The sequence below is a fragment of the Poromitra crassiceps genome (genome assembly GCF_964638095.1).
Source record: "Poromitra crassiceps genome assembly, chromosome: 28".
In the NCBI taxonomy this organism is placed as follows: Eukaryota; Metazoa; Chordata; class Actinopteri; order Beryciformes; family Melamphaidae; genus Poromitra; species Poromitra crassiceps.
Window position 1 is genome coordinate 19,839,995 of NC_139651.1, and position 144,179 is coordinate 19,984,173.

At 42.8% G+C, this 144,179-nt stretch overlaps 2 protein-coding genes across 2 annotated transcripts; one reads left to right on the forward strand and one right to left on the reverse strand.

The window, feature by feature from the left end:
- Positions 1-25,360: 25,360 nt before the first annotated feature.
- On the reverse strand, positions 25,361-83,277 carry mettl15 (methyltransferase 15, mitochondrial 12S rRNA N4-cytidine). Its single transcript, XM_083662324.1, has 6 exons — positions 83,215-83,277; positions 80,022-80,282; positions 43,752-43,888; positions 31,633-31,824; positions 29,771-29,949; positions 25,361-26,061 (listed from the first exon to the last, which is right to left on the reverse strand). Exons 2-6 carry the CDS (start codon positions 80,265-80,267, stop codon positions 25,631-25,633), a joined length of 1,185 nt encoding a protein of 394 aa, XP_083518450.1. The 5' UTR covers positions 80,268-80,282; positions 83,215-83,277; the 3' UTR covers positions 25,361-25,630.
- A 62-nt stretch (positions 83,278-83,339) lies between these two features.
- kif18a (kinesin family member 18A) lies at positions 83,340-118,389 on the forward strand (the record flags this gene model as incomplete). Its single annotated transcript, XM_083662322.1, has 18 exons — positions 83,340-83,458; positions 84,334-84,695; positions 85,314-85,471; positions 87,009-87,113; positions 88,660-88,770; positions 88,962-89,159; positions 91,787-91,963; positions 92,122-92,196; positions 92,302-92,411; positions 98,631-98,793; positions 100,992-101,156; positions 102,386-102,525; positions 102,654-102,913; positions 104,602-104,658; positions 111,353-111,740; positions 115,865-115,957; positions 116,193-116,278; positions 118,232-118,389. Exons 2-18 carry the CDS (start codon positions 84,386-84,388, stop codon positions 118,387-118,389), a joined length of 2,754 nt encoding a protein of 917 aa, XP_083518448.1. The 5' UTR covers positions 83,340-83,458; positions 84,334-84,385.
- Between the last annotated feature and the right edge of the window lie 25,790 nt (positions 118,390-144,179).

Consider the following 144,179-nt stretch of genomic DNA (forward strand, 5'->3'; position numbering starts at 1 on the left):
GGCACTGCCAAGGTGACCTTAGGGCACTGCCAAGGTGGCCTTAGGGCACTGCCAAGGTGGCCTTAGGGCACTGCCAAGGTGGCCTTAGGGCACTGCCAAGGTGACCTTAGGGCACTGCCAAGGTGGCCTTAGGGCACTGCCAAGGTGGCCTTAGGGCACTGCCAAGGTGACCTTAGGGATCTCAGGGCATCACAGCCAGACGGAGGGGTAACGTGTAGTTCCCACCCTGGTGGGCACTGAAGTCCGTGGTCTCCTCCAAACTGACTTTGGAAACAGCACTCACCACTCATCTTTCAAACATTTAACATACTTATTACAATATCGGATGGACAAAGCCCGTCTTTATTAGTCACAGACACACATGGGCGCCCGGGTAGTGTAGCGGTAGATTCCCTGCCTACCAACACGAGGTGTCGCAGGTTCGCACGCACGTGTTACCTCCGGTTTGGTCGCACGTCCGTACAGACATGATTGGCTGTGCCTGGGGGAGGGAAGCCAGATTGGAGGTATGTGCCCTGATCGCTGCACTAGCTGCACTATCCTCTGGTTGGTCTGGGTGGAAGGGAACTGGTGGGAATAGCACGATCCTCCCACTTGTGTGTGTATGCATGTGTGTGTGTATATATATATATATATATATATATATATATATATATATATATATATATATATATAATATCAATATTTCTACATATTTTACGACTGGTTCTTTATTATTCTTTGTCAGCTACCACTACACATCCATAAGTATAAGTATATTGTGTAAACAATTTTATTTTATTTGTATATATATTATTGGAACTTGTGAGTTTTCAATGATTTCATTGAGTGAAATCACAGTATTGCGAATGTAGGGATGTGAGTGTGTGTATGCATGTGCATCTGTGTGTAAATTCCACACTGCATTTCAGTCAGTAGGGGGAGAAAACACCTCATCCCACTCTCAGTCTCAGAGCCAGAACCTTCTCTTCTTTTCTCTTCCTCCTTGACTTCCTCTACCCCACTGTAGCAACACCATGAGTCACAGAACGGCCACGGCCGGCCTTACACAGTCAACCTGAAATGTATCTCACCATACGTTGTTCTTTAAGTGCTTAACTCATAGATGGAACCTGAGCAATCCTTAGCTTTGAGAACCCATCATGAACCCTAAAGCGAGTTTGCTTTACTCCAGTGTGTGTGTATATATAAGTGAAAAATATATAAAGTGTTTCAAAAATGCCATACTATCCATACTAAGGGACAGATTTGAAGGGACGGATTTGAAGAGACAGATTTGAAGAGACAGATTTGAAGGGACAGATTTGAAGAGACAGATTTGAAGAGACAGATTTGAAGGGACAGATTTGAAGGGACAGATTTGAAGAGACAGATTTGAAGGGACAGATTTGAAGGGACAGATTTGAAGGGACAGTCAGCTGAGTGATGTTTCAATTCAGTCTCTGTGATGATTCCTCCAGACAGTCTTTGGGAACCAAAGCACAAACCTACCAGCCAAGCTTACAGACACCTCATCCAGCCCTCTCTGTCTGTCTGCCTGTCTCCTCTCTCTCTCTCTCTCTCTCTCTCTCTCTCGTGTGTGTGTGTGTGTGTGTGTGTGTGTGTGTGTGTGTGTGTGTGTGTGTGTGTGTGTGTGTGTGTGTGTGTGTGTGTGTGTGTGTGTGTGTGTGCGTGCGTGCGTGCGTGCGTGTGTGTGTGTTAGTCATAAAACTGATGAATTAGGGAGCTGTCACTTTACATAGACAACTGATCAACATTTTCTGAAGGCTGAAGACATTTAGGACAGTTTTCATATTACTGCTGTTAGAAAGAGCAAGCAACAGTCTGGGGATGGACAGAGGTCAAAGGGCAGGAAGCAGGACAGAGCGTATGACAGTTAGATCAGGGATGCAGGCTGAAGACAGACGAAGTATGACAGTTAGATCAGGCATGCAGGCTGAAGACAGACGAAGTATGACAGTTAGATCAGGCATGCAGGCTGAAGACAGACAGGAAGTATGAACAGAGGACTCACATGGCATTAGGACAAGCACATGAGGTCAACATTCATGATGAATTATTGGTTTGATAGCACAACAACCTTTCACTGTCGGTGTCATGAAACATCACTGAAATCTGATCGTTTGTGTCCACTAAATCTGGTGTAGCTCGCAATGCTCAGCAGATGCTTTGGAGTCAGCTGTGTTCCTGTTGTTTCTGTGGGACAGCTGTGAGGCTATGCTAATTTGATCTCAATGGGAAAGCTACAGCGTTATCACATCTTCAGTATCTTCAGTGACAGGCCCACCACAGGAGGACTCTGAGGAAGGGTTCAGGATCCAAGTCGTGTAAAGTCACCTGCTTTATGTTGCAGTTCATGGTTCAGTTTGAGTGAACGTTAAGTTAGTAACCTGCTTTATGTTGCAGTTCATGGTTCAGTTTGAGTGAACGTTAAGTTAGTAACCTGCTTTATGTTGCAGTTCATGGTTCAGTTTGAGTGAAAGTTAAGTTTGTAACCTGCTTTATGTTACAGTTCATGGTTCGGTTTAAGTGAACGTTAAGTTTGTAACCTGCTTTATGTTGCAGTTCATGGTTCAGTTTGAGTGAACGTTAAGTTAGTAACCTGCTTTATGTTGCAGTTCATGGTTCAGTTTGAGTGAAAGTTAAGTTTGTAACCTGCTTTATGTTGCAGTTCATGGTTCAGTTTGAGTGAACGTTAAGTTAGTAACCTGCTTTATGTTGCAGTTCATGGTTCAGTTTGAGTGAACATTAAGTTAGGAACCTGCTTTATGTTGCAGGTCATGTTTCCGTCTTCAGTTTGAGTGAACGTTAAGTTACCAATATCTCTGAATAGTGTCGTTGCTGTAAGTGTAAAAGTCTTTTTGTCACGATTGTGACTTTGTCAGACTTTCCCTCCTATGTCTCTAGTCCCCTCAGGTTCCTCATGTTTCACTGTCTAGGTTCAGCAGATCTATGTTAGTCTCCAGTCTGTGTCTTGTTAGTAAATCACCCAGCTGTTTTCCATGTCTAATCACTTCCCTCTGTGTATTTATGTTCCTGTTCTCCTCTCAGTCTTTGTTTGGTCGTCAGCAAGTTCATGTGTGTTCTGTCCCTGTTACCTGTCTTTATGTTACCTGTTATTTCATTAAATATATGTTTTTGGTTTACTCATCATCCGCCTCCTGCTGTTGTCTGCACTTGGGTCCACTCATCACACCATCTACTCACTGTGACACTTTTTCCAATGCACTCCAGAAAAGTTGGTGGGGTTGCAATAAGCCATGGTTCATGGCAGTGGACCAACACAACATTGAAAACATAAATCTAACTCAAATGTGCATATGCCTATTTAAATAGTATGCATATGCCTATTTAAATAGTATGCATATGCCTATTTAAATAGTATGCATCGCAATAAAGGAAATAAAAAAAGTCTTTGCCATGATATATGGGATAAACACGATGGCTGGAATGCACCTTGTAACCAATCAGAAGCAGACTAGTAGAAAAAAAAGTGAGTCACGATTTTTATGTCTGTCATTGCCTTATATTGGGGAATGCATCCTAAATAGCATATCAATAGAAAATTGGTAAATCACATCATCACACACACACACACCCTTACATACAGTACATACACACACACACACACACACACACACACACACACAAGCAGACACAAACACACACACACACACACAGACACACACACACACACGCACACACACACACACACATGTTGTGCATTTTAATTGTCTCACTGTTTGAAGTAACTCAAAGTGAATATGTGATTTGTCAATTGATTCTTTTCCTCCCAGGCTATGAATAAAATGCTTTAATTATTGATGTGCTGACGTCAGACGTCCACTTGAATGTTGTATGTGGTGCAGACCTCTTTCTCCCTGCTCTCAACCCCGCCCCCACTGCCCAGACACACCCCCTACCCTGCTCTCAACCCCGCCCCCACTGCCCACCCTCCCCCCAGCAGACACGGCCCCTATCTGACGTACCTGGCATGAATGGAACTCTAAGCGCTTACGTTGCAGGCAGCTTGCAGAGAGGCGTCAACCAATTGGAAGGAGGACAATACAAAAATTAAGTCTATGTTTCTCTACCCCCCCCCTCCCCTCCCCTCCCAACATACACACACACACACACACACACACACACACACCTCCACTGCAATCCTTGCCACGAGAGGTTCGTCTGTGCCATGCTATCAGAAGGCTCCTATTCTTTTGAGCAACCGGTATCTCTTGTAAATTGCATCTCAAAAGAGCTGGGCAAGGGTCGATGTCTAATTTAGATTTTGTTGTAAATCCTTTAAAATTACACTCAGTGTGAAACAAACATTAATTTGTACATTTTACCACAGACATTCCTACAACTATTAAGTGTGGCAGTTGATGATTTAACCATTTTTTTTTTTATCTTTGACTATTTCAGAATGTGTAAAAAAAAAATACTTGAACTTGTGTCTAAATGTTTGTTTGTTTGTTATTTAATCCGTAGAAAAAACAGGGTTTTGGTAATGACATTGTAAAGACATGTTGGAGGTAAGAAGAAAAGGAATAACTTCAATGAATCAAACCATGCAATCTGTGAGGCGTACCGTATTGGTCTATGGAGTTTGATAGGTGATGAAGAAGTGGTACAAATCAACTGTTTAAATGTCTGATGTTGTCTCACAACAAGACCAACAGAACACAGAAGAACAGACTAGAGCGTTGTTCTGAAGGCTTGAACACACATGAACAAGTGTAAATGTCCCACAGACACATAATGTGACATGTTTCTTTGTATAGAGATTGGTTATTCTGGGAAGGTGATAAGTAACAGCAGTGACACCAAACTGAAATAATTATTTCAATTGATAAATAAATGTTGACAAATCATGTGTCCCAACATGCTTGGTTATGTATTGAAAAATAAAATTAAGCTAATACATGCATTGAATAGTTTACTTTTTTTTTAATCTATATTTCTACATGAAATGCTAATCTGTAAAATACCTGCTATTCCAGAGTTGTAGTTAAAAGACTGGTTTGTGTAAATCTACCAATACAAGAGATAAGCATTGTGATGATGATGATGATGATGATGAAGATGAATAATCGTTGTGTTGGGCATCTTTATTGTTGTTTATTCTTCACCTGAGAGAGACCCTGGTGTTGAGAGAGACCCTGGTGTTGAGAGAGACCCCGGTGTTGAGAGAGACCCCGGTGTTGAGAGAGACCCCGGTGTTGAGAGAGACCCTGGTGTTGAGAGAGACCCCGGTGTTGAGAGAGACCCCGGTGTTGAGAGAGACCCTGGTGTTGAGAGAGACCCTGGTGTTGAGAGAGACCCCGGTGTTGAGAGAGACCCTGGTGTTGAGAGAGACCCCGGTGTTGAGAGAGACCCCGGTGTTGAGAGAGACCCTGGTGTTGAGAGAGACCCTGGTGTTGAGAGAGACCCTGGTGTTGAGAGAGACCCTGGTGTTGAGAGAGACCCTGGTGTTGAGAGAGACCCCGGTGTTGAGAGAGACCCTGGTGTTGAGAGAGACCCTGGTGTGGAGAGAGACCCCGGTGTTGAGAGAGACCCCGGTGTTGAGAGAGACCCTGGTGTTGAGAGAGACCCTGGTGTTGAGAGAGACCCCGGTGTTGAGAGAGACCCTGGTGTTGAGAGAGACCCCGGTGTTGAGAGAGACCCTGGTGTTGAGAGAGACCCTGGTGTGGAGAGAGACCCTGGTGTTGAGAGAGACCCTGGTGTTGAGAGAGACCCTGGTGTTGAGAGACCCTGGTGTTGAGAGAGACCCTGGTGTTGAGAGAGACCCTGGTGTTGAGAGAGACCCCGGTGTGGGAAAGTGATGAAAGAGGGTGGGATAGTCTAGTGTAGTTAATGATGGTGAATCATCACAGCAGCGATCTGCCAGCCCTTAGCCACCACTAACAGTATGTCCTGCATTAATGAGCAGTGTTGGGCAAGTTACTTTCAAAATGTAATATACTACATATTACCCAGTTACTTTCATGTGAAAGTAATATGTTACTTTACAAAATTGCTGTCTGTGTAGAGTAACTCCTTTCTTATTATTACACTACTTTTGCATTACTTTCACCTAAACAACAGCAGTAGCAGAATGACATTGTCGCCCCGGAACCACCCCGAAAAATTATTTCAACCTTGAAGTCAGTGTAAACCATCCAAAATTCAAAATGTTATCCTTTTCCTTTGTTATTGTCATCTATAGTGGTTATTTGCATAAAAACATATGATTGTATCTTTATTTAAATATGTGCTTTGAAAAAAGAAAAAAAACTCAATTTGTAACCAAGTAACTGGTATAATATTACTGAAATCCTATTGGTAATCAATATTACTGAGTTACTGCTAAAGTAATATATTACTATTATGTAATATGTTACTTTTTTTTGTGATCAAATATTTTTTATTTTATTTGCTCTTGTCTTAGAACATGTAACAATATAATAAGTAAAAAAACAGTATTATCAGCATAAACTGACACTGCTGAGATATATATTTGAACCTGTATGTACATGGCAATGTCTGGAAGAGGTTGTTGCATTGTTGCTGTGCACGTCTTTGTCTCACCAGTGTCCAGCAGCAAAGCTGTTTGCTCGTCGCTCTGATGCCACTCACTTTGTTACTCTTATCGCCGTTACAAAACGACAATGTTGCAGAATCTCAGCATAATGTGCCAAACACATTTTTCTTTGCCTAATACTTATTGACAAACCTTGTAACATCGCTATTACCACTTTGCCCCGCCCTCCCCCTCCCCCCCAGCACCTCCTTTCTTTGAATACATATACAAAGACAGACATTCAGATTGTGGGTTTGATGAGTAGGCTACCCGAGACAAAGACAGACAGACAGGCACAGATACACAGGACTGCTGTATGCCTCCTGAGGAGGAGAGGAGGAGGCAGGGAGGATGGAGAGATGGAGGCAGGCACATTGAAGCAGATGCAGAGAAATGTGAGAGGGTGTGAGTGAGCCTGCTGATGACGCGCTCACTGGCCCTGCTCTGACTCACCTCATCCCCACGGGCCTCCTGCTTGACGTCACTCTGTGGCATTTTCTCTGCTTCAGCTTCTCTGTGAGCAGCAGCCACACTCGAGCCGGCGTCACATCTGAGACACTCTGAACATGTGCATTTGTGTGTACTGATGCGTGCATGTATAATGTCCACTCACATTCCCCTTTTCAAACAAAATGCTATCTATCTGTATCTGTCTGTCTGTCTGTCTGTCTGTATATATATATATATATATCTATCTATCTGTATCTGTCTGTCTGTCTGTCTATATATACGGTATATATATCTGTCTATATATATATCTCTATCTGTATCGGTCTGTATATATATATATATATATATACATATAATCTGTCTGTCTATCTATATATATATCTCTATCTATCTGTATCTGTCTGTCTGTCTGTCTATATATATATATATATATCTGTATCTGTCTGTCTGTCTATATATATATATATCTGTCTATATATATATCTCTATCTGTATCGGTCTGTATATATATATATATATATATATATATATATATATACACACATATAATCTGTCTGTCTATCTATATATATATCTCTATCTGTATCTGTCTGTCTATATATATATATATATATATATAAAGCTGGGAAGCTTCACTAGATCACGAGACAGACACCCCCCCAAAGACACACAAACACACAAATAATCAACTCCCCTTAGATGAGTTATGAATCTAACGCTCTAAAACAACCCCAAGTCAACAAAGTATACAAACGTATGCTATAATTATGCCATGAGTGGGCCACCTCAGGCGCAAACATTCTGTGTAATTATCTTGCTTAGACAAATGATACATCATTGTTAATTGCACTGCCATTTACAATTTATAGTAAGTAATAATTTCCACATAGAAACAAGTTAAAATACTCTTTGTTCCCCCCTATGTAACCATCCTTGCTTTCTCTTTGCCTCTTACAATTGTAAAATGTTGAGCATGAATGTTGAGCTGCTTGATTCAGTGGTAATTGTGTCCATTAATAATTAATGTAATATTAATTAATATCTTATTCATGCTGCTGAGCTTTGTGCTGGTATGTTATACAGACCTAGAATTGGCGATATCGGAATTTTCTTACTCCCTAATATCGCTATCGGCCTCAAAAATCCACTATGCGTCAGGCTCTACAAATCAACAGAGGGGTTTTACACTCTGTTGGCTATAAGGCACATGTCCATGTAGCCGTGATATCCTGGGTTCCAATTTGGCTTGGGAACTTTGTCACATGTCATCCAAGTCAAGTCAAGTCAAGTTTATTTGTATAGCCCTAATTCACAAGCATGTCCCAGAGGGCTTCACAGAAATCCCTCTCTCTCCCCAGTTTTTCCCCTCTTCACTAAAAGCTATCTGACAACGGCAAAAATGCAACAACAAAAAAGAATAAGCAAAAACTGCAAAAAAAACAAAACAAAAATATCTCACACTTATAAGATTATAAGAAGAGAGAAGAAGCACAAGACTGAGAAGGTAAGAAGGTGAAGCGCTGAAGGCTGGACTAAGTGTGTCCTGGGCAATAATACAGTCATTTACACTTGCACAAACACTATCATTTTAACCCCAGGGTGACTGTTTGCTTTGTGACCTTTTAGTTTCACCGTCGTTGTGGAGAATGGTGGTTCTGTAACAGCCAAATGGATGCCTGCTGCGAATATGACAGGCTTGTACCCAGAGAGATGGTGGGATAATAGCAGCAAAGTGGGGGGTGGTTCCATTGAGTCATACACACACCTGCATGGAAGGTGGTGATCTTATCTGCTTCGACCATCCAATACATCCAATACATGGCCTCATTGGTGTTGATTACAGATCGGCCCGAGCTCCTGGGCTCTGGCTTGTGTCCTCTCACCTCCTACATCTTCAGTAGTTTCTTCCTGCCAGTGTCATTTCCTCTCAAGCATTTATTTTGTTATTTTATCAGAATAAAAGAAAGATCAAATATGATGTAATACAGTGGTTCTCAAAGAGGGGTCTAGGGACCCACAGGGGTCCTTAAGGGGCTTCCAGGGGGTCCCCAGCAAAAAGGGGGATAGCCTAATTGATTTTCACTATAATTCCATCCATAAGTAAAGTAACACAATGACAATGACAATGACAATGACACAATCGCCTCGTGCCACAACCCTGTACCAGTGGTAAATGTGCCCACAACCCCCTTCCTCTCGTGTTAAATTTGTTAAATATACCAGTTCAGATTCACGTCTCCTTCAAGACAGCTGTTCATTTTTTCATAACAATTTCATGAACGGTAAATAAATTCAGAGGTTAATCTCAACTACGGAATAGTTCAACCTTTCAGATTAGCACATGGCAATCTATCAGATGTGTTCAAACCACAAAAAGGCTGCATGATAAAGGAACATGCAAGATTATTGGATAAGTGCAATTTTGGAGGATTATACCATTGTGTGAGAGATGTGTGGCTCTATTCTCCCACAGGCCATCGGCACTATTACGGGCCTTAACCGCAAAAAAACGTGCCTTGCGCCTGTTTCGGCAAGATAGCAATAGGCTTTAGGCTGCCAAATGCGCTTTAGGCCGAATGGGCGTGGCGCAGTCCCAAAGTGGGCGTGTCGGCGCTAAATACCAGCCTAGTCATATCTTGGGAGCTGGCCTACATTTAGCGCTTTGCGCTTTTGAAAAGCAGGCCTATTCTTTGCCTTCACTGCTTCTTCTCTGTCACCCTTCTCTCTCTCTCTCTCTGAGTTCCCAGCATGCATTGTGTTTCTTCATTTCGCTACTAAATAGCCACCAAATGAGCCAAAATAGATATAAAAGGTAGTTCTAAATTAATGTGTAATGGTAACACAGCCTGCCATTGTCAACATTTCAATATTGGACCAAATAAAACCTCGAAATGAAAACACCACCCTATGTGAAACATATATGTCCTCCTGGGCATATATATACCCCTTGTCGAGTTAACGTGATTTAGAGAAGTAACAGCGGAACGCGCTTCGGAACGCGCTTCTAATGGCATCTGCTATACTGTGATGTCCGTCCAATAACTTGGCCCTATTTCACATTTAGTTTTACAATAAAAACACATTTATGCAATGACTTGACATAATGTAGGGTATATTTATGTGCATCATCCTTCCTGCAGCAGGCGAGAGAAAATGATATCTTTCTGGACAAACTTTCACCAATCTAATAGGCTATATTTTTCTAGCTGATGCATAGAACATTATTTTCACTTTGATCTTGCTATAGTGTAGCGTATTTACATGCTTGCAGTATTGAAACTGCAGTTAGATTGGTTTGAGAAGCATAATAATATGGAATAATAGCCTATAATGCAGACAGACAGGCTGGATGAAGGGAGGGGGGGGGGGGGGGCAGAGCGTTTGGCTTTCGTCTGGTTTTGCGGGATCACTGGAATTGGAGCTAAAAAGGCAAGCGTGCGATTCGTTTATTGCACTTATCCAATGAGCATGACGGTGCATAATTTTACGCCTAAAAGGCGTGGTTGTAATGCTTTGGGCTGCATCTAGCGCCAGCACGACGATATCAAGTGCGCCTTTCCACGCCCACTGCTTTGATCTGCGCCTGCCGCTCGGCCTAGAAACTGCGCCGATGCAACGATAGGGGCCGTGATGTGTAATCCAAAAGTACACAAAGATTTCCAAATGTACAGATTTCTTTTGTTGCATCTATGGAGCTTCTTCTTGTTCTGGAAGCTCACTAAATCAGGCATTTAGCCATTTTAGATAGAGGGTAGACAGATAAATAATCAATCATTCATCTAGATTAACCCTTTATTACAGTTTAATTTACCCATATCTATTGTATGGAAATATCGTATGGGCAAGTACATAATATATCTCCAGTCTTCACAGAATTCACATCATATAATTTTTGGCCAACGCACGCGGGCCCTATATCTGGCTTTGTCCAGTCCAATTTGCGTGCCGATTTGAGTGCCGATGCTCGTGAACGCTTTATCGCGCTGGCCATACTAGGTTCTGACTTAGCCTTGTTTTTTAGGTTGGCTCTTCAAACACATTTGAACCATTAGCTGCTCTGTTTAAAAAAACTCAAAATATGGCCGCATACATGACATCAACCAGGTATGCACTTTTCCTTCTTGTTTCTGTTGTATTGTATGCTGTTTGCATTTTCATCTGTTTATGTTTTTATTGTGTGCAAATAAATAAACATAAACAAATAAGAAAGTAGCCTACTGAAATGCAGTGCTACAGATGGCCAGGGGGGAGCTAATGCTGTCTCCCTCCACTTCAGACTGTTGAGTAACTGAGCTTACAGTACATCAGGTCACTCTTTACACCAGCTGACAGTAACTGACAGTAACTGAGCTTACAGTACATCAGGTCACTCTTTACACCAGCTGACACTAACTGACAGTAACTGATCTTACAGTACATCAGGTCACTCTTTACACCAGCTGACAGTAACTGACAGTAACTGAGTTTACAGTACATCAGGTCACTCTTTACACCAGCTGACACTAACTGACAGTAACTGACAGTAACTGAGCTTACAGTACATCAGGTCACTCTTTACATCAGCTGACAGTAACTGACAGTAACTGAGCTTACAGTACATCAGGTCACTCTTTACACCAGCTGACACTAACTGACAGTAACTGAGCTTACAGTACATCAGGTCACTCTTTACACCAGCTGACACTAAATGACAGTAACTGACAGTAACTGAGCTTACAGTACATCAGGTCACTCTTTACACCAGCTGACAGTAACTGAGCTTACAGTACATCAGGTCACTCTTTACACCAGCTGACACTAACTGACAGTAACTGACAGTAACTGAGCTTACAGTACATCAGGTCACTCTTTACACCAGCTGACAGTAACTGAGCTTACAGTACATCAGGGCACTCTTTACACCAGCTGACAGTAACTGACACTAACTGACAGTAACTTAGCTTACAGTACATCAGGGCACTCTTTACACCAGCTGACAGTAACTGACACTAACTGAGCTTACAGTACATCAGGGCACTCTTTACACCAGCTGACAGTAACTGACACTAACTGAGCTTACAGTACATCAGGGCACTCTTTACACCAGCTGACAGTAACTGACACTAACTGAGCTTACAGTACATCAGGGCACTCTTTACACCAGCTGACAGTAACTGACAGTAACTGAGCTTACAGTACATCAGGTCACTCTTCACACCAGCTGACAGTAACTGACAGTAACTGAGCTTACAGTACATCAGGTCACTCTTTACACCAGCTGACAGTAACTGACAGTAACTGAGCTTACAGTACATCAGGTCACTCTTTACACCAGCTGACACAGCAAATGGTCCTCTCTCATAGGTGAGACATACAGTAGGCTACAAAGGAGAGTCTGTTATCAGCTTCAGCTGCAGGATGCTATATACTATACATATTTTTGGGGGCATATTTAGGAAAGTGGTCTATTTCAGTAAAACTCCAAGAGGGTAAAGACATTGGAATTCATGTTTTCAAATGTATATTGTATTGCCTTAATAAACTAAGTTTCAAATAGAAAGTCAGCAAAAGGCAGTAGCAGCTTGCTCTATTATCCAACATGGCTGTCTTCTTTCACAGTTGGCTCTGCCTCCCTCGAGACGTGCAGCCTCTGCGTCATTCACAAAAAATATTCAAATAGCTTTGACCTCGCTTTTTTTTATTTTTTTACGGATAATTCTTTTTATAGCAGGCAGAGATGGGCGGGGAGTGAGAGTAGGAGGAGTCAAGCAGAGATGGGCGGGGAGTGAGAGTAGGAGGAGTCAAGCAGAGGCAGGCAGAGATGGGCGGGGAGTGAGAGTAGGAGGAGTCAAGCAGAGGCAGGCAGAGATGGGCGGGGAGTGAGAGTAGGAGGAGTCAAGCAGAGATGGGCGGGGAGTGAGAGTAGGAGGAGTCAAGCAGAGGCAGGCAGAGATTGGCGGGGAGTGAGAGTAGGAGGAGTCAAGCAGAGATGGGCGGGGAGTGAGAGTAGGAGGAGTCAAGCAGAGGCAGGCAGAGATGGGCGGGGAGTGAGAGTAGGAGGAGTCAAGCAGAGGCAGGCAGAGATTGGCGGGGAGTGAGAGTAGGAGGAGTCAAGCAGAGGCAGGCAGAGATGGGCGGGGAGTGAGAGTAGGAGGAGTCAAGCAGAGGCAGGCAGAGATGGGCGGGGAGTGAGAGTAGGAGGAGTCAAGCAGAGGGAGAGAGAGATGTGCTTTCTGTTCTAACTGTAAAACGTGCTGCTTCCACATGACATCTTCAGTCTCTCAGAGGGGGCGGGGCTCTATCATCTTCAGTCTCTCAGAGGGGGGGGCTCTATCATAAAAGTAATGGATCACCATCTACTGTAGCCTGCAATACACCCTTTTGTGTGTTACTGACATAGTTCTAAAATGTTTATAGACATCAGACATTATTTCTCGTGCTGAATAATCTTTGCCTAATGCTATAAAAGTGGAGAGCGCTACATTCAATGCCAGGCTAACAAGTATCTCAGTAAGCTATTCATTTGCTAATACAGTAAATAGAACTGAAGAACATATGACTCTATATGCAGTAAGCATGGTATAATTTCCAACGCTCCCTCTCATCTTCATGCACTCTTAACCATGTACCGTCCAAATCCACCACTTAGTTTCACTTGGACACATCAGGTCCACTTAGATGTTCCACAGGAGCTCCTTTCAAATGTCAACACAAAAGGCATGAAAGCATATTGGGGGGACTTTTGAAGGCAGTTGTGCAAAAAAAGCTTGACAAACTAAAAGCAAACAGCTATTAATACCATATTTCAAGTGCTGTTCTCACGTCTTTCAAATTTTACATAGTATTCATTGTATCTACCATCAACTCTGTACTGTATGACCACCAATTCAAGCTTCTCATATGAAAACTCATCTTTATTTGAACCTGCAAGTCAAGACCTCACTTTATCTCATAAAGTCAAATTAGCTTAGAGTCATCAGCGTCTGGAATAAAACTTGAATAACATCAAAATATAGAAATAGTAAATAGAAATGATGGTATGATGATTTAACCCATGTAAGAGCCGCTAACATCAAAGCTCTCACCAAGAAGGCACAACAGAGGATGGAGGCTACTTTCTTTTGGCAGCTGAGGAAGTTCAAGGTGCCAAAGCCAGCATTGGCACTTTTCTCCACCTCCTCCACTGTCGAGTCCATCCTCATCTCCTCCATCATCGTCTGGTACATCTCCTCCATCATCATCTGGTACATCTCCTCCATCATCGTCTGGTACATCTCCTCCATCATCGTCTGGTACATCTCCAAACTGCAGCACAGGGTGAGAATCACACAGAGGACATGGCCTCCGTTGCCCCTCCCACTGGCCGTGATGCCCTGAGATCTCTGAGGCCACCTTGGCAGTGCCCTGCTAGCTGCCTGCTACTGTCAGCTGTTTTAAAAGCATCAGTGGTCTCAGTTTAATGTAGCTGCCCGATGCAAAGCATGTGTCATTGGCTCATTTTAACACACATTTCAGAAAAATCACTCTTCATGATGTCAATAGATCAATGGCCTTTATGCCCTGGCATGTGGCCTTGTGCCCTAAAAGAAGGCCAAATGACCTTTGCCCCTAAAATGACGAAATTCCCACCCTGCTGCAGCACATCATCCGCCGTGCTGAAAAGGTGGTTGGGTGCAGCCTGCCTGCCTCTCTGGACTGACACATTATTTTATTGTTCCTATTTCAACTTTGTTTTGAAAAGCGCTATACAAATAAAGATTACTTACTTACACACTGCCAGGATGCTAAAGCGGTCTCAGAGAATTATGGTTACAGATTTGTGTTTATGTATGTTATATAGTTAAGTCTAAGATTAGATTAGAGTAGGTTAGGATAGGGCAGGTTAAGCTGTAGATGAGCTATTCCTTGTTTGGGGCGGCTTTAGCTCAGGAGGTAGAGCGGGTCGGCCAATGACGCAAGGGTTGTAAAGCGCTATATAAATGCAGGCCATTTACCATTTACCATTTGTTTGCTAGTTAGTTCCGGTTAAGGTTAGAGTAGTCAGAATATCTGCAACTGTTGCTCATTTGGTTTGGCCATTCTGCTGCAGGTTCTAGGGTTCTGCTGCCGCCCTGGCTGTGGTGTAGTGGTGGTACTGCAGCAGAGTGGCCTCTACAAAAGGCTTGTTTGTACCCAGGGATGCAGAGACGGAGACAAGGAAACGTAGGCAGACGGAACAGGCAGAGCAAACAAACAGCGAAGTGAGGGTGGCATAAGTCTCTGCAAGGCAATCTGCAAAGAAAGTGCATTAAATAGGGCTACTGCATGTGGGTCACCTGCGTGTTGATAGGGCTACTGCAGGTGGGTCACCTGCGTGCTGATAGGGTTACTGCAGGTGGGTCACCTGCGTGCTGATAGGGCTACTGCAGGTGGGTCACCTGAGTGCTGATAGACCTACTGCAGGTGGGTCACCTGAGTGCTGATAGACCTACAGCAGGTGGGTCACCTGAGTGCTGATATACCTACTGCAGGTGGGTCACCTGAGTGCTGATATACCTACTGCAGGTGGGTCACCTGAGTGCTGATAGGGCTACTGCAGGTGGGTCACCTGCGTGCTGATAGGGCTACTGCAGGTGGGTCACCTGAGTGTTGATATGGCTACTGCAGGTGGGTCACCTGAGTGCTGATAGACCTACTGCAGGTGGGTCACCTGCGTGCTGATAGACCTACTGCAGGTGGGTCACCTGAGTGTTGATATGGCTACTGCAGGTGGGTCACCTGAGTGCTGATAGACCTACTGCAGGTGGGTCACCTGCGTGCTGATAGGGCTACTGCAGGTGGGTCACCTGAGTGCTAAGTGTTGTTAATAGACCTCAACAGTAATCGCCCACTTTTTCACTTGGTTCCAGGCTTACAATTTTAACTTTAACTTTAACTTCCATATTGTGATAGACATTGCTATCGAGAATGACCCCTGTGATTATCGTAATATTGATTTCAACCATATTGCCCAGCCCCAGTATTATATACCCTGTTTGTGCTGCTCCCTCTTCTCCTACTCCCTTCTCTCCCCCCCCCTCTCTCTTCTCCCCCCATTCTCTCCCCTTCTACCCACCCTTGCCCTCCCTATTCCCTCTCTTTTTTTTCTGGCAGTGTCCAATTACAACTGATGATCCCCCCCTCCCAATATTTTATTTTCAGTTTTCATAACATCAAAAACAAACAAACTCAGACACAGGGAAAGAGAGAGAAAAAACATACAAATATATCAACATTTCAATGTTCCAACATGGTGCTAGCAGCCGCAAGAGGTGTCTATATGCTTCCAAGAGATGTGCATGGGATCCCACACACACACACATGGGATCCCACACAAGAGGTTCATGAAAAGCTGGGTGAGTCTCAGCCGTCGCCCCTGACCTCGTCAAGGTACAGTAGGCCAAGAACGGGTCCCAGATAACTGAAAATCTTCTAAGTGAGTTGGTCCGCAGGAACCTGAGTCTCTCCATTCGTATAACGGAGATCATGTCCGCCAACCACGGTTGAAAAGAAGGTGGAGAGGGGGACTTCCATTCCTGCAGAATGAGTTTCTTGGCAACAATAGTCCCCTCTGTCAGAGACGGATGCACAGCTGTAGGAAAGTTCACCCCTCTCTTAATATAAGATTGTTATTGATAGTCCTTAGCTAGACTTAGCTAGACATTCTCTTTAAAGCCCTCTGAGACATGCTTGTGAATTAGGGCTATACAAATAAACTTGACTTGACATAAGCAAAAAGTGTAATTGTTTTCGATAATGAGAACACAGTATTATAGCCAAGAGCAATTGAATATGCATCAGGAAGACAACTTGTGCAGGTGTAATTGGTGGCGTTTACATACACAGAGCAATCCACAGCAGTGTTGGCCATACTCCAGTTAAGGTCTTATTGTGGTTAAGCCGCTTACATGCACCTTTGAGACCCTGCGATTAAGTATCTGATTAAGTTTCCATGAATAAACCAATCAACAGAACGTTCTCGTTTACCTGTGGCATCCTGCCCACAGATAGAACAGTCTGCCAGCAACTAAGTATTACAGGGTTCACCTGCCAGCTACCCCTCTGTCTTTGAGCAATAGCAGGATATTTCCAATACAAGAATGATGATCCCAGTAGTAAGCTAATAAGTTTGGCTACCCAACCAGTCACTCTGCCAGGTAACCAGCTATCGTTTGGCGGCTCTATTCTATTCTGAAAATCTGTTTGGCTGCATGGTGAATTAATGAAAGTGTGGAAAAAGATGTGAAACACAGAAGAGATGGTTTCTTGCCCTGATCTCACCTTGTCCTCTTATCATGTTATCTGCTCATTCTCACGCTTCATTTGAGCTTTGAATATAATTCCAACCTGAGGCAGCATTTTCCAACAAAAATAAAAATAATTAACTTATTATCCAGAAAATATTTATATTCATCTACAGATTTATTATTTATTATCAGCAGTTTAACTGATATCTGAAGCCTTGCGATCTTTGATTCGAACATTTAAATTGAGTCCTGTAGATGTGATCAATCAATATAGTCATATTACTTGCATTATAATCTCTGTACAGGTGTAGATGAAGTTTAATGAACCAACAAAATATGAATACTTAATGTTATTAAAGAAATGGACTTAAGCAGCATAATGTCCCACCATAATATTAAACAACCAGTTATGCTAATGAGGCCATTAATTCAGCTAATGAATATATATATTTTCAAACATTTATAGATTCACCTACTTGCCTTGGTGGTATTTATATGAACCCTTATATTTATGCAGCAAGGTGCTCCAAAATCTAACCAGGTCAACTGTGGTGTAATGTTTGAACTTCTATCATGTGTTTTTTGGTGAGTTGTGTTCACAAGAATGTGTCTACAGACAGACAGACAGACAGACAGGCAGACAGACAGACAGACAGACAGGCAGACAGACAGACAGACAGACAGACAGACAGGCAGACAGACAGGCAGACAGACAGACAGACAGGCAGGCAGGCAGACAGACAGACAGACAGACAGACAGGCAGACAGACAGACAGACAGACAGACAGGCAGGCAGACAGGCAGACAGACAGGCAGGCAGGCAGACAGACAGACAGACAGACAGACAGACAGGCAGGCAGACAGACAGACAGACAGGCAGACAGACATACAGACAGACAGGCAGGCAGACAGACAGACAGACAGACAGGCAGGCAGGCAGACAGACAGACAGACAGACAGACAGACAGACAGACAGGAAGACAGACAGACAGACAGACAGACAGACAGACAGGCAGACAGACAGGCAGACAGACAGACAGACAGGCAGGCAGACAGACAGACAGGCAGGCAGGCAGACAGGCAGGCAGACAGACAGACAGGCAGGCAGGCAGGCAGACAGACAGACAGGCAGGCAGGCAGGCAGACAGACAGACAGACAGGCAGGCAGGCAGGCAGACAGACAGGCAGACAGACAGACAGACAGACAGACAGACAGGCAGGCAGGCAGGCAGGCAGACAGACAGACAGACAGACAGGCAGACAGACAGACAGGCAGACAGACAGACAGACAGACAGACAGACAGACAGACAGACAGACGCTAACGTGATGACATCCTGTGTACCATGTACCATGGTGGTGGAACATAAAAAATAAAATAAAATCGTTATCAAGGATAGACAATGAAGATAAATACTATACATTACTGAATGTTCATCTTTCACATTTCATTATTTATTTATTTGCACATATTTAAAAAGACAGAAAAGAAGGGGAAGGAAAACAACAAAAAGCATGTGCCGGTGGAGACAGGAAACCGTACATGGGAACCAATATTCAAAAGAATCCTTACAAAGCATTATACCATATAAACAAAGACACGAGAAAAGAAACAAGCCAACAATAAATAAGAAAAGGAAAATCGACAGTAAGAAAAACAAACAGAAAAAGGAAAACAAAAAAGCAACCAAAATGAGTAAGTAGACGGTTAGACAGTAAACAGTTCAAAAGGCAGTGTGAGCTGTATGTGTGATGCGTGGGCTATGCAGCACCAACGCTAGGCACACGCGCTGTGCGTAGGGCATCAGGTGGCGAGGGGCATCATCCCAGGCAAGAATGATACCACGGTCAAACGGACAGTGCCGTGGATACCCTGCAGTTTGGCTGTAATGCCCCTAACTATCCACACGGCCCTTAAAATAAAGTTGTGGGTCTCCTCATTTAATGATAATGCAGCGAACAAACAAAATGGTTTGTATCTGTTACGGCCGGGACACACATCGTGCGTCTGCGTGGCGTTACCTGTTGATTTTAATTTCGGCGCCCATGTTAACAGGTTACAGCAGCCACACCACCGGCATCAGACGCGCGTCTCAGGCGCGTGTCTTGCGAGGCGTGAGACGCGCGTCATCTAGAGAATAGAAGCGACGGCTATTTTTTCCTTTTACCGCGCGCAGGGGCAGCCACAGCCAATCAAGGCTCGTTTTGCGTGAGACGGGACTCTTTTTTCTGCTGGGACCTTCTGCCCTCAGAGTACGGACAAGGGTTCTTATGGCGGCGCTAGCCGTGGAGCAAGGGAAGGCCAGCCAGTAATAGACTTTGTGTGTTGGAAGACACAGTCTAGTGTCAGTCCAGTTTTCACTGGGCGCTGTTGAACTGAGGAGGCCCGGCCCGGGGTCTCTTACATCTCCAAGACGACAGCGCTGTCCCAGCGCCGGGACGGACCGGCTGCTATTAGTGAGGAGTGCGGCCTACCTACACCGGGTGCTTAAGCAGCTATGTCAATGGTCAAAACAGCCTGCTCTTCCTGTAACCTGGTTCATTTCTTCATGTTACAGTTATTGGTGTAGTAGTAGAAACCCCTAGACAACCAACGATGCCAAGTTAAGTAATGAAATTAGATACATTCAAACCGAACTGTAACACCAAGCTAACATTTTTTTTGTATGATGTGAATTCTATCAAGATTGGCTATATATGTACTTGGGAGCCAGTGCTGCCATGATATAGTCACCTGTGTGATACCTGATTTGTTTGCTACTGCAATGATGAAGGGTTAACAGCCCGAAACGTTTGCAGGCAATAAAAGTTTAACTCGGAGTGCTATCCTCTTCTCTTTTATTCTCTATATATGTACGTGACCATACGATATTTCCATAAAAGAGATATGGGTAAATCAAACTGTAGTAAAGGGTTAAGAGACATGATTGATGAACCAACCTGGATATTTTTCTGATGATACCAATTGACTTCATTATTTTATTACAGACAAGATGAATGTGGTTTTTCCAATTCAAATTCTCATCAATCATAATTCAGAGGAATTTAGTAGATGAGACCTGAAGGAGTCGATTCCCATTACCTATGATTTTGGCGCTATTAATACAATATTTATTTCTAGTGAATATGATGAAGATAGATTTTTTTATATTTAAGGACAAGGTTTGTTAAGTTTAAACCATTTTGCAATTTTTTCCGCATGCCCTTGTTTGCTTCTGATATAAGAGAATCAAAGTTACTGTGCAATAGAATTAAATTGGTATCATCAGCCAAAAGTAAAGGCAGTACATTAGAAAATGCAGCAGCAAGGTAATTAATGTAGAAAACAACAACAACAACAAAGGTCCAAGTATTGATCCTTGGTGAACCCCACAAATGATTCTAGATCTTCCTGAAGACCAGCTATTGGCACAGACACACTGTTCTGTTTTGTATATAATTTTATAACCATATGCACATTCATGAAAACCATATTTGGATAATTTAGCAAGTAATATGTCATGGTTCACTTTATCAAACGCTTTGTATAAATCTTAGAAGATGCCCCTTAGAAGATGTTATTTAAGGCAGAATAGATTTTGTCTACAAGATTTAGTAATGTTGTATCTGTTGAGTGATTCTTGTGGAATACACATTGATGGGCATACAGAATATTATTGTTATTTAGATGATTCATAATTATTTATACAAATTTCTCCAATATTTTAGAAAAACATGGTAGAACAGATATTAGGCGATAATTTGTAAAACAACATGGGTCTCCAGATTTAAAGAGTGGAATAACTTTGGCAACTTTCAAGTCTTTTGGGATAACACCAGTTTCCAAAGATTTTGTGAAAATATGTTCGTGGCTCACAGGTTGATGAACATATACCAGTTCCACCAAGGATGTGCCAATTTCATCATGTCCTGCCGCTGATTTTTTGAGGTTACGGATTATATATATCATTAATTTGTGTAACATTTTGGAGGATCAAACTGAGTTAGAACAGGGTAGTGCTTATTCATACAGTAAACATTGCCACACACTATTGGGATGGAGAACGTCCTTTTCTTACCCATACTCAACTTCTAAGAAGTTTGGTGGTGTTGTGTAGCTTCTGTTGTTAGCCTCCTGGATAGCCAGGATTATTTATACCATTATTATGATTATTATAATGCCTGGTCTCTACGGTGCTATGTCTCTACACACATGTAGATGCTCGATATACAGTAGTTCACACACACCAAGTTGTTACGGTATAGAGAAGAGTCTGACTTGCGTCTTGCATGGAGGCAGACCATGAGACAGACTGAGAAGGAGAGTAACGTAAAATAACTTGTTGCCGTAAAGCCAATACAAAACAAGGAGCGCCACGCAGTGGACCAATATGTTATTGCAACCAAACAATGTTCCCAAAACAGAGGATATAGGCATTTGTGACTGTTACAAACTGCTCAATTGAATACAGTATGGTAAATGTGGTTCAATTCAGTAAAGTTCTTATGATGCTAGTTAAGGAGAAGAAATCTTGATATTCTCCATATGGACATAAGCACAACCTTTTGACATGTACATGTCCAAGAGAGGGATATTCAAAAGCAAGATATGGCATAATTTCATATCAGATTAAAACAGCATACCGTTTTAGACAGTTAAATGTTTCTTGCGCCATTTAGTTTCCAAGGTAACAAGAATGGTATATTTAGTTGAGTGAATGAGGCAGCGGAAGAGAAAAAAGTGTTGATCCCTTGATGCAGCAATTACAATTAGTCAAAGTCAAATAGTAAAGATCAAAACAGCTCGAGATCTTCTTTGAGTTGAAGGTGAGAGAATAATCAGCTCTCATTCACCACCACTTCTGACACTTGTGTCATTTGGTATTTAGTGCCATGACTGATGCATGTGCTACAGCGCCTTGAGATCACTTTTGTTGTGATTTGGCACTACAGTATATAAATGTAAAATTGATTAATTGATTGATTGGACGGTAGAAGTTACACGGGGTGTACTCATCAAGGCAGATTTATTCTGTCTCATGGGCTATTTACCAGCAATAACCATTCAGTTTCAATTCTTCTTATTTATGTATTCAGTAACAATTCACTTCTTAGTGAAAATACTAAAACCTTTAAGGATAATATAAGTGCTTACTGTGCATAATATTGGTTGGATACAAATATTTTTCATCACACTCTTCCACAATGCCATCTTCTTCAAAAGGCCTTGAGTTTGGGGACGGAGAGAGAGTTCACACTTGTGAATATGAAATTCCCATTCTGGGTACTATTAACTATTAAAACCTATATAGCAGGCATGTGCAAAGTCCGGCCCGGAGGCCAGATGCGGCCCTTTCACTGATCTTAAGTGGCCCTGGCCAAATATACTGTATGTGGTGTAATGTAACTAAGTATAAATACTTATGTACTGTACTTAAGTATTTTTTCTGAGTATCTGTACTTTATGCCTGGTTCAGACTACACGAATTCAGCCCGATATTAGACCGATTTGGTCGTGCGCGACAGATTTTCAGCGTCGGGCCCGAATATGACCGTCGGGGACGACGATCGGCCGTCTTCACCTCTTGTAGTGTGACATAATCAAAGACCAGCGTCGGGACCAGTCGGGACGTCTAGGACGCCTCACGACGCCCTGACGAAAAGACTGGCATGTCAGTCTTTTGGACATGGTTTCGCCTAGTGTGACACCCCGGAAGACAGGTATCAGGTCCTGGGGAGACCGCTCCCCGCTCGATACAGATTTCACCCGCTCGCACTCACCGCTCCGCTCCGCTCAAAAGAATAAAAGAGATAAAAAGGCCAGGGTGTTTTAATTTGCGTTTAAACGCCTGGGCAATGGGCATTGCTCACTACAAATAACATGAGCTCAGCAGAGTCGGCTGCATGTTCGTTTCTCTTCCTTCTCGTCTCGCAGCAGCTGGCAAGAAAATAGTGGGCATGCACATGAAGTAAGTTGGAGGCTGGAGCGGACATCACAGTGCATCACAGTAGAGCCTGTCACTCATCCAAATAACGTTAATTCTGCAAGGGATATATATAGCACCTGGATTACATACATGTTTCACATAGGGTTGTGTTTGGATTTCAATGTTTTATTTTGCCCAATATTGAAATGTTCCACAATTGCATGTTGTGCTAACATAAACGTTATTTCTATCTACCACTTTAGCCTATTTAGACTGATTTGGTTGCTATTTCTTGTCAATGTAGTGGCCTCAATGAATGCTGGGAGATTTCGTTCACAGGTCCGCCTCCCCGACGACCTGTGAACTCGCTGACGACCGCAGGCGACGTGATGACGGTGGCATACGATGCTCTGTCGGTGTTAAGCGAGAATACACTTGTAGTGTGGCCAGTCTCCCGACCAAGACATGTCACGAATTGATGGCAGTATGATGGCCTCGTCTGACATGGTGACATCGTGAACGACAAAAAATATCGTGTAGTCTGATCCTGGCATTACTTGAGTATTTATATTTCTGTCAACTTTCACTTTTACTCCACTACATTTCCCAAATAAAATGGATACTTTTACTCATTTTTTTTTACTACATTTCCCGCAAGCATCTTAGTTACAAAGTAAAATCAGAAGAAATTGCGTAGCCTGCAAGCAATCAGGATTGGCAAATCAGTGCTCCTAGTTTGCAAGTTACGTTAATCACGATCCACACACCATTCCATTTGGTGGCTGTAATGCAACATAACGTTGTTTGCCAGCGGCTATAAAAGTCAAGAAGAAGAAATAGACTTCCACTCAAGCCCAGGCATGTCTTTTGCTTGATTTTTTTTGCAGCATTTACTTGTACTTTTTACTTTCAATACTTAAGTACATTTAATATCAGAAAATTACTTTTGATACTTAAGTACAGAAAATATCAAGTACTTTAAGACTTTTACTCAAGTAATATTCTAATGAGTGACTTTGACTTTTACCAAAGTCTTTTTCTGGGAAGATATCTTTACTTTTACTTAAGTATAGTTTTCGAGTACTTTATAGACCACTGTATGTGGCCCTCCACATAGTATTGGTTAATCAAGCAAGTTCAATTAGCATTTTTCCCGTTCACCTAATGATGACACACGATCATACATTTTGTAGACAAGCACCAGGTAGGAACAACACAGGCAGAACTAGTGTTTTCAGATGGTAAACAAAATCTTTAGAGTACAATTATACTGTATGTGATTTTGATTTTTATAACTCATATGATGCGAGAGAAGCAGCTGGCCCCCCGGTAATTTCACATGATCTATTCTGGCCCCCATTCAAAAAAGTTTGGACACCCCTGATATATAGCATTACATAATCACTGTCTCTTATCATTAGTGTGGTGGCATCAATTTAATAATAATTAGGTAAATTGAAGCTCTCATTCTAACCAACATTGGCCATAAATTAGAAGAGAACAAATTTGAATTTATTTCCAGAAACATCCAAATTAAACATCATTCTAGTTACAGCTATAAGCAGTATATTCCAAAGCACTTTATTACTTTAAAGTTAAAGACGATGAGTATACTGTACCCAAGTAACAGAACAAAATAACAATAGACACTAGCACTGCAAGCATACTGAAGGCTACTTTTTCCTTAATTTACATTTTATATTCAGCATAAAAAGTGACTACTGCCACAGACTAGCTCAAACTGTATTTCACGGTTCCCACAGCTAAGCCGATGCTGCCAGCTGGTTTGTTGTGATCTTACGCCAATCCAGCTGCCTCACAAGGTTCTCCCACACCTTCAACATCCAACTCAAGGACTTTCCAGGCCCAATTCCCTCAAATTCAAGGAGCCAACACAGCACAGTTTGAGACACGGACCAACATTCATTACTGTTAAAACACTGAGATTTCTTTTATAATGATGAACTAGCTGCTTTACAGAAACTCACAGACAACAATTAAAAAGAGAGAGGCTTGAATGTGTGAACACTTCTCAACTGTGCTGTGTTAAACCTTACCAATGTTAAGTACAAAAAAATATATATATATATTCTTGTACAAAATGCATGTATATAAATTCAAGCACTTTTAATGACCCATGTCTGTTTATGCCTATTTTCAAAAACTCAACTCGGACCGCTGGAAGTTTCAACTCGGGAACCTCCGCCCCAGGTATATTTGCGTTCACGCTGCACTTCCTGGTCGGAGGGAAAACACTGGGAAAAACCAAGGAGGGTTCTGGGAAGTGGAGGCGGTAATGCAACATTTTGGATGAGATGTGTGGATATGACGTCAACTCGGACAAAGCGGAGCTCTGAATGATACCCGAATTTCCGAGCAGTAATTCCGGCCTGGGCGACCGTTCAATTCACTTTTTACAGGTCGGAACCCATTTTTTTCCCGGTGGTCCGAGTTGTCTTGAACGGGGGTATTAGCGCCTGACTGCTGCTCTGAGTTTTGCGGAGCGTCCTCGAGGGTTCTCTTTGACATCTTCCACTTGTGGCGTGAGCACTTTTCTTCGCAGAGGAAACCAGTGACCACTCCCTCCGTCTGTTTGCCCCTCCTCCCCCTCGTCCTTCCCGTCTCCTCGCTTCCTCCGGTGGAAGCGCCGCTGAGTCAGAGTGGACAAGTCGTCTCCCTGGAGGAAGCGTTTGACCAGTCTGTCTTCTAGTGAATGGAAGGTGAGCACGCAGAGACGTCCTCCTGGTCTCAGGACCGCCTGGGCAGCAGACAGGCCTGCGTACAGCTCGTTCAGCTCGTTGTTCACAAAGATACGCAGTGCCTGGAAGGTTTTAGTGGCCACATGAGAGGGGCGCTGCAGTTGGTCTTTGCGTGCAAAGATGGCAGCAGCAGGAAAAGATCCTAGAGACAAAGAAAGGCTCAAGGTCAGTGGTCAGATCACTCATAACAAATCCTCTCTGTGTCGTCAATATCCTTTTCCTTTCTTTTTTAGAAAGGCCACGCAACGCTCAGTTGTCTGCTGTTTTAAATTTTAAAAGTAAATTATCCAAGGTTTCAAAACATCCCTCTATGACTTCCTAGACCTTCTTCCTGTACAATCCGGTGTTCGTAGATTTTCTAAATCAGACAGGGAAATAGTGGTTATCCCCTTCAATTTCAATAGTTTTTTGTGTAATTCAATTAAAATTAAATTATCTGTTTTGTTTTTGTTTTTTTAATAATTAGTTGGAAATCCTTTGGTGTCCACCATAACTAGCACCACACGGCCATGCCTAGCTGCTTCATATCATCAGGGGACGTCTGCATGGAATGGCCAAGTCGTACCGTGAGGGCCGCCAACAAAGACAATAACGACACAGGGAAGAAAAAAATGACAGAAACAAACAAGTAGACATGGACAGAAAGAGAAATGTAGATGGAGAGAAGTGAGCGGTGTGGCATGGTGTGGCATTTCTCTTCTTCGCCTGCACTCAACAGCCTTTAGGTGTGACTCACCCTGCAATCAATACAAAGCCTGCACAGCGAGGAGCAGCCCTGCTCTGCCCTTGCCAAGTTCTATGGTTTCTTTCTAATTTCTCTTTCAAAGGTCCCACAGACAGAAGCCAGGGAGAAGAGAGGAAATTAAGAGGTGCACAGAGAAGGAAAAATAGCTTGTTAAGAAGGAGCCATAACATTGTGAATGTGTTACACAGGATAAACTAACAACACGACCATCTTGCTGCTATATCTCCAGTTTCACTGAAGGTGAAAGCAGGCGGAATGAACAGCACAAAGAAATATGAAGTGATCATCTCTTACTCAAATGGCTCACAAATTAACCTCTGCTAATTTTTGCAAAGACATAAACTCTCCTGTTTCTTTACAGCTCTGTGGAATTCATGTCCAGGAAGAGTTATTATGCCTTTTATGCTCGACAATAATGCAATGGCTCTTTCTTGACTAACAATTTCCCACATTGTGGAGAAAGAGCACCTTTGACAAGTGAAGGCATCACCACACTGTGAAGGCATCACCACACTGTGTGGATCTCAACTTGACCATTTTAAAGTTCCAAAATACCATTTAGAGGCAGCCACATAATGCAACACTCAAGACGTATTACGTCATGAATACTGTGAATGCTGAAAACACGTGTCTGGAGTGACTGCATGTGACCTGCATGAAATTGAGCTTCTCTTGCTTTGGATATAAATTTCCTTGGGGACAAACAATTATCTCCAATGATTATTTAATCACTAATCCAATTCAATCACTATGGGCTCTATCGTGGCAAAAACGGCAATTAAGCGCTTGCGCCGGGCGCAGCGCAAATTAATGGGCGTTCCCAAGTCATCTGCTATTAAACATTTCACCTGCACGCGGCGCAAACGGGATTTGGGCGGTTTTAACCACCTGAATTATTCACAGGTGTGGTGGCCTGGCAGAATTTGATGTCCTGGCGTTTGTATTTTAATGGGACATCGTGCGTAATGACGTATCCAAAAGGAATTCCCCTGCACTGTGCTGCTAATGGTGCGCTCAAGCGCAGCGGGGTATTTTTGCTCTAAGAGCTGTTTAAGAGCTGCTTTTAGGTGCTCTTAAAATTATGTGCAAACAAAGAATTTGCGGCATGCTGGCGATAGCAGAAGGCAAGCATTTTGCGGGGGCACACCTGGTTTGGCATGGGGCACGCCCACACCTGTGTCTGCGCTCAGATCCAGGCACAAAACTGGATGGTATTGTGGCCAAAGTGCTAAATAACCTTAAAATAACAAGGTTAACTTCAATAGTTTGGGGGAAGGCTGAGAAGCCGAAGGAGCTATGTGGGCTACCTCCATGTGTGGTGGTGGTCGTACAAACCTCAATACAATTTTGACGAACATGGGGCTAATCACTTAATTTAAGGTGAGCTGTTCCTTTAATAGCTGATATAGCTTGATTGAAACATATGTCAAAACATTTGAGATAACTGAATGAAAAAGAAGAAGCATCAGTCAGTTTTAAAAGCAAGTGGTGTAAGGCAAACAAATTCTGGACGCACACTCCTACTACAATACAGGTTTAATTTGTTCCCGTACATTGTCATTACAAAATATCATATATATTTTTTCTTTTCAAATAAATCTACTTGCCTTCATTAATAAACTGCTAGCATCATTTGCAACTGTTTCTCTCCCTTGACATCCAATAAGAGTTTGTCTACATTCCATGTTCCAGCTATATAGTCATGCTGCTTAATTCTTCTCTCTCCTGATAGCCAGAATCCCAAATATCATTTTCTGTCATATTTGTTCACATTTATACAGATTTCTACTACTACTACTAATACTACTACTACTACTACTAATACTATTTGATTAAGCAGGAAATACAATGTAATTTACTTCAAATCAGACCCAAGTGGTCACCTAGAGGGAGCTGTTAGCAGCAAAGACAAGCTGAGCCAGTGTCCGGCCACCGACTAAACATACAGTCCAAGAGAGCAAAAGTGTGGAGTGCTCAGCCTCAACGGCACTTCAGGGATCTACAACCTCAATGAGAAGCACCTGCAGTAAGCATGTGAGAGAGGAGATGATGATATGGAGAGAAAGAGAAAAAGAATATGTGTCAGTAGTCCCACACCTCAGACCCCAAAGTGATTCCGCCACACAAAACCTTGTCATTCCTCCTCGATCTGTAGCACAACAGGGTCACAAGTGGCCAAGCATACTGTAGACCCCCTGGAACTTACACAAGTCAAGACCTCTTGGATTGATTGGAATAAACATTGGTGGTGACTCGCTCTGCTCCTCAGAAGAGATCAAGGCAACTGCTGCACTCACCTCACTCACTAGCACCTGTTCTCCCTGTGTGACGCACATGCTGCTATGCGCAATAACTATTCAAATCATCTTGCTCACTCAACAGCTCAAATCTGAGGACATACGTCTAGAAGATAATCGATGGAGACAGAGTAATCCCGGCCTTATGCATGAGTGAATATGTGTGTGTGTGCATATATGAGTGTTTATGAGTGAATATGTGTGTGTGTGCATATATGAGTGTTTATGAGTGAATATGTGTGTGTGTGTGTGTGTGTGTGTGTGCATATATGAGTGTTTGTACTTGCGTTCACATGTGCATGTCAGTGGCACAGAGCGAGGGAGGTGCAGAGAGGGGCATGGAACGATGTAGGGTGGGGAAAAAGAGGAAGAGGAATATGATGGAGGGAACAGGGGCTAATGTGTGTGCTACTCAGTTTGTTGTGGAACCATGAGCCAAGCCCTATTCCAGCCAAGCCCTATTCCAGTCACCTCCAGCTCTGTCTTCACCTCATCCTCTTCATTGTTATTTGATAGAAAGGTGTGGCAGAGACGCACCCAAAACAGAGACAGGAGAGACAGGAGAGAGGATGATGGCTGAGATCAGAGTCCATCGTCATTTTCAGAGACAAATGGGTCCCACCGGGAGGCAGCCTTAATAACTCCACTCCTGTGTTCCCCCCAGCACTCCCTGTGCCCCCCCCCCCCCAGCCTTAATAACTCCACTCCTGTGTTCCCCCCCCAGCACCCCCTGTGTCCCCCCCCCCCGCACCACCTCTACAGCCTCTAGAATGCTGCAGGGAATTAATGAGGATTGTGTAGCTAGTTACCTGCCACCACGCTGGCCAGCTGCTGTGTGCGGGTGATGGGGTAGACACCGCGTGCCTCCACAATGGCTGAAGCTATTTTCCTGGCGTGTCTTTCCTCCCCATATGCAGTGAGGATGGATGCGAGAGCCTGTTGATCTAAGGCATTCACCACGTCAGCAGCACAGGGCATGTTGGGGTACCTACGCACAAACAACAGCCCAATTAAGCAGCTTGACGTCACGTCCTTGCTGACAGTGGCGAATCCTGACAACTCTGAGATACAGCTGGGAAGCTGTATGGCTGACACTTGTGAGTGGAATGATGGGGGGGGGGGGAGGGGAGGAGGGGAATGATGGGGGGAGGGGAGGAGGGAAAAATACAGCTTGTGCAAAGCTCATAACACTGTTATTGCCTTCACTGGAGGGTTGCTGCATTATGCTGACACTGTAAATTAATATGATGAATTCTCTCTTTATTACAAAACATTGAAGAATATGTAAAGTGCAATACATACTGTTGTATACCTGCACGTCGATTTAAGCTTGTTAAATATTACAACTTTTACAAGTACATAATGTCACCTTTTGTAATATAGTTTCACATTCGAAGTGCCATTAGTTTCTAGGGTCTATAATATCATGTAGCAAACACAAGCTATTAGTAAGAGTTCAGTGAACACTGGTTAATATTGCCTCAACAAAAGCCTCATATCAGTCACTACCTGGCACAGTCATGATAACAGATTCAATTCTCATGTCAGCTTTTGTTAGGTGTTAATTTAAATATTTATGTAATATATGTTATAAATATTTATGGTCAGAGGTGCCTACACACCAAAACATAATTACAAAAATGTTCATAAAGTTGTATTCCATACTTCAGTGCGGGTTGACATGACATGATAAATGAAATGCTGTTTATAATTTCCATGATAAGCAATAATCAATGAGCAATAAACAGTATTTGTTCATGTAAATTGTCCGTTTGCAATAAACATGCACAGACTGAGCGAATGCAAGACACTGACACTACAAAGTTACACTCTTCCAAAAAATATTTTGGGATCTACCGGTAAGCACCCTGAGATCTACCAGATCCCAATCTACTAGTTGGTGAACACTGATGTAATTTATGTCAGAGCAGTTTAACAGTGTGTCTACTGTCCAAATAATAATAAAAAGTCTTCCAGTGATTATCATTTTATCTGAAAAACATGCTTTGGGAATAGCCATGAACATTTGTTTTGGGCAGCTGTTTTACAGACACTGAAGATCATTATATACACTACTCTTGTTTTCCCAACTTTTCAATGTGCTTCTCCAAATTCAACCTATTAGTTACCATTAACCCATTAACACAATAATATAACTGTGTTGCCAACACCTTACTTACATGGCAAGTAAATAATAAAAATAAAATAAAGAAATCAATCAATCAATCTTTAATTTTGTGTCAAGTTTGTATTGATTTCAATTTTCTCACTTTATATGAGAGCAAATCACCCAGCATCCATAATCTAGTACAATTTAACAAGGCAATCAGTCTACACAGTGATTTTCAAACAATGGTGTATGGAGAAGCTTTGATGTTATGTTGTTACTCTAATGAGTAAACCTTCAAGTGGAAGGTAAAGATCTCTCTAACAAACTGAGCCTGTCTGTTGCAAAAAGCGTTGTCTTTAGTGGACATACAGTACATGCACGGGCCAGAGCCCAGGCAGGACGTACATGCATGGGCTGCTTTAGTGGACGTACAGTACATGCATGGGCTGCTTTAGTGGACGTACAGTACATGCATGGGCTGCTTTAGTGGACGTACAGTACATGCATGGGCTGCTTTAGTGGACGTACAGTACATGCATGCATATGTTGCAGAGCTCTTACCTGGCTCCGTCCATCCTCATATCCAAAGGTCCATCCTTGCTGAGGGAGAAGCCTCTCTCTGGCTGATCCATCTGCATGGAGGAGCAGCCTGCGTCCAAGAGGATAGCATCAATAGTACCTGGCTTCATCTTCATTTCAGGCAGCATGGCTTCAAGCTCACTGAATCTGCCAAGCAATGGTTGCACCTGACCACTGGAGAAAGGATGAGGGGGAGAAATAAGGTGTGAATTAAACAATTTTTTTTCATTTGTTATAGTTATAAATAAATAATGTTCCATTCAAAACGGGTTTAATTCTGTCTTGTTTACCATAACGAATAGACTCAATGAGATGGGTAACATGTAACAACATGTCACCAGCTCAGTGGCCTTGTGGTTTGAGTGTGCGCCCTGAGACTGGGAGGTTGTGAGTTCGATCCCCGGCCGAGTCATACCAAAGACTATAAAAATGGGACCCATTGCCTCCCTGCTTGGCACTCAACATCAAAGGGTTGGAATTGGGGGGTTAGATCACCAAATGATTCAGCTGCTGCTGCTCACCGCTCCTCCAGGGGATGGGTCAAATGCGGAGAACAAATTTCGCACACTCAGGTGTGTGACAATCGTTGGGACTTTACCTTTAAATAACCACAGTGTTAAAAAAACATATTACCTCGCCCTGGAGTTCAAATTCATGTAACTAGGGAAATGGAACTGTAATAAATGATATCTCTTGACATTTGACCAAATGTTTTCACTTTTCACTTTTACACTTCAATTGCATTGACAAAGGCCAACATTCCATCCAGTGACATGGATAAGGGACAGCACCAGTGGCTCCTGCATTACATTCCTGTGGATGTGGTGTTGGAGGACCAGTAGGAGGTGCTCTTCCCTCTGGTCTCATGAATAATCTCCCCAATACCGCAGGACAGAGACAGGGACTCTGTCCTGTGAGTGAGCGTCATCATAATAATCGCCACTGCGCCAAAATTAGCAAAATATGGGCCTGTTTGTTTCGTCACTTTCTCATGCATGAGAAAGGTGCTGAGATCCTCCAGCCACATTCATGCATTTTTCATGTGACCTTTGAAGACGGTGTGAACAAAGATGATGGCAGAAGAGCGCAACACGATTCAGCATCTATAACTATTGCAGGTTCCCAATGATAATGTTCAGAGCCTGTTTGTGGCACCCAAATACTCAAATGGGTCGCTAGAAAGATTATTATTTATTTAAACAGAAATGACTAACAAAATCTGATTGTCATTTCTAAATGTAAAACAACATCCCAAAGTATTTCATACTTCATCGAAGCCACTGCAAAAGCTCTCCCCAACAAGTGTGAAGTGTTTTTGCACTCGGTACAATGTGTATAATAAGTATAATGTGTCATTGGTAATAATGTGTCATTATTATGACATGAACAAGTATTTTCTGAGCTCAATATGGGCTCATTTACCAACTAGAAGTTGGAAGTGCACAACTAGAGAGTGCAGACCTCCACCAAAGCAATAGAGACAGTCGGCATGTGTGGGAACTGGGAACGCCCACCAAATGTTAAACGGCTGGTAAAACCCCCCATATATCTCAATGGGCTGACTCACCAAAGGACGGTGCTGCGGCTCTAAACTACAGGTTTGGGGATTCTAGAGCAGAACACAAGACGTCTATTCAGATGTGTGTTTACTTCTGTGGTTAAATCCCCGATCGTGTCTGCCTGGGCTGGGCTAGCAGCTAAATTGTAACTTTGCTGAATGGATAGAACGGGGCATTTACCACACCCTGACCACGCCCCCAACCAGGCTGAGCCAGCTAACCCAGCTTCTATGACGAGACATCACCTCAACCTATGCTCCAGTCTGCTATGACATGCAAATTTTGTGAGTCGGATCAGAACCCTAGCCCGTGGCCGCGGTAACGTTATCCACGTTGGCTGTCACATCATCATCATCATCATCATCATCAGACCTGGCAGCAGAGCTAGTACTAGCAACTTCAGTAGCACTCAGTGGTGCTAGCTGCCGCGCTAACAACAGGTTGTTGTCCGTTAGCAGTTTTTTGTCTCTTTACAAAACCGAAGTTATCAAGACTAGTAAACCCCGTTGGCGGCTTCAGCCTTTTTTCGGCGGCATGGTAACGCTGCTAGCTAAAGATGAATTGTTAGCTCAGCCAGGGCAGGGCAGGCTGTTGACATCATGTGATGTTGCACACACTTTGGCTTCTTCTCCGCCAGCTGGGTTGTAGTAGTAGAACACGCGCTCATGGGCGACGCATGGTGGCTTGGAGGTGAAATGCAGCCTATTTCACACAAACAACAATTCACACGGTAGTTTTGGAAAACTGAAAACATGTTTCTTATGTAGCCTATTTATCTAGTTAACATAAATAATTTAATTCTTACATTGAAAAATAAATTATTTGAGAGGAGGGAAAAAAAAAAGGCTATATTGTGGGGGTCCCACAGGTGTTATTGACTATGGGGTCCCAGACTCTAGCTATGGGGTCCAAGACCCCATACTGTAGGTCCCCCCATAACTCGAACCCTGCCCCAGCCGCTCCCCCTACCCACCCCTTGAACCCTGACTCTCTCTACGACCTTCCCAGAGTAATCTAGCAAGAGAGTGGCACCAGCGGAGGTCCAAAATGCATGCCAGGAAGGGGTCTTGCGCTACGTTTGAATGCTACAAAAATAAAGCTGATAATATATATTTGATTCTTTAAACGTCTGACCCTTTCAAAGTACATCACAAACGGTCCATTTTGCTGCAACTCGACAGCGCTGCTTAATCCAGAACCTTACTTATCAGAATCAGAATCAGAATCAGAAAGACTTTAATGATCCCCGGGGGGAAATTGGGACAAGTTACAGTTGCTCGTTCACATAACACACATAGCATAAAATAACATACAGTAATGCGATAGTAAAATAAGCAGAATAAGAAGAAAGAACACAACATAGCATGGAATAAACAGTATAAACAGTATAAATAGTAAACAGTATTAAATGCGGTAGGAGCAAAATAGTGGAGTACGTCAAAGCAAGTAAGCAAATCCGTAGAGTAAGTATACCTTACGTGCCAATTGTCTTTATTGCACACTGAACTTATATTATTATTCGGCTTGCCCCCTACGTTAAACGTGGCCCGATTATATTACGGGAATTTTTGTGAGGTGAAAAAACTGGTCCATTGGAGTGAATGGAGATGTCACAACTCTTCTATTATAAGGCTGTGGACCTTCCTATCTCTAGCTACAGCCCCTTTTCCCTAGCCCCGCCCCCTCCCTTGACCCGATCCAGATCGGATCCGCTCCAAAATTGAATGTGTTCTTTGTTGGCCCATGCTACATCCTCCCAGCAAGCTGAATAAGAATCGGACCAATAGTTTTTCCATAATCCTGCTAACAAACAAACAGACAAACAAACGGACAAACAGCACCAAAAACATAACCTCCTCCTTGGCGGAGGTAAAAAGGCCTAATGGTCATGACCTCTGGTGGAGCACTGGCAAATCTGAGTTAGGGATGCACCGATCCACATTTTTTCACTTCTGATCCGATTCCGATACCTGAATTTGGATATCTGCCGATACCGATATTATGCCGATACCAATATTTTTCTTGAATATACAGTATAGGCAAAGATTTGGCGAATTAAAGTTATTTTTTTAAATATACCTTGCAAAAAGCAGACAAAATTAAGAAAATATACAAGGCAAAGAAGGATACTATTATACATGGGCAAATTATGGCCAGCGCCCCCTGTGCGGCCCGCGCTGGAATTGCCAAAAAATAATAATAATAATAAATAAAATAATAATAATATCCCGATTCCGATCCGTGAATTAGTGCCAATATCGGCACCCGATACCGATATTGGATCGGATCGGCCCCATCCCTAATCTGAGTACCAACATGACTAAGTTTCATAGTTTATCCTCTCCTACATTCAATTATTTTACAAAATTCTAAAATTGTCTCTTGAATGTACATCACTTTGGCGAGTCTCTATCAACTAGAAGATTAACTAGGGGCATTCCAGAGAAGAACACACTGTGGCAGGTCCTCTATTCGTACACCCACTGACGATCGAGAGAGGGGCAAGGGAGCATCCCACCCACACTGCCAGGGCTTTCCTGTTGCTGCGCTGCTGTTATTCACCATCTTGCACAGTCGTTAATTTGTTGAAAAATCTATAGTTGAGGCTTTCTTGTACTCCCCCATCAGACGCACAATCCCTTTGTTACTTCTTCCCTACCAGCCCTGCATCAGTAGTACACAGCATCTCCAGCCTGGACCACTTTACAACCATAGCTCTCAGTTGCTTTAGAATATATTTTTTGCCATTCAAAATTCTGATTAAATCTCATTTACCCGATTATTAATGTTGTGTAATGTAATTAAAGTGTTCTGTATGCCATGCCACAATGTATTTTGTTGATTTGTTTGTTGCCACATGACATTTTAGTTTGTATTGATGAACATTAATTGATTCCTATATGAATCTGATTTTGATTTGACACATTTAATTGTGTTGCTACTGTATATGCCATAATCTCAAAGTTGATTGGTTCTTTGTACATTTCCTGTACAAACTATGGCAAGTAAATACAGACTGTGTGCATGTATTGTATTGGTATTGTATTGGTATTGTACTGTGTATTGTATTGTGGCATGGATGGTTGATTAATGGTGTTCTGTGGACCTGATCATGTTGCAATGCAATCTGCAATTTAAGACCTTTCAAAGTCTTTTTGATGCTACCTGGCATTGAGTATAAGACACATTTAAAAAGCAAAACAAAGACACAAAGTTTGCAAGACTACTATTTTTTGTCGTTTATTTGTTTAAAAAAATCTAGTCTTAGTCCTGTGTCAAATGTCCTTGTTAGTTTTCATCATATTTAGCCAACCTCATCCTGTTTATTTAGTCAAGTTTTAGTCGACTAAAATTCGGAGTATTTTAGTCTCATCTTAGTCAAGGGTCGGTTTTTTGCCGCAGAAACTACTGCTGCCATGGACTCTTTCAGCACCTTGGACAGCTCACAGTCCCGGAGCCCCGCCCCCATTACCTCAAATGTATTTGTTTATTTGGACGGGACAGTGCAAAATCAATGAACACAAAAGCCATGAAGCAGATACAATCACCTGGAACATAATATGAGTGTAAAAATTGCCGGATTTAGCACGAGGCTAATTTCCATCCGTTGTCCCCGAAAGACATAAAACACAGAATACATAAAACGTAAAACATAAGTAGCAGCAATACACTCAAAAATACGTAAAACATAAGTAGCAGCAATACACTCTAAAATACATAGCAGCAATTACACTTAAAAATACATAGTAGCAATACACAAAAAAAAAAGAAAAGAAAACATATTACCTGTGGTCACATGACTGGTTGGACTTCAGCCATTGTTTAAGTTGACCTCTAAAAGTAGCACGGGTGGGGCTTTCCCTTATGGAGACGGGGAGGGTGGGGCTGTCCCTTATGGAGACGGGGAGGGTGGGGCTGTCCCTTATGGAGACGGGGAGGGTGGGGCTGTCCCTTATGGAGACGGGGAGGGTGGGGCTGTCCCTTATGGAGACGGGGAGACTATTCTATAAAGAGGGTGCCATTGCAGTGCAGCTTTTGTTACCTGCTTTTACTCTGCTCGTCAGCTTTTAAGGACAGTGATCATATTTTGTACTTCTAGTGTTTTGTACCACAGGGATGACATGTTTTTGTAGGCTTCCCCAGCTGGGGAATAGAACCCAGTACCTTCGTGCTGTGAGGCAACAGCACTACCACAGCTGAAACAGTCATATGACATTTACTTTTTAGATTTTCATGTTGTCGCCACCAAATTTGGTCTAGGCGCCGTAGGCCCGTGCATGATCTGTACTTGTTTTAATCCAGGAATTGGAATCAAATGCCATCCCTAGAAAACTACCTCTACTACTACGATCCCTAGAAAGCTACGATAGTGACGTGGTGAGTCCCTAGAAAGCTACGATAGTGACGTGGTGAGTCCCTAGATAAATTATGATAGTGACGTGGTGAGTCCACCATACATCAACATTTACAACAAGATATTAGATGGGATCAGAAAATGTATTTGATAGAAAGGCAGAATTGGAACACTTTCCAAAATATAAATACTCAAAACCCTCGAGACTGAGTACAATGAAAACATGAAGTCGTGTGAAATATTTAAGACTCTGAATTAAAAGAAGCCTTATTTAAGCAATATTCATAACCATAGGGGGCTTATTTGTTTAGCATCACCAATGGCCATCTTTTCTTTTCTTTTTGGATCAGAGCCACAGGACATGAACTGACCTTTAGCTTGAGTCTTAAAACAAATGTCTGCCACTGTGCAATTGAGCTCCGCTCCAAAAGACAAAGGAACTGAATACTTTTACAAACTCGATTTCTTTGACATTTGAATGTTATACGTGAATGCATACATTTATACAATATACGTTTCATATTTGTACGATAGTATACTGAACAGAATGCAGAATAATTCCAAATAAAAGCTTTTTGTAATAACTGTTGCACAATACATTGTAGGGTTTTGAGTGACTAAACACTCACCACACGGTGGTGGGTTAGATTTGAAGGGGGGTGGGGGGGGTGGATGTGTGCTCGGATCACACCCATTTTTCGAACTCGGCCTTCATTTTGGTGTCAACTACACACCTGTAAAATTTCATGACTGCATCTTGCACGGTTTTGACGCTGTTGCGTTCACAAAGTCTGTCCACAGACAGACAGACAGACAGACAGACAGACAGAGAGAGAGACAGACAGACAGAGAGAGAGACAGACAGACAGACAGACAGAGAGAGAGACAGACAGACAGAGAGAGAGAGAGACAGACAGAGAGAGAGAGAGAGACAGACAGAGAGAGAGACAGACAGACAGACAGACAGAGAGAGACAGACAGACAGACAGAGAGAGAGACAGACAGACAGAGAGAGAGAGAGAGAGACAGACAGACATAAACACCTGGCAAAGTACAGCTGCACCTGCCGCGACAGTAGGGCTGTGTTGTAGAATGGAATTTCACCATCCCTCATCTGCTATATAATATATATAACAGCTAATATAAACCAAATTGAATGAAGCCAAGAGCCAGAAAGAGAGTTTGTATGGCTTTAAATATACTTTCACAAGACATCTTTCTGGCTCTTGGCTTCATTCAATTTGGTTTATATTAGCTGTTATATATATTTATAGCGGATGAGTAGTGGTAAATTCTATTCTATAACAGGCTGTTATTGTTTTCACCTTGTGAGTCTGTGTGTCATGATGAGATGTGTGTCATCGTGGTAAATGTGCTCATGGAGACATCTATTTGTAGCAGGAACTACCACAGAAGTGCTATTGAGTACTTTGCCCGTTTGTCTGTCGTCAGATTTTGCGAACCGGATAGCGTCACAACTGTTCAAGATGCAGTTACAAAACTGTACAGGTGTGTAGTTGAGATCAGTTACAAAACTGTACAGGTGTGTAGTTGAGATCAGTTACAAAACTGTACAGGTGTGTAGTTGAGATCAGTTACAAAACTGTACAGGTGTGTAGTTGAGATCAGTTACAAAACTGTACAGGTGTGTAGTTGAGATCAGTTACAAAACTGTACAGGTGTGTAGTTGAGATCACAATGAAGGCCGGGTTCGAGGATGGGTGTGGCCCGAGCGAAGTAGCGCCCCACCCCCATTGCCCCCCCCCCCCCCCCCCCCCCCCCACGTTACGCGTATGGCTTGGCCTGCATTCGTTTGATGTCCCGTGGCTGGAGTGATCCCATTGCAAGATGGTCTCTAGTTACCTATATTAGAAATGACAACTCAAGTTGCTAATTGAAATAAAAACGATTTGAGCTCATGTCTGCACACCTATCACAAAGAACCTAGAGGATGAACAAACATGTTTTTAAAGCCACTGAAGGATTTAAAAATATGCAAAACAGTTACATAACATTTCTAAATTATTAACTTCTTTATGTGGCTTAGACACAGGGTTGGAGATATAAATGCCTTATGTAAGGTCGTATATTATTAAAGATGACAAGTTTCAGTGGTGTATGTGCTGAGGTCCAAGTGTGGGCTCATAATTGCTTAAGAGATCTGATCTATTTATAGTTGCAGCAACCCACAACATTGACATAATTCAAAGCTTAAAACACAATAACAATGATCTTTTTTTTATTATCCTGGCATCCCACTGGAGGAACCTAACACAAACCATTATTTCCGCTAAAGTCGGACTGAAGCAAGCCAGGCCAGGGAATGCCTGTAAAATAAGATTATGCAATTGAAGTCAGTGTTTCTACAAAAAAATTCAGAACGTTCTCAATTTGATCAGGACAATCTATCAATCAATGCTAGTGTTATAAGGCAATCTAGTTCCATACTGAATGATTAAAAGGATTGTTAATAGTTTTTAAGAAGCCGATGACTTATAGCAGAAGACTTACAGTATAGACCAGCAGCTTTATAAGTCTATATGGTCTATAAGACTTATAGACCAGCAGCTTTATAAGTCTATATAGTCTATAAGACTTATAGACCAGCAGCTTTATAAGTCTATATGGTCTATAAGACTTATAGACCAGCAGCTTTATAAGTCTATATGGTCTATAAGACTTATAGACCAGCAGCTTTATAAGTCTATATGGTCTATAAGACTTATAGACCAGCAGCTTTATAAGTCTATATGGTCTATAAGACTTATAGACCAGCAGCTTTATAAGTCTATATGGTCTATAAGACTTATAGACCAGCAGCTTTATAAGTCTATATGGTCTATAAGACTTATAGACCAGCAGCTTTATAAGTCTATATGCTCTATAAGACTTATAGACCAGCAGCTTTATAAGTCTATATGGTCTATAAGACTTATAGACCAGCAGCTTTATAAGTCTATATGGTCTATAAGACTTATAGACCAGCAGCTTTATAAGTCTATATGGTCTATAAGACTTATAGACCAGCAGCTTTATAAGTCTATATGGTCTATAAGACTTATAGACCAGCAGCTTTATAAGTCTATATGGTCTATAAGACTTATAGACCAGCAGCTTTATAAGTCTATATGGTCTATAAGACTTATAGACCAGCAGCTTTATAAGTCTATATGGTCTATAAGACTTGTAGACCAGCAGCTTTATAAGTCTATATGGTCTATAAGACTTATAGACCAGCAGCTTTATAAGTCTATATGGTCTATAAGACTTATAGACCAGCAGCTTTATAAGTCTATATGGTCTATAAGACTTGTAGACCAGCAGCTTTATAAGTCTATATGCTCTATAAGACTTGTAGACCAGCAGCTTTATAAGTCTATATGCTCTATAAGACTTGTAGACCAGCAGCTTTATAAGTCTATATGGTCTATAAGACTTATAGACCAGCAGCTTTATAAGTCTATATGGTCTATAAGACTTGTAGACCAGCAGCTTTATAAGTCTATATGCTCTATAAGACTTATAGACCAGCAGCTTTATAAGTCTATTATGGTCTATAAGACTTATAGACCAGCAGCTTTATAAGTCTATATGGTCTATAAGACTTGTAGACCAGCAGCTTTATAAGTCTATATGGTCTATAAGACTTGTAGACCAGCAGCTTTATAAGTCTATATGGTCTATAAGACTTGTAGACCAGCAGCTTTATAAGTCTATATGGTCTATAAGACTTGTAGACCAGCAGCTTTATAAGTCACTCTGTTGGCCACAAAAAGTTCACCACCCTTTAGGTCAGTTTTCACCCTAGGAGGCTGACATTTGGCAGGGAGGTCAAGTGTGTGTGTCAAGGTGTGTGTTTGTGTTCATGCCAATAGAGAGCCAAAGTGAACGTTACTTCCTGCTTCAACACTGTACCAGAGATTTTCATCCGCCATTTATTTTCCCATAGACATTTTCGTATATACATTTACATGACTGTACAGTAGATAAACTTACCGTACTGTAGCTTTTATAGAAAAAATACCAATTGGATTATTTCTTCAGCTCTTTTCTGACAATTAATAAACTGGCTTGCTTGACATAAAGCCAAATAATTGAGGAACATTCACCTTGGAATTAGCTGTGAACAAATGTTCATAATGAAGAAGACTACTTTTGGCTACACTTAACACATAGTGTATTTCTTCACACCTACAGTGAGGAACCTTCACAGCAGCCTCAGTCTCTTCAACATGACATGCTGCCTCTTCACAAATCCAGCCTGAGATCTTCCCCTGTGTTGACCTGCTCACTTCCTTCACTGAAGCCTAACACAAGATGCTGATGGAGCTTTCAGCAGAGGAGCAGTGATGAACAACATATCTACAGTCCAATGAAGAACAAATACACAGGCTAAAGCCTTGGAAGATGTGTTTAGTTCAATACGTGAAAGCCGTGATTTTATTGGTCGAATTGCATGAAATTCAACACTACAATTTCTTGGGTTCTCAGCAGGCAACGGTTGAGATAAACTGCTTTTTGTGTTGCCAGTAGGTGGTGCTATGTCGAATTGCACGAAATTCCGCACTGCACTACGTCGAGTTCCCAGCAGCACACTCCCAAAAGTTTGAAGTTGATCGGACGAACAGTTCTCAAGATAAACCACGTTTTGTGTTGTCAGTAGGTGGTGCTATGCCGAATTGCACAACATTTGGCACTGCTCTCTGTCGGCTTCCCAGCAGCGCACTCTCCAAGTTTGAAGTCGATCCGACCAATGGTTCTCGAAATACGCGGAGGACAGACAGACAGACAGACAGACAGACAGACAGACACTGCTGGCATGATAGTAAATAGATTTGCTTTGGGTGCAGCCACCAACAATTAGGCTAAATGTGGGTCAGGAAAAAGTGTAGAAATATGATTGTCTTTTTGTTAGTGTTGATTCTCTGCGTTTGTTTGTGCTTTTTCAGCACATGTTGTGGGCTTTATGGATGCCATGAGTCTCAGCCTGAGGCTAGATGTTTCAAGGTAGACAGCTCATCAAGATGACAGACAAATGTCGAGGCAGCAACTTGATTGGCTGAGGGAGAGAAGGGCGGGACTATCCTTCCTGTCTAAAGACAAAAAGTTTGATAATGTAGCTTTGCCACAGGCAGAAGCTCTCTTCCTACACGTTGTGTTTGCCTTACTTAGAAACAGAGGGTTACTTTCATAACCTCGTGCTTTGAAATAGTATAATAATCACACAACTGTGTGAAGATTCACACCAACACACAATAGTTTGCATCAAGATTGTACTTTATGCCAGATATGGCAGAAAGAAGGGGAGAGTTGTGTGGATGCACTGCGTAGGCTTCCAGTGTCTTTGAGTCAGGCTTCCAATAATATTGGTTAATTGCTAGATTTCTCGAGCTCCCCTCGACTTGCATCACGAGTAGGCGTGGACGGGTTTACAGCGGGGGTATATCGCTGCTGACACAATACAGTGTTCACATTCTCTCTCTCTCTCTTCATTCTCATTCCCTTCTCACAGGCGGCGCATTTCTCTAGCAGATTCCCCTGAGAGAGGTTTCCCCAGAATCTACGTAAAAGGATTCCTACCCACGCCATGGTCTTAGGAACATCTCATCTTCCTCCTCCCGCGCTCGCTCATGCACAAACACACACTCCCTCTCTCCCGTGTGAAAGCTATTGTGTCCTCGTGTCTCCCTGCTCTCTTCCTCTCATCTTTTCATGTTCGCTTTTTTTCTCTTCACTTCTTAACTTCTCTGGGCTTCTCCTCTCTACTTCCTGCCCCCCCCCCCCCCTCATATCTGATGGATCCTCCGTGGGAGGCAGCATCTCCCTCACACTGCAGCCGTGGGCCCTCACTCTGACAAATGACATGCCGGGCCGGCCCACCAGCTCTGCGTGGGGGGAGATAAGATTTAAGGTAAGAAAGAGGAATGGATGGGAATGGATGGTGAAACTCATGGGCAGTATCTCAGTGAGAGGTATTTGAAGGGCTGGGAAACACAGGTAGCGATGCATCGGTGCGTCACACATTTAAATAAAAATGACTATAGCAAAACATTCATCAAAACATGATTTGACTGTCAACGGTGACAATAAAACAGAGTAGAACATTCAGCGTGCTACTGTAACTCACAATCAGCTGTACAGCCTGGATTGCTTGTGTTTGGACTGAAGAAACACTTCAAATGACTTACGGACGCTGCTTGGCTAGCTGTTGGGCCAAAGAGAAGGCTGTTGGATCTCGGTCGAAGGCCAGGACTGTGACTTCAGGAATCGTATTCAGGATTGCGTTGGTGTGACCCCCACCTCCAAATGTCATGTCCAGCACCACCTATATGCAAACAAGAAATATACTCAACTCACAAACAGTATGATTCCATATACACTATGATTGACAGTATCGTATTGTCACTTTATTTATCCTCGTTGATAATGTTGAATTGGTATTTGTTTAGTTTTGTTCATTTGAACTCATCTCAAGCCACAATAGTTTATGAAATGGCAAACTTCGTGTTCAGCGAGATAATCTTCACAAATGAGGAACAGTTTTTTGAAAAGTCATAAAAGTAGTCATTTGTGAAGATCACCTTGCTGAACACGAAGTTCTCCGTTTCACAAACTTGTTAACCACAGACCTTATTTCAGGTGTTTAACAAATATCCCCATTGACTTTGAGACGAGGGAACAGGGAGTGCTAACATCTGGGTCATAAGCAGGTCTACTATATTACCACACCCCCTTTTGGTCAGTGGGTGTGTCTACTCTATTACCACACCCCCTTTTGGTCAGTGGGTGTGTCTACTCTATTACCACACCCCCTTTTGGTCAGTGGGTGTGTCTACTCTATTACCACACCCCCTTTTGGTCAGTGGGTGTGTCTACTCTATTACCACACCCCCTTTGGTTAGTGGGTGTGGAAAGTTAATTGGTTAGACATTTTTACTTTGTTTTTTAAATTATTATTAGTTTTTCAGAAATGGCAGGTTACGGTTTAATGCTTTCTTCAACCTTTATGATGGCAGCCTATGGAGCCAGCCTAGAGTGTGTGATGTCACAATTCACTCTAGCTGACTTTACAGGCCGAGGTCGCCATTATAAAGGTTGAAAAAAGCACGACATGTAAACTGCAATTTCTCAAAAAGTACAAAAGATATCTAAAAGCTGATTAAGAGTAATACAGTATTAAAAGTGGTGGCCCGTTTAAAGTTTGAACAGAGTAGTTAAGAGTTCAAAGAGGGCATGGTTTGAAGAGTCCACCCATAGACTTCAAACTAAGGGAGTGCGCTGCTGGGAACCCAAATTCCATGCAATCTGGACACACGCACACAGTCATAGTGCCAGCTACTGGCAACACAAAAAGTTTATCTGGAGATCTGTTTGTCCGATCGACTTTGAACTACAGTAGTTGGCGGGAGCTCACAAGAAACTAGTATCAAGAATGTACTCATATATACAGTTCTCCAGGAATCACTCTACTCTATATGTAAAGGCTAAATGGGAAAAAGAAGCAGACATAACTGAGGACGAATGGTTAAACATATGCGATATGCAATCCTCCACCTCCAGCTCTGGCCAATGGAGAGAATTTTCATGGAAGAACCTTATCAGATTTTTTATTACTCCAAGAAGAAAATATTTACAGAACGATAGACCAGAATCCGGTAATTGCTGGAGACTATGCAATAATTCAATGGCTGATCATTATCACATATTTTGGAAATGCCCAGCAATCCAAGATTACTGGTTAAAAATAATCTCAAAGATCAAATTAATACTGGGTTTTGAAATAGAATGACAGTTTTGGCACTATATATCTGGGTAATATACCAATCGAATTTAATCCCCGAGATAAATACCTCCTCAAAATACTTCTTGTAGCCAGCAAAAAACAAAAACAAGAAAATGGCTAAACCAGGACCCAGCAACAAAAAAAGAGTGGATAGCAACTGTACAGGAAATATATGAGAGGGAAAAGCTGACCTTCTATCTAAGATTGAGAAAGGATAAATTTGATGGGTTCTGGTCCAAATGGTTTGGGCGCATATGAGTATTGGAGGAGCTTCTACTCTCATTTAGCCTCGTCTATGCTCGTTTGGCCCATGTGTATTTTCACACCGACTGTATATTATACACGTGTATGTCTCGCTCCCTTTTTTCTCTATTTTTTGTTCTCTACTTCTCTCTCTCTCTGAAGTTGATTGGAACAAGTAACTGAACAACATAACTTAAAAAAAAGTAAAAAAAAAAGTAAAAAAGAAAAGTGTCTATACAAGTGTCTATACGGGGCATGGTGGCGCAGTGGTAGCGATGTCGCCTCACAGCTAGAAGGTCCTGGGTTCGATTCCCGCCTGGGACGCTGTGGGCGCTGAGGGTGTGTTCCTCCCATGTCTCCAGTGCCTCTCCAGTGCCTACTGCCCAGGTGGGCTATCTCGTCTGTGTGGAGTTTGCATGTTCTCCCCGTGCTCCCTGGGGTTCCTCCATATATAACCCCCCTAAAACCATACAGAAGATTGTCATCTGACCAGCGGCGGATGGAAGAAGTTGGTCCCCGGGCCCTTCACTGCAGTTACCCACCACTCCTGGCCTGAACATGGAGGACGAGCCAGGATGGCTCAAACGCTGAGGACAAATTTCACGCCATCTCCAAAGCGTGTGTGTGTGTGTGTGTGCACATGTGTGTGTGTGTGTGCGTGTGCGTGTGTGTGTGTGTGTGTGTACTGGCTGCCGTGAACGCGTGTGCATGCCATGGTGTTTGTGACAAATAAAGACGGGGTTTGTCCGTCCTGTTGAAAAGTTTAACATGGCTGCAGTTTTTATTGAATCAAGTTCACCAGATTGATTGTGATTCAGCTACAGACAGAACAGCTGACAAGGCAGAGTGAAAGACATTTCTGATACTTGCCATGGCAACTTTGCAGTTTGGAACAAACTTAGCCACCTTCCATAGAAACACACTTGCAGAAAAACATCTCCAGTCCAGCATTGCTATTGGCTTATTGCCACTGCTACAGTACAAACAGTCCCCGCACTGTACAACTGATCATCTGCATCATTTGGATGTATCCCACTTTAATGTCTTTCATGGCTTTTAATTGTTGCACTGTGCTGCATTCTCAGCAGAAGGTAGACAGCAGATGTCAAATGACACAATAGTAAACGCCTGCTATTCTCCACAAAAACATTGAACATGTGGATCGATAGTGACGCTGGAGGTGTGTGCGTGCATGTGTGAGGGAAGCAGTGATCAATGGCGCTTCCCTCTCCCTTCCAGCGCACAGCAGCAGATGGGGAGGGGGTGTGGGCTATGGGGAGGGGGTGTGGGCTATGGGGAGGGGGTGTGGGCTATGGGGAGGGGGTGTGGGCTATGGGGAGGGGGTGTGGGCTATGGGGAGGGGGTGTGGGCTAGCGGGATGAGTCACACGCATAATGAACTTGCCTGTTGTGCTATTCAATAGAAAACAGAAATACAAAGAGTCAAGTAGACTGGCTTTGATCTCGACGGTTGACAGGAGCAACTGGGAGACAAACTGGTCACCAGTTGGACTCTGTACAACACTTAACACAACAACCTTGTCTCACAGCTTATGACAATGATAAAGACAATGCCTATTCTTTCCTGGTGCAAACAGGGAGAAAGACAGCCCACATCATATCAACTATTCTTTGAATATTCAATTCTTTACTACGATTTGATGACTGGTTTCTGAAATGGTCAAATCGTTTTTGATGGTAGGTAGAATACGAATAAGGAAAACAATGCATGTGAGCATTGGCTGAACAAACAGCAGCTGTTTGTCTTTGGTCGCACACTAGACATCCATGATATTGACTTTATGACTAGCCTATCGTGTATGTAGACTTTTAATGACTCAGTTTGTTCATCATCATCATCATCATCATCAACCTTTATTTAGTTGAAACCGAAACATAGCACAACGCAAGTTGTTAGGGATGCAGCGGACAACCGATTTCCTATTAACCACCGTTTAAAACATGGTTTTGTAACAGTAAGGGCTCATCTACAGTACACTGAGATTATGGACATTATGGTACTGTGGAAGTTAAAGGGACATTATGGTACTGTGGAGGTTAAAGATACATTATGGTACTGTGGAGTTTAAAGATACATTATGGTACTGTGGAAGTTAAAGGTACATTATGGTACTGTGGAAGTTAAAGGGACATTATGGTACTGTGGAAGTTAAAGGTACATTATGGTACTGTGGAGGTTAAAGATACATTATGGTACTGTGGAAGTTAAAGGTACATTATGGTACTGTGGAAGTTAAAGATACATTATGGTACTGTGGAAGTTAAAGGGACATTATGATACTGTGGAAGTTAAAGGGACATTATGGTACTGTGGAAGTTAAAGAGACATTATGGTACTGTGGAGGTTAAAGATACATTATGGTACTGTGGAAGTTAAAGGGACATTATGATACTGTGGAAGTTAAAGGGACATTATGGTACTGTGGAAGTTAAAGGGACATTATGGTACTGTGGAAGTTAAAGGGACATTATGGTACTGTGGAAGTTAAAGGGACATTATGGTACTGTGGAGGTTAAAGGGACATTATGATACTGTGGAAGTTAAAGGGACATTATGGTACTGTGGAAGTTAAAGGTACATTATGGTACTGTGGAAGTTAAAGGGACATTATGGTACTGTGGAAGTTAAAGGGACATTATGGTACTGTGGAAGTTAAAGGGACATTATGGTACTGTGGAAGTTAAAGGGACATTATGGTACTGTGTGGAAGTTAAAGGGACATTATGGTACTGTGGAAGTTAAAGGGACATTATGGTACTGTGGAAGCTAAAGGGACATTATGGTAATGTGGAAGTTAAAGGGACATTATGGTACTGTGGAAGTTAAAGAGACATTATGGTACTGTGGAAGTTAAAGGGACATTATGGTCCTGTGGAAGTTAAAGAGACATTATGGTACTGTGGAAGTTAAAGAGACATTATGGTACTGTGGAAGTTAAAGGTACATTATGGTACTGTGGAAGTTAAAGGGACATTATGGTACTGTGGAAGTTAAAGGGACATTATGGTAATGTGGAAGTTAAAGGGACATTATGGTACTGTGGAAGTTAAAGGGACATTATGGTAATGTGGAAGTTAAAGGGACATTATGGTACTGTGGAAGTTAAAGGGACATTATGGTACTGTGGAAGTTAAAGAGACATTATGGTACTGTGGAAGTTAAAGAGACATTATGGTACTGTGGAAGTTAAAGGGACATTATGGTACTGTGGAATTTAAAGAGACATTATGGTAATGTGGAAGTTAAAGGGACATTATGGTAATGTGGAAGTTAAAGGACATTATGGTACTGTGGAAGTTAAAGGGACATTATGGTACTGTGGAAGTTAAAGGGACATTATGGTAATGTGGAAGTTAAAGAGACATTATGGTACTGTGGAAGTTAAAGGGACATTATGGTACTGTGGAATTTAAAGAGACATTATGGTAATGTGGAAGTTAAAGGGACATTATGGTAATGTGGAAGTTAAAGGGACATTATGGTAATGTGGAAGTTAAAGGGACATTATGGTACTGTGTAGAAGTTAAAGGGACATTATGGTAATGTGGAAGTTAAACGGACATTATGGTACTGTGTAGAAGTTAAAGGGACATTATGGTAATGTGGAAGTTAAAGGGACATTATGGTAATGTGGAAGTTAAAGAGACATTATGGTAATGTGGAAGTTAAAGGGACATTATGGTAATGTGTAGAAGTTAAAGAGACATTATGGTACTGTGGAAGTTAAAGAGACATTATGGTACTGTGTAGAAGTTAAAGGGACATTATGGTACTGTGGAAGTTAAAGAGACATTATGGTACTGTGGAAGTTAAAGGGACATTATGGTACTGTGGAAGTTAAAGGGACATTATGGTACTGTGGAAGTTAAAGGGACATTATGGTACTGTGGAAGTTAAAGGGACATTATGGTACTGTGGAGGTTAAAGGGACATTGTGGTACTGTGGAAGTTAAAGGGACATTATGGTACTGTGGAAGTTAAAGGGACATTATGGTACTGTGGAAGTTAAAGGGACATTATGGTACTGTGGAAGTTAAAGGGACATTATGGTACTGTGGAAGCTAAAGGGACATTATGGTAATGTGGAAGTTAAAGGGACATTATGGTACTGTGGAAGTTAAAGAGACATTATGGTACTGTGGAAGTTAAAGGGACATTATGGTCCTGTGGAAGTTAAAGAGACATTATGGTACTGTGGAAGTTAAAGAGACATTATGGTACTGTGGAAGTTAAAGGTACATTATGGTACTGTGGAAGTTAAAGGGACATTATGGTACTGTGGAAGTTAAAGGGACATTATGGTACTGTGGAAGTTAAAGGGACATTATGGTACTGTGGAAGTTAAAGGGACATTATGGTACTGTGGAAGCTAAAGGGACATTATGGTAATGTGGAAGTTAAAGGGACATTATGGTACTGTGGAAGTTAAAGAGACATTATGGTACTGTGGAAGTTAAAGGGACATTATGGTCCTGTGGAAGTTAAAGAGACATTATGGTACTGTGGAAGTTAAAGAGACATTATGGTACTGTGGAAGTTAAAGGTACATTATGGTACTGTAGAAGTTAAAGGGACATTATGGTAATGTGGAAGTTAAAGGGACATTATGGTACTGTGGAAGTTAAAGGGACATTATGGTACTGTGGAAGTTAAAGGGACATTATGGTACTGTGGAAGTTAAAGGGACATTATGGTACTGTGGAAGTTAAAGGGACATTATGGTAACTCCTTGTTGAAGACCCTTCATGTATTTCAACAACACAACTTCACTTCCTAGGTGTCACAGACCGCAAAATGTAATCATCCCCTAGGTTGCTCTTATATTGTTCTTTTCTTTTCTTTTACTGTTACTTGTCTTTTTCTTATTTATTGTTTGCGTGTTTCTTTTCTATTGTGCTTCTTTCTATTGTGCTTTGTACGGATTATTATTCATATTGTTTTCATTTCTGAGGTAGAGACCAGAATAAGCCCACATCGGGTTAATGGTCTCTACCTGCACATGCTTCTACACATGCTTTTGTTGATTTCCTTTTGGGTGAGATCGCAGAGTGAATTATCTGTAGAGTTGTTTTGTAGAATTATTGCATACTAATCGTGAAGCCGTGATTTTTCCTCAGAATATAATCGTAGCATCAAAATTGATAATCGTTGCCTCCCTAAAGTTGATCATATCCATCCTTAGAAGGTTGGGATGAGTTGAAAAAAATAAAATAAAAATAAATAAATAAGGCAGAAAATTAAACATGTGCAATCAAAAATGCAATATTGGAACTTTACAAGGTCATTTAGACAGTCAATGGAAAGCTAGTTCCTTTACCATGTGGGAAAAGAGGCTTGTACAAAGGCCATGAGTGCCGCTGTTCAGAGATGGTTTGTTCTGCTTATGAAGAAGAAGAAAAAAGCTCCTTCTGCCACCTGATGGGCAAAACAACTCCTTGAAGGACTTGGTGATAATGGGCTTGACATTTCCAACCATGATCGACACCAAAGTCGGAGTGAGTCATTCACATTGATATTTCATATGGAGGGGTTTCAGTCTGTCGTCTATCTAGTCTGCCTCGACCAGAGGAGGACTTCTTCAACATTAAGATACGTTAAGGCTCCTCTCTGCCTCGACCAGAGGAGGCAGCAGCAGAGAACTTCTTCAACATTAAGATACGTTAAGGCTCCTCTCTGTGCAGAGGAGGCAGAAGCAGAGAACTTCTTCAACATTAAGATACGTTAAGGCTCCTCTCTGTGCAGAGGAGGCAGAAGCAGAGAACTTCTTCAACATTAAGATACGTTAAGGCTCCTCTCTGTGCAGAGGAGGCAGCAGCAGAGAACTTCTTCAACATTAAGATACGTTAAGGCTCCTCTCTGTGCAGAGGAGGCAGAAGCAGAGGACTTCTTCAACATTAAGATACGTTAAGGCTCCTCTCTGTGCAGAGGAGGCAGCAGCAGAGAACTTCTTCAACATTAAGATACGTTAAGGCTCCTCTCTGTGCAGAGAAGGCAGCAGCAGAGAACTTCTTCAACATTAAGATACGTTAAGGCTCCTCTCTGTGCAGAGAAAGCAGAAGCAGAGGACTTCTTCAACATTAAGATACGTTAAGGCTCCTCTCTGTGCAGAGGAGGCAGCAGCAGAGAACTTCTTCAACATTAAGATACGTTAAGGCTCCTCTCTGCATCGACCAGAGGAGGCAGCAGCAGAGAACTTCTTCAACATTAAGATACGTTAAGGCTCCTCTCTGTGCAAATGCAGAGACCATCTCCCATATTATGCCCCAACTAAAAGTAGGTACTCTATATTTGTCCCCTATTTAGGCTGTGTAATATCTGCCTTTCCCAGCAGAGGGAACAGGAGAGTTAAGAGTGCTCTATGTGGTGCAGTCCAACAGTACAGCTGCAAGGTAGCAGCATGCAGGACACTTTGGCAGCCACCCCACAGCATTCTTAATGGTAACGTTTATTCCCAAAAGGAACAGGTAAAGACACCAGACCCCCCCCCCCCCCCCCCCCCCACACACACACACACACACACCTCTCTGAATCAAAAGATGGCCAACAGCATATTTAGATCGAGACCTCTTTTTTGAGCAAGTCGCACTTTTGCACGAGTTGGGTTTTGTGCACACAGACTGTAGCTCACGCAGAGAAAGAGCAGATCCTGGGCCCATATCTCAGTGCTCTTCTTCATTAGGAAAAGAAGGCTGAGTACTCACCTAAATCCTACCTGTGACTCCCCAGCCCAGGTCAGTTACAGTGGGGGATCTAAAATGTCACTGAGGGGAGTTTTGACAGATCCTGTTACACTAACAGACAGACCATTAGGGAGACAGATACACAGGTACAGGATCGCTTTCCTTGTCGCGTCCGTTGCCATGGCAAGCGTGGAGGTACCCGGTTTGCATTTCTCTCTCTGTCACACAAAGTTCATGGCGAGAAGATGCGAGTAGACACACAAAAAAATGTCCGCTTTGTGCCCGTGAGAGAGCACGGTGTACATGGCTGAAGGTGTAGGTTGTGATTAAGGCACTGATGGTGTTGGTGGCTTTCATTGACTGCAGAGCTGCACGGCTGGTTGACTACATACCAGGCCATTGTCCGTGTGAACTGGACTGACAGACATGTCACGCTTAAAATATGAGCAGGCTGGACACAATGTCAACACAGCTTCAGCGCTCAAATAGCATTTCTTAAAACACAATCTTTGACTCGACCTGCTTTCACAGGAGTTACAATGAGCTTTGCCATTAGTAGGTTTAAGCATTTCCTGTGTCTCCAGACGTGGACCTACACGTCGTGTTAATCACAACCTTAAAAATAACTAAACGACTTTACCTGTTCATACTTCATAACCTGATGAAGGTCTTTGTACCCAAACACTGTTCCCTATGAAACCTATACTGACTGCAAGTGAAGGGGACAGTGTGTGCAAGCTTCTTCCTTCCTCTTCATACTTTAAGATATTCAAATGAACGTTTAAAAACTTTTTTATCATATTAATATTCAAATTAAAGTGGGATGGAGTATGGAGGTTATATACGGCTATATTGCACATCATGCCTCCGGCTATGGCTATCGCCGGCGGAGGCATCAAAATCCTGTCAATATATTTGTGTGCAAGTTAGTCTTGGCGTTGGTCTGAGGGGCGAGCGAAGAGAAACAGATGAGAGGGGACCAACTCAAAGGACACGAAAGCTTCTAGCAATTACTCTGTCAAGAGATGATGATGTTGATTGTGACTAGTGATGTGGGTGATTCTGACCAGTGATGTGGGTGATTCTGACCAGTGATGTGGGTGATTCTGACCAGTGATGTGGGTGATTCTGACCAGTGATGTGGGTGATTCTGACCAGTGATGTGGGTGATTCTGACTAGTGATGTGGGTGATTCTGACTAGTGATGTGGGTGATTCTGACTAGTGATGTGGGTGATTCTGACTAGTGATGTGGGTGGGTGATTCTGACTAGTGATGTGGGTGATTCTGACTAGTGATGTGGGTGGGTGATTCTGACTAGTGATGTGGGTGATTCTGACTAGTGATGTGGGTGATTCTGACTAGTGATGTGGGTGATTCTGACTAGTGATGTGGGTGATTCTGACCAGTGATGTGGGTGATTCTGACTAGTGATGTGGGTGATTCTGACTAGTGATGTGGGTGATTCTGACTAGTGATGTGGGTGATTCTGACCAGTGATGTGGGTGATTCTGACTAGTGATGTGGGTGATTCTGACTAGTGATGTGGGTGATTCTGACCAGTGATGTGGGTGATTCTGACCAGTGATGTGGGTGATTCTGACCAGTGATGTGGGTGATTCTGACTAGTGATGTGGGTGATTCTGACCAGTGATGTGGGTGATTCTGACCAGTGATGTGGGTGATTCTGACCAGTGATGTGGGTGATTCTGACCAGTGATGTGGGTGATTCTGACTAGTGATGTGGGTGATTCTGACTAGTGATGTGGGTGATTCTGACCAGTGATGTGTGTGATTCTGACTAGTGATGATGTTGATTCTGACCAGTGATGTGGGTGATTCTGACCAGTGATGTGGGTGATTCTGACCAGTGATGTGTGTGATTCTGACTAGTGATGATGTTGATTCTGACCAGTGATGTGGGTGATTCTGACTAGTGATGATGTTGATTCTGACTAGTGATGTGGGTGATTCTGACCAGTGATGTGTGTGATTCTGACTAGTGATGATGTTGATTCTGACCAGTGATGTGGGTGATTCTGACCAGTGATGTGTGTGATTCTGACTAGTGATGATGTTGATTCTGACCAGTGATGTGGGTGATTCTGACTAGTGATGATGTTGATTCTGACTAGTGATGTGGGTGCCTCAGCCTCAGCGCATGTTCACAGAGGACGTGGAGCGGATGCGTATTGGCTGCGTAGTGCCACTACGCAGCTGTAGGGAATGGACACACCAGAGCTCACAGACCTGTAGCGGAAGTCTCAGCCTCTATTTTCTCTATCCGTGTGTGGATTTAATAGAAAAATACAGTGGGGATAAACTGTAGATAGTCAGATCATATCACCAGAGAAATGGTTCTTATTAATTAGTACATTTGCACTGATTATCTGCTTTTAAATATACCAAATGAACATGAATAAGACTAGTTGTTTAGTAATGTTGCTGTGTGTCATGTGTAGAGGCCTGCATGTCTCTCTTTGTGTGTATGAAAGTGAGTGAGCACTAGAGAAGCCAGAGGGCTCTTTCTTTCCAACTGCCTTTCTGTATGTTAAGCTAATCTCCCTTTTGTCAATGGAATGCTGCAGAGTTACAACAAATACTTACATTCCTCCTCTATTCAGCGTTGTCTGAAATCTTTTGGCAAGAGTTGAAATAAAGGCATTTAAAGAGGTATTTGAACTAGTTAAGACAAGACAAACCTGCATGTGGTAAAAACAGCCTTGCTCATTTGCCTCAAATAACACCTATCTGAGGGGGTTTGTGCAATTTCCGAAAAGATTCAAATGAATCGTATCAGAAAGACATGTTGGAGCACAGAATATGGCAACCATGAAGGAAGGCTATAGCCTTGTGTCACTGTCTGCATTTATAGCAGAGATTTAAACCATGACAATGATGTCTGTATGACATGGTGTCCTCTGATACTAAGGCCATTGTGGGGAGTCTGTATTACATAGTGTCCTGTGATACTCAGGGCATTGTGGGGGAGTGTGCTCACTGCTCAAGGATACTTCAAATCAACATGGAATATGGAAAACATTCTCAATGACAAAGTGAAGCATTTGTTAAAAGTTTTGTTGGAACACACATGAGGATAGTAGTTAGTAGTTAGTTTATGGGCTAGAAATTCTGCCAGGTGACAGGCACTAGGCGCCATTTTCTCATTCATTTGGAAGAGAAAATTATCCTGAAATGAAGATTTGATTGACAGCTGCCATGTCGTGATATGATTGGTTGAAATGGGGTAGAACTTTGATAGTACAAGGTGACGTCAGCAAACTGTAGATTACTGTTATGAATGAAATCTTGAAAAATGAACTTTTGATGTGAAAAAGTGTGAAAAACTAAAGAAATTACCGGTAGATTTTTGTGATTTTCTTGGCATACATTATTAAAATAGGTGCACTGCATACCCAGGTATTTGAACTAAAATAAAATAAAAGTCATTTTTGTAATTTACGCTTCGGTGAGAGGATTCAGTCGTCTCCATGGCAGCGCCCCGGGCCCCGCCTCCCAGCTCCTCTCTCCGAGTAGGAGGAACCCCGTGTCACCTGGCTGTTTGTTTACTTCATGTTCGCCTTCATCTCAGTCCAAATCACTGTAAAACATCTTGGCTGAGTCCTAAAAAATAACCACAGGCCCACTATCTTTATCTCCCCGCCTCGGTTTTTGGCAGATCACGGCTAACTCTTTTCCGAGAATCGCTCCTCTCCACCACTCCGCCTGCACCGACGCATGTTGCTTTTCCCAGCCGGGGCAGGTAGCTCCTGGCCTGCTACACTGACGGAACTCTCACGTGACACTACATACATACTTAGCTACTACCCAATCACACTGCGTGATCAAATATGACAGGGTGTACCGTGTCCGTGACAGAACACAATTCTCCAGCGACGCGACATGAAAGAAAAGTGTCGAGAGTCAATCAGCCTTTAGAGTTCTCCGTTTCAGCCCGAGCGCGATGGGGCCTGAAAAGCCTGTCAGGTACGGCCGGGTTCAGGCCCATAATTGATGTGAATTGGTCGGGTTTGGTAGGTAAGAAAGAAAGACCGGAAAAAAGAAAAGATATTGTGTATTTACAGTCGGCTAATCTGCATTTGACATGTGAGCAGTGACCACTCAGTGCTATCATGCCATGGTCTGCTGATCTTAATCACTAATGTAGGATTAGTCTGGCTTATCCAGACCTATCTCTCCACATGGAGAAAGTCTGGCTCAACTTACGCCCATTCTGCTATAGGGGCAAAAACGCTGTCATGTTTGCATTTCTTTAACCCATTGATACCTGATGCAGCATTTGCGTGTATATCCCTCATTTGTGTGTGTATCCCTTTAAGACCACGAACCGCGTAACACGTTAACGCGGTTTGCGGTCTTAAAGGGATACACACACAAATGCTGCATCAGGTATCAATGGGTTAAACCAGATCTCGGGCCATCAATAGAGATTTTCATCCGCCATTTATTTTCCCATAGACATTTGGGAAAATGCTTATAAAAATAGTTTCACTTGTTCAAACCAAACGATTCGGCTATATTTAGAAACGGGAGAGACCACAGAACATTTCACTTGGACCAAAACGTAAAACAATTTGCGGATTTAAAGAAAATATTTTTTTGATGTTGTTTTTTTTAGTTTTGGCCAAATGTTCTATGGTCTCTCCGGATTCTAAATATAGCTGAATGGTTTGGTTTGACCAAGTAAAACTATTTTTACAAGCATTTTACGAAAAGTCTGTGGAAAATAAAATGGCAGATGAAATCCCTTAGTACACATGCTGAAGCAGGAAGTGACGTTCACTTTGGCTCTCTATAAGTAGCTCGAAATGCAAGAATTAACGAGCCAGTTAACGAGCCAGTTACATGGCATTGCATTCTTAGACATTGCCATTTGCTTTTGGCTAAAGTATTAGTTAATTCAGAGTTAGATGATATTGGAGCATCCAGCCATTTTCTTTTACTTTTCTTTTGCCGGAAGTCGTCACACGACCACACAACCAGGTCAAATGGGCGTGGCTACATAAGGTGAATAAGGCTGAAATTTGGAATAGAGGTCAAGTGTGTGTGTGTGTGTGTGTGTGTGTGTGTGTGTGTGTGTGTGTGTGTGTGTGTGTGTGTGTGTGTGTGTGTGTGTGTGTGTGTGTGCGTGTGTTTGTGTTCATGCCAATTGGCTAAAAGGGGGGCGGTGCCCAGATAACAATGAGATGTCGGGCCAACGGTGTATTTTAGTGTATTTTAATCAAATATACACTTAGACACTTACAGTTGTAGTCAAGGAGTAGGAGAACATATACTGTACATACATATCTCACTACTATATAATAAGGGCGAGGGCAATTGCTCAACTGCATATGCACAGAAGGGCGCGCGAAGTGCAGCGCTAGAAATGGGTGCGCAAAACTCTCAATATTTCTAGTAATGGTGATATTGCCTTATATGTATTGTTATATATAATACTGTATTTCACTGGAGGCACCAGTGAAATCAGTTAAAAAAAAGTTACCCTATTCACCTTATGTTCAGACCTTACAGTGGGCCAAATTCTTCCGGGTCCTATTAACACTTCCGGCGGTCACGGCGCCAAATATGAAAGAACGTCATGAAGAAGAGAGTTGTTTTTGTAGCGGACAGCGCAGTGTGTAAAACAAAGAACGTAGCCTACTACTTTGAGCTCGGTACACAGCAAGCAAGCGGAGTATCCACTGTTAGCCAGGTCAGATAACGTTATCGTCGACAATGACGAGCACTTTCTTGTAAAACATACCTGGACTCCAACAAAGAAAGCTTCAGAAGGTTTTCTCTCCTCCGAGCGCAGCTCGAGCCACTTACCCGCATAAGACCCGCAGACGTTAACGTAATTCCCTGGAATGCGAGACTTAACGAGCCAGTTACATGGCGTTGCATTCTTAGACATTGCCGTTTGCTTTTATTTGGTATGTTACACACAATTGGCTAAATTATTAGTTAATTCAGAGTTAGATTATATTGGAGCAGCCAGCCATTTTTTTTTCTTTTTTTTTTGCCGGAAGTCGTCGAACGACCACACAACCAGGTCAAATGGGCGTGGTTACATAAGGTGAATAGAGCCCTAATTATTGTATCACTTCATCCCCGTTTAAGGCCTAAACATGGTCGTCCGTCCGCCTCGAATTGGAGCCGTCTCGCCGTCTGCCGGCGCCAGCTAGCCCTACATGCTCGGACGCCACTACGCCCTCCCTCCCTCCCTCCTGTGGAAGCTCCATGTGAAAATGGCGGAGATTGTGTGCCAGGCAGTCTGAATGAAATTGAATGTAACGTTCCCAATTCTATGTATTAAATTCTAAAAAACGACCCTCAACATTTGGGAAGGCTAAGCCACACAACTAGTTCGTTATAATCTAACATCATGCTTTGAAATGCGACTTTACGACGATGAGCCAGGGCAACGGCCAATCACAACTCTCCTGCAGCTGACGTCACGCACGTATCGTCGCCGTGAAGTCACATTTTCGAGCAGCCCCCGTCAGCCGACGGCGCCCCCTCCCCGTAGGACGGGGCTCCACCCGCCGTCATGCGGGGAGGGCGGGGCGAGGCTCTGACGGACGACCATGTTTAGGCCTTTAGGTTTACAAAGGCTGAAGTACTGTAGGATGTGAAGCTGACTCTGTCATTATTTTATGGCTGGCTAATTGTCTCACTGGAATGATCAGGGGCCAGTTGCACCAACTGGTCTTACGACTGGTCTTAAGCTAAGTTGGTCGTAACTTTACGACCTAACAGCTACGCCGGTTGCACCAAGACGGCTTAAGCCTTATTAAGAGTTACGCCTGGTCAGGAGGAGGCGTAGAGCCTGCCTGTAACAGAGATCCCCGCGGAGACCTTTTTGACCGTCATTGTCGTAACACAGCCAGTTCTCCGTCTTTGAAGCACGATGTTAAGATTATAACTAACTAGTTGTGTGGCTTTGAACAGGTCGCACTTGAAAATGAGATCTAGGTCTCAAGGTGATTCACCTGTATAAATAAAGGTTAAATAAAAATAAAAATTAGCCTTCCCAAATGTTGCCGTTAATTTTTTTAGAATTTAATACATAGAATTGGGAACGTTACATTCAATTTCATTCAGACTGCCTGACACTAATCGCCACCGCCATTTTCCCCAGGGGCTTCTACAGGAGGGGGGGTGGGAGGGGGTGGGAGGAGGGAGGGTGTAGTGACGCACATACAGTAGTGGGTGACGGCGCGAGGCACATTTGTGGGCCAATCAGAGGGCATTCCCCGACAATTCACATGAACGCGCATTGCTACGACCAGCGTAGTTAAGACCAGAGGTAAGCCGTGTTGGTGCAACAGGCGTAAATCCACTCTAAAGACTGGTCTTAACTAAGACCGACGTAGGAGTTACGACCAGGCATAGTTAAGACCACTTGGTGCAACCGGCCCCAAGTCTTTAATAAACCTGTTGCCTACTTTACTTCCTTGACTTAGACCAGCGTGAGCTTCAATATCACATGATAGCATGGAGGAGGACAGGAGAAATAGGGAGGGAAGATATATTGCTTCATCAGTGCCCCTGGAGATGTTTCTAGATGTTACCAGTGCCATTGAAAACTCCAGTCCCTGTCCACCTCTTCATAAAGCCCATGTCAAGCGTCCGCCCACATCAAGGAGTCCTGAGACCGGCTCTTACACACACATGGCGGTCGGTGGCTGAGGGAGATCCCATGAGGAGCATGGATAGCAGGCACTTACATCTCCTGTGAAACTATAAGCCAATAAATCAATAGCTACTGTAAGTGGGCAATACAAGGCCACCATCTTTATACTGGCCTACAGGCTGCTGGCTTACAAGAAAGTCATAAAATAGCATATTACATTACAACACGATGAACTAGACTAGACTAAACTTAACCGAGAACCATTTTGATAAAGCATTGGGCCTTAATAGATATATATACTAGCGGTGTCAAAATTAATCGTATAATCGATGCATCGCGATGCAGATGAGATGAGATGAGATGAACTTTATTGTCTTGGGCATATATAGTGCCATACACAGCCACTAGGGCTGGGTTCAAAAAATCGATTCTCCGATTTTTAATCGATTTTCATTTTAATCCTCGATTATCGATTCATATGTCCAGAGATCGATTTTTTTTTTTTACTAAACAGGCTAAAATATTGTGCTGTGTGTGGTAGTTGAAACATAGTTTCAAGTTGACGTTTAATTATGTTTGTAGTTGAAACAAAAACATAAATACTGTAGGCTACATGAATGGAAATGTTTGATCATTATTAATATCTACTTTTAGAAATTATATAGGCTGAAATCAAATCACTGTGCATAATTGTGAAAGTGTCTTTATTGACAGATGAAAAGGCTGTTATTTACCCTTTGTCACCACGTGGTGAGTAAATATATGTGTAACTAAAACCATTAAAATTGACAACAGGTCTGCAACTTTTTTTCCCCATGTACTGTATCTACTTGGCTGGTTGGAAACCCCTGTGTTACATAACTGGACAGTCATGTAATTCAGGGTACAGCTCAAAAACCACGTTTTGGTATCACTAACCAAATCAATATTGAAAATTGATCGAATCGGAATCGAATCGAATCGAATCGAATCGAATCGAAATTAATCGATTCGCAACCTTGTGAATCGGAATCGAATCGATTCTTGAAATTTGAACCAATACCCAGCTCTAACAGCCACATATCACAAGTACATAGAGGTTTTGACACGATACATACAACAGACAGAAAAAACATACACAACATACAGTGTAGTCCCTGACTAACATGCACACTAAACTTCCACTGGGAAGTTGTGCAAGCGGTGTAGTATAAAAATAAAGACAGAAAATTTTATAGGTTCAACTTCATCCTAATTGCTCGTAAGCATATGTGTGAATCGAATCGTTGACAGATTAATCGTTTATGTTTAAATTTCTGTTGACATTCAGATTTTAAAGCACTTTCTAAGTAAAAAAGGGACTTGATATTTATCTGATTGTATTAATTGATGGAAAAGTAGCCATGTGCAGTAATAATACAGAAAATTGAGGATGTGATACTTGGAGCTGCGATACTTTGAGCTGTATCGTGATGCATCGTGGAATCGAATCAAATCGTTGACAGATGAATCGTAATCGAATCGTGAGGCCAGTGAAGATTCACAGCCCTAATATATATATACACAGTATGTATATATATATATATATACACAGTAGGTCCTCAGCCACAACAAGTTGAAACAAGAGCTGAAAGTGCATAATGGAAAAATAAACTTTTATAGCAACTGTACAGATTTTTTAATTGGACTATATATAACAATGTGCATAATACTCATAACTAATCTAGTAGTAGGGATGCACCGATCCACATTTTTTCACTTCCAATCCGATTCCGATACCTGAATTTGGATATCTGCCGATACCGATATTATGCCGATACCAATCTTTTTCTTGAATATACAGTATAGGCAAAGATTTGGCCAATTAAAGATTTTTTTTTAAAATATACCTTGCAAAAAGCAGACAAAATTAACAAAATATACAAGGCAAAGAAGGATACTATTATACATGGGCAAATTATGTGCGGCCCGCGCTGGAATTGCAAAAAAAAAAAAAAAAAAAAAACCCGATTCCAATCCGATCCGATTCGTGAATTAGTGCCAATATCGGCACCCAATACCGATATTGGATGGGATCGGCCCCATCTATATCTAGTAGTAGAGTGCCTCTTGGTAATGGAGGCTGTGAAATATTCAGCTCATCGCAATACCAAGTCAAACGTCTGAAATTCAGATTAGTGATGTCAAGGGTAATCAGCTACATTGGAAATCCCATTGCCAAGCAACAATGTTATATGGTGTGAGTAGTATTTCTGTTTACCGTGCCTAAACACACATGATGATCTAAAGATGGTGTGAGTAGTATTTCTGTTTACCGTGCCTAAACACACATGATGATCTAAAGATGGTGTGAGTAGTATTTCTGTTTACCGTGTCTAAACACACATGATGATCTAAAGATGGTGTGAGTAGTATTTCTGTTTACCGTGTCTAAACACACATGATGATCTAAAGATGGTGTGAGTAGTATTTCTGTTTACCGTGCCTAAACACACATGATGATCTAAAGATGGTGTGAGTAGTATTTCTGTTTACCGTGTCTAAACACACATGATGATCTAAAGATGGTGTGAGTAGTATTTCTATTTACCGTGCCTAAACACACATGATGATCTAAAGATGGTGTGAGTAGTATTTCTATTTACTGTGCCTAAACACACATGATGATCTAAAGATGGTGTGAGTAGTATTTCTATTTACCGTGCCTAAACACACATGATGATCTAAAGATTGTGTGAGTAGTATTTCTATTTACTGTGCCTAAACACACATGATGATCTAAAGATGGTGTGAGTAGTATTTCTGTTTACCGTGTCTAAACACGCATGATGAAATATGGTGTGAGTAGTATTTCTGTTTACCGTGTCTAAACACACATGATGATCTAAAGTTGGTGAATCTGTTTGACATGGGAAGGTTGTGCATTGTGGGGATGTGCTTTGGAGGCACTGAGTGACAGCGGGGAGAGAACTGATTGGATATCGAAAGAAACGGAGAAGGAGGCTCCTCTACTGTGTGCATGACTCATCACTCTCCGCCCCCACCCCTCGCCAAACTGTCTGTTTTTCTCTTGCAGGTTGGAGATTTACTGAGCTAAGTTTTCTCTGCTGGAGAGATTCATTTAGTATAGAACTCAACTGGAGGTACAGTTATAGGCCTTCGCAGGCAACACATAATGATCCTCATCAACATCACAAGAACAACTACAGTAGCCAAAATGTGGATGTGCATTACAGTATAGACTTAGGGCCTATTCAGGAGATAAAAACAAAACAAAAAACAAGCAAACATTCACAATAGCTGCGACCAGATATGCCATGTCAGTCAGAGTGACGTCATCCACTCCATTGTGAACCCCCCCCACGCCCCCAATTTAGCCAATTGACATGAACACACACACACACACACACAGACACAGACACACACACACACACACAGACACACACACACACACAGACACTCTTGACCTCAACACCACATTTCCACCACACCACACAGCCTCCTAGGACAAAACTGTGCACGCTAAAGCGTGGCGAACTGACCGACCAACCAACAGTGTGACTTCTAGAGCTGCTGGTCACATGACTTCTAGCGAGCTGCTGGTCACATGACTTATAGAGCTGCTGGTCACATGACTTATAGAGCTGCTGGTCACATGGCTTATAGAGCTGCTGGTCACATGACAATTTTCAAGATATTACAATATCTTGTGTGGTTACTTGATGGTTACTTGTGGCATGATGATAAAGAAAAAAATCACATTTGTTCCTTCACCTACAGTCTGAGGACAAAGTGGGATCACAGTCATATTTAAGCTTCAGCTTGATTGAAGTTACAGGAATTTGTGAAAAACAATTGTGACGCGACACGACTCCTCCCCCTTTTGACTCTATGACAGCATAATATACACTATTAGGTTCCCATATCAACTGAGTTTCACCCATTGATACCTGATGCAGCATTTGCATGTATATCCCTCATTTGTGTGTGTATCCCTTTAAGACCTCTTAAAGGGATACACACACAAATGCTGCATCAGGTATCAATGGGTTAACCATGATTGTAAACACGCCATGGATGGAGTTCTGGCCAATGATGTAGTTGATTACAATTTTTTGGCACGTTCATTTGTTAATGGCAGAATGGTTCACCCGATTGGGTTGGTTTATAATAGGTTTGTCTATCTCAGTCCCATGAAACGGTCTGCCAAATTTGGAGCAGATAGAACACAAATTTGAAAGAGCCTATTGTATTTATTTTTGTATGTGTGTATGTGGCTTGTATTCAGTACAGATTAATAATTAACATTAATAGCTATGTCAGCGATCACTGTTTATGCAATTATTGTCTCATGTCAAAATAGTTAACCTAGAAATTGCCATTTACAACTGACTGAAAACGTGGCATATTCTGAAGCTGTTTTTCAGACATCATAATGTTGTTTAATGGCTTGCCAATAAATTCATTTGTGTAATTGCTTTAAAACCTATAGAGAAATATACCGGTAGCCTGCCAACTTCCAGGATATAAGAAAGGACAGAAAGTGTCAAGGAAATAGCACAAAGCTATTTATTTGTTTTAACAAGAAATAAGGTCAAACATGATGCATTCAAAATGACTACGCGCTTCGTTGGTGGCGCACGCTCTGAAAGATCTCTCTTAAGTGTAACACTATTGTCAATACGGTGTGCAAAGGAGACAATGCAAACTATATATAGCCCAAGTGAAACAGACGTGAAATTGAAAGGAAGGGGGGTGGAATCGTCTAACTATATTCACCAAATGTAAAGAAGCGAAGGGGAAAGATGGCTTCCTCTCCTGAAGGTGAATTTCATGCTACTAAAGGGAGACAAAAGAAGAACAGGGCCAAGTCCATTAGGGGAACGTAAAGGGGAGGGGAGCTAAATGAAGACTCCATGATGGAACACATGGTAATAGGGGGAAGAGATCTAGAGGCATTTAAGGAGATGCTTCCGCTCGTTTCAAGGCTGGTTTGACAATACAGGATGAAATAAAAGGAAGCAGAGAATGGCAAGGGGGGGGGGGGGGGGGGGTTGGCTTTGGGCTTGAGTTTCCACTGTCCTTAGTCCTTATAGAGAGGCAAAGTGACCCGCCTACTTCCTTCTTCAGCACTGTACCAGAGATTTTCCTCCGCCATTTATTTTCCCATAGACATTTTGTAAAATGCTTATGAAAATAGTCTTACTTGGTCAAACCAAAGGGTTCAGCTATATTTAGAATCGGGAGAGACCATAGAACATTTCACTCCGACGAAAAAACATTTTCTTTAAATCCGCATTTTTTTTTACATTTTGGTCTGAGCGAAATGTTATACGATATCTCCTGTTTCTAAATATATCTGAATCGTTTGGTTTGAACGAGTAAAACGATTTTTTATAAGCAGTTTCACGAAATGTCTATGGGAAAATAAATGGCGGATGAAAATCTCTGGTACAGTGCTGAAGCAGGAAGTGACGTTTCACTTTGGCTCTCTATTAGTGAGGGCCCAGGCATGTGCACTGATTTTGGATCAAGTTGCCCCGGGCCTTTTCATCAAGCCTGCAATGTTTTGTACATGTCCAGCTGTTAAAAAGGGGTGGGGGCACAGACTCACTGAGTGCACACATCTTAATCTAGTTCAAGCTCTGAAAAGAGACATGACATCATGTGGGCATAAAACACATAGAGACAGTCCGCATGTCTGGGAACGCCCACAAAATGTTAAACGGCTGGCGCGCGAGTGGGGTAAAACTGCCCATATATCTCATGGGCTGACTCACCAAAAGATGATGCTGCGGCTCTAAACTACAGGTTTGGGGGTTCTAGAGCAGAACACAAGACGTCTGCTCAGATGTAAGTTTACTGCGGTGGTTAAATCCCCGATCGCGGACCCCCTTGCAAAGTGCCACGGACCCCCATTTGAGAACCAATGCTCTAGAGATGTTAGGACATTTTTCAAAGCTCTTTGTACTGAAGTAAGCATGATCCCTGGTAGCAACTTACAACATTGACAGTAAATGTCTCACTGGAATTGCAACTTTAGGATCACATTTTTTACAAAGGAATAATAATGATTATTATTATAGCTGCTGCGCAGCAATGGGTCGTGGCCCGGGCACTGACAGAGATGCTCACGACATTTTGTGCAAGTCCAAGTCAAGTCTCAAGTCTTTAGTCACAAGTCCAAGTCAAGTCTCAAGTCTCTTATGGATGAGCATTCTATCATCTGCTGCATGCAAGCCAGTCTGCTTAGAACACTGCAGTTCATGACAGAAGTAAGGCAGCATACCACTGATTTTTTTGTGTAGGACAATCTAACGATGCAGATGCGGAAGTTTGGTGTCGTTTGAAGAAAAAATGTGGGAGGAGTAGGGTTTAACACGTTCACTGCCGTGGACGAGATATCTCGTCAAGCAGAAACCAACGGTTGACTGCCGTGGACGAGATATCTCGTCCAAAAAAAGATTTTTTTTTTTTTGACGGTAGGACGTCGATCAACCCCTTTTACATCTCCTATTAAAATATGGGAGGTATTGAATGTGTATAATCTATTTTACCGACCCACTAAGTGGCGACAGTGCTCTCCAGACGAGAGAAAGCCAAGAAAAAACAGCCGCGTGAGGAAGCCATTCTCATGAAAATGGATTGGCGAAAACGCTTTCGCTTTCGCGCAGGGAGCTGGCGGGGGGGGATTGCAAATTTGCATAATAGATTATGGGTTCAACACACTTTGAAACACGCAGCATAAATAAGACCAGAATCGCAAAAGCTTCATCAAAGCTCTCAACCGAAACCCCAAGAAAGGAGGGGCAGCCAGGCAGCACAGACAGCAACTCGCTTGTCACACATCCGCTGCAGCCACGGAGGGAAGAGGAGAACACACGGAGGGAGGAGTTTGAAGGAGAGGGGGGTTTCCTGCTGTTATGGAGGAAATTACTGTTCAAAACTATTGTTTAGATGTCTGACGTCTTACTGATGCCAAAAATAAATGGTTAAAGTGACTGTTCTATCGAATTTCACAAAAAGCCATTTATCTCAGCTTAAATTTTCAGACGCTGAAACCATGCTGTATTCAACTGCTAATGCCTACATAACTACTAACTCTACAAACTAACTCTTTTAGACAGAGAAAGCACACATTATATTAGTTCTTTTGAGATATTTTGTGTTCACAAAATACTAGCAGAAAATAATCCTCGGCTCTTGAAAGATGAGCCAGAATCCTCAAAAAAAAACCTTGGCAGAAGCTACCTACAGTAAAAAAAAAACTGGTGGCAGTGAATGTGTTAATTAGTTTGACAGTTTTTGCAGTTTTGCTGCTTTTGGACTTCATAATTGGCCATAGGTTGCAGTGTACAAAAGTTTCTCCTCACTTGGGCCCACATATTGGTGAAAGTTGCAAAGCCGCAGCACGTATGCCTGATTTCTTATGAATTTTCAAAATGTGAACATTTAGACGGTCGCTGTAGCGCCACCATCAGGACTATTGGCGCCAAATTCGCGTCAACAAAGTTTGGCATGGGACTGGACCTTTGTGCAAAGTTTGGTTTATTTTCATGCATGGGAATAACTTGAATAACTGTCATATCTGTCATTGGGCCAAATTTCAGGATTGGCCCAGTGGTATGGATGGTTAAAAAACAGGAAATGAGGTGTTGGTAATATCGCCAAACTTTGGTAGATTGGTGTAATTTTTTGTTTCTGAGTAGTGGGTGAGTTTTCTAGCCTAGGTGCAAAATGTGGTTACTGTGGGCCTAAAGCTGTGTTCACACCGAGATATTTATTTTTCGCTCTGTCGCTCAAGTCAACCCTTTGGAATCGCTCCGTCGCTCTGTTTAAATCGCTCATCAACAGGCACACGAAATGACGGACATGTGGGAGATATAACGTTACGCAATGTCATGCTGTTTGTCCACTACGAGCCACCGTCATTGTTTACAAGCTAAGCCTATCAGCGTGCTCCTAATGCGAGCTGCATACCGGTAGTACAGACTTCACTTCATGTCAGCTGTCAGCCTGTCAATGTGTTTGTTGCCACACAATAAACCAGTGGTTTGTTCCAAGCCAGAGTGATCCTTGACTCGCTCTCACACAGCAGCCAATCAGCATTGAACAGCGAGCGACTGATGCCAGCGTATTTTCGCTCGAGTTGGAATATTTCATCTTGAGCGACGAGCGTATTTTCTCCCTATCGCTCTGTCTCTGCCGCTCGGACGCCCAGCGATTATTCTCCCAGGCGAATATACGCTCAATCGCTCGTTTGCATTTACTTTGTATGTAAACTCGACGCCAGCGACAAACTTTAATAGGTCGGTGTGAACGCACCTTTAGGGTTTCTGAGATATACACAGTTTTACAGAAGGAAAAGAAGAAGAAGAAGAATAAAGAAACAGCAAATACTTTCAGGGATTCAAGCCCCCTTCGGGGGGTTCAAGGCCTGAACCCCTAATAAATAAATTAATAATAATAAAGGTTTTGTGTGAAAACATATGTGTAGATAGGCTAACTCAAGATGCCCTGTTGACTAAGCTATGCTGCACCTGCCTTTCACTATAGCTCATATCCAGGATATTTTTCACTCATAACAATAAGCGGGGGATGAAAGAGTCAATTCAGCTCCACCCACAAGCCAAATATGTGCCATTGCCCCATCACTGTTCATTCTACATGTATTTTGAGCAAATAAAAGCCAATGACACAGAGACAATGCAAACAGAGGGCCGACTACCAGCTAGCAATTAGCAACAAAGACCCGGGCAGCATTTGGGCCACCGCCAAAGAAAAGCGGAAATTATGGTCTTCCGATTTGTGACCAGGTGATAAGTATGTTTGTCCTTCTGAAAACGGGCCACTCTCTCCTCTCTGTGGTGCTTTCTGTGACTCAGTGGATCAATGAGCCAACACAGTGGCCGGACATTTCTTATCCGGACACATATGCCATTCTAGGCTTTCCAATTAGGGGTTGCACCATCACGGTCCAAAGTGAACCCCGATTGGGGGGGCCGTGCCCCCCTTGGACAAAGACATTGTGTACATTTTAAAGTAAAATGCATGAATGTGGGGCACTCTGAGAGCAAAATGAAGAGGCTAGTAGATCTTTGAAGAACTAAACACATCACATTAATATCCTCTTCACTATGCTGTGGCCTTACAATGATGAAATAAATATGAGTGAGTTGAGTTGAGAGGTCAAGTACAGATATATTTTATTCAGAAACACAACGAATTGAGAAATTTCATTGAATAATGTTGAATACAATGAAATATAGATATCTATGACACATTATATATATATATATATATATATATATATATATATATATATTCGATTAGATTTAGTTTAAATTGTTTACATGTACAATTTATTTTCATCTGGCCACAAGGGGGTGCACATGCATCCAGTGCACCAAGGTAAAATCGCCAGTGTCCGGACATGTACACATATTTGATGGGTTAGCCAGGTAGCATTAGGGGGCTATTAAAAAATAAAGAAAACCAGGAGGGATTTGTACAATTATACAGATGGGAATTGATACGATTTTATCGATGCCAATTCCATTATCGATTCTGCTTATCGACCAGATTCTTTATCGATTGCCTTATCTGTGATGTCACTCGAGCAACTGTGTGTTATCTTAAGTCACAATTTGCGACGGAAGTGATGTCAGTCGGGAAGTTTGGGTCTGGATCGAGGCAACAAGGAAGAGGGGGTGTGTGTGTGTGTGTGTGTGTGTGTGTGTGTGTGTGTGTGTGTGTGTGTGTGTGTGTGTGTGTGTGTGTGTGTGTGTGTGTGTGTGTGTGTGTGTGTGTGTGTGTGTGTGTGTGTGTGTGTGTGTGTGTGTGAGAACTGATGTCACCCAACTGGAAATGATGTCACGCAATTGCCCGACTGTGATGGCAGGCAGTTGTGATGTCATCAGTGATGTCTCTCGAGCAAATTGTCTTCTTCTTCTTTAGTAAAAATTGGTTAAGCTTACTTGTTCTATTCAGATGATCATTCAGGGGTGAGCGTCTTGAGACGTCCTTCTATGTTTGAAGTTAGTGCTGATCAAAAACAAAGCACTTTCCAACTGAAGGAGAACGATGGCAGCTACTAAAGGACATAAGAGTGTGAGATCTGTTGGAACAAGAACAAGTAATGCTGGGAACCAGCGTGGCGGAGAGCGACAAGACACCGACCAGCTGTGGCTCAGAGGTGGACAAAGAAAGTGCATGATCAACTATGCCAAACTCCCGAGGGGAGTCTGCAAACAAAGACACGGATTTGTAAATGATGTAAGAAAAACTACTGCATAGAATGCCTCATGTGATCCTATTCACTTTATGTAGAAGAGACCGTCTGGCTTAAGAGACTAACAGGAAATGTAAATACAATTGGAAGTTCCGATTGTATTTACACTTCCTGTGACTCATAAACCTAGTCTGACTCATAATGTGAGTCAAACTAGGTTTAACCAGGTGAGTCAGACTAGCTTGAGCAGGTAACAGCTCAACAGAACAGCCGGCGTTTTGAACAAGTCGTGATACAATGGGTCAAGTGGGCGGGGCTGCATAAGGTGAATATAAACGAGACACAAGGATAATGTGTTTTTGCTCATACTGTGAATATATTATATTATATTATTATTATATTATTATTATATTATATCATACTGTGAAGAAAGTGTGGAAAAGGGCATTGTGACAGAATCTCATCTAATTATTCAATTAGAACAAAGAGTTGGAATCTAAGCTTTCCATAAATCTTACTACTATAATTGCAGAGCTGTCTGTCTGTTTGTTTGTCCAGAGTTGCAAGGTGCACTGGTGCTCTGATCGCCCCCAAAATTTGCCAAACACTTTTCAGGGGTCTGGAATGAAAATCCACCCATGGAGGCACTACGATATTTTACGTTTTTTGGCCTTCACACTCACAGATCCATTGTGACATCATCACCATCCCTTCCCTGCTTCCCACTGATGTCACTATTGAGCGAGTGACATTACTGATGACATCACAATTGCTTGAGTGACATCACTGATGACATCATCACTGATGACATTTCAATTGCTCAAGTGACATCACTGATGACATCAGTCACTGATGACATCACAATTGGCTAGTCTGCCTGTGGTCGCCATCAAAGGAGCTTGCCTGTCTGATTTTGGGGGCAGATCTCTCTGCTCTGTTTAGTTCAACAGGCCTTTCAACTGAGGGCCTGGAGATATACAAGGTCAGCGGAGCACTGGAAAACACAGAGTAATGTTAAGGATGATGTCATAACCACTGAGGAGGTCATGTCATGCCCCACAACCGTGATGTCATACCCATTGATGATGTGGATGACGTTGCATGAGTTGAGTTTAGACACAACCCCCCCAAAAAGTGAGCCCATTGCGAGCCTAGAAATTGAGCACGCACAGTCTTTAATAACTACAGATCTATTTCAAAAGTCAACTTTAATTTCCAATGTTTTGGAATTATCAGATGAGATGAAGTTGGAAAATGAGCACATTTTGTGTGTGACCCTCTCTTCTCCCGCGCAGTTTGGCTAGTCGCTACCCATGACCAGCCAATCAGAGTGATTTCTCTACCCATGACCAGCCAATCAGAGTGATTTCTCTACCCATGACCAGCCACTCTGAGTGATTTCTCTCACCAACGACCCGACGCCAAATCGGCCGTAAAAGCCACAGACAAGCCGCCGTCAGGGCAGACTAGAGACCGCAAAGACTAGAACAACAGACGCCCAGACATGGCCGACTGTCGGCTTGGTGTGCCTGGGGCTTTAGGCAATGACTTGATCCTATCCCCACTAGCTTTTCTCAAAGTTTGTTGTCTAATGCAGGAAGTGCTGGAAATTGTAAATCTTCCTGGCACAAAAAAAGGGGTAGCTGATACCTTTCTTGAAGGAAAGTAACCTTTGACCTTTTTCCAATCAATGTATGTTAGGCCAGTTTTGAATGCCCTGTTGGAAAATTGCTTAAAACAATTCAATGCATGCCTCAGTTTTAACAATTTTTTGAGAAATGTCTTGTCTTTGGCATGCACCTAATGACACCTTTAGTCAAAGATGTCGATGACCTTAGAATAAACATGAATAATGATGAGAAACTCTCTATTTTGTACTTTTGGATTTAAGTGCTGCTTTTGATTCTGTCGCCAATTATATTCTCATCAATAGACTAAAACCTTCTGCAGGTTTCTCTGCTCATTTGTTTTCACTCTGCAGTTTGGGCACGACTAGTCTGAACTACGCATGTGTGCATGTGATTGACAGGAAGTAGGTCTGCCTACTTGAATATAGAGGGTATATCAGAGATTTGATCTGCTCTCAGACCATTTGTACTGAAAAGGTGTTAAAAGGTGTAAAAAAAAAAAGTACATAAAACATTGAATAAAGTTGCCTACCCCGGCTTTAATGTTAAGCATCTTATATTGCAATCTTGCACTTTTTCTCTAAAGCTTAACTGATTCCTCTTAATGTGATATAGCGTCTCAATTGGGTTAATTTGTTAATCTGCTCCATTCATCTGTAGTCACTATTAAGTTCGACATCATTCTAATCTTGAAAATGCATGCATGGTAATTGTTCTAAATGCTTCATTATGGAAACATATTTAAAAGAAACACCACTGAGATAAAGCAGTTTCTGAGCCTCCTTGAGCCAATGTGTTGCAGGAATGAGTCATCTCAATCCAGCTGTCCACAGGGCATGTATCTGATTAGCATAGCCACGCTCACACACCAGGCGCTAATGATTAGCATAGCCACGCTCACACACACACCAGGAGCTAATGATTAGCATAGCCACGCTCACACACACACACCAGGAGCTAATGATTAGCATAGCCACGCTCACACACCAGGAGCTAATGATTAGCATAGCCACGCTCACACACCAGGAGCTAATGATTAGCATAGCCACGCTCACACACCAGGAGCTAATGATTAGCATAGCCATGCTCACACACCAGGAGCTAATGTTTAGCATAGCCACGCTCACACACCAGGCGCTAATGTTTCGCATAGCCACGCTCACACACCAGGCGCTAATGTTTAGCATAGCCATGCTCACACACCAGGTGCTAATGTTTAGCATAGCCATGCTCACACACCAGGAGCTAATGATTAGCATAGCCACGCTCACACACCAGGAGCTAATGATTAGCATAGCCACGCTCACACACCAGGCGCTAATGATTAGCATAGCCACGCTCACACACCAGGCGCTAATGTTTAGCATAGCCACGCTCACACACACACCAGGAGCTAATGTTTAGCATAGCCACGCTCACACACCAGGCGCTAATGTTTAGCATAGCCACGCTCACACACCAGGTGCTAATGTTTAGCATAGCCACGCTCACACACCAGGTGCTAATGTTTAGCATAGCCATGCTCACACACACACCAGGAGCTAATGATTAGCATAGCCACGCTCACACACCAGGCGCTAATGTTTCGCATAGCCACGCTCACACACCAGGCGCTAATGTTTAGCATAGCCATGCTCACACACCAGGTGCTAATGTTTAGCATAGCCATGCTCACACACCAGGAGCTAATGATTAGCATAGCCACGCTCACACACCAGGAGCTAATGATTAGCATAGCCACGCTCACACACCAGGCGCTAATGATTAGCATAGCCACGCTCACACACCAGGCGCTAATGTTTAGCATAGCCACGCTCACACACACACCAGGAGCTAATGTTTAGCATAGCCACGCTCACACACCAGGCGCTAATGTTTAGCATAGCCACGCTCACACACCAGGTGCTAATGTTTAGCATAGCCACGCTCACACACCAGGTGCTAATGTTTAGCATAGCCATGCTCACACACACACCAGGAGCTAATGATTAGCATAGCCACGCTCACACACCAGGAGCTAATGATTAGCATAGCCACGCTCACACACCAGGAGCTAATTTAAATATTGCCCTCTGGAATAGTATCAATTCTGCATCTTGGATGGGCTTCACTTTATTTCACGTTTATATCTTTCCTACTTTCAGCAGGATTTTATACATGCAAGCACACAGTTCTATAGTTTAAATAATAGTTATTAAAGCTAATTTGCAGACACAGCTCTCAGTCATTTACCTACTGTAGGAGCTGTAGAGCCTCTTCTTCCATTTCCCACATTGTGCCTTTTCTTTACCGTCACATTTATCAGTACAGTAAGTCATAAATATTCTCACTTCACTTTTTTGATTTATTTTTTCTCACTTTCTTTTTTCTCACTGTGTGGCTATTTTTAAAATAAAAGTGCATTTTGAATTGCATTGTATTATGATCCATAATTAAAATAAACAACTGCATGTACTTCCATTATATTTTATTTGATTATTAAAAAAATAAAAAAAATAAAATAAAAATCGATTTTTGACATTTGTGAATCGATGCAGAATCGTGCACGTCCGCATCGCGATGCATCTTATAATCGATTATTTTTGACACCCCTAGTATACAGTAGTATAGTATACATTAGTACAGTATACATTAGTATACAGTATACATACTGTATGTATACAGTATACATTAGTATACAGTATACATACTGTATGTATACTGTATACTACTGTATACTGTACTACTGTATACAGTAGTATACAGTATACATACTGTATGTATACTATATACTACTGTATACTGTATACTGTATACTAATGTATACTATACTACTGTATACTGTACTACTGTATACAGTATACAGTAGTATACAGTATACAGTCGTATACAGTATGTATACAGTATACAGTAGTATACAGTATGCTTAGGTAGGCAGAGGACTGCTTGCGTTATTGTCCAAGTTGTTCTTCATGTGAAACTGGAGCTGAAGAATGTGTAAGATGATGAAAGAGCTGAGGTAACTCCACAGGACAGTGTGGTGAAGCGCCCACAAGGGGGTTGTCTCCACAGGACAGTGTGGTGAAGCGCCCACAAGGGGGTTGTCTGCTCAGCAAAGCTGAACCATTTGGCGCTCCCGCCGTAGACTGAGGCACCCCATTTGGCTAATGAAGTCGCAGACTGTCTTCACACCACACCCCCACCACTCCACTATGAAATGTTGTACTCATGAAAGTAATGAGGCAGGGAGGGAGAAAGACTCTTCTGGACACTGATAACCTCGGACTAAACTCGCAACCTTATGAGACAAGGGCCTAATATCTGGCCGTCAATCAGCCCCAGCGTCCCTAGCTGGAGTGTTTAATTACAAGAATCAATTATTTACCAGCCTCCTCTTTCACTACTCACTGCTCCCAAAAACAAAGGAGTGAGAAAAAAATACATTTGCGAGACCCACAAGGGGGTTGGGTTGAACCATATTGGGGGGGGGGATCTAATTGTGATTATTTGACATAATATTGCAATTGCGATTTATATCTTTGCAAGTTTTTCTTGTAATAAATCTTTTAGAACTTGTTTTAAACTGTACTTGTTCTCTTTTAGAAATTGTTTATAGGAAAAATCGATGTTGTCAGTCAGTGTGCAGGATTCGCAAGTTTTGTAGGCCACGCAATACCATTTAATGATTGATTGATTCATCATATATTGCGACATTTTTGTGGATGATTTCTTCACTTCTGGACTAACTGCATGTTTGACCGGCATATAGCAGCTAACGGAAAGCCCTACCCCCACTACGTGGGTGTGCTTCCAGGAATAGCGTCATCCTCCCTGCCAGTGAAACTCCTCGCTGTCAGGTGAACAGAAGCGGGTGGCAACAGCATATGTATCGGAGGAAATAGCAGCCCATGCTTTGTTTGTTACTGTTATTCTACTGTCGCCTCAGAGTACAGGGCTGTAGACGTCGCAGTACTACAGTACCAACACTGTGTCTTGTGTTCTTTGGGAGGTGCAGTGGAAAACATCACAGCAATAACCCTTATCATTAGATGACGTCGAAATCATAATAATAATAATAAATGAATAAACAAATAAACAAACAAATAAATATGACACTTACGGCCTCATTAATTCCACAAGGGGGAGTGTGGTGAGACTGCACTGTTAGGAGTAGGCAGCTCTTTTCTCTTGCTAAAGCAGCACATGTTTTTTTCCCCTGGACTCTCAGCTGATGAGTCATTAATCTATTCTGTCGGAGGTCCCTAAACGAAGCAGCCTGCGCCAGAGGAGGATTTCCCCGCGCCGCTTTGTCCTTTTCAGCACAATTCCTGTACTTAAGCATCACTAACACTGAGGTGAAGAGGCAGTTGGAGGAGGCGGGGAAGGCGGGGCAAGGGCATCACAAAAGAAAGGCAGCCAGCAGGGGTTCCCCGCATTAGAACACATAAATCATGTCCTGCTGCCTGTGTGCACCGTGGAGCCGCTGGACTGCCGGATTTGAGGGGATGTGTGAATACAAAATCGACAAGAAATAAAACCAGTCAAAATAGCATTATCAATATATGGCCAATCAGTATTTCTAGCAACATTTCAAAGTGAATGTTAATTTGCCGCATCATAATTTTGCGTGTTTTTTTTATTAGAATGTATTATGTATATTTATAACCCAGAGTTTTGATCCCTTCCATATAGTGCTGGTATTGTACTAGTTATCAATTGGGATGGATTAATTGCACTACTCTGCATTTTATATAACTGTGATTGATGTATGTATGTATGTATGTATGTATGTATGTATGTATGTATGTATGTATGTATGTATCTATCCTGAGTCAGTAGTCACTGAAGGACCGACTACTTTACCGATGTCTTCTGCTAAGCGGAATCCTGGCTCAGTTAATGACAACATTATGGAACTCTCTACTAACCACAATTAGTTATCTGAGCTCAAATTAAACGGTAATCAACAGCTCTGGAAGACTGTACTTTTGTAATATACTGTAGAATAAACCTGGATAAATAATATATTATTTACTTGAATGAAACTTCTTAAAATAGATTTTGTAAAATCTGACAAATTATTATCCCCCCCAGAAGGATAAAAAAGGTGATTGTATGCCTTCACCAACAAGTCAAGTTGCCATCTACATCCATTCCATGTCTGTCCAGACTCATACAAGCACAAATACCTTGAAGCCCACGGCCATTCAGCCTTATGGCACTTTATGCAATGTTTGGGGGTAGCTCAACAACCATCGGGAGCAATTTGGGGTTCCGTACCTTCCTTACACGTTGACATGTGGACTGGAAGGGCCGGGGATCAAACCACCGATCTCTTTTATCCAAAGCGATTAGTGGACAACATGCTCTACCTCCTGAGCCACAGCGGCCCCCCTAATCCTGCAATTAAATGTCGCGATTATTAGACGAGCCAACCTACTTGTTTCATCTGCAGCGAAAAATAATGAACTTGTCAAAAAACGATATACCGTAAATTCCGGACTATAAGCCGCACCTTTTTTCCCGTTTTTTTTGCCTTTTTTGGCCCCTGCGGCTTATATAACGGTGCGGCTTATCTATGGATTTTTTCAAAAAAAAAAAAAAAAATCTCTCTTTTTTAGCACTCTTTCTAACTATAAATCCTATATAACTATAATAAGTTTTAATTTCCTCTCTTGCCCTCTTTTCACCACACTGTATGACACTGTATGACACTGTGTGCACTGTAAAAAACAACACAGGTGGTGTTGTGTTATTTTGTTGAAATGTTAATAAATGGGAGCTTCCTCAAACAGCCATCTCTTTCCCGACAATCCCCTCTGTGCATGAACCCTTACATATGGTAATTAAACATTAAAACACAATAAAAAAAATAAAAAAAAATACCATTAAAACACCCGCGGCTTATAGTCCGGTGCGGCTTATATAAGAAAAAAATAGTCAACTTTGCAGGTGCGGCTTATACACCGGTGCGGCTTATAGTCCGGAATTTACGGTACATTTCCTGAATACATACATCAACATTACTGCATCTCAATGTGCGGTGTACTCCTGAACTGTAACTGTACTACTGAATGTGTGTGTTTTAATTAAAGACATACTATCATATCAACTATCATTCCAGCAATGTCATCAAATGTGTGAGTACTGTGTGTGGAAATACAGTGTAGGCTACGATGTAAATCAACTACCTGTATCATCTCCAGCCAGACTTCATGTGTGGCAGGCAGCAGCAGGGCCGCACAAAGGCTCCGTTTACACACTTTGCACTAATTGCAGTATTTGCTCTCAGTCACCCGTCATCACTTAAGTGCTCCGTTCATACAAAGTCTGGTTGAGCTGAGCTGACGAGAGCAGCTATACAGGTGATTACTTTACCACAGAGACATTCAAATGATTCATCGCAGTGCCTCCAGTGATTTGAGAGGGTATTTGTTTGATATCACGGGTTGGTCTTCCTTCTCACCTCAACTGATTACCGTAGTTAATGACACCCTCACTTAACCACTAAGATAATCACTGCTCTGTGTTAGGGTTGTCACAATACTGTGATTCTAACTTGCATACAACACACACCCAGGACAATATTGATAGTTATCCAGCCATGTCATTAGCCCACACCCCTTAAAAAAAAAAAAAAAAATCACAAATAATAAGATAGGCTCTGTCGGCCGCAGCCAAGGAGTTAATCAGCCTGTGTTGACCAGGCAAACATGTCCGCCAAAGTGACTTGGAAAAACCGTGAGTTTTAACAAACTGCTTTATGTTTATTTAGTGTTTGTGTGTGTGTTTTTTACCAGTTTTAATGACAGAAAGCTGGTGTTTTAGAGGAGGAGACTTTGTACTATAATTCGGCTCTCAGTAAAAACCTTGTGAGATCAACACTCAAGCGTTCCTCGGCCGCGCTGCTCAGAGCCCGGCTTCTATCAGCTGAGGTGACTGTTTGTCCTGGTTCTTTAAATCTCCCAAAACCAAAATCAGATTTCTAAATAGCTGTTATTTTGATAAACTGAGCACACAAGGGTAATCTAAATGGTTACTTTGACTATATCTTTTTTTTCTAAACTTATAAAAGTATAATACCCTGACGAAGGCACATTCTGACCAAACATGTTGGTATTAAACACAGCAGAGAAGATTTTTTGAGTGAGCGACTTTCTTTCTTAATAAACTTATAAAAGTGCCATATTAACCCTTAAAGTCGAACTGAACCCGTTGGTCACGTGCGTCGCAGTCCGTTTCAGACTGAAAACATAATTTGTCTGAGATGACAAGTTGAGAGGCGGGTCATAGTATCATGTCGATGATTTGATTTGACAATTCTGTCGACTGGCTTTGGCATTGGTCAATCATGACGTGTTCCACCCCCAAATCGAGTGGGATTCAGCGTGTTGTCGTGCTACGCAAGTGGGATCCGCGGAGTACCAGGCAGCCAGCTGCTTCGTGCGGAGCGAGCGGACAATCCGATGCATGGGTGCTGCCCGCCCGCCTAGAATCTCCGAGGGCAGCCCCCTGACAACCACGCTCTCAAGCGCGCGCCTTTTACGCTATTTCTGTAAATACGATATCCCTGGAATGCGCGTTTTAACGAGCCAGTTACATTTCTTTGCATTCTTAGAGATTATAGTTTTTGGTTTTTGTTCATGTTTCTAACAATTGGCCAAGTTAGTAGTTAGTTTATGGGATAGGAATTCTGCCAGATGACAGGCACTAGGCGCCATTTTCTACTTCATTTGGAAGAGAAAATTATCCTGAAATGAAGATTTGATTGACAGCTGCATGTCGTGATATGATTGGTTGAAATGTGGCAGATATTTGATAGTACTAGGTGACGTCAGCAAACTGTACATTACTGTTATCAATGAAATCTTGAAAAATGAACTTTTGATGTGAAAAAGTGTGAAAAACTAAAGAAATTAGATTTTTGTGATTTTTTTTTTGCATACATTATTAAATAGGTGCACTGCATACCCAGGTATTTGAACTAAAAGAAAAGAAAAGTCATTTTTGGGTTCAGCTCCACTTTAACGGCGGTAGGGCAGAACGGTTCTGCTGTCAAATCTTCTATACGGGCTGAGACGCAGCACATTGATTTATAAACGCTGAACAGACCATTTGACTGGACCTACTTAGTGAGGTGTACATTATCAGAAAAGTAATGGACACCTTGCAGCCAATCACAATGGAGTATTCACCCAGACCATGGTATAACAGCTTGTAAGTCTCAAAAGCACAAATGTAGCACAAAAGACAAAGACAAGAGAGGCCAACTTTACCTGACCTGGATGGATGTCTAAGTAATGGAGCACCTCTTGAAGCATGACAGGCGTGTGAGGAGGCTTTTCACTTGAAACAGAAGAAAGATCTGGAGATGTGTCCAGGGGACCAGGGCTGGAAGATGAACCATCTGTAGATGAGTGCTGCACACTGACACTCCAACACGACTTCCAGGCTCTCCAAGCAGCAAGAGCTGTTTTCCAGGACTTTGGGTTGGAGCACGTGGTGGACACATGGTAGATCATGATCCTGACACAGATCTATGGTGTGATAACAGAACAAATAATAGTGTGGTGAATATTTTAGTCAAGTCAAGTCAAGTTTATTTCTATCGAGGCTTTATGCTACATCTAGCTAAGCACTAACAAGAAACAAGATTGAACAATCTTATATTATAGAGCGACAGAGGGAGGGGAGGAGAGAGAATAGGGTGAGAAGGGAGAGAAAGAGGGGGAGCGAGAGAAAGGAGAGAGCAGGGGGAGGGGGAGAGAGGGGAGGGGGAGAAGGGAAAGAGCAGGGGGGAGGAGAGAGAGGGGAGGGGGAGAAGGGAAAGAGCAGGGGGGAGGAGAGAGAGCAGAACAAACAGGGCTGGGCGATACGGTTGAAATCAATATCACGATACTCACAGGGGTCAGTTTCGACACATACCAATGTATATCACAGTATGACACATTGTATATGTATATATATATATATAATGTATATAATGTATATCACAGTATGACACATTGTATATGTATATATATATATATATAATGTATATAATGTATATCACAGTATGACACATTGTATATGTATATATATATATAATGTATATAATGTATATCACAGTATGGTTCATGTAAGCAACGTCACATTTTGTAATCCAATGATCATATTATCAGCCAGCCCTATAGGGGGCGGGGCATACAGCTGTTACTCATTTGGCCAGGCCACTCCGCCGCACCGCCAGCGTCAGCAGCAGCGGCATGCGAAAATTGGCAGGGGGAGGAGCCGAGCCAAACAAGCAACAGCTGCAGGCATTCTGACTACTGTAACGTTACCCGCAACTAACTAGCAAACAAGGAACCTAATAAAATACAGTCTAATCTACCCTGTCCTAACCTATACTTAATCTAATCTGATGTTAGCCTGAACACTAGAACAATCACAAAATCTAGCTCAGAGGTTTTCAAAGTGGGAGGCGGGCCTCCCCAGGGGGGCTCCAAACAGTTTCAGGGAAGGCTCAGTGAGTGGGAGTGATTTTTTAATTATTATTATTTATTTATTTATCTTGCATTTAGTTATTAAAAAAATGTATCAAATCACATAGAAGAGTCTAAATGTGCATAATTTGATTAAAGAGATGGTTCAGACTCAGAGAGACATATTTTTGGCAGGAGCCATCATGGCTCCAAGCAAACTCCCCCAATAAACTTGTGGACTACTTTTTGTGGAGCCTAATTGTTTTGAACGTCTCTAGCACCAATAAGCATAATATATCTCTGTGTGGCGTAAACTATCAGTGTTCTATCACTGTTTCATGTGTTATTATTCCATGTAAAGGCTGGGAAAAAATATTTCCTCTTGGAGACCTCTGTCTAGTATCCAATCTATCCTTTTTCAACTGGTATCTACAGTACACACAGACACACACACAGTGGCACAGTGAATTCCATGGAAACCTAGCATTGAAATGAACAAGAAATCAAGTATTTATATTTAAATTATAGTTCATCACCAACCACCACATAACAGTAAGAAACATGATTTATTACTGCAGAAATGCATCTTATTTGGCTGACAAATCCTCCATGTTGGGCTTGTATGATGAACAATACTCACAGCAGCAGCAGGCACACAAGTGAACCACAGGGTTAAACAGCTATTCAGAGGTTTCCTGGCAACCAGATATATTGTCAATCAGAGCTCAGTTAATGATGTGTGGCTCTAATAAAGTAGAAGAAACACCTGCTGGTTGTAACTGGTATGCCTGCGTTGCGTCTATAGCCACATCTACTCATACAAACATAAATACCTTCAAGCCCACGGCACAGTGGTGTGGCCATTCAACCTTATGGCACTTTAGGCTATGTTTGGGGGTAGCTCAACAACACGGCTAATCGTTTTCAACATGGAAAACCCTACCCCTAAATCACCCACACGAACCCCGACCTTCCTATCGCTAGCTACGGCCCCTTTCCCCCTAGTTTATCACATTATAATATTCCCATAGGGAGTTATGGAACAGGTAGGTTTTGAGTCGGGATTGAGTCGGGATTTAAAATTGGGGAGTGAAGGTGAGTCTCTGACAGTCTGGGGGAGGGAGTTCCAAAGTAATGCTCGATCTCCAAAGTTAGGGTTAGGTTAGTCTCGACGCCAGACCCATGAGAGTTCTTACGCTGATACACTACATTACTGCATGCTCCAGAGCTCTCTCATATTTATGTAGTATGCGGAGCGCAGCGATTCAACGTAATATTTGAGTCTGGGGAGAGACTAGGGTTAGGGTGGATGATGGAACGATGAGGGGAACAGTGGACGAGGATCGGAGGGTTCGGGTAGGGCGGTGGGGGAGAAGGAGGTCAGTCAAATAAGGGGGGGCTCAGTGTCACAGTGGGATTTATGACATCACTAGGATTGATGACATCGCTGATGATGTCACAGTGGGATTTATGACATCACTGATGATGTCACAGTGGGATTTATGACATCACAGTGGGACAGACAGAGAGACAGAGCAACCGATAGACAGAGCCCTAGCTCCCATTTATATACTGACTGATGATGATGATGATGATGATGATGAAAGATTTGGGACAGGTTTGCATGATGGATGCGGATTACACGTGTACTGCACTGATGTAAACATCAATGTTAGCTAAGCTATCAAGTGTGTTCAGCGTACTTTTCGGAGCGATTAACATGACTTCATCGACGATGGATGTCCTGCAACATTTTATACATCTCTAATGTTGTTATTAGCAAAGGCGTACAACGGGTGGGCATCGGATGAAAGCACCGCAGTTGACATTGCTGTGTGTGGTGACACAGCAATGTTCGTGTAATAACACCCACCGCCCACCGATTACATAAATGCGGTAAACAGCATTATACACACAACCCATATCTCCAAATGTTTGGGGGAATAATTGATGCGGAGAAGCGTAACGTTAATATCTAACGTTACAGTAAACAGAGCTAAGAGCTTACCGTAGAAGACGGCTACAGTTGTAGCTCCACCTTCAGCAGGCAGCAGTAGTATGCTAGGCGGCGTGACGTCACTCCTGTCTGTCCAATCACATTCAAGCTGCTGCGGGAGAGGAAGAAAAGCATGACCGTTTGAAAATATTGGCGCTGTTGTGCTATGAGTGTTAGCTAGCTAAATTTACCTTTTTTCCTGTGAAACAACCAACAATTTGATTTGCAAACGAAACTCGGCCATTATTGACGAAAGGTGAGACGCATAACGTGCTGACACAAGAGGGTAACGCTTGGTGAATTAAAACAAACGCTATCGTTAGCAGTTGAAAGTTAGCTAACGTTAGCTAAGCTAATGTTGTCATGACTGAGATGGCTAGGTTAGTTAGCTACCTATTCTTTAGCCTCCATGTCACATCAGAGTAACGTTATCATGTGGCAACATGTGTTTACGCTAGTTAGCGTTAGTTCCATGTTTCTATAGGTATGATAACATAGGCTAACGTGACCAAACTCGTAAGTAGTGACTTTTCGGAGGCGTTATCGCCCTCATTGACGTAGCGTTGTTTAGGCATAACGTTAGCGCTGCACTCAGCACAGCAGCTATTATTTGGGTGTCAGTCCATCAAGTTTCTTAACGTAACGTTATGATAACGATTTTAGAGGGAGAGGAATTGTTGTCGTTTACAAGGGTGGTCATTGTGAGGGTGTCATTAAATGAGGGGTTATCATTTCCTTTGTAATTTGGTGTAACGTAGCAGTGGTCACTTTACTCGGGGGTATTGAGGGTTTCATGGGGTCCCCAGCAAAATGAGGAGTGGTTTAATTCAACTAACGCTAGATAGAATTGAGCACGGACTGTTCTGATCAAATGGAGGTCTCTTGTCTATTTGGCCATCGATGATATGAAAACGTTACCAGCACTAGTAGGCAGGGTTCCCACGGTCATGGAAAATTCAGGGAATCTCAAACTGTCTTATTTCCTTTTTTCTCGCAGGTGATAAAACGAAAAATTTCTGAGTTGAACCAGTTTGTTTTCGTTCTCCTTGGTTACCACAATATTGCCAATTACACACTTCTTCTGTAACTTATGTGAGAGAAAAAAACTTAACCTTTTTGTGTTCTATCTAGACTCGAGCAACACCCCAGAGTGAATACCCAGAGTGAATCCAGAGGGGCCATAATGGCAGCCGATGTGTGCAACCATGTCAAGGTGGTTGTCCGAGTGAGACCTGTCAACGACAATGAGAAGTGTGACAACTTCAGAAATGTGGTCCAAGTGGTGGATAACCACATGCTGATCTTTGACCCCAAGGAACAGGAAGTCCCGCGTTTTGGGTCACGGAGAACCCGGGACATCAACAAGAAGGCCAACAAAGACCTAAAGTTTGTTTTTGACAATGTCTTTGGTGACGACTCTACCCAAGTGGAGATCTTTGAGAACACCACTAAAGGGGTGCTGGATGGTTTGATGAACGGCTTTAACTGCACAGGTAAAAAAAAAAAAAAAACACGCAAATTAATGGTGCAAAATGGCAGTGAGAGATAACTTGGAATTCCACTACCCAGAAATGATTTAACTTTACATCAGTGAGCTGCACACAGTGACAGCATGTTTATATTTCCCAACCTGGCTGTTCTGTCTTTCTGTCTTGCTTTTACACCAAAGGGATGAGAGAGATAAGAGAAAGATCGAACATAAGTTTCAATTTGTCACTTGCTCTGGGTAGAAAGCTTTGCCGCCAGTGACCATTCCCAAAACCAGAGTTTAATTTGCACAAATTGGACAGCATGTCGGTTAGGGGGGATGATCAGCTCCTCTATGTCACAGCTCCTGGACAGCATAGTGTAGTGTATACTATGATGCATGCTGGCTCTTTTGAGCCAATAACCTAGCTTGTAGCATCCACTGAACATGCAGTATGATGGAGTATGCACTTTCCAATGGTGATGCTACCTTTTTTATCGTTTCACAAAGTAAAATTCATTCAGGACAGAATTTTTGCCATTCCAACGATTATTATTGTCATTGTTGTGATTATTGGAATGGTTCTTATATTCTTAGCACTAATAGATCCATTTCATAGCTAATTGTTTTCCAACTATTACAGTATTTGCCTACGGTGCTACTGGAGCAGGCAAGACACATACCATGTTAGGTTCACAAACTGACCCTGGGGTCATGTACCGCACTATGAAGGACCTGTTCAGACGCATGGATGAAGTCAAGGAGGAGAAGGTGTTTGACATTGAAGTCTCATATCTTGAGGTGAATATTGAGTCATTTACTTTTTTCATGTTTTTTGTTTTGTGATCCAACATGTCAGTTGCCTTATTTGCAGACATCCCACTTCTTGACACTTGTTCACTGCAATCTCATATTTAACCTAAACTCAATTAACCCTCTTGAAAAAGAGATTCTTAATCTCAATGAGGCTAACCTGGATAAATAAAGGTAAAAAAAACCAAAAAAACATTGATACCTGATGCAGCATTTGTGTGTGTATCCCTTTAAGACCGTCACGCGGTTCGCGGTCTTAAAGGGATACACACAAATGAGGGATATACACACACATGCTGCATCAGGTATCAATGGGTTAAATGAGTAAATTGTCCAGGCAGGTTAAAAAGGGGCGGTGATGTTGTAACTTGTGTTCCAATATCCTTGTTTTCTGGCCACTTGTGTTTGCACTTTGCAACAAGTCATTTGCAAATGCTTTATTGACAATTGTAACGTAATAGTAAGCACTTCAACAGAAACACGTAAACTATTTATAAAATGTTTATAAACTATAAAAAGTGCTATCAAGAGTTGTGCTTATGCAGTACAAAGTTGATATTGACCAGGATAAAAAGGCACATCAGTGTTTCCCACAGGATTTTGAGAATTTGTGGTGGTGGGCCGCAGACCCCCTAGGGGGGTGCGGGGGCAAGCCCCCCCGCGAGATTTTTTTAAACATTTTAAAGTAAAATGCATGAATTTGGTGTACTTTGAGAAAGTTTAAGAGCAAAATTAAAAGGCTAGATCTATGAAGAACATGTCATCATTACTGTGCTGTGGGTTTACAATGACAAACTAAATTTCTCCCTATAGGTCAGGGATACTCAATTTGCTTTGCCACTTTCGTGAAATGATAGAAGGCGAGGGGCCAGTTAATAAACAAACAATATACATTTTTCTGTAACGGATTGTAGGTTTTTGGGGTGTCAGCCGGAGTTTAGGCTGACAGTGTTGTGCACACAGGATAGTTAGGTTAAGTTAGTTAGGTTAAGTACATACATAAGTGCCTGGGTAGCGAGCAGATGGCGGTATTTGACAATTTAGCAGCTAAATCATAGATTATTGAAAGATATTCCATATTCCAGACTGAAATGCTATAACAGAAGTATTGGCCAGAATGACATGAACATTTATTGGACACTTATTCAGCGGATATCTGTTGCGTTCAGGTGCACTGTAAAAAAAAAAAAAAAAAAAAAAATTTTTTTTTGGTCAACATCTTATTGTGGCGGTCAAAATATTATTGTGGCGGCCCGCCACAAATTCCTTTATGTATGGGAAACACTGCACATATTCACCATATCTCATTTACGGTTGCTTTTTGCAATCTTCAGGATGTGAATTATGTCTATAGGGATAAGCTGTCTGTATGCATCTTCATATCCCAAACAAGACCTGAACCTGAGTTGAAGCAGTTCTCTGGAATACTGTCAACATCATTACTTGTGCAAAATGTCAGCCACCCGTGATGCTTTCATGCATCTGCCACTGATTGTTGCAATGATTTCTTGTTGCTGGTTTACAGATTTACAATGAGCAGATCAGAGATCTGCTGGCGAACGCCGGCCCTCTCGCAGTGAGGGAAGACGCTTCTAAAGGAGTGGTGGTTCAAGGCCTCACCCTGCTTCAGGTTAGTGACTACACTGCTCAGCTCCATAGCCTGTGATGATGTTCAAGTCCATTCTGAGTAATAGCACTATGTCTAGTTTACATGTCACCCATTCCTTTTCTACCTGCATCTTGTATGTAGATGTATGAGATTTATTATTACCAGCCGCGACAGCGACACTGGTATTGTTTTCACCTTGTGTGTGTGTGTGTGTGTGTGTGTGTGTGTGTGTGTGTGTGTGTGTGTGATCATGGCTAAATGTGGTCCTGGAGACACCTATTGTAGCGGGAACTACTACAGAAGCCTACTTTCTACAAAATGATATTCTATTATATCTATATTAGAGATGCACCGATTGCCATTTTCTTGGCCGGTTCCGATTTCCGACTTTTTAATAGTCTGACTTGCCCATACCGATTTTGGCCGATTCCGATTTTCTTTCCAAGAACAATAATTGACGGGACATTTTTTGACGTTTATTTTTTTATTATTTTTTTGCTTTAATAGAAAATTAACATTCATGTCACATTTCTTATCATTTGCATGAGGTAGGACGATCTCACTCAAAAACATCTCAAAATAAAAGACATGATTGCAAGTTATTGGTAAACGAAAACGACACGATAACGTTTTGGACAAGTTACGTTCGAGTATGCACAGTCTCGCTGTCGCCGCTCGGCGGCGGCAAGGCTCCAAGTTGTGGCTGCGCAAAACCATGCCGGGCGCTTTATTGAGTAGATGAGGAAATGAGTTTGAGTTGACTCAGTTTGAATATCGTAGTTTACACACAGAGTCCGTTTTTTTAATCCGACATTCGAAAAAAAAAGATCTTCCCGCACAGAAAACCTTGCACACTGGTCTGATGCGTTTTATTATTATGTTCGTCGTTCTCTTCGCAATACGAAAACAAATAGTCCTCTCCTGTATCCACGTTACAACGTGACTGACAGATAGCAGCAGCAGCAGTGATGTGGACTGCAGCTGGTCGGGGAAGAGGGGTGAGGTGAAGCGAGCCACTCAGACTGGAGAGGACTCCAACCTACCCTGCCCCTCCGCGGCTTATTTTCGACTTGCATGTGTGACAAACTGCAAGCTTTGTATCGTCTTCTTCACTGACGGTGAAAAATGTCCACACCGACGAAGACATGCTGTGGCATGTGTGTGTGGCTGCTTTTGTTTTGGCTGCAACTCATCCGTCTCGGTCTCGCTGCTTTTGGGTGCGCGCACGTCACGTGAAAATCGGCTCACAGAATCGGCTATTTAGAGTGACCGGCGCAGATCACCGGTCGAGGCCGATCACGTGGAAATCGGCCATTTCCGGTCACGTGCCGATCGATCGGTGCATCCCTAATCTATATCGGTATCGGCTATCTGCCCAATTCTTATTTTACGCCTCGTATCGGCCTAGAATTGAGCAACCCATGCATCCCTAATCAGAAGTGAGGTAGTTCCAGATCAGTCATTTTACTGGGTCACAAAAAATGGGTGTCATCCTCGTCCTCTCTCTCTCTCTCTCTCTCTCTCTCTCTCTCTCTCTCTCTCTCTCTCTCTCTCTCTCTCTCTAAAGCCCAAATGTGCAGAGCACCTTCTTGAGGCTTTGGATCATGGCAATCGAAACAGGACCCAACACCCAACTGATATGAATGCCACCTCCTCCCGTTCCCATGCTGTATTTCAGGTACTTCAACTTGGGGGAGTATGACCTTAGGCTCACGTCATTAGCCTTCAGAGCTTCTTTCCAACACATGCTTCCACCACAAATATGAATGCATTGGACAGATGTCTACCAAGATAACATGCCTCTTGATAGTCTTGTCGTGTGCAGTGTGATTGATAGGTGAGTTGACAGTTTTGTGTTCTTGCCTCCAGGTTTACTTGCGGCAGCAGGACAAGATTGCCAGCCTCAATCCGAACGTCTGTGTTGCCAAAATGAGCCTGATTGACCTGGCGGGCTCGGAGAGAGCCAGCGCCACCAACACCAAAGGGGCGCGCGCGCGGGAAGGCGCTAACATAAACAAATCACTCCTGGCTTTAGGAAATGTCATCAATGCTCTCACAATCCCCAAGGTGAGTTTGATCTGCTCTCATCCCACATGTCTGTTATCAACAAACAAGATTTTGGTTTTATTTATGACTTTGTTTTAGTACCGGCGCATATTTCTCACTTCCATTTAGGCTCATATAGTGTAAATGCAAGGAGAAGCACACGTGTGTATTAATTATTATGCGATATAATTTTAACAACGCTATTAATTGTGATGTCCTCATCTCAATTGATCCTGCTTTTGATTCGACTGGTGTTTTTGTTTTGTGAACTTTAAGCTCTAAGCTGCATTGGCAAGTGCTCAAAAATAAGATGAAAACATTGTGTTGTTGCAACAACACAATGTAGCTTATAAGTACACGATGTCACATAATGTGCATAGTTGTCTGTTATCATTACTCTGTAATCAGAACACAGAAAGTTAGCATACATAGTACAGAAATGTGCCCAGAGATATGTTTTGAGAATGTACATAGAAACAACAGGCAAATGTATTAAAAAATACTTATAATTTGTAGTAATTTCGATGGTTGAGTGTAATTTTGCGTCATTTGCTTGGGAATCTTGACCAGAGGCTTCTGTGGTATATAAAGTAAACAGATGATTCAAGGAGGCTGGGAAGTGGAGAGTCAACTGAGTATTTGGGTATTATTTCATTCCAGTTGCATACATTAACCTGTCAAGCAGTCGTCTCCTTTTACGCACCAGTCCCTCCCAGGGGAGCGGGCGCCAGCAGGCCACATGTAGCGCACATGTAGCACACATGTGATCCGTCTTCAGCAGGCCACATGTAGCACAATGTGATCCGTCTTCAGCAGGCCACATGTAGCGCACATGTAGCACAATGTGATCCGTCTTCAGCAGGCCACATGTAGCACAATGTGATCCGTCTTCAGCAGGCCACATGTAGCGCACATGTAGCACAATGTGATCCGTCTTCAGCAGGCCACATGTAGCACAATGTGATCCGTCTTCAGCAGGCCACATGTAGCACAATGTGATCCGTCTTCAGCAGGCCACATGTAGCGCACATGTAGCACAATGTGATCCGTCTTCAGCAGGCCACATGTAGCACAATGTGATCCGTCTTCAGCAGGCCACATGTAATTAATATGGTGGTTCCTCTGGACGCTAATCTAGAGTGTTGCTGCAGTAGAATTGTTGTTGTCCCTTGATCTGCTAAACCCACCCCCACCACCACGCTCCCCACCCCACCACCACGCTCCCCACCCACCACCACACCTCCTTCCATGGTTATTAATGGTGCTCCAGTGTTGACTTTAGGCAGACAAGGAATTCATGGTGTGTCATATGTTTGGGGAAAGAATGTTCCCACTTGTGTTTGGGCAGACATGCTGCTCATTCATTTGACCCACAAGAATGTCTGCTCCTTCTGCTTGTGCATTATGTCATTTTCATGCAACACACATTATTTTTAAACTTGTTTGGCTTCTTCCTGATGAACCTAACACTAACAGTAACAGCCATTGTTTTTGCCATTGAAGTGGCCACTTCCCATTCATATCAATGCGAGCCTCCATGCAGGTGTGCGCTGAAGGCCATTTATCAGTTGCCTCTCTGCCGCAGGTCGCTAGTGATTGTGTGTAGTAAAAATGGACATTTGAGTCCACTGACTGAACCGTGTTATTAGTCTTCTTCTGACCATGAACTTTGCTGCCTAAAGTCCTGCTTTGATTGAAAGGGAAATGTGCCAAGTTGGCACAGCTGCTGCTGAACTCCCTCCCTGGATGTGTGAAGTAGAACCAAGGTCGTTGGATCCAGATGTAGGCCAGGGTTTTGAGCCTGATGGAGAAGTGCTGAGGCAGCTGAAAACCCCAGAAGAGATCATTTTCCCCTCCTGTGTCTCTTTAACTTTTCACGTGTATTTCCACCATCTCAATCTCCATGAGATTGTGACTCACCTAAGCAGCTGCAGTTTATCTATAGCATTATTAGAGATTGAGCTGCGTTCACAATCACAGAGCAGCTGCACAGTGACTGCAGACCAGTGTTGTGGGAGTCTGTTTTCTGCTTTTGTGGATGTCGGTAACACTAACCTGAACTCTCCATATTGAGTTTTGTTTCCTATGAGATTTGGTGGTCCCCACCAAATACTGTGGTCTGAATGAACTTCTCTTGTGGAGCTTCTCCACGTCGAGAATTTCCTCTTTTGGAAATAAATCTACTCTGTGTTTTCATGAGCCTGGTAAAGCATCCTGATGATCAGGTGACGTCTGGCCTCCAAGCCCCGCCCCCAGCAATTTTCAGAACCGCCTCCTAAGTGCAGTTATGGCAGAATTAGACTCAGTAACAACAACAGCACCTTGTGTTTGAACAGACGTTCCTCTCAAGTAGATTTTGACTGGATTTGGCCCCGATTGGCTGAAGTTGATCTGTAAAGGCACTGAAATGCCTGTGGACGGATTGGAACGAAACAGAATGCGAGATCACGTTATCAGGACAGAGTTTCTGCAGGCAGGACGAGCAGGGAAGTCTCTGTGCAGCAAACATAGAGGGAAGGTGAACATTGTTCATCTGCATATAGTAGTACCGACATTGTAACGATGCAAAGCTGGTTACAGTCCTCTTTAAATAAACACTTTCAGTGAACCAGCGATGCTAAATGACGTGCTTTTCTCCTTTGCTTTAGAGTAAGAAAGCGCACATACCATACAGGGACAGCAAGCTGACACGGCTTCTTAAAGACTCCTTGGGCGGCAACTGCCGCACTGTCATGATCGCCAACGTCAGCCCCTCGTCCAAGACGTACGACGACACCCACAACACACTGAAGTACGCCAACAGGGCCAAGGAGATCAAGTCTTCGGTTAGTTCATGTTTATGTTGTCATGATGTTTACTGTGAAGATCATTTCAAATGTTTGGTCAATTTACCATCTATTGAATTCCATTTCAAATGACCAATTTTTTTATTTTTTATTTATTTTGTAATCTCTCTCTTTCTATGCCTTTTCCTAAATATCAGCTGAAGAGTAACGTTGTTAGCCTGGACAGTCACATTGGCCAGTATGCGGTGATATGTGAGAAACAGCGGCAAGAGGTAATAATGCTCTTTACTTCAGAAAACCTCCCTTTCTAACCTTTCTAAGTCACACCGTGTAGAATTGTATGAATTAAAAAATGCTCTTTTGTATTCTTCTCCAAGATTGTAACGTTGAAGCAGAAACTGAGAGAGTATGAGGACAAGAAGATGGATGTCCTGGTGCCTGGCCATGTGAACACCATCTCTTCTCAGAAGCATGCAGAGTTCAAAAGGTAAGTGTGTACATGTGATTGGCACATTCAGTCCTCAACTCTCCACCGTGATAGGCTGGTGTGTGGTGAGCGTTCTGGCACAAACTGGCTGCCGCGCGTCACCCAGGTGGGTGCTACGCATCGGTGAGTTGAGTTCCCTCCCCTGATATGTGAAGCGCTTTGAGTGTCTAGAAAGGCGCTATATAAATCCAATCAATTATTATTTTTATTATTATGGAAGATCAAACATGATTGGAAGTAGATTTGTTTTTGTTTGAGTATGTTCTATACCCTTTTAGTGTCAACATTGTAATATAGACCAAATCACCGTGACGTCACCATGTAAACAAATTTACTTCCGGGTACCACTTGGGGAAGGCGGCAGGTTTAAATGTGCGTGTTGTCAAATAAATGCTGTCAAACCCTCTCGTTGTTTTCGGCCGACTACTTTCAATTTAAATGGTTAAACGGTTGGTAAACATGCTTGTCCGACGTATCTAGCCTTTCTTCTGTGTTTGTTTTATGTAGTGTTAGCTAGCTAATAAGGTTTGTTTGTCTGTCAAACTCGCTGTTTTTTTGCAGACTCGTAACCTCGCGTCACCAGGCTCTTCTCCGCGAGAGCAGACTCGTTAACGTTACAGACAGAGCTACCGACGCCACGTTAATTTAATTTAGCGTCAAGTCTACTCTGGTCTGGTCCAACAGGTAAATAAGCTAGTCTGGTCTCCACTAACGTTAGTGAAAGTGTTGTTATGAATGATATTAAACAACAACACAACACGGACGAACCATTTTTGTCTTCTTTGTCTGTTTTTGTCTTCAACACGTCAGTTTGTGCCATTCACCGCCATTATAATGTGTGGACCCAGGGGTACCCGGAAGTAAATGTAAACATCCCGCTGATTTGGTCTATAGTATAGTAGTCCCTGAGTGGAGGCAGAAAGAGCATAATAGCCGATAATTGCCAATGTAGTGATGCACAGATCATCACAGAACCTGTGGGACCTGTGGTTTTACCAGTGGTTCTGAGGGCTTTAAGTCAATAATTATAATTAAGCTGATCAGGCATGTTGTTTCAGGACAGGTTATAGTCTAATACTGGTACTTCAAATGAAATAGGTGTATTTATTAACTAACTCAGCCATTCCCCACCTGTGGGCCCCGAAGGTAATGCAAGTGGGCTGCCAAATCATTTGCAAAACATTACGATCTTTGTGTGTGTGTTGTGTAATAATAATTATTGTCTATGAGAATGCATTTCTCCATTGTTGAATAATACCCTTATTTTATTTGCAATCAATTATTTGTTAATTAGCCTAACTAGATAATCCAACTTGTTAACAATGGGAATATCATTTAACCGGCAAACAATGTTTATGGATTAATCAGAAGTGTAATTACAAGATCATGTAAATAGGAAATGTGTTTCCACAAGCAGGGTGAAAGACAGAGCACAAGAAACCTACATTCAGTGCGTATTGTAACATATCACACGTCAGGCGTACAGTCAGAGGTAACATATCACACGTCAGGCTAGGGCTGCAACAACTACCGTAATCGATTAAAATCGATTATTAAATTCGTTGGCAACGAATTTGATTATCGATTCGTTGCCCTTTTGGAATTTTTTTTTTTTTTTTTTTTTTTTCATATTTCATTTGAGTTAAATTCAGATTATTGAAACTGGATTAGCCTGACCAGTTCTACTTGTTTAACAAGCTGAAGCATATGCTCTGCCTGTAATTCAAGAGAAGTCTGCCTTTTAATTTCATATTTAATTTTAGTTCAATTCAGATGATTGAAACTGGATTAGCATGGCCCCAGTTTAATTAAAAGTTATGACCAGTTTAACTAAAAATCATATAGCCTGCCTGTGATTCCTTTTTATTTCATATTACCGTAGTTAAATTCAGACTATTGAAACTGGATTAGCATGACCAGGTTAACTTGTTTTATTATTATTATTATTATTATTATTATTATTATTATTATTATTATTATTATTAACTTGTTTAAAAACATATAGGCATGTAATTCAAGATAAGTCTGCATTTTATTTCATATTTCATACAGTTCAAATAAGACTTTCTGAGCATGACCAGTTTGACTTGTTTAAATTAATTAATTACAGGCCTATATGTATAGGCCTGTAATTCAAGTCTGCCTTATTTCAATTGGTTTTTAGCCCTAGCTGCACTTCTGTTGCACTTTTTTGTTCATTTGAAGTTTATAACAGTGCATGAAGGCATTGTGTATTAAATTAATGCGCTATTTTTTGTGCAATTAATTTGAGTGGTTAAAAAAAAAATCCGAAATTTGGGTCGCGACTTCATGACAAGGAAAATAGTGGGTCCTGAGGCTACACCAGTTGAGAACCACTGCGTTAAAGCACTTTATTTAAGAAGATATGAAGATATCTTTTGCACTTACACCATACATTTGTATGTATTTTGTATTCGTTCATGCCCTGTCAAAGCTATTTGATGTAGCAAAGCCCGGTGAGTTTTTGTTTAACAAAAAAAAAGTTGTTTTTCAATAAACGGATGGAAACAATATCAGTGCATTTTTTTATCCGATTAATCGATTAATCGAACAAATAATGGACAGATTAATCGATTATCAAAATAATCGTTAGTTGCAGCCCTACGTCAGGCGTACAGTCAGAGGTAGATGGAGGTAACATATGACACGTCAGGCGTACAGTCAGAGGTAGATGGAGGTAACTTATCACACGTCAGGCGTACAGTCAGAGGTAGATGGAGGTAACATATCACACGTCAGGCGTACAGTCAGAGGTAGATGGAGGTAACATATCACACGTCAGACGTACAGTCAGAGGTAACATATGACACGTCAGGCGTACAGTCAGAGGTAGATGGAGGTAACATATCACACGTCAGGCGTACAGTCAGAGGTAGATGGAGGTAACATATCACACGTCAGACGTACAGTCAGAGGTAACATGACACGTCAGGCGTACAGTCAGAGGTAGATGGAGGTAACATATCACACGTCAGGTGTACAGTCAGAGGTAGATGGAGGTAACATATCACACGTCAGGCGTACAGTCAGAGGTAACATATGACACGTCAGGCGTACAGTCAGAGGTAGATGGAGGTAACATATCACACGTCAGGCGTACAGTCAGAGGTAGATGGAGGTAACATATCACACGTCAGACGTACAGTCAGAGGTAACATATCACACGTCAGACGTACAGTCAGAGGTAACATATCACACGTCAGGCGTACAGTCAGAGGTAGATGGAGGTAACATATCACACGTCAGGCGTACAGTCAGAGGTAGATGGAGGTAACATATCACACGTCAGGCGTACAGTCAGAGGTAGATGTAACATATCACACGTCAGGCGTACAGTCAGAGGTAGATGGAGGTAACATATCACACGTCAGGCGTACAGTCAGAGGTAGATGGAGGTAACATATCACACGTCAGGTGTACAGTCAGAGGTAACATATGACACGTCAGGCGTACAGTCAGAGGTAGATGGAGGTAACATATCACACGTCAGGCGTACAGTCAGAGGTAGATGTAACATATCACATGTCAGGCGTACAGTCAGAGGTAGATGGAGGTAACTTATCACACGTCAGGCGTACAGTCAGAGGTAACATATCACACGTCAGACGTACAGTCAGAGGTAACATATCACACGTCAGGCGTACAGTCAGAGGTAGATGGAGGTAACATATCACACGTCAGGCGTACAGTCAGAGGTAGATGGAGGTAACATATCACACGTCAGGCGTACAGTCAGAGGTAGATGTAACATATCACACGTCAGGCGTACAGTCAGAGGTAGATGGAGGGGAGTCAGGAGGAGTCTGAGTGTTTATTAAGAAGTGTGATGGCACGGTGGCACAAAGCCATCAGGCTGCTACAGGCTGTGCTGTCCTGTACCTGCAGCCAGACAGGATCCAGACAAAGTGTGTGAAGTGGATCCACTGGATCTGAGAAATATTTGTGTTTAACGGAATACTTTGCCGTGTTTTACATGTATTGTAAATGTACCCTGGACCTGTACTGCAGTCATGGGGAGCTGCATATTAAGTTCATAAGCCCATTGCTGAAATGGTGCGTGCCACAATGAGTTCCCCCTCAGCAGGTGTCAACTGTTACACTACAGTACTCTGTGAGGAGGTCACGTTAACGCATGTCACAACTGTGCGTCATCCAGCTGCTGCCCCTCTGGATTCAGGTTTAGGGGACCAGCTGCTGTCACTCTGGATTCAGGTTTAGGGGACCAGCTGCTGTCACTCTGGATTCAGGTTTAGGGACCCGGTGACAAAAGGAAAGAGGCCAACCCCAAACAAAGGCAGTTCAGTGACAAATATATTATGTATGGATTTACTTGCACGTTTGCTCTGTGTGTGTGTGTGTGTGTGTGTGTGTGTGTGTGTGTGGGGTTCAGGATGTAAACGGTAAAAGCTTTGTTTGACATCTTGATATCGATGTCAGAGTAACTGTCCCTTTAAAACTAGCTTTTGTTCTATGTCACTCTGGAGTGCAGCGGTGCCACATGTCTTTATATGTGGAGACATTCACGTGTTTTCAGCCAAATCCTCCCATGTCGTCCTCTTGGTTGAAGTGATGCAGTGGCGTCTGTGGGGCTGTGTGGGATGGGGGCGGGGCAAAGAGAAAAAGCTGAATGAGTCTGGCTCCCACACGTTTCATTCACTGGCATCAGAATTCACAACTGGCACAGGGAGAGGCTCTGAAGAGAGGCTGCACGCTTCTCACACTATTAAAAATGCAGCAGACTAGCAAGGCCACGACGGCTCCTACGTCAGCGGGGTTACATTGGAGAGTGCAGTCACATTTCAGACACAGCTCTCCAGTCTTATTTACCTGCAGGCCTCTGCTCTGTCTCTGCTCCAGCTTGAACCTTTACCAGACAATCACTTGCATCCAATCTCTTTAGTATCCTCATGTCTCTTTAACAAATGAAGCCATATAGATGCATGGCTCAGGCTCAGTACAAGCAGAATTAGTACAGGATTTTGTGGAGATCCTAGGTTATCTTAAAGGGTTGGAGTCAGGATATGGTCAATTTCATATTACACATCTAGTAAGTTACAAGATATTTGTCCTACAAATATTTGATGAGATCACTTGATTTACTGTTAATATTTTGATAATTATTAGTTATAGATGTAGAGGTATCTTATCATGGCACAGGAATAAGTACAGATTCCCTCCCTATGTAGCGTTATTATACATGTGACATAGCATCCTCTAACCACATCCTTCTCAATCCCTGAAACGGCTCTGTTTGTAAGGTTGGCGTTCCACTGTCATAACAATTGTTTATGAACTATCGGATATGGTAGAAAGCATGTTTTGTGTGTGATTTCCATCTGAACAGTAGATGTGCTGTCAGGGTAAAATAATTGATTGACTGCTAATTGATTGATTGCTGATTATTGTAGACTCCCACAACAGTGCTTCATGATTTAGATTGCTTTACCTTCAGCCAAGTCCATTAAAAAACATTTTAATTCTCTTGACAAGTAGGGGTGGGAATCACCAGATGCCCACGATACAATACTAAAACGATACTTGAGTCACGATACGATAGTATTGCGATATATTGAATATTGCGATATTTCAATATATTGTCTAACTCCTTTTCCTACCTTTTCCTTGACCTCACCGGAAGTAAAACATGCAGTGTTTTTTTGTTTTGTTTTGTTTTTGCCCCACACGTAGGCTACGTTATTAAGCTTCTCTGGACTCAATACGCCACTGCAGGCGCAGACTGCAACATCGGGCGCTTCGGGCAGATGCCCGGTGGCCTGCAAAAAATAAATAAATAAATTAAACATCGATACTTGGCGTCCAAATATCGATACAATATCATCAGGCAAAATATTGCGATACTATGTTGTATCGATCCCCCCCCCCGACCCCTATTGACAAGCACCCTTTTGTACAAGGTGTTGTCATCGTAAGTGGGATGAAAGATTGACGCAGTCTTTTTGCCAGCAATTAACCTCTGACCTCCATTCCTTATCTGAATTGAGATAGGATCTATTCTGAAGATAGGATGTGTGACACATTCAGTTGTACTTGGCAGTCTGTTAGAGCTAATATAGAGTCATCACTGAAAGAACGTGTTTGAAAGTATGAATTTGCCACTCGTGAAAAGCTCTTTTGTTTCCAATTTGAACAGCAAAGATCTGCTCGCTCATTTTTGTGATATTTGAACTCTCTCTCCAGCGTGTCAGAAGCTCTGCAGCGAGTGTTCTCCAGCCGGGCCCAGATCAGGAGCGAACAGCTGGACCTGGAGAGACAACTGAAGGAGAACGAGCTGCGCCAGCGCCACAGTGAGGAGGGCAACCTGCAGGTCCAACTGTTCTGTGCCAAAGAAAAGACTGAGAAGGTAGCTGGTGTTTATGCTGCTGTCCACAGTTTCCTTCATGCCCTCAGAACAAAATACAACCGCTGAGTCATCATTCCACTAGTCTCCTTTAGAGTTATTTTAGCCACTCATTCACACCCCTATGGGACGGGGTTCATGCCCTGCCATTCCTGCCTTCTTCTCAACCATCTGAGCCCCAGTGTTAGACCCAGCTGTCAATACCATCTCAAATAGAAAAGGGGAATACTTGTGGAATTTTTTAATGCGATTTCAACTGTCGTGTGTTTTTTTAATATTCCTTCTCCCATACTTGTAGAGTTCCACCAAGATTGTGGTCATGGTAGATGTTCTGTTTTGCACCAGAAAACACTGCAGTACCTTAAGTCCACTTCATGTTCATGTGAGATTGATTGATTGATTGATTGATTGATTGATTGACTTTATTAATGGATATTGAGACAACAATAAGATCCAAGGGATAGCATGTAAAAGTGTAAACACTTATTTCCAACATGGTCCCCGGTGTTCTAAAAACAGGACAGATAATAACAAAACATATAGTCATCTAAAAAACTGTATCAAAAATCCCTATCACAAACATAAAATAGATTTAGACACCAATAAATATGGTACTTGAAGATAACCTATCCTAAAAACATCCATTATTAGTCACACTCAAAATTGCATTAGAAACTACATAAACACACTTACTCAAGAAAATAAGACAATCATCACAGTAAAACACATTATACTCACAGGACCCGCCAAACTTAGGCCTACTAGCTGACATTGAGAGAGGAAATGGTCACTGGGGTCCTACACCTATCTTACACCTTACACTTACACCTGACACTTACCTTACCACACTGTTCCCACACTCCTGGAATCAGTTGTGTCAAATGAAGGAAAGGGTTGGAAAGTTCTAATGTGTTTCATTTTGTGTCAGAATGTCAGAAAAAGCCGTGGCTGACGCTGGAACAGTCTAGATCTGTTACTTTTTAATTTGGTCTCAGTCAAATTTGGTCATGAAAATTTGAAAGAGGGCCTCGGAAAATTCATGAAGAAGTTTTGGATTTTAAAAAAGCGTGACTATTTTTTCCATCTTGTCTAAACTATGTTGGCTTTTATGGTTTATTATGACCTGCAGACTGACACTGCCACAGATGCACATTTTCCAAATGCTCCACCTCCACCATCAAATTGATCCTCTAGCTGCTAGAGGATCAATTTGCTAGAGTCTAGCATTTCAGTTCTTTTGAAAGTGTTAAAGAGGTTATCTTTTCGCCGTTGTTTGTCTGTTCTGTTTGTTTGCCTGTTAGCAGGATTACGTAAAAATGACCAGGCCGATTTTCATTAAACTTGGTGGAAAGGTGTAGCATGGGCCAAGGAAGTACCCATAACATTTTGGAGCAGGTCGGGTCAAGGCAGGGGTGCAGGGCTAGGGAAAAGGGGTTCTGATCCGACTCAACAACATTTTAATATCATAGCACTCTCTGAGTGCACATCTAGTGTAATACTAAGACATGGGCTGTTTCTCAATAAGGGTTCTTGTGTGTTCTTGTGTCCCTGTGAAACGTCATCAGTCGCAGCCCAAGTACTGTTCCAATGCAAAGTTCACATTTCGCCAAGAACGCTTACAATTCCCGGATGTGTTCTCGACATGCCCACTTTACCGAGGATGCTCTGGGTGGTGACTTGTGTCAACTTGGCAAGGCACGTATCCCAGCATTCATTTCAGCATAAGCAGAGGCAGAACGCAGCAGAGAAGATGCCATAAGCGCCGGGATTTTTTTTACAATTTAAAGTTTGATTTCATCACTAAATTAATTTCTGATGACTTTTGATGCCTACAAGCAGGGTAGTAGGTTTCACTAAGTGCCACTTTACCAACATTTATGGCGAAAAATGACAAAAAAGCTCCAGAGCACAATTGGCTGCATCTAGATCAGCGGAGCTTTTTATTTGTGTAGTACTGCAGGCGGCCTTTGCGCTGGTATTGCGCAATACCCTCAAGAACGCATCGTCTCAAACTGCCAACAGCGTTATGTGTGCTTGTGACCTAGCAAGTTCATTCTTCCAAGAACGACTAGCAAGAACGTTCTCCCCAAGAACACAAGAACAAGAACGCATTCTTGGTATTGAGAAATGGCCATGATGTTTACTTTCAAATGATGACATTCAGTATACTCACCACCATACTTTTCTGTTGTCTCCGTTAGGCCACTTGTAAGCATGAGCGTAAGATTGCCGCCTTACGCGCACAGCAGCAACACATCCAGAAGCGTTTAGAGGAGGCACAAGTCCGCTTCCAGGAGAACGATGGCTGTCTTCATCGAGTGGAGGATGAGATGAAGCTGTTGAGGACAAATGCCCAGAACCCAGAGGTGAAGACTTCCTATGATCCCTTTACACTCAAAAACATATTTTTGATTGATTTTCTAAGCTTCACACATTTAAGTTGTATCACAAATTTCTGTTAAATTGGATTAAGTAATTCTAACTTAATCTAAGTGTTGTGATTTGTCATTTATATTTTAATGGATTCAAATAAACCAGAAATTGTTTGGATGAATTTTAATTACACATTTTAAGCACAGATTTGTTTGGGGGTACCATTAAATAGACAGCCACTTATTATATACTTGGCGTGCGTGCGTGTGTCCTTCCTTCCTCAAATTAAAATAGGCTTTAATTATGTTTTGTGAATTGTTAAAAGTTCTTTTCACACTTAATGTTTTGTTTTTCAGTTTACTCAAAGCATTTCTGCCTTGCTCTTATTTTGATGTAGAAGCTGATCCAAAGTCAGTTTTCATTTCTGGTGACTTGACAACCTTCAAACCCGAGTTCCTAAACACAGCGTCAGTAATTAGGCTGTGCAGTGAAATTGTCAATGGACATAATTTCTACCTGATTCATGGTACAGTGTTAGTCTTTTAAACTGTCAATAGAAGTGTATGTATGGTAAGCAACACCTGATATTAAAATCACAATCAGCTTAGTACACAGTATGTACACACATACAAGGAAATTGGTTCCGGTTGGCTTAACAAGTAACTCTTAGACAAATGAACATGATTAGACATAATGAACATGATTAGACATAGGTTCACTGGACAAACTGATAGAAAACTCTGTGTTTTTTTGTTTGTTTATTTTGGAAGGTAGGCTGTGTCTCCACCGGTGTCGTGACTGTCTTTGTTTTCTTCCCATCTGTTCTCCCAGTAATTAGAAGCGTGCTCATGTTATACTCCTGGATCACTGAAGAGAATAAATCAATAGCCTTTACTCATCCCTCACACAGCAGCCAGTTACCTCAAACCAGCCCATGTTATTCTTTTCTTCATCCTTTTTTCCAGGAACTATGACGCACCCGCCGCTCAAATGTTCTCTCTGCTGTTGTTTCGTACTTCCTTTACGTCAGCGTGGCTTTTTTTTTGTTTTGTTTTTTTTATCCTTACCCCGAGCGGACAGCTTTTCATAGGAAAAATGGCTGAAAACAGAACTTTGAAGATTCTGTCGTCTGCTCTGCTGACCCCCAGACAGCGTGTTCTCTCCTCTAATTCTGCCTGTTCCTCCTTTTCAAAATGCCCGTTGCCTCACCGTCTCTTCTCAGTCTGATCTCAACGTCCAGCTCCTAAAGAAGGACCTCTATTGCCACAGACTGGAGCTGCAGGTCAATGATCTCCAGCATCACATCAAGCAGATGGTCCAGCTCGCCGCACTGCAGGATCAAGAGAACAAACGCATACAGAAGTAGGTTGACAGTACTTGAAAGTCATTCTTATTACATCAACTTAAACGGTCAATTTGTGTGAAATTCACCTCCAAACACTCTAAGCCTGTTAACATTGTTTGCTTGTATCGTTCCTGTTGTGTTTCAGAATGAACACCCTTGCGTTGCGTGAGGCTGCGCTGGCCACACCGGCCGACGGGACGGAGAACCGTGAACTAGAGCACCTTGTGCTGAGGGAGAGAGGCGTGGTCTGGGCCGATGAGGAAGGGGCGGGGCAACATTTGACAAGCGAAGAGACGGGGGAGGAGTCACAACAGACAAATGAGGCAGGGCCCGCTGGGTTCTGCAGCGAGTTGGCACCCATCCTGTCTTTCTCTCACCTGCTCTACCACCAGAGTAGCCCCTGCAGTAAGTCACCATCTCCTCCACACTCCACTCTGTTGTTGTTCCTTTGCCATACAGGTTTGTCTTCATTACAGTAGTGTGTGTGTGTGTGTGTGTATGCTTGGAGGATTTGGTGACAAATAAGGTCAAAAATAATACAGCAAAACGATGTCTATGCCTAAATTGCACTTAATAACAACACTTGTCATGTGGAGGCTAAATCTGAAAGTATGATGGCACTAAAGCAGGAATATAAAAGATTTTAATGTTTTGTCACATCACAAAACGACAACTAAGACAAGACTACCGATACAGGTTTTTTGGCTGCGCTAATTATGATTTACTAGTCCGTGCCTGGGGACGTGCATGTCCAAAATGCTAATAACGGCTTCAATTTGGGAAAATGGAAAAATGGTCTTTGCCCATGTGCAGTTTCAGATGGACTGGTTGAGATATGAATCCAGGCAGACAGAAGGAAAGGGTTTTCCTCATTTTATTGATGTAAAAGAAAATAAATTGTCAATCTGTAACTTCCTTTTTTTCTTTTTTCAGGCAAATGTCTCTTTAAATGTCAGCAATGACGTTTTCTGAATGGACATTTGTCAAGTGTTGACGATCGTGTGTGAGAATGGAGTGCAATCATTGCTTTTTTTTATTTATTTATCAGATGATCAACAGTGTGTGATAGTTATGCTTTTATTTTGAAGGCAAAACCTTCCTACCTCAGGTCAAGGATAAAAAGTAGAAACATTTTAATGGCATTTTTGGGAAAAGGTTTTTCTTTGTTGCAATTTACCCTTGAACATTTGGGCCATGGCAAGCTTTAGCAGATTCATTTTTGCTTGCCGATGTGAATGCAACATGCTAACATGTTGTACAGTATACACATAAGTACACATTTTTACTCATATTTAAATCATCACACTTTTTGATAAAAGCCAAAGCAAATAAGGTTTGGATGATAATTTCACCCCAAAATGAAAATTCAGTCATTATCTATTCACCTCCATGCCGGTGGAACGTGGAGTGAAGGTTTTAGTCCACACACAAAAAATAGTTTTCCAGGGAAACCGAGTTACAGCATGCTCATAATAACCAACTGAAGTGAATGGTGACCACATTTAAAACATAATAAAAAAAATACATAAGATGCCTCCATACTGCTCGTCTGTGGTAATCCTGGTCTCCAGAAGCCCCGAGATGTCAAGTTGGCTTGAAAAGATGTCATGTGCACCTTGTTTTTAGCTGAACTGTAGCCATGAGCTAAAAGTCACGTTTTCACTTTGACTTTGAGTTCAGAGCTACAGTGAAGATTTCAGCTCAAAACAGGCTGCAAATTACGTCTTTTCAAGTCCACTTGGTAGCACGGCTTCTGGAGAATTGGATTAAGTGGAGGCGTTTTATTTATTTATTTATTTATTTATTTATTTATGTCCTTTTTCTTTTTACATCTGAAAGTTGTTCACCTTTTAGGGGAATTATGTAACTGTGTTTCCCTGGAAAACTCCATGAATGTTTTGTGGACTAAACGTCAACCGACCTTCAACTGTCATGATGAGGGCGAGTAGATAGATGATGACTGAAGTTTTCATTTTTTGGGTGAACTTATCCTTTAAGCTATATTGAAGCTTGTATCTGTGTGGTAAATGGGACAATGTGTTTGTGATGGTGCTGCTTGTCATTGAATCTCGTTATGACTCTTTGACTCTCAGGTGCAGAGACACACACAAAACGAGTATCATTGCGCCGTGCTGCTGCATCACCTAAAGGTACGTCTCCCTGCACTCCACTCTCTCCTCTCCCACTGTCTTGCTAACAGTCATTAATCTGAAAACCTCTGCATACCTGCCAAATCTCTCTCTCATTCATTTGCTCTCTCTCTCACTCTATCAATCACTCGTGCACATATGCACTTTGAGAGTCGATGCTTAAATGTGATTGAAATGGACCTGGCTGACATTAACCACAAAGCTGTTTTTAGGATGTGCCGTACGAACCTGAAATTGTTCTGTACACTGACATTGGTGGTTTGAGTTTCTTTGCAAAGCACAGTCTGTCTTCCTATCTGTTAGTGTATCTCTTGTTTATCTAAGGATAGACTTGTTCAGAGTAGCAATAGACACCAACAACAGAAATCAGACATGAAGTATAATTTGATTTCCAGTTACACAGTGCTGCAGACATCCTGTCCTGGGCCCAGAGTTCAGTAATGAAATGTCATGACCACTCCAAACCACACGGGGAACCTTTGGGGAAATGTAACCAAAACGTGTGTGAATTATGGCTGTCCAAATTGGCTGTAATGATATTTTCTGCAGGTGGTCTACATTTAATTTAAACACATCGTGGGAAATTTCACTTTTGAAGAAAAAAATCACTGCCAGATGACCAAAGTTCATTCAAAGGAAATGTATAAAAGCAGCAGGGAATTTGTTATGACTATTATTACATTTAGACCGCTTCCCTGCAGCTGATTCTACAGTGTTTCCAACAGGTTGAACAATTCACAAGCGATGTGTTTCAAGAGTCCTTTAAAGACCCTGCCCCACGATGTGCACATATGACCAATCAGTACCGCAACCAGCCCCGCCCCACCAACATGAAACCCACCAATCAGTACCGCAACCAGCCCCGGCCCACCAACATGAAACCCACCAATCAGTACCGCAACCAGCCCCGGCCCACCAACATGAAACCCACGCCCCCGCCCAGAACCGCATAATAACCTTTACTATCTGCAGTGGAAACATTACGTAGTGACCCGAACCAAACTGCCACGGTTTCACACGGGAGGCGAATAGCAGGATGGACGTAATCATCAGCTGCTAGCTCACTAAGCAGCTGGTGGTTAGCTTCTATCAGACACTATAGCGTTGTACAACAAGCAAAGACTTACCAGATATTTCCAATTATGTGCGGTATAATCCATACTGCCTTTATGATCACTGTTGCGGTAATGGAAATCCACTTTTACAACATCCAACTTCTCCACTTTCACTTTATCCATGTTGTTGCCTGTTGCTATGGAAAACAGGCAGTGTCTGTCTGTGGTCGTAGTGGAGGCTAACGTTAGCCTATCTGTCCATCTGTCTGTGGTCGTAGTGGAGGCTAACGTTAGCCTATCTGTCCATCTGTCTGTGGTCGTAGTGGAGGCTAACGTTAGCCTATCTGTCCATCTGTCTGTGGTCGTAGTGGAGGCTAACGTTAGCCTATCTGTCCATCTGTCTGTGGTCGTAGTGGAGGCTAACGTTAGCCTATCTGTCCGTCTGTCTGTGGTCGTAGTGGAGGCTAACGTTAGCCTATCTGTCTGTGGTCGTACTGGAGGCTAACGTTAGCCTATCTGTCTGTGGTCGTACTGGAGGCTAACGTTAGCCTATCTGTCTCACTTGTATTGTCTCTAATCAATCACCTTGACTCGGCAGCTGAGTTTTGAATGTTTATTTTGTGCAGTCTAGCATCGCCTAAACAATGCCGCTTATGTAAACAAAGCATAACATGTGCGTTGTGCGTCAACAGAAAACGTTTCCTCTCTCCCCTGCTCTGTCTGCCTTAGACCAGCTGACTGACACACACACACACACCCCTGCCTCGTGCTCCAGTTTACCCTCAAATACCGTGAAGTCAGTCTGAGGGCAACACAGAAACATCCATGGCTCCTACGTTCTCACCCGCCCACGTTTACCCACGCCCGACCCATGGGTGGAGAGGAGACTATGGGCGCACTTTGTGTGTGTCTGTGTGTGTGTGTGTCTGTGTGTGACGAAACTCATGTCAATTCATGTCACATCATCAGTGGGTCAGTTGATGATTGTGGGGCATGACATGATGACATGACATCATCCTTAACGTCGCTCAGTGTTGTCCAGTTGACCCTTGTTGCTCCGCTGACATCATCTCTGTGTGTCAAAATGACAAACCATCGCGACCCAATTCACAATGGGCCTTATCTATAATACATCTATAATAATCTATAATACATAAATAATCTATAATACATCGCGAGGAGAGCAAATTTGTGAATAACGTTCCTGACCATTTTTACTGCCAGTCTCCCATCACCTTATATTCTTGAATTGGTAAACCAGCCATTTCAAAGATGTATATACCGTATTCGGTAATTCATAACTTTGTTTTATGTATGTTATTGAAAACTTATACATGTCAAATACTTTATAAATGAGACCAAATAAATGCTATTTTAAATGTATTTGGTGAGTCGCGACCCACTAGTACTAACTGATTGCAAGCTATCTAGAGCTGAAATACCACACACATTTTAATGTGTCATTTATTTGTCATTGTAAAAATCAGTGCATAAATGTAAAAAAACAAATCCTATTCTGTCAAACAGCAAGCAGCCTGTGCTGAGCCTGTCCTGACACTGTTTTCATCTTATGGATGTTATGAGAGCTAGCTCCACCCTGTGCTGAGCCTGTCCTGACACTGTTTTCATCTTATGGATGTTATGAGAGCTAGCTCCACCCTGTGCGAGAGCTAGCTCCACCCTGTGCTGAGCCTGTCCTGACACTGTTTTCATCTTCTGGATGTTATGAGAGCTAGCTCCACCCTGTGCTGAGCCTGTCCTGACACTGTTTTCATCTTCTGGATGTTATGAGAGCTAGCTCCACCCTGTGCTGAGCCTGTCCTGACGCTGTTTTCATCTTCTGGATGTTATGAGAGCTAGCTCCACCCTGTGCTGAGCCTGTCCTGACACTGTTTTCATCTTATGGATGTTATGAGAGCTAGCTCCACCCTGTGCTGAGCCTGTCCTGACACTGTTTTCATCTTCTGGATGTTATGAGAGCTAGCTCCACCCTGTGCTGAGCCTGTCCTGACGCTGTTTTCATCTTCTGGATGTTATGAGAGCTAGCTCCGCCTCCACCCTGCAGCTTGCTATGCCAATCATATTTGATCATTTTTGGAGAGGCCTGGGATTTTGAAAGAGCGTTAACTCTTTGTGGATATTAATAGTAAATCACTCAGAGTAATCAGAAACGTTGGGAGGAGGGGACGGTCAACGGTCCCCAAAATGCATTATGTCCACACCTACATCTCTGGCTATGCACTTGCTTTTCAATTCAGGTCTCTCTGTCCCTCCCTCCCCTTTGTGCTGTTCCTTTTCCTTTTGGCTCTCTTCGTTCCATTTTCTACCCGGCCGCTGTCTCTCTCCCCTACTTTTCACTTTCCACATTACTGCTGTCCTTTCTGCTCCAAATGCGTGTTCGACTGGCTTTTCTTTCAACTCTAGCCCCTCCCACCTTCACCGTTTGTCTGGTTGTTGTCTGTCTGTCTGTCTGTCTGTCTGTCTAGCATCTAACCCTCCCAATCCCTCGTCAGCTCCATTCATGAAAATGCAGATCCCCAGCAGGGCAGGGGGGAAACGTCAACACATGTAACTCCCCTGCTCCACCAACCAGAAAAGGCAGCACTATAAAAAAAAAACAGCAGCAGCGACCCTAATTCAGTGCAGCCTCCACCAGAAATAGCAACTCATGCATGTATTAATCCCCTACAAGCCAAAAATATGTGATTGAAGGAACTCTGCTGCCATTTATTGCTAGGGACAACTCCTCTGGCCTCCACCACAGAAAATGGCTATTTATCACTGTCGGCTCATCCTGCTGTCCTGTCTGAACTCTGACTCAAATGTGTTAAATATTGCATTCTGATATTCAGGCTAATTTATAAATCAATTAATCATCTATGCATTTGTTGTATTTTTTTTATTAGAGGATAGGGAATTTATAAAATAAGGGACAATATGGCAAGAAAGTGAGTACAATTAAACATGTCAAAATCAACACTCAACAGTATTAATATTTACATCCAGCTCCACCAGGGGGAATGCCATGGGTCTGATCGTCGTCATAATGCACTTATTTTGAGTTGACCCCATTCTGTTACGCAACATGCACAAGTTAATTTTTCAAATGCATTGTAAAACCATCATTCAGTATTTGTTGATTAGTTTTAATTCCAGATCTACCATTTTATAGGTTTATCCTTGTGATTTTGAGGCTATATCTATCAGGTTTTGTGCTTTCCTGTGTAATAATTTATGTGAATCTCAAGTTATATCAATATCATACTGCATAATGATAAGTCATATAAAAGTTAGAAGGGTAGGTAGGTACTTTTATTAATCCCTGGGGGGAAATTCCTTCGTTACAGCAGCAATACAGCACACAAGCAATAAAATAAGTATAGAAATAGAAATGAGAAATAAAACTATACTAACTATACTAGCATATTTGAGCAGCAATATACATCCATAATTATAGGTGACAAATATACATAGAAGAATAGTTGATCGAGAACTTGACCGAAAAACAACCCAACCCTAACCCTGTATTTTGCATATGATCTCACACATATCCGAAAACTAAACCGTTTTGCAGGCATTCATTTAGTTTGACAGTTATTGAGAATTGATTGAAGTTGATGCCAGTGATTCATCCCCACAGGCTGTTATAGGCATCGGACAAGGTCTATTTTTCATTATTATCATCATTATTATTATTGATTTTTAAGTTAGCTTACATCCCATTCACTCATTGGCAATAAAACATAATGCATGTAAATTGCTTCACAGGTCTTACAGTACCTTTAACTTTATGACAAATTATGGAAAGCTTTGATTCGCTTTGCAACTTTTTTCCCGCCCTGGTGGATTTTCACTTTTTCACAACCAATCAGTGATGTCAAATCAACCCAATCAGTGATGTCAAATCAACCCAATCAGTGATGTCAAATCAACCCAATCAGTGATGTCAAATCAGGTATTTTGCCCTAGACAGATGATGCGAAAAACCAGGACAGCTGATTCACACGCAGTTCCATACATCCTGAAAAGTCAAAAAGGCCAGGCGTAGACTCAAATGTCCCTCTCTTTCTATTGGCAGAGCTCTTGATCAGTGACGTCACCAAACCCCTCCCGCCCATCTCTCGCGTCTAGGCCCCTCCCAGCCAAAGTTGATAAAAGTGCCTGCACACCACGCTGGCCCTTTGGAGTGTGGAGAATTGTTGAATAGATGATAAAACAATAAAAAATAAATGTTCATCTGTTTTGCTTGTTGAGTTTAGTGGCCAGGGACAGGTTAGGGATAGTCATGAGTTGAAAGTGTTGTGTTCCCGGGTGCAAAAGCTACACCGGTGTGCAGTGCATCAGTTTCCCGGAGACAGACTGCTGTTGGTGGCCTCGAGATGGCCATGTGTATGGCCTTATAACGGCCAGCAGTATGGGAGAGCCATACAACATATAAAGTGATGGTGCCTCTCCAGGAGGCAGGACCTGCTCTCAAAACCAGAGGGTCACATCTGGCATCCAAACTGAGAGCGCCTGCAAGTGTTCCTTTGGCCTCTGAGAGGCCAGAGCAACTTGTGATGGACTGACTGGGCTGTGGATCAGACCATTTTAAACTCCTCCTGCCTTCTACCAGGTGGCTCTGTGTGAACAGATGGGACTTATTTTCAGAGTTGGGTAGGGCAAACAATGAAGTCCCGAGAGCTGCTTGGTACCTATAATATAGCGGCTCCTGCAGTCTCTGCTGGATGGCAATAGATTGACCTTTACCTTGGTCTGCATGGTCGCTATAGTATTTTTTTGTTTGGTTATTTTAACACCGTAGCGCCCCCCGCTGGGGATGTTATGTTATGTTGTCCGCAGTCCGCACCGTACGTACATACGCCCGTCCCATGCTCGTTAAGGCGATACCTCAGGAACGCCTTGATGCAATTTCTTCCAATTTGGCTCAAACGTCCTCTTGGACTCAAGGATGAACTGATTTGATTTTGGTGGTCAAAGTTCAAGGTCACTGTGACCTCACAAATGCCATTTTCATGCCTGTTAACGCGATATCTCAGGAACGCTTTAGGGGACTTGCTTCAAATTGGGCTCAAACGTCCACTTGGACTCAAGGATGAACTGGTTAGATTTTGGTGGTCAAAGTTCAAGGTCACTGTGACCACCCATTTCATGCTCATTAACGTTCAAATTTGGCTCAAACATCCACTTGGACTCAAGGATGAACTGGTTATATTTTGGTGGACAAAGTTCAAGGTCACTGTGGCTTGAATTTAAGGGAATTGGGCTTGAAAAGTCCTTGAATTTGATTTTTAAATAATCAATTCACCCCTTTCACATTGAGTTCTTTGTCACAAGTTTTAATTGATTAAATGTTAGATTTCCCATTATTGTTAGACTGTCCCTTTAGCTCTGTTGCAGCTTTAACTGCAGACAAAAAGGTACAAACTGATGAAAGAGCATCATTTTTGGCTTCTACAATAAAACAGTAACAATTCTGATGTGTAAATGAATGTGAAACAGCATTTAGTCAAGCTTAATGGACTCTATTCACCCTATTCTCACATGACACTTTTGTTTTGTGTTTCTGGTTAAAGCTCACATTATGATTGCATTGCATTGTTTTAGTTTACTGTTAACTGTTAATGATTTCTTTTTAGGTGGAGGAGTTAAGACAGATGTGATACAGGAAGTCTCTTCAAAGAACCCAATCAGGAGGAATCTGTCCGCGTCGTTGCCACCACAGCGCCCAGGCCCCAGGCCCATCGCCCAGACACTAGTCTTTGAGGATGACATCTTCCCACTCCAGAGCACTCCAGAACCTGTTCAGAAGACTGCTGTGACCCTGCCACTCTGCACCTCCACCACCAACGATCCCAACATGACCTTTGAAATTCAAGACAATGATGATCAAACGGCGACTAATGCAACCATCATAATAGACACTGGAAGCCCTTGTCAAGCATCAAAGTCCACGCACCTCTCAATTCCCAGCCACCCACTCCGTCTTCCCGGGGCCAATGACTGCAAGCAGAGTCCACCCAAAAGGTGTGAACATTTCCCTTTTCCTGTCAAACGATACGTTCAACAATTTTGGCCCTATATGTGCTTATATATATACATTATATATGCTATATCTATATATACTGTCTTACTGGTTCTTATTGGTTTCCCAGTCAGCTGTCCGTTGAAACAATGAGCGGCCATTGTTAGGCCTCTTACTGGTGACAAGCAGTTCAAATGGGTTTTGTCAGAATAACAGAAAAATGATATGGAGCCCAACCAGCAACATCACACCATTTCCATGAAATATACCAACATCTACCCAGCTCATCTGACCTGAGCATCTGCAAAACTACATTCCACCGCGTATGTGTTCTACGTTAGAGAACATGTGTTCTACGTTAGAGAACATGTGTTCTACGATAGAGAATTTCTTTGTGTGTCATTTCCTGATTACTGAACGTGTACATAATGGCAAAAGTGTGTCGTGAAATCAGAGAAAAACATAGTATACTTTAAGCGTCAGAACATCAAAAGGTTAGACAATTTGTCTCCGCAAATACCTGTTGAACTCAGCCAGCTTCATATTTCTAACATGATGTTTCCTATTATAACAAACAGCAAACAAATGTTCCTCACAGACGGAACTGACAACAGTTTCGCTCAACAAAGCAATTAAAGGTTCTATAAAAAGGGTCTTGAAATACATCCCTCAGGCTGCCCACTGAAAGATGCAAAATAAGCAACTGAAGGGTTTATTAAAAGACATACTATGGATGAGATGACAACTAAAATTATCCAGGGACAATTTCAAAAAACTAGCATTAAAGGACTTTAAAATGCAAGTATTGCAATCGTGTAGGTAGTGTAAGATTCAGTCAAGGCTAAGCAGTGCAGGGGTAGTGTCCCAGTGTCTTGGGCGGGGAAAGTACCAAATCTTAAGAGGAAACAGACTTCAAATTGGAGCATAAGGGTTAGGCTTACTGAATTACAGTATGCCCACAACAGAGGAAATCCCATGACCGCCCTAAAGACATGATATAATTTGTTAAATAAATTTGTTCTCAACCAAAACCTCTAAATATAAAAACAAGTTATCTCAGTCAACTTAATGGCTGCACTCAGCTTCTCCCATCTGCAGCTTTCAATAGCACCGTACATTAATACAGTATGTTGGCAAATCTCAGCACCAACCACAACATATCACACGGAGGGATTTCCCCCTCATGTATCCCTAAACATGAGTACTTTGCACCTACAGCAGAAAGTGCTTTTTGGAATCACTAAGATCAGTCGTTTTGGACCAGCCAATAGGGACCTGACCAAGGTCCTCAGGCTAGTCTGGTTCATTTACAGTAGTGTTAAGGTGCTCTTATACTCGAGCAAAGCTCCGTGGGGTGGGGCCCCGCGAGTCACCTGCAGACCTCGCGCTGGGGCAGATGCTATTATACTCAGAAAGTGATCAGCATGTATTGTACAATGGTGAGAACAGCCCGTGAAAAGTTGCAATGAAACGCTATTATGTGCAGTACTGAGTGCGCTTTCACTCTCAAACCACCCCACATCAGCACATGAAGGAATCAAATCACCAAACTTGTTTTTACTGAAAGCCGTTTTAGTTCTCAGCCCTGATAGCCTACTCTGTGCTGCTTTTAATCTCTCTCAATAATGCTCTCAACACAACACATTTACTTGGTGAAATGACTAAAAACGAACAGTTGCAAATCAAAGTTTATAGCCTACCACATGGGTCAAGAAATGTGGCGAAAAACACAGCTCAGTGTTCAGGGTTCAGTGGCTTGAAAGCGGACATGTTTGGAGAGAAGCCGTGCGCTGCTCGCGCTGTTAGAAAAAAAATCATGCACAAGGCGAGCGCCAGACGGAGCTACCGAATAACCACGCCCAACAAATTTACGTCATTTGACGCGCCCGGCCCTCGCTCCACCCCCGCGCCCTTCACGGCAGGGTGAGCATAATTCAGCCTTTACAAGGTCTGTGATTTGTGCCAGACCCTTTCTTGCCTTAAATGTGATCAGAAAAATCTTAAAATAAATTCTGAAACTAGCAGGGAGCCATTGTAAAGATCCTAAAATCAAGGTGATATGATCTTCTCAGCTACGCTGCATACTTGCACCAAGTCAAAGTCCTTGTATGTAATCTGATTACTTACTGTGGCTAATCAAGTCAATCTGAATCAATATACAACAGAATCAGTCTAGACCAGTGCTTCTCAAAGTGGGCTCCAGGGGTCTGCGTTTACATGAGAAATTGCTGTATGCACCGGGGGCGGGGCGGCTGTAGCTCACGAGGTAGAGCGGGTCATCCACTAATCACTTTGGACAAAAAAAGGTCGGTGGTTCGATCCCCGCCTCCTCCAGTCCTCATGTCGAATTGTCCTTGGGCAAGATACTGAACCTCAAACTGCTCCCGAAGTTGTGCCAGCACCCTGCATGGTAGCCTGCCAGTGTGAATGGGTGAATGTACCTACTGATTGTAAAGCGCTTTTGATAAAAGCGCTATATAAATGCAGGCCATTTGCCATACATGGAAATGGCCGCCCGCATCTGCGACTGGCATGACTGTCTTTCTGTAAAGCTACATCATGTAGCGTATGAAACTAGCTAATGCATCCATTTGGTACCAACTATATCATGCTAGCTTGTTGGTGAAGGCGGGCGGATAGATAACGCTCAAAATTTTGGCGAGGCGAAAAACTCGCATGGCAATTTTTTCAAAGGGGTCTCTTGACCTCTCACCTCAAGGTATCTGAATTAAAATGGGTTCTATGGGTACCCACAAGTCTCCCCATTACATACATGCCCACTTTATGCTAATCTATAAGTCTGTTATGATTTGTTGGGAACTTTCTGACAATGATTTGAATAAGGAGTCATGCGTTGAAGCACTTACTGAATGTGAGCTTTAGTCTGGTCATTTGAAATGTCTTTATTAGGACGATGCCAGTCTTGCTACGGTTTATTTTCTGAAAGAAGGATCAATTAGTTGAAGAGTTGTTGCTACAAATGCTGTCAAGTTGTGTCCAAATGCTATTTGGATCAAATTACCCTCTTTTGTGGTGTTAACATGATTCATATTGAAACGGGTTTCTGTTTATCGCTATGTAGTCTCGCTGGCGAGCCTCCCCTCCCTGCCGTGAGATGAGTCTGGCGCCGCAGGTCTCCATAGTGGGATTGCGATGGGCGGCGCTTAGCGGCAGTGCCCTTGGAAAATAGTTTCCAACAATCCAACTTGCCATTTTCAGCATGTAGCAACGAGCTAGCGTGTAGGTTTCTGCCGTTAGCTTGCTAACTAGTTAGCGTTGTTGTTTTCACTGAGGCGGCAGGGCACTGTTTACAGCGACACACAGGGAGGAGGGAGAGGAAGCCGCTCTGATTGACATGGTCGGAGCCAATGACAGAGCTTGTAATAAGCCGGGAGCGGACATCCGGCAGCGACTGAAACAGTCGCTCCAATGGGAGAGCAGCTGTAGAGCAGGGGAGGGCTTATCCCTGTTGCCCGTTTCCTTGCAGCCAGACGACACGGAAGGGAGGGGAGGCTGGCCAGCGAGACTACTCACTATGAAACAGGTCTGAAGTATTTAGGTTAAAAAGGTTTAGAATTCAAATCAAGTAGCCTACAAATGTGCTAGTACGCATGCTTCATCGCTGTTACGATTATGAGGGGGTCTTTGGAAAATGTTCTCCCCTGTAAGGAGGGGTCCCTGGCCCCAAAACCTTTGGGAACTGGTGAGTCTAGGCAATATGCAGGTCAGGACATTAACAGCCCAAAACACTCATTTGCACATTTCATACCTGGAGGTTCAAAGGCCAAAATGTTTGCTTCAAAGCAAAGTGATCTGAGACAACAAAACGTGCATGTCCACATTTCTGAATGCACTTATATCCAAATGAAGCATCAAAGGTTGAAGGTGAAGAAACGTCCAAACACTTTTGCAATATAATGTAGCTGGAAATTGCTGTCTATGTAAAATATCTGTCAAATGGTATTAGCATTGTTATTTATTAAATTGTCTGATTTGAATACAATGGGGAATATAGATTGTTTGTCCTGCTCATCTCCCCTGTTTTAAATTGTTCCCATGTGGAGTGTGTTAATCCAAACAGAGGAAATGCCATGCTAACATGCTAACATGAACCTGTGCTCCATAGGCTGCAGAACCCATCTTTACTGGACATGAGGCGTTCCAAGCCGGCCTACATGGCCATGACATCGGCTGCACAAGGAAAGCGTAAACTCGACCGGTAAGTTTCCGTTGCCATCGAAGTTTCCCTTATTCCTATCGTCTTATTTTATACTGACAGTGGATTGCTAGGATACATCTAGGGCTATTTGTGCTGGAGCTGCAGCTGTACACAACTTTCACCAAAACAACTTGGTTAATTAGTGTTATTGGAGGGTAATCTAATCATAGAAACTGTGCAATTTCTGACTTGTGGGTTTGATGCATCTTATTTTCCTTCTTCTTCACTTCCACAGCATCAGAGAAGAGGGGACACTGGGTCCTTCAGCACCTAAGCGTGTGAAGCAAGAGCCCCAGAGAGTGCCAGTGCATCCTTCTACTCGTAAGTATCAACACACAGTTCCCCTCACAGCCGGGTTAGTACCAGTGCATCCTTCTACTCGTAAGTATCAACACACAGTTCCCCTCACAGCCGGGTTAGTAATGTAATAGTAATGTAACTCACAGCCGGGGGAAACTCTGAAACGGTGAAATTTTAATTGATACAAAGCATCTAAAGCATCATCTCTTCTCTTTCATCATTTAGTTTTGCACCACCTACAGCAAACATTAGCATACCAAGCTGTTCAAGTGTTCAGAATAACACAGTTTGTTCTATATATATATATATATATATATATATATATATGTGTGTTGTTTGTCTCCAAAATGCAGTATTGACCCTGATATAAACACGTCCCTGGCAGACCCATGCTTTTTATTTTAACGGTTAACTAACGTGTCTAACAGTGGTCGCGTTAACCGAATATTTTCCTGTCGTTTACTTTTACTACTTTTTCTGAGGAAAAAAATGACTTGGCTTCAGACGTGGACCAAATGACTTGGGACTTACTTGAGACTTGGACCAAATGACTTGGGACTTACTTGAGACGTGGACCAAATGACTTGGGACTTACTTGAGACTTGGACCAAATGACTTGGGATTTACTTGAGACGTGGACCAAATGACTTGGGACTTACTTGAGACTTGGACCAGAGTGACTTGGTCCTATGCCTGCCCTATTGCCTGTGGTGGTAATGGTTGGATTTTTTTTCTCTGTGTTTGCACCAATAAGAGTCCTAACAAGATGTTAAATGAAAGCTGAGAATCCACAGATTACAATGCTATTAGTCTTATCAGTCTCCGACCAAAACCCACTGAACTACAGTAGCAGCCAAAGGAAAGCACTTAACTGCTAAGACAGGCGGCAGCAATAGGGTACTTTGAAACAGGTAACATCTGTAATTACACATTCATTAGAATATTCTACATTATTACACATTAGTCGTGCCATAAGAGTCTAGCAGTATAGTATATATATACATAGTCAGAGTTTTAAAGTGGGCAATCTGTCAGATTGGCTCAGACTCTACCTGTGTTGGTGCAGCAGCTGTGCTCCTCACCCCTGGTGATGTGTGTGCTGGTGCAGCAGCTGTGCTCCTCACCCCTGGTGATGTGTGTGCTGGTGATGTGTGTGCTGGTGATGTGTGTGCTGCACGATGGGGAAATCCCCCGTTCAGAGAGTGTGCTGACTTTGATCTGACCACTTCCTGCAGAGCGCAGCTTCAGCCTGCAGAACAACGTTCAGACAGCCATGAGAAGCAAACCTCATGACATCTGCAGCATGTGCATTGAAGGAGGTTCACGCGAGGACCCAGTTTCATACCCAAGTACCCAAGTCCATGCGGACCAGGACGAAAGTTTGAGTTCAGGTTAGGCTGCAGCAGGTCAATTGAGCCGCGGATCTAAAAATAGTAGGAAATAATTTTCTCGGACGGATGACAGGCGGATGGTTTATGCATCACACACGTGGATTAGCTCATCCACGCATCTCTACCGTACAGGATGCACACAGGCCGCGATGCCCGCAACTCCAAACCAATGTCAGCCAGGGGCGTTAAGTGTGGGGGGCCGGCCCCCTCGCTTGGATCACACCCATTTTCCAACTAACATGAACACATTAGTAAATGAGACACATTAGTTAACTGTTACTTTAAGGGTTAGGTCATGTGTATTAAGTGTTAATTAACCCTTATTTAACGGATCCTTTATTGTAAATTGGTAACATGGGGGGGGGGGGGGGGGGTGCGTGATTGATCATTGTGACTTGCAGCCAATTGCAATAGGCAGAGCTAGCAGGCAGATGAGGCTGCTTCAGATAGCGTATAAACAGCCTCCATAAGTTTTCTTTTGAACCATTTTTACATGAATTTGTTTAGAGCTATTTGAAATGGAAAGATCTCTTGGTCTATCCATCACTCTTGATACTATTTCTTATTTGCGGTCTGTCCTCAGGGTCAGAGGAGAACAAACCCAGAAGAGTTGAGCACAAACCCAGAAGAGTTGTGAGGAGTGTTTCAGAAGGTAATCTCAACCTACTTGAACCTCAAAGGTCCAAGTCCTTTTTCGCTAAAACCTCCCACCAACTCAAGCAAATGGCCAGGAGGATGTAAAGCCACGTCCTGTTGACAGCAGGATCTTTTGTGTTTTTGGACATTGTTTTAGTTTTTTTTTTCCCTTCTCTATGTTCATCTTTTTTCAAGTTGTTCCATACAACCAAAAACATTTATATGTAGCAAATAGCTCATGTAATAAATAAAACTGCCATATTCTTTTATGTTCTTTTATTCAACTTTACATTGCAGTGACCTGGGAAGGCTTTTTGAAAAGATACATTAACAACTGCATTATATCTATAATGTATGGGGATGTATGTATGTGTGGTGTATTAAGAAGCACTGATGTACATAGTAAGGCCAAGAAAAACCATGTCCTGTGGATTTATGTTTTTCATTTAAACTTATTCTTTTAGTTTTATTATAACTTTAGTTTGATAGGTGACCACAGATCCCAGGGCAGCTAATATCGATGTTGACTGCAGGACCTCAGATAGAGGTTTGTATAAGCCGTTTACATTTTAGGAATTACATTTCTTTGTTTTTTTTCTTGTACATATAACAAGGTATTACGTGTTTTGTAATAACCGTTCTGTTTTTTTTCTAAATTGAATATCTGCTCTTTGTGTTATTGATGTTGAGTTTGAATGGGCTTTGGGTTACAAGCTGTTGTGATTATAAATAACTGCCATAGGAGGAGGGGCTTTATCATAGGTGAAAAGTACATGTCCTCAGAATGACACCGTATGACAGATCACATATTAAAAAGTTCACTCTTCATTATCCACCCGCCCATGTGTTGTGCCATTAGGGGGACAATTTAATCCCTTGTGCATGAATTGATGCAATGATTACTAACAATAACAACAACAAATCAATTTGTATTTATTTACTTATTCACCATTCAATAAATGGAGCTGTCCCACCCTCAATTTGGTCAGTCAAAATGAACATTTTAGATATAAGATGACTTAGTCTGACTCACTGGAAGCAGTCAGATAGAAGATGACTTAGGCCATGTTCACATTACAGGCAAATCTGATTTGCTGATAAAGTCATTAATCATTATCTTGATTGGTTTCCCAAATCTGATTTAGGAGTGTGTCTGCACTGCCACAAATCTGATTCTCAAGTCGGATCTGTGTGTCCAGACCTAAACAGCCTATCTGCTGGGTTGCTATGGTAACAATATGGGCGTCAGTAAATACGTACGTTGGTGACATGGTTTTCCTGCGCAGAAGCATTTGATGACGAATTGTGAGTGACGTTCAAATCAGATTTGGTGGATCTGCGCGACCGCACTGAAGTCACATCAGTCTAAAGCAGATTGGAAACTACCTCCATATGTGGTTTGGGACAGTGACACAAATCAGACTTGGAGCGTCCAGACTCATAAAACCCATCTGGATAAAGTCATTAATAGGTCACTAAAGTTCACAAATCAGATTTGGCCTCCTAGTCTGAACATGGCCTTAGTCTGACTCACTGGAAGCAGTCTGATATAAGATGACTTAGTCTGACTCACTGGAAGTAGTCTGCGGGTATAAGCTCTGCCATTGGCTCTGACCATTTCAGTCGGAGTGAAGGGAAATCCCTTTCCGCTCCCTGCATGTCCCCTCTCAAATGTATCCGCCGCTCTGAAACAACAATGCAAGCTAGCAACCTACAAGCTAGCAACCTACACACTGAAAATTGCAAGTTTTGACGAAGATTTTGGATTGTGTAATAAAGCAGGCCTGTGGAGCATTCCCAGAGTGAGAGGAGGAGCCAGGCTCTTGTGCTGGTACAGCGCGAAACAGGCGATAGTGTAGCAACCGAGACTAAAGATGACTTAAAAAGGGGGGGGGGGGGGGGGTTCTACGAAGCCCTACACTTGCACCCTAGACTTTATTTCATTTTGTACAACATTTCCGAATTGTATTTGAAAGATATTATAGGCATTTTTCTGTTTGTTTTTTTGTTTTTTTCCTGGCATTTTTAGACTGGCCAAATGTGGAGGATCACTTGGAACAGGCTTTTAATTAAAACCCTGTACTGAAAATGAAAGCCAAAAAATAGCTCCTAGAAGTACGGTGAGGGTGGGACCTGGTTGCTCTGTCTGGAAAGAACTAGACATGTCACTTTGAATTCAGTCTTGCAACTTTCAGTGGCACAGCATTCAGTGTGATCTTTATTTTTAGCTCAGGAGCTCAATGCATATATCAGCACTGTACTGCGCAAGCACCGACACCCTCTCATGCTCCCATTCACAAGAATCTCCTCATTGTGTGTGTGCGCACACACAGAGGCAGGTCTTTGCTAAAGTTTATTAGCTTAAAACTTTCTCTCAGCCAATGGGGCGCCTTGTGCGTTTTTCCTGCTGACCAATGGAACAGATTGAGAGGTTGGAGGTGGATGTTGCTTAGCAACTGCAGGTAGAATCTCAGATCATGTCGGACCCATTGTTTTATCTCGCCTCCCTTGGAGACATTACATGTTATGTGTTGTGATATGTTAGGAAAAAATACCTTTGTGCAAATGCGTCACAAAACTGTGAACTCTATTTTAGTAGGATTTTATTTAGCAGAGATCCGAGTGACTTTAATGGCATTTCCCCTTTAAGACAGAGCACTAGTGAATGACTGTCATTAAGTCAATACATGAAGCTATCTTCCTTTAATTGCGAAGTCATACATACAATCACCTGTATGGAATACGTTTTTCTATTAATTTAATGATTAAATCAATAAGGGAAAATGGTTAATAACATTTGCTGAGCCTTCATGTACAATAGATTGAGAGACGAGTGGTTGTAAGACATGCAGAACAGAGCAAGTGTATAAAAATGACAGATGAGACTTTACAGCATTTTGTTAAAGTGAATTTGTAACACCCCCCACTCCATGTTTGATGCAAATAATTAACAACTTGTATGCATAATTACATCATTTTGAGTAAAGAAAGCTCGATGAAAGTAAGAGCGTTGTTTGTAGTCGACCCACTAGGGCTGTGAATCTTCACTGGCCTCACGATTCGATTCGATTACGATTAATCTGTCGACGATTCAATTCAATTCCACGATGCATCACGATACAGCTCAAAGTATTGCAGCTCCAAGTATCACATCCTCAATTTTCTATATTATTACTGCACATGGCTACTTTTTCATCAATTAATACAAGCAGAAAGTGCTTTGAAATCTGAATGTCAACAGAAATTTAAACATCAACGATTCAACTGTCAATGATTCGATTCGATTCACACGTCCGCATCGCGATGCACCGAATAATTTTGACCCCCCCTACGAGCCACCAATACTGGCTGTCTATTTACCTTTTGTTTCAACCGTTAGTCTCTGCATCAAATGTGTGAAGCGGGTCAACCAAGATGTCTTTTCCTCCCATGCTGTTTCTCATCTTCATCACCTACCGTAATTCCGCCCGTTACCTGAAAATAAGTCGACATGCGGTTGGTGACTCCACGTTCTATGAGCACCTTATGTTGGCAGTTGATTGAAATGAGTCATAATAGGGAAGTGAAAAAAGTGTCATATTTCAAATTGAAATAGTGATTTAAAGACTTGTCAAGTGCATTCTTGCATTGTTATTGTTTTATACCCGTCTTTATCGTTTTGTTTTCTCTGGATTTGGGCACTGACACATCGTGGGATAGTTCAACTAATTAAAGGGAAAGGGGGATCTATGTTCAGCCTGGGTGTTTCTATCGTCAATCAGTGTCATGAAATGGGGAAATTCAATGTCTTTTTCTGTGGGAAATGTTGCACTATGACGGAGGCACAAAAAGAGTGCGTTGCAATTCACTGTCCTGCCCCGTGATGCTCAATGCAAATATTTAAATGCGGGTTATGGAAATTCCTGGGATGCTCCCTGGATTTGACATGTAAAGCAGGGTTATGAAGATTGATGTTTACACCAACTCCCTCTTTGTTCAGGACACACAACTGTGGGAAGCCAAGAAATAAAACAATAACTAGAATAAGAATCAACTGTGTTGTCCAGTGGATTTGGGCGTACTTGGGGAGATACTGCAGTTCAAAGGGCAGATTCCTGATCAGCCAGACATAGTTTCTGGATAAGGTAAGCCTTGATAACTACTCCTTTATAAAGAGAATTAACCCGGCACAAATGTTGTGTGTGAGGCTAGTATTTTAATGGAGGTGTGTGTGCGTAATGAGAATGTATTAATTTCTTTTTACATAGTATAAGGTCAAATATATATATAAAGAAAAGAGTGGACGAGTTGAATACATTGTCTGAAGTTATGCCATGGTGCAGCTTAAGCAAAACATACATCTGTACACATTTACAAATACATATGCACACACCGATGTACTTGGCTGTATGCCCACACACACATACCCACACACACCAGACATGCATATACCATATGGGTACATGCATGTATAGGCTTTCCACGCATAATGGTACAGAAAATAATATTAGTCATGGTATCTGCAGGGTCTCAAAAAGTATTAAAAGTTGATCAATCAATTTAGGGGAAATTAAGGCCCTTAAAAAGTATTAAAATGTCTTAGTTGCCATTTGAGAGGTATTACATTTTGTAGCTATTGTGTTGATTGTGTTAAATGAGCATAATATGATATCGTCTCATTGATCGCAGACCCGTAAATTGAATCAATATCTTATTGTGGCAGACTTTGTGATGTCAGCAAATATCGCATTGTTGTCCAAATAATCTATATAATATCGTGATGAAACTTGTGATTTACGCCCCTATCGCTGATGTGACAAAAGTAACGTTGAGGTCTTAAAATATATTGAAATCTTCTTAAAAGATGTCTGTATTGAATTTAACTTCAGGATTCCTGCATACTGTATACCCTGTTAGTAGTAAGTCATAATAAAAATACAAAAATTAAATCAAAAAGTCTCAGGAGAGAGGGGGGAGTTGTACAATGGTATATATAGTCACAATACTTACTGTGCGCTCACACAATGGCGATTTTTTTGACGAGATCACATACAAAGTCAATACCAACATGCGCGTTATGGTATACGGTAACAATAACAAGGCTCATGTCTACTAGCACCAGTGTCTCTGTAACATGTTGTAAACCAACATGTGGTAAACCAGCCGCTCACGTGAACTCACATTTCATTTCGTTCTAACAGATCGTCTGGCCTCCAGCCCTGGGAGGGTGTTTTCACAAATTACAAAGTGCTCTAGCCAATCAGCGACCCGCCTCATAGTTGACATCGTAACCGGCAAATCAGGAACACCGCTGGCAAAACAGTAATGGCTGCCTCCGTGGCTGTCCACCTTGAGCAGTAACGTCAACGTTTGTCGAGTTTAAACAGCCATAAAGTGCAGTTATTGCAGAAATAGACTCAATAATAACAAATAAACAAGTACAGGAGGATGCAACAGCGGAGTTTCTCTGTGGAAAATATGTTTTCGCCATTCTCCCGAGTGTATTTGGATTTGACTGGATCCAACGCTGATTGGCTGAAGGAGTTGTCTGTCAAGGCAAGTACACCCGCCCAACTCCCGCCCACTGCAAACACTGGATGAAAGCTGGAGACCAGAGGGTCTGGTAGAACGAAATGAAATGTGAGGTCACGTGACCGGCTGTAGGAAAGAACAGGGCTGTTATCAACTGAGGGACACTCGCTCACCTGTAGCCGACTAGTGTAGCTCTGCAGTCCATTCTGCAGGCTGCAGTCCATTTCTGATTTGGATGAAGGGGTTGCTATGATGTCATAGAGCTGGCCTGCCTGACATCACGCATTGTTCTCTTCTCACAAACATGGCGCTGTTCTCCGCAGAGGGTATTCAACAAACATGGCGTCAACTCTGCCAGTTAGCCAGCTCTATAAGTGGTTGCTATGGTGTTTCTAGGTGGTTGCTAGGGCGTTTCTAGGCGGCTCCTATGGTCTAATAAGTGGTTGCTAGGGTGTTTCTAGGTGATTGCTATGGTGTATTATGTGGTTGCTATGGCATTAGGAAAAGCTTGTAGTGCCCCTAGTGGTAGAAACCAGTGGTCCGTGTTTAAGGACCATGGTCCGTGGACAGACCACTGAATTATGCCCATAGGGACCACTGACAGACCACTCACTAACTGGTCTGGACCATTGCTTTAGCACCCCTAGTGGTAGAAGCCAGTGGTCCATGTTTAGGGACCATGGTCTGTGGACAGACCACTGAATTATGCCCATAGGGACCACTGACAGACCACTCACTAACTGGTCTGGACCATTAGCTTTAGCACCCCTAGTGGTAGAAGCCAGTGGTCCGTGTTTAGGGACCATGGTCTGTGGACAGACCACTGAAATGGCAACAACCCCTGCTGCACAGATGGATGTTCATAAGGAAAGAGGTCTTTTAGAAGTCGTTGGGTAGCTTGGTTTCACAGGGTAGATCTGATCAATCCATACTGCAGTCTGGCTTTCCCGGCGCGTTGTCTCTGGACCTCAGCTGAGAAGTTCTGGAAGACAGAGAAGCTGTGTCCTTCCCTCGTGAGCTGTCCCTTCTTACTCACAGCAGTGAGGGTTTCTTGTCGCTCCATCGTAGTGACCTGATGAGAACGGATGTCTCTCCTGGATCAGGTCTTGGTCTCATTGCACAGTGAGCGCGGTCAAACTCTGGGGGATGGGTCTTCAGCCCAGGCCCTCTGGAATTGAGGTGAGTCTTAAGTTGTTACGTCTAGACCTATTTTTCGAGGTCGTCAACTTTTTGTAGTAGCTGCTTAATCTTCTTATCATGTTGCTCCACCTGGTTGCTAGCCATTGCTAGCCTATCATCCACAGTTGATATGAGTTTCTCTGCGTTGCCAGTTCTGTGGTGAATTGCTCGTGTGTCGGCGTTTAAGGTCTTGATAGATTGTACAACGGTGTCGAGCTTCCCGTTCAGCCCATTCAGGTGTGTCGGAGCGACCAAACGTGTTGGCTTTAGTCCGCCGTGTTTAGCAGCAGCTAAGTCCTGCTTTCCCTCACGGGTACGACCGCTTTTCCTTGTTTGTGCAGATTCTGGCATCGTTGCACATTTAGAAGACACTTATTGAGGCTTGTCTGGATGTTTTGTCGTTCTAGGTTTCTTGTTGAAAGATTAAGGCTGAAATAAACTTCTGCGTCCGCCTCCACTTGGACCCTTGCCGGCGGCAGCTGGTCCTATATACTCAAACGCCAGCTTGACGAGGGGTCTCAGGGGGAGTCTCCAGCAAAATGAGTCAATTGTGTGATTTCACTAGGATTTCAATGACTAGAAGTTAGCCCAAGGAGAGAATGTAGCACATATACAGTACTTGGTAATAGCTTTCACTTCTCTCCTGTTATCTCCCCATCTATATTATATTATATTATATTATATTATACTCGCGCTGTTCGCGTCAGCTGCGTCAAATCACATTTTCAAGGAGTTGCCGGCAGGCTCTGCGACCGCGGCGCACCCCTCGCCAGGGTTTTCATGCGGAAGTATGTCAAGGCCTTTAGTTTAGTCAATTCTAGGTCCGGGTGCCGGAGCCGTCTCCACCCAAAGCATCGCACACACTGACCTGTGTCTGTGTGTCTGTCTGTGTGTGTGTGTGTGTGTGTGTCTGTGTGTGTGCGTGTGTAAGAAACGAGGGACCGATTTTCTATAGCATTGGCATGCTCAATTTTTTCTTCTTCATTCTTACATACAATGACGGACGATTTCACAAGTGGTCTTTTGTGCCGACACGAGACATTTGGTGAAGACAACAAAGACGAGCTGTGACTTTGGGATAAAAAAAGGGTCCCATCCTTTTGTGGTGACCACAGACATCCATCCTCAAGGACATGAAACCATCACAGAAGTCTAGATGGACAATCAATCACTTGTTTCTCATCTTCAGTAGAATACATTAAATACACCACATATACATTAGATTAAGTGGTACACAACCTTGCCCTACTCAGGAGCCACACTGACAAAAAGAAGTCTTTGCAAGAGCCACAATCCCCCCAAAAAAGTCCCTTTCCTCCTTTTATTTGTTTCGATTTTTATGTATTTTAAGTAGGACTTAAAAGAGCCCAAACAGTCCTGAGCAAGTGACTTCATGGGGGATTTATACCACTTTGGCTAACAATTAGCTAGCTAACGTTAGCGAAAAAGAAAAGAAAAAGGCCGCTCTCGGCTACACTTACATCTGGACCACTGAAGGTTCCTCTTGTGCTGGTAAAGTACCTACAAGCAGGAGATAAAAAGGCTCCTCTAAATGGTGTTCTAACAACTACTATGGTTCTTAGTTCCTGTCGTGCGAACAGAACAAGAAGGGGCGAGTTCCTCCAACTGTTCATAGAACTATGAAAAGGTTTGTGCAGTCTGAAAGCACTTATAATCTTATTCTGAATGATACAGAACTGCACAGATTCTGAAATTAACAGAAAAATAAAGCTACTTGGCTCCCTTATTTATCCCCCTAATCTCACACATTGTAGATTATTCAAGAATTATTCCAGGTGAAAATCATAGCAATAACTTCTTACTCTGCATACTGACCAATGTGTTCAAAAACAATGTCATGGCAAATAACGGAAGGCATGTATCAATAGCTGACTATTGACAGGGCTGTGTGCAGTGGTTATAGTGGGAGGAGTGGGGACAGGGCTGTGTGCAGTGGTTATAGTGGGGACAGGGCTGTGTGCAGTGTGCAGTGGTTATAGTGGGGACAGGGCTGTGTGCAGTGGTTATAGTGGGGACAGGGCTGTGTGCAGTGGTTATAGTGGGGACAGGGCTGTGTGCAGTGGTTATAGTGGGGACAGGGCTGTGTGCAGTGGTTATAGTGGGGACAGGGCTGTGTGCAGTGGTTATAGTGGGGACAGGGCTGTGTGCAGTGGTTATAGTGGGGACAGGGCTGTGTGCAGTGGTTATAGTGGGGACAGGGCTGTGTGCAGTGGTTATAGTGGAGGGAGGGCTGTGTGCAGTGGTTATAGTGGAGGGAGGGCTGTGTGCAGTGGTTATAGTGGGGACAGGGCTGTGTGCAGTGGTTATAGTGGGGGGAGGGCTGTGTGCAGTGGTTATAGTGGGGGGAGGGCTGTGTGCAGTGGTTATAGTGGGGACAGGGCTGTGTGCAGTGGTTATAGTGGGGACAGGGCTGTGTGCAGTGGTTATAGTGGGGACAGGGCTGTGTGCAGTGGTTATAGTGGGGACAGGGCTGTGTGCAGTGGTTATAGTGGGGACAGGGCTGTGTGCAGTGGTTATAGTGGGGACAGGGCTGTGTGCAGTGGTTATAGTGGGGACAGGGCTGTATGCAGTGGTTATAGTGGGGACAGGGCTGTATGCAGTGGTTATAGTGGGGACAGGGCTGTGTGCAGTGGTTATAGTGGGGGGAGGGCTCTGTGCAGTGGTTATAGTGGGGACAGGGCTGTGCAGTGGTTATAGTGGGGACAGGGCTGTGTGCAGTGGTTATAGTGGGGACAGGGCTGTGTGCAGTGGTTATAGTGGGGACAGGGCTGTGTGCAGTGGTTATAGTGGGGGGAGGGCTTAGATTTACAGTCTCCTTTACCAGGTAAAGTCTGCTGTTGTGAAATAATGTGACAGAAAATCAGTAGAGCTGTGATGGCTCAGCAGTGCTCTCTCCTCTCTGCTCTCTGCCCCTCTACATCCCCTCTGCTCTCTGCTCCTCTACATCCCCTCTGCTCTCTGCCCCTCTACATCCCCTCTGCTCTCTGCTCCTCTACATCCCCTCTGCTCTCTGCCCCTCTACATCCCCTCTGCTCTCTGCCCCTCTACATCCCCTCTGCTCTCTGCTCCTCTACATCCCCTCTGCTCTCTGCCCCTCTACATCCCCTCTGCTCTCTGCTCCTCTACATCCCCTCTGCTCTCTGCCCCTCTACATCCCCTCTGCTCTCTGCCCCTCTACATCCCCTCTGCTCTCTGCTCCTCTACATCCCCTCTGCTCTCTGCCCCTCTACATCCCCTCTGCTCTCTGCTCCTCTACATCCCCTCTGCTCTCTGCCCCTCTACATCCTCTCTGCTCTCTGCCCCTCTACATCCCCTCTGCTCTCTGCCCCTCTACATCCCCTCTGCTCTCTGCCCCTCTACATCCCCTCCCAGGAACTTCTCCAAAGCCCAGCTCAGATGTATGTAGCCTGTGGATGACTCATCCTCAGGAGAACAGGCTGTAAGATGCAGGTAGCCTTGCAAATAAACAGAGTCTGCTGAAGCACTTTGGTGACTTACATTGTGGATAGCACTGGGCATATGTGACATACAAATACAGCGTTTTCCTTTATTTATTTGTTCTCTCAGTCAGACAGTATAGTAGTATCATAATACATGTATTATATATGTCAGTATAGTAGTATCGTAATACATGTATTATATATGTCAGTATAATAGTATCGTAATACTTGTATTATATATGTCAGTATAATAGTATCGTAATACTTGTATTATATATGTCAGTATAGTAGTATCGTAATACATGTATTATATATGTCAGTATAATAGTATCGTAATACTTGTATTATATATGTCAGTATAATAGTATCGTAATACTTGTATTATATATGTCAGTATAGTAATACATGTATTATATATGTCAGTATAGTAATACATGTATTATGTCAGTATAGTAATACATATATTATATATGTCAGTATATATATGTCAGTATAGTAGTATCGTAATACATGTATTATATATGTCAGTATAATAGTATCGTAATACATGTATTATATATGTCAGTATAATAGTATCGTAATACATGTATTATATATGTCAGTATAGTAATACATGTGTTATATATGTCAGTATAGTAATACATGTATTATATGTCAGTATAGTAATACATGTATTATATATGTCAGTATATATATGTCAGTATAGTAGTATCGTAATACATGTATTATATATGTCAGTCAGTATAGTAGTATCGTAATACATGTATTATATATGTCAGTATATATATATGTCAGTATAATAGTATCGTAATACATGTATTATATATGTCAGTATAGTAATACATGTATTATATGTCAGTATAGTAATACATGTATTATATATGTCAGTATATATATATGTCAGTATAGTAGTATCGTAATACATGTATTATATATGTCAGTATAGTAGTATCGTAATACATGTATTATATATGTCACTATAGTAGTATCGTAATACATCATCATCAGTATATAATGGGAGCTAGGGCTCTGTATCTGTTTATCTGTTTCTTTCTCTGTCTGTCCCACTGATGACATCATCAGTGATGTCATAAATCCCACTGATGACATCATCAGTGATGTCATAAATGCACTCTCACACACACACACAAGGCTGTCATGACATCATCACTGATGTCGTAAATTCCTCACACAAGGCGAGAGTTCAGTGATGACATCAGTGATGGGAGGGAGACATTGTGCACGCACCAATAGGGCAGGCAAGGCCACACAGCGGCCGAGCTGTGGGCAGGGCTGAGGCTGAGCTGCAGGATCAAATCTTACATCCCAAAAACAATGAAATGTCAATGTTAAAGGGAAGGAGACATGTCTGCTCACTTTGTGTGTTGAAACTGCATGGCACATTTCTCTATCCTTACAGCAATTTCCATAGAGACAGGCTTTAGAAGAAAGTGTGGTAGAGAATGATGTTGTACTGAACTCCCACATACATATATACGCATAGATATGTATACAACGTCAAATTTGTGCTATTATACAGTGCATTACTGTGCACAGTGCACATTGACTTTTGCCACAGCTTCCAGAAAATACTGCACGCTGCGTCCATTGGTGACTCCACCCTTTTTAGGATGGTTAGGAGGAGGAGAGACATTCAAATGATTTATCCCAGTAATCTGTCACACCTGTAATCTGTCACACCTGTAATCTGTCACACCTGTTCCCTGGAACTAATCAACTCTCATTGGCTCCTGATTCAGTCAGTTGGGCAGGACAGCATGGTGGCATCCTGTTCATTTGTCTTGCTATTATGGAGGGAACACGAAGGCCTGCTGACATCAGAGCTGTCTGACTGTATTTTAAAATCCAACATTCATTTCATTCAAACCTGGTTAAGAGTGCCATGTGTTACACTTTAACGTCCATAAACAATGACAGGACATGATTCAATGACATCCTATACATTAGTACAATTACTGCTAACAAAAGAGACCGTTGCCAGCACGATTTGTGGCAAATCACTTTGTTTTATGACACAAAACAGCAAGAATACCACTGTTCTTGTAGCACAAACAGCACCGTTTCTTATTTATCAATCTATTGCTTATTTATCAGTTATCGGCTGTTAGCTACTTGTCAAAACAAATGCGTGAGGGGGGGGCTAATGACTGATTTGAGATAGAAGCTACTAATCTTCTCGACCACGGTCTCATTTATGGTGATTATACCAAGGTATCACAATCACATACTTAATTAATTTGGCCAACATATATTGTTTGATGTTTCAAAAATGCCACACTGGTACCTTTAATAACCATCACAACTTGGATAGCCACCTCCTCGACCTCATCCATGTGTCTGTCACTCATCCATGTGTCTGTCACTCATCCATGTGTCTGTCACTCATCCATGTGTCTGTCACTCATCCATGTGTCTGTCACTCAGTGCCTCTTGGCTCACTGCCCACTTCCTGCTGTCCCTCTGTACCTGTCGTGTGTTGCTTCTTCACTTGCACCTTAATGCACTGGAAAAGAGATGAGATGATCTAGAGATGTTCTGCAGCTCCTGGCTCAACAATCCACCTTTGAGATGAGCACCACCCTTTGCTTTGTCACCAGATATTTGTCACCAAGCTTATTTGCATGAAGGCCTTGCATACTTCCTCCACAGCTTTTTAATGCGAAGCTTTTTACCTTTTGGAACGAGAAAAATGTTGTAAAATTTTCACAGATATTTTCAATTGCATTGATTGTCTCAATGCCATCCTAAAAAAAAAAAAAAATCCTTTAATTGTAAAACAAGCGAAAAGTTTAGATATCTGAACTAAAGACTTAATTAGTTAATTGACTTTGTTAAGAAGATAGTCCAAAGGGATGAGTCTTAAAGCTGTCTTCTGTCACATGCATTTTGGAATGCTGCACATTTGATTTGTGTCACATATGAGCGTGTTGTCACCCCTCATGTTTTGATGAGCTGATGATCTGATCTAATTGAACTCTGCACCCTCATTAGACTGCGTTAAGTTCGTTAGGCTTCATGTTGTGCTGCTGCTGTTCCTGCTTTGGGAAGAAGTATTATTAGAGAAGGTTTGAGCGGAATTGTGCGTCACTTTGTGTTGCAGGCAGCTCTCCATAATCTGCTTTGCTTCTACAGAATTAACCACTTGACGTCACTTATTAATTACTGCCATCACTCTTCTCGCGGAGACATCTGGAACTTTACCTTTAGTCTCTGCATTATCTGGAGGTGCCATTTTTAATGGCGCGCTGACATTTATCTGCGTCTGCACCATCTCACTTGCGAGTGGGAGATTGTGAAAACATTCTTGTACTGTATATTTTCATTTTCTTTTCTTTTTTGCTCGGATGGATATAGCCTCTCCAATGATAAAAAACAATCTCCAGCTTATATGTGCAAGTTATTGAGACACCCACACTCATTTGCAGTGAAAGGCAAATGACCCTGGTGATGAGTCATTGCATTCACTAAGAGAGAAGCACGTTGAAATGTGGTATTAAAGGCGGAGCGGAGCCTCTGAGTGAGCTCAGGTGTGCCGTGACGTCTTGCTCAAACGTGAGAGGGAAAAAGATCGTAACAAAAATAGCTCATTAACGTCATTAAAATCCAGTGAACTCCCCCCCGCCCACACACAATTAAAAAGACCTCCCTTCTCTTCTGTGATCATACTAGGCTTTATATGACATTTCCAACCAATCAGGAACAAGCAAATAGTAAACATGTTGTCCTCCACCAGTGATGTATAGTTCCAGTCAGTGATTTGAAATAGGAGTGAAATTGTTGAAAGGCTTATTTCGTACGGGACAATGAAAAGACAGATCTGTTTGCCTGCTCTCCTCACAATTAGGCTTAAACGTTATATCTTGACTCCCAACGTCACCACGACCTTTAAGTATTGTAGGAGCCAAATCAGAAAGATTGCGTTTGAATACATTTTTGTATATTTGTTGTAATGACAATTGTGAAGGATGATGCCACCGTTGGTGACGGTGACCATGACGAAAACAAGTGATGTCACTTGGGCAACTGTGATGTCATTGGTAATGTCATCATGAGTGAAGTCACTTGAGCAGTTGTGAGGTCATCAGTGGTGGTACATATTGCAGGATGGGCCAGGACAGTTTGAATATCAGACAGTGTGCCCCAGTTCGGAAGCAAACTACAACAAAATCGTACTACAACTGAAGGCTAATTGTAGCTTAAAGTCACTTGAATACCTACTTGCATGTACACGTCCTGGTCCGGTTCCTGTAAGAGAAAAGAACAGAGAATAAACGATGTCAACCGTACTCCTGGGGTCTGGTCTGAGTCAGTGAGTAGCCCGTGGGTAAGCTAACAGTCAATCAACTCCAAACGGGAGACCAAAATCAATGGGATAGCTCTGTCCATATTTTTAGGTCTGTGGGTACACATCAAAAGTGTACATAAATCATGAGTCTTATCACGTCTCAATGCATCATTTATAAGCACCTGAAATACTTTCAGTCAATTCCAAATAGATTTTGTTAGTTATGATCGCAACAGTTTATAAAAACACATTTATCAAAGATATATCACAGGAAAATAACTTGAAACACTGAAATAAATGGAGGGGGGGGGGGAGTACTATGACAATAACATGCTCCAACAACAGGATACAGTCACATGCACAAGAAAATATTAAAATAAGTAAATAATGCGTTGAATATTTGCAAGTTGCAATATTTCACACAAGAAAGTGCAACAGCAGTGACTGAACACGTACACACAATTTCTTGTAGGATGTCGGTGCAACATAGTTTGTAACTGTTGTTGTCCAAACAGAAGATCGTTTACCTGATGGGACGGCAGAGGCATATGGGATTCAGGGGAGTGGGGCTGGGCGTGTGCGTGCGTGCGTGTGTAAATACAAGTTGGGGGGGATGGGGTTTGGCGGGACTTTCTTTTTAAGCTTGTCAGTTCTTTTTAAACTTGTCATGCATTCAAGGTGATAGATTTATAGCCAATCACAGAGATGTAAAAGATGCAGATGTCAGATGCTTTAAAGAATGGGGAAACCAAAACGGTCCCCGATTCCCCGAGGCAACAGTGCACATGTCCAGTCTGTCTGACCACAGTTTGTACAAGAGGCTCTTTAGCTTCCCAACCTGAAAAGAACCTGAGACTCATTTTTAGGCATTAGGCCCTGAGGGCTGCAAGTGTTATCTGGCTGCATCGACTTTACTTTGTTTAAGAAAAGAAAGAATAGTGGAGTGTATGGGGGAGGGAGTGTAACGGGAGTCTTTAACAGGGACTAGAAGGCCCTGAAAGGATTTTGATCCAGTGATATTATATATCTGTCCTGGTCAGGCCAGACAAAGGCACACAGCAAACCACCAGAGAGCAAAGCATGTCATCTGAATAGTATGTCTTCTTTGCACTGTTGTACATCCAAAGGCTTTGTGTGGCTGAATTTGGCTGCTAGAATGCACAAAGGAGGCAGTTTGTTCGCCCCTGACAAGTGTGCTTTATTTGTGGCGGCCCTTTGATGTATAGAGAAACGTCGGCTGGGATATCCCTCGCAGACAAACGCCGGAGAAATCCCACTCCTCCATATTATCCTTAACAATTCCCTCGCCATTCACGGCACGGCTTTTATTCCCTTTAAGACCTTTACTTTAAACTTTGTGCCTACTGTCTGTCTTTCAAGCTGTAATGGGGGGAATCTTGTTTGACTTTATTGTAACAGGGTGGGTTCTTTTTGGCTGGAGTTGCGGGTGTGTTGTTGTCGGTGAGCAGCGCTGTGAGTGCAAGTTCAGAGATGAAAAGGCAACACCACCTTTTCCAAAGCCTTGATATGTTGTTTGCTTGTCACACCGCATTGAACTCGCCTCAGTCAAAAAGGATGTTCAGCGTCTGCGCCCTTTTGTGTCGTGCGGTCGATGTAAACATCGAGTGGAGATACGTGTCGAGAGTCACTGTTCCTTTGCTGTTTCATTATTGCTCACAAGAGGAGATTTCATTCAGCTTTATTATGATTAAGAGTCAATTCAAGATTTGTTTTATTGTCATACAATAGATAAAGTAATTCACGCATCATAATTCAACATAATTAACTTCTCGCAGGCCCCCAAACTGCTTCTCCCATATATATAATATATAATAGCACAGAGTAAAGATGGACTGCGCATCAGGATTTTTTTCCCTCTCCCCCACTAATAAGCCTCGAGTGTGAAAATGTGAAAATACCCCCAAAGACTTTTTTTAGGCAGCAAGAGTGCCTAACTGGCAGATGTAGCAGTAATGTCTGGGAGTAATGGATATTTCACCCCTTTCAGATTCAGAACCTCATTTTGAAATCACCGGAGCAGTAAAATGGCTTGGAAGACCTTGGACATTTCTGTGGTGATATCAAGGTGTTTTTCTTGTCCTAACCAGAATCCTTCCCCAAAATGGGAGCGTCCATTTACACCTGGTTTTTAAATGCGCCCTATATCCGGATAAGTTCTCTGGATAATGGTCGCATTTAAAAACCAGGTCTAAATGGGGTGAAAGAGATCTGAACACAATGTGAGCCAGACTACCTCCAGATGTGGTCAGGAAGATCTGATCACATTCTGATCACGACGTGTTTACACCTTGCATTAACATGTGTTTTTGCTTATCCAGATTCAGATAACATCCAGATAACTTATCCGGATACAGGTCACATTTAAAACCCAGGTGTACATGGGGATTGAGAGGTTTACAACTTGTGACCAGTAATGAGGAGGTTGTAGCAAGTAAGGTCTGCTAACAACAACAAACATTATCTCAGTACAGATATTTCAAAAGTATATCTGATTGTGTCTTCCCTGTTTTTGTTTTGTTTTGTTTTTTTCAATATTTTATTTTCAACTTTTTGAACCATATATGAACAAGACAAACAAAACAGGCTCAGACACAGGAAAAGAAAAGGAAAGAAAAAAAACATACATAAATTATTGACATTCAGTATTACGTCGTGCTACCAGTCACATAAGGTGCCTATATGCTTGCAAGAGATATTGTGCCCGGGATCCCATGCAAGGGGTCCATGCCAAACCAGGCGGGCGAGTCACCCATCGCCCCCAGCCTCAACAAGGTGGGCTAAAAACGGGTCCCAGATGGCCGAGATTTTTTTTTTTTTTTTATTGGATTTATATAGCGCCTTTCTAGACACTCAAAGCGTTTCACATATCAGGGGAGGGAGGGGGAGGGAACTCAACTCAACCACCACCGATGTGCAGCACCCACCTGTGTGATGCACGGCAGCCAGTTTGCGCCAGAACGCTCATCACACATCACATCAGCTCTCACGGTGGAGAGTTGAGGACTGAGTGTGCCAATTAAGTAACGAGCGATGATTATGGTGGCCATGATTGAAGGAAGGCCTGTTTTGGGACTTTATCCAGGGCACCGGGGTTACACCCCTCAGGGCACCGGGGTTACACCCCTCAGGGCACCGGGGTTACACCCCTCAGGGCACCGGGGTTACACCCCTCAGGGCACCGGGGTTACACCCCTCAGGGCACCGGGGTTACACCTCTACTCTTGTGAAGAGTGCCGATGGGATCTTTAATGACCACAGAGAGTCAGGACCTCGGTTTAATGTCTCATCCGAAGGACGGTGCTCACTCATAGGACAGAGTCCCTGTCTCTGCCCTGGGGCATTGGGGAGATTATTCATCAGATCAGATTATTCATCGGACCAGAGGGGAAGAGCACCTCCTACTGGTCCTCCAACACCACTTCCAGCACCAGTCTCCCATCCAAGGAGTATCCTAGGCCAGTGTCCTCAGGGACTTTAGTCTCTCCATCCCTTATAACAGAGGTCATATCCGTCAGCCACAATTGAAAAGCGGGTGAAGGGGGGGACTTCCATTCCTTCAGGATGAGTTTCTAGGCAACAGTTGTCCCTTGTGTCAGAGATTGTTGCACAGCTGTAGGGAGGTTCAGAGAAGATGGCGAGTTCTGCCTCCTGCTGAAGTGTTCTTCTGTAAGCCTTATAGTACCAGTCAAATATTTTGGCCCAGAATCCTGTTAGTAAAGGGCAGAACCAAAGGCATGAGATAGAGTGCCCTCCGACACTTGACACCTGTCACACAGTGGCGAGACAGAAGGGAAGATCTTGTGTCATTTCTGCTTGGACTAGTGGAGACGGTGAGCAACTGTGGATCAGCTGGTGCCTGCTATTAACTGAGCGGAACTTAACTTATTTAATGAACTAATAACTTACAATAATAATTCATTGTGAGTTTTACATCCCATGCTGTAGAGTGTAGATCATTTTGTCAGAGTTGGTGTCGCACCTAAAATGGTTTATATCTCATTTTTGAATGAAACACATTCTCTTGCGTTTGGAGTGCGTGTTAGATTAGATTTTAGGGTAATTACAGAGACTTTCAGTGTATATAGCAAAAGGCTGGAGGAGTGGTAGCAGGGGGAGAGAATGTTACACACAGTCACATCTGGGAGTTTCCACCGTCGTGTCATGTTGGCTGCTGAGCAGTTGGGGCTTCACTGCCTCTATCCAAGGCTTTGGCTGTCGTCCAGGGATTCAAACTGCCAACTTCCCACCAGCAGGCCACGCGCTTTTTATGTCAGATGTAGTGGTAGATGGGTAGTGCATTTGTATATTCCCTGCCTACCAACATCGGGGTTGCAGGTTTGAGCCCAGGTGTTAGCTCTGGCTTGGTTGGGTGTCCATACAGGCACAATTGGCCGTGTCTGCCGGATTAAGGGTATGTGTCCTGGTTGTGCACTAGTGCCTCCTCCGGTCGGTCGGGGCGCCTGTTCGGGGGGCAGGGGACCTGGGGGGGAATAGCGTGACCCTCCTGCCTGTGAAACGCCTCGCTGTCAGGTGAAAAGAAGTGACTCACAAGTGACTCGATTCACTCGTCATCGTCGTCATCGCCACGGTGGCGTTGCACAAGTGATGTCACTTGTGCAACTGTGATGTCATGAGTGATGTCACTTGTGCAACTGATGTCATTGATTGTCCTACGTATGCCAGGCTGGACCAGGGTTTAGTCTTAGTTTGAGACATCAGTTTTTTACTGTGTTCCAAGCTTTAACACATTGACTGCCAGCCGTTTTTTTCTTGCTGTAGGTAGCTTCTGCCAAGCCGTTTTTTGAGGATTGTGGCTCATTTTACAAGAGCCGAGGATTATTTTCTGCTTGGAGTTTGTGAACATACAATATCTCAAAAGTACTAATAGAATGTGTACTTTCTCTGTCTAAAAGAGTTAGTTTGTAGAGTTAGTAGTTATGTAAGCATTAGCAGTTGAATACAGCATGGTTTTAGCGTCAGAAAAAATATTCAGAGATAAACGGCTTTTTGTGAAATTCGATAGAACTGTCACTTTAACCATTCATTTTTGGCTCTCTCTCTCTCTCTCTCTCCCTCCCCCTCTCGCTCTCTCTCTCTCTCTCCCTTCCCCTCGCTCTCCCTCCCTCTCTCTCTCTCTCTCTCTCTCTCTCCCTCCCTCTCGCTCTCCCTCCCTCTCTCTCTCTCTCCCTCCCTCTCGGGAGGTAGACGCACTAGGTTTAATCCTAGTGAGAGGGGGAGAGGGAGAGAGAGAGAGAGAGAGGGAGGGAGAGAGAGAGAGCGAGAGAGAGAGAGGGAGAGAGCGAGAGGGAGAGTTGCTTCAACTCCTCCCTCCGTGGGCGTTCAAAGCACTGAGACTGTGACGGCCGCTGCAGCCAAGAAGCTGCTGTCCTGTGCCTGTCTGCACGGCCGCTGTTTGAGGAAGTCGGCATGGACTCGCTCGCTTCTTGGAGTTTTGGTTGAGAGAAGCTTTTGCGATTCTGGTCATATTTATGCTGCGTGTTTCAAAGTGTGTTCCACCTGTAATGTATTATGTAAATTTGCAATCCCGCATCGCCAGCAATCAGCGCGAAAACGAGAGCGTTTTCCCCCATCCATTTTCATGAGAATGGCTGGGGTGAGAATGGCGTGACAAGTTAAAAAAATGCTTGCCTTCCTCTAGTCAGGAGACCACTGTTGCCACTTAGTGGGTCGGTGGAATGGGTTGTAAACGTTCGGTGGCTCCAATAATTATATAAGAGATGTAAAAGGGTTAGATGCACATCCCACGGTCAAAAAAAAAAAAAAAAATTTTTTGACGTATCAATACGTCGCTGGCAGTCAACGGTTGGATTCTGCTTGACGTATCCATACGTCGTTGGCAGTGAACGTGTTAAGAAGCTAGCTATTGGAGTTAGCTAAGAAGCCACGTACTTCAATCGTGTTTCACCGTACTTCAATGAAGGAAGCTGTAGCTATAAGTCACCTGATTACCTACCTGCATCTGTCTGTCCTGGACTGATTCCTGTAACAAAAAGAACAAATAAACTGTCAACCGTTCCTGTGGCCTGATCTGAGTCAGTAAGTAGCCCTTCAGGTGAGCTAACAGTCAACCTATGGTTGAAGACAAGTCAAAGCCCTTTCTGCTGACCACGCTGAGTGAAAAGAAGTGGCAATTGAACAAAGTAAGTAAGAACCCGAAAATCCCGCCGCTACAGCAATGATAATATCGGTTATCGGTATCAGCCAAAATTGTCATACCGGTGCATCGCTAATGTTACAGTCCACCTATCTATCTACATATACCTATGTAGTGTTAGATTTTATTTTCTCTATCGTCACTAAAATCCGAACACGCTGTTTACCATCTACCTCCCCACTATGGACAGACCATTACTGTGCAATGTCTTCTGGAAGTCTCCAACCCATAAAAATCACCAGTTTCAGGGCAGTGTCTCTCATTTTTTTTCTTCTTTGCTATATACTTGGCTAGCTTGGCTTCGAAATTCCTTGCAGACAGCATGGAGCAAGTACATGGTGGACTAAATTATTATTAATATAAAATGTAGAATAAATTTGTTTCTCCTTCCCCCCCCCCCCCCCCCCATTGAGTTCTGCTGAAAAACTGGGAAGGAGACACAATCATCAAATTCAAACATCATTGTCAGCATTCATTACATATATGTAACGTACATATAATATGTACGTTACATATATGTACGTTACATATATGTACGTTACATATATGTAGCGCATTGATGGTCAATCTCACACTTGTGTTGTGTCATATTTGGCTAGTCATAAATGGCTACCATTTGCAGAGTTGCTGTGGATGCAAAGTTTCAGGTCACAACCACTGGGAACCAATAATGCCTTTGGCTCAGCAACAATATGCAAATACATCTATTCAAATGAGTACTATTCCTCCATACAGCATCCAGCTTACACAAGCACACACGTACTATTCCTCCATACACCATCCAGCTTAGCACACATGTACAATCCCAACTCAGTGCGCCACATTGCTGAATTAAAATGCAATGCATTCATTTCAATCTCAGTCTTAGTCCTGGGGCGATAACTGATCTGAGATCAGTTATGAGTTGTCACGGGCAATTGTAATTAAAATTCCTATATGTTCACTTTCCTCATCGCTTAAAAAAACAAAACTGATCTAAGGCTTGTTTAGCTATAAAGTCCTAGGCAATTGAAATCCAAATGTCTGTGTTTACTTTCGTTGTTGCCTAGTTTAACAACCTCTCAGTCCTGCGGCGAGCCCAGATAACCCACCTCACCCAGCCAGTCATAAACCTAATGGGGCACAGGCAGCATCCTCCACTCCAGGCTGTCTTTGAGCAGACCAAGGTAAGTCTGGCTTACAAGATCAATGCACTTATGTGTCACACCCAGAAAACCAGAGTTTATCCTCAGGCACTGAAGGAAGCATTTGCATGGTCACCTAGTGTCCACCTGGTGGGCAGCATTTATTTACCGTAGTTTAGTTCTTCACAAAACTTTCACCCTCATTTATGCATTTCTACTCTCAATGATATGCAGTGGAGAGTGAAGGGTGGGGAGAAGAGAGATCATATACTACAAAGGTGTCTGGCGACTACAATTGCCAGACATGAAGCGTCGTTGTCACACGCAGGTCAAGCCACTGAGTCAGTCCAAATATCATCCGTCCTGACAGTCCATCACAGCCATCTTCAGCATGAAGTTTGGTGGCAGTAGTGTGATTATTTACCACTGCTTTCCTCTAAGGGCCTGAACTTTGAGTCACACACTGAGGTCTTCATTAATGTCTCAGTCTGCAGCAAATATATGAAGCCGAATGACGTGTGTGAATCCTGACTGACTGACAAGACGCACAGAGTGGAGCAGTATACAAATCAAAGCTTTAGCAACAACATTATGACAGACTAATCAACCTTTATGAGACATATTTTGATCAGATATATTACTCTAACAGGCGATTGTATAACTTGCTTCATGGTCAAATAACATCTGGATTAAAAAAAGACAAAAAGACATAACACCGCAAGTGTTACTTTCTACTGCCATTTTTCATTATTCTTATCTCCGCTCGGCGAGAATCGGCGGGAGGAGATCGTGTTTTGGGCCGTGTGTGTGTGCGTCTGCGTGTTCTCCTCTCCTAACGCGATATCTCAGGAACGCCTTGACAGAATTTCATCAAATTTGCCTCAAATGTCGACTTGGACTCGAGGATGAACTGATTCGATTTTGGTGATCAAAGGTCAACAATGGTCAAGGTCACTGTGATCTCTCGAAACGCCATTTTTAAGCTTGTTAATGCGATATCTCTGGAATGTCTTGATGGAATTTCTTAGAATTTGCCTCGAACATCCACTTGGGCTCAAGGATGGACTGATTGTATTTTGGTGGTCAAACGTTAAAGTTCAAGGTCACTGTGACCTCACAACCGCTCGTTTCATGCTCGTTAACACGATATCTCAGGAACGCCTTGACGGAATTTCATCCAATTTTCATCAAACGTCCACTTGGACTCTAGGATGAACTGATTAGATTTTGGTGGTTAAAGGTCAAAGCTCAATGTCATTGTGACCTCACTAACCCCATTTCCAAAACTCTTTAACGCAATATCTCAGGAACGCCTTGACAGAATTTCTTCCAATTTGGCTCAAACGTCGACTTGGACTCAAGCATGAACTAATTAGATTTTGGTGGTCAACGGACAAAGGTTAAGGTCACTGTGACCTCACGAACGGCATTCTCAAGCTTGTTAACGCGATATCTCAATCTAATTTGCCTCAAACGTCCACTTGGGCTCAGCATACAATACATGTATATACACATGTATCTATGGGTAAGTGTGGGGGGGAATGTGGGCCTGGCGGAGATCTGCACTCCACCGAGTGCACTTTTCTAGTTACAAACTGTATTTGACTGATGTCTTGAATTCTAGTAAACAAGACGGTTTGAAGTTTGATTTACGTCTAATTGGAGTGTTTGTTGTTTTCTGCCCGCTTTTGTTTGTCCCGGAGCCCAACTTCCTGTAGGATACGCCCCCCAGGAGGCCCAACCCTAACCCTAGCCCCAGCGTTCCGGAGATATCGCCATTCTGAGTCCCCATTGTGAGCGAAAATTTACTACGGTGTTTTTGTCACCAAACACATCCTACTAGGCCTATTTCTGGTCGCTGAGCACGATGGTGCTGTTGGTTTTTGGATAGGCCCCCCAGGAGGCCCAACCCTAACCCTAGCCCCAGCGTTCCGGAGATATCGCCATTCTGAGTCCCCATTGTGAGCGAAAATTTACTAAGGTGTTTTCGTCACCAAGCACATCCTACTAGGCCTATTTCTGGTCCCTGAGCACGATGGTGATGTTGGTTTTTGGATACGCCCCCCAGGAGGCCCAACCCTAACCCTAGCCCCAGCGTTCCGGAGATATCGCCATTCTGAGTCCCCATTGTGAGCGAAAATTTACTAAGGTGTTTTCGTCACCAAACACATCCTACTAGGCCTATTTCTGGTCGCTGAGCACGATGGTGCTGTTGGTTTTTGGATAGGCCCCCCAGGAGGCCCAACCCTAACCCTAGCCCCAGCGTTCCGGAGATATCGCCATTCTGAGTCCCCATTGTGAGCGAAAATTTACTAAGGTGTTTTCGTCACCAAGCACATCCTACTAGGCCTATTTCTGGTCGCTGAGCACGATGGTGCTGTTGGTTTTTGGATACGCCCCCCAGGAGGCCCAACCCTAACCCTAGCCCCAGCGTTCCGGAGATATCGCCATTCTGAGTCCCCATTGTGAGCGAAAATTTACTAAGGTGTTTTCGTCACCAAACACATCCTACTAGGCCTATTTCTGGTCGCTGAGCACGATGGTGCTGTTGGTTTTTGGATACGCCCCCCAGGAGGCCCAACCCTAACTTAGCCCCAGCGTTCCGCAGATATCGCCATTCTGAGTCCCCATTGTGAGCGAAAATTTACTAAGGTGTTTTCGTCACCAAGCACATCCTACTAGGCCTATTTCTGGTCCCTGAGCACGATGGTGATGTTGGTTTTTGGATACGCCCCCCAGGAGGCCCAACCCTAACCCTAGCCCCAGCGTTCCGGAGATATCGCCATTCTGAGTCCCCATTGTGAGCGAAAATTTACTAAGGTGTTTTCGTCACCAAACACATCCTACTAGGCCTATTTCTGGTCGCTGAGCACGATGGTGCTGTTGGTTTTTGGATAGGCCCCCCAGGAGGCCCAACCCTAACCCTAGCCCCAGCGTTCCGGAGATATCGCCATTCTGAGTCCCCATTGTGAGCGAAAATTTACTAAGGTGTTTTCGTCACCAAGCACATCCTACTAGGCCTATTTCTGGTCGCTGAGCACGATGGTGCTGTTGGTTTTTGGATACGCCCCCCAGGAGGCCCAACCCTAACCCTAGCCCCAGCGTTCCGGAGATATCGCCATTCTGAGTCCCCATTGTGAGCGAAAATTTACTAAGGTGTTTTCGTCACCAAACACATCCTACTAGGCCTATTTCTGGTCGCTGAGCACGATGGTGCTGTTGGTTTTTGGATAGGCCCCCCAGGAGGCCCAACCCTAGCCCCAGCGTTCCGGAGATATCGCCATTCTGAGTCCCCATTGTGAGCGAAAATTTACTAAGGTGTTTTCGTCACCAAGCACATCCTACTAGGCCTATTTCTGGTCGCTGAGCACGATGGTGCTGTTGGTTTTTGGATACGCCCCCCAGGAGGCCCAACCCTAACCCTAGCCCCAGCGTTCCGGAGATATCGCCATTCTGAGTCCCCATTGTGAGCGAAAATTTACTAAGGTGTTTTCGTCACCAAACACATCCTACTAGGCCTATTTCTGGTCGCTGAGCACGATGGTGCTGTTGGTTTTTGGATACGCCCCCCAGGAGGCCCAACCCTAACTTAGCCCCAGCGTTCCGCAGATATCGCCATTCTGAGTCCCCATTGTGAGCGAAAATTTACTAAGGTGTTTTCGTCACCAAGCACATCCTACTAGGCCTATTTCTGGTCCCTGAGCACGATGGTGATGTTGGTTTTTGGATACGCCCCCCAGGAGGCCCAACCCTAACCCTAGCCCCAGCGTTCCGGAGATATCGCCATTCTGAGTCCCCATTGTGAGCGAAAATTTACTAAGGTGTTTTCGTCACCAAACACATCCTACTAGGCCTATTTCTGGTCGCTGAGCACGATGGTGCTGTTGGTTTTTGGATAGGCCCCCCAGGAGGCCCAACCCTAACCCTAGCCCCAGCGTTCCGGAGATATCGCCATTCTGAGTCCCCATTGTGAGCGAAAATTTACTAAGGTGTTTTCGTCACCAAGCACATCCTACTAGGCCTATTTCTGGTCGCTGAGCACGATGGTGCTGTTGGTTTTTGGATACGCCCCCCAGGAGGCCCAACCCTAACCCTAGCCCCAGCGTTCCGGAGATATC

Excerpts from the sequence above, each read along its gene's own strand:
- mettl15 (XM_083662324.1), bottom strand. The coding sequence starts at position 80,267 with ATGATCTACCATGTGTCCACCACGTGCTCCAACCCAAAGTCCTGGAAA. Across the intron at positions 31,825-43,751 it reads CAGCTAGCCAAGCAGCGTCC|TGGTCAGGTGCAACCATTGC; the intron begins GTAAGTCATTTG and ends TCCTTTCTCCAG. Across the intron at positions 26,062-29,770 it reads GCTGGCCAGCGTGGTGGCAG|GATCTTTTCCTGCTGCTGCC; the intron begins GTAACTAGCTAC and ends CTTTGTCTCTAG.